The sequence below is a fragment of the Periplaneta americana genome, chromosome 9 (genome assembly GCF_040183065.1).
Source record: "Periplaneta americana isolate PAMFEO1 chromosome 9, P.americana_PAMFEO1_priV1, whole genome shotgun sequence".
Taxonomy (NCBI): Eukaryota; Metazoa; Arthropoda; class Insecta; order Blattodea; family Blattidae; genus Periplaneta; species Periplaneta americana.
The window spans coordinates 128,958,944-129,080,839 of NC_091125.1; the positions used below are offsets into that span (position 1 = coordinate 128,958,944).

General features: G+C 35.4%; 1 protein-coding gene across 1 annotated transcript; it reads right to left on the reverse strand.

The window, feature by feature from the left end:
• Nucleotides 1–18,483: 18,483 nt before the first annotated feature.
• On the reverse strand, nucleotides 18,484–117,693 carry LOC138706503 (sodium/potassium-transporting ATPase subunit beta-2-like). The gene is made up of 8 exons (XM_069835858.1): nucleotides 117,405–117,693; nucleotides 98,906–99,500; nucleotides 33,441–33,581; nucleotides 29,043–29,159; nucleotides 28,774–28,955; nucleotides 25,250–25,348; nucleotides 19,554–19,722; nucleotides 18,484–18,826 (listed from the first exon to the last, which is right to left on the reverse strand). The coding sequence occupies exons 2-8, from the start codon at nucleotides 99,033–99,035 to the stop codon at nucleotides 18,717–18,719; spliced, it is 948 nt and encodes a 315-aa protein (XP_069691959.1). The 5' UTR covers nucleotides 99,036–99,500; nucleotides 117,405–117,693; the 3' UTR covers nucleotides 18,484–18,716.
• Between the last annotated feature and the right edge of the window lie 4,203 nt (nucleotides 117,694–121,896).

A 121,896-nucleotide genomic window follows, 5' to 3' on the forward strand; every position in this document is an offset into this window, starting at 1 on the left:
AAAAGCAGACAGATTGACAGTGAAGAAAAGCAGACAGATTGACAGTGAAGAAAAGCAGACAGATTGACAGTGAAAAAAAGCAGACAGATTGACAGTGAAGAAAAGCAGACAGATTGACAGTGAAGAAAAGCAGACAGATTGACAGTGAAGAAAAGCAGACAGATTAACAGTGAAGAAAAGCAGACAGATTAACAGTGAAGAAAAGCAGACAGATTAACAGTGAAGAAAAGCAGACAGATTAACAGTGAAGAAAAGCAGACAGATTAACAGTGAAGAAAAGCAGACAGATTAACAGTGAAGAAAAGCAGACAGATTAAGAGTGAAGAAAAGCAGACAGATTAACAGTGAAGAAAAGCAGACAGATTAACAGTGAAGAAAAGCAGACAGATTAACAGTGAAGAAAAGCAGACAGATTAACAGTGAAGAAAAGCAGACAGATTAACAGTGAAGAAAAGCAGACAGGTTAACAGTGAAGAAAAGCAGAAAGATTAACAGTGAAGAAAAGCAGACAGATTAACAGTGAAGAAAAGCAGACAGATTAACAGTGAAGAAAAGCAGACAGATTAACAGTGAAGAAAAGCAGACAGATTAACAGTGAAGAAAAGCAGACAGATTGACAGTGAAGAAAAGCAGACAGATTAACAGTGAAGAAAAGCAGACAGATAAACAGTGAAGAAAAGCAGACAGATTAACAGTGAAGAAAAGCAGACAGATTGACAGTGAATATAGGCAGACAGATTGATAGTGAAGAAAAGCAGACAGATAGATAGTGAAGAAAAGCAGACAGATTAATAGTGAAGAAAAGCAGACAGGTTAATAGTGAAGAAAAGCAGACAGATTAATAGTGATGAAAAGCAGACAGATTATTAGTGAAGAAAAGCAGACAGATTAATAGTGAAGAAAAGCAGACAGATTAATAGTGAAGAAAAGCAGACAGATTAATAGTGAGAAAAGCAGACAGATTAATAGTGAAGAAAAGCAGACAGATTAATAGTGAAGAAAAGCAGACAGATTAACAGTGAAGAAAAGCAGACAGATTAACAGTGAAGAAAAGCAGACAGATTAACAGTCAAGAAAAGCAGACAGATTAACAGCGAAGAAAAGCAGTCAGATTAACAGTGAAGAAAAGCAGTCAGATTAACAGTGAAGAAAAGCAGACAGATTAACAGTGAAGAAAAGCAGACAGATTAACAGTGAAGAAAAGCAGACAGATTAACAGTGAAGAAAAGCAGACAGATTAACAGTGAAGAAAAGCAGACAGATTAACAGTGAAGAAAAGCAGACAGATTAACAGTGAAGAAAAGCAGACAGATTAACAGTGAAGAAAAGCAGACAGATTAACAGTGAAGAAAAGCAGACAGATTAACAGTGAAGAAAAGCAGACAGATTAACAGTGAAGAAAAGCAGAACAGATTAATAGTGAAGAAAAGCAGACAGATTAACAGTGAAGAAAAGCAGACAGATTAACAGTGAAGAAAAGCAGACAGATTAGCAGTGAAGAAAAGCAGACAGATTAACAGTGAAGAAAAGCAGACAGATTCACAGTGAAGAAAAGCAGACAGATTCACAGTGAAGAAAAACAGACAGATTAACAGTGAAGAAAAGCAGACAGATTAACAGTGAAGAAAAGCAGACAGATTAACAGTGAAGAAAAGTAGACAGATTAACAGTGAAGAAAAGCAGACAGATTAACAGTGAAGAAAAGCAGACAGATTAACAGTGAAGATAGGCAGACAGATTGATAGTGAAGAAAAGCAGACAGATTGACAGTGAAGAAAAGTAGACAGATTAACAGTGAAGAAAAGCAGACAGATTAACAGTGAAGAAAAGCAGACAGATTAATAGTGAAGAAAAGCAGACAGATTAATAGTGAAGAAAAGCAGACAGATTAATAGTGAAGAAAAGCAGACAGATTAATAGTGAGGAAAAGGAAACAGATTAATAGTGAGGAAAAGGAAACAGATTAATAGTGAAGAAAAGGAAACAGATTAATAGTGAAGAAAAGCAGACAGATTAAAAGTGAAGAAAAGCAGACAGATTAATAGTGAAGAAAAGCAGACAGATTAATAGTGAAGAAAAGCAGACAGATTAATAGTGAAGAAAAGCAGACAGATTAATAGTGAGGAAAAGGAAACAGATTAATAGTGAGGAAAAGGAAACAGATTAATAGTGAAGAAAAGGAAACAGATTAATAGTGAAGAAAAGGAAAGTTGTGAGGAGGCAGCGGAACAATTGTGAGGGGGCAGCGGAACAATTGTGATAAGTTGGCTGCGGAACAATTGTGACGAGGAGGCAGCGGAACAATTGTGATAAGGGGGCAGCGGAAAAATTGTGACAAGGGGGCAGCGGAACAATTGTGACGTGGAGCAGCGGAACGAGTGTGACAAGGAGGCAGCGGAACAATTGTGAGGACGCAGCGAAACAATTATGAGAAAGAGGCGGCGGAACAGTTGTGAGAGGAGGCAAAGTCGTGAGAAGCAGGAACGTTTGAATCGCAACGAGAAGCGGAGTAACAAGCGCATTAAATTAACTAGTAGCTAGCAAAATAGATGTTCGTTGTCAACTTATGTAATATTGAATGCTGAACTAAATTGCAGTCATCTGTATAAAGTACTTTAATTATTTTATATAATAAATTAGTGTTGTGTTGAAAGCTGCTTCTTGTTCCTCAATTTGAGCTCGAGTTAGAATTAGACAGCTGAAGGTCTTCTTTGACTTGGACACATCAGACATTCTTCAATCTATACTATAAATTCAGTAGCATTAATTTTTCTGGTAATTTTCCCTTTTTCAAAAATAATTGGTTCTAACTTGTGTAATTATTCACCCTGAAACCGAAAATCGCTTTTTTGACATTTTTGTTTGTATGTGTGTGTCTCTGTCTGTTACCTTTTCACGCGATAATTGCTTAACCGATTTATATGAAAATTGGAATATACGTGGTACAGTCATTAAGTTCTAAGATTTCACGCCTGGAGGGTAGGCTCCCACAAGAATCTGGATGTATCACAAGATGCCGCATAACACGGCATACATTTAAACCAAGAGGAGTAGAAATAGAATTCTACTCCTCTTGTTCTTTATGTTGTACTTGGAACTTCGTTGGATGAAGTTGGTACTTGAAACTCTCACGTGGTTGGAGGGGGGCGCATGGAAATTGAAATCCTTGCGGTGGCGCGAACTTTAATATTAACATTTGTAAGACTGGCCAATTATCTGTAATGTTATAGTAAGTATTTAATAATCTGTAATATTCATTCCCGCTTTATGGTTTATTTCACCATTAGTTGACTAATTCTGTTTTATAAACATTCTACAAAGTCATAAAGTACGCATAGGTACTATTATTAATTCATTGATCAGCTGATTCTATACAAAGGTTAAAGTCATAAATGGTAATGAGTGGTTTAGTTACAATGTCTGTATGTCGTTTGTTGAGGTTAAGTCTGACAAGCACAAGTTTTTGTGCTATCTTCTCTGTTATCAAAGAACGACAAAAATGTTGTAGCATTATTTGTTGGAAACTACCCATATAAGTACTGATTTGGAGAGCGAGGTTTAATGCGAAGTTTAAATCACACTTTGGTAAAGATGCGATTCCAACATTTTACTAACCCACTGCGGGGTTTCCAGGTTTCAGTACTGCCAATATATATATCTTTTTTTATTTATGAAATTGTAATATTTATTATTATTATTATTATTATTATTATTATTATTATTATTATTATTATTGTTATTATAACTGTGCATTAAGAAAAGTAAAAATAAAAATTAATGATTTGTTTTTTTTTATTATGTAATAGAGAGAACAGAAATTACATACCATATGTTTTAAATGTTATGTTATTTTTTTTAGTTGGCTACCATGTCTTTATAACTTTATGTACGAAAACCAACGAGTTAGAAAGAGAAGACTATAGAGTGGTCATGTTGTCCTGTACAGCGCTCTTTGCGGTGCCACCGCGAAACACGGCAGATCTGAGCTAAGCGCCCACCTTTGTAAAAATTCGTCTGCTTACAATGTTGTATAACGGAGGTAAGAAGCACAAATAAACGAAGAAAAAACATGCCTGTTGTGTGTGCTGCATATAACTGCAATGTCAAAAGGAAAAAGACAACTGATATATCATATTTCATGTAAATTTTATGAAGTTAAGTCCATAGTTTTGTTAATTAGCAGCATGTTTTTCATGCATAAATGTGTAACAACGCCCGGCATAAACAAAATAAATGGTTCACTGGTAATGTACTTAAACTAGATACGGATAAAATCAATACAATTCCGTTTCAGACCCAGTGAAAAACAAATAGCAATACAATATTAAAACTGTATTTCGACACCGGCATCCTTTATTTCTGCTCCTTCTGTCCTCACTGCTTATACAAGAAGACGATGAGCTGTAGCTTATAAGAAGTAGGCCTATTTCGAAGACAAACGATTAATCAAATAAATGGTTCACTAGTAATAAAGTTAAACTAAATACGGATAAAACCGCTACAATTCCGTTTCAAACCTAGTAATAGCAATCAAATATTAAAATTGTATTTCGACACTCGCATCCAAAATAACGCAAAACTCTGGGGTAGGTCGTATTGTTGTTAGTATTTTGACTGGAAGGACATGAAAGAACATAATTGAGCACCCACGTGCAATAATGGGGTAAGTATGAATATATATTTTCGTAACTACTTACCCCATTATTGTACGTGGGTGCTCAATTATACACTAATAATTATCTGTGGTGCCACAGGCCTTGAAATGGTCAGACAGACCAGCCGGCTGTTGGCTTCACGTTCACACTTCGATAATAATTATACTTTACTGTAACAAAAAAAAAAAAAACTGAAAGCGAGTTTTGTCATGTTTCACCCACGCTACAAGCTTGGAGGTAAAGGTTGTTTACTACAGATAGGGCCTACTTTCATTCTATATCTTATGGTATAGTAACTAATAATGCAGCGTGTAGAGACTGGGAAAACAATTTAATAAAATCATCCGAATCATACTCGTTCATTTTATAGGCAATCTTGCAGGTCGCATGTAAAAGAACCTAGGAATATTAACATTTTCTTCAATATATTTGCTAGGACTTCTTGTCATACTGCATGACAATTTTGCTTAGGTTATTCTTTTAAGCATTCCTTCTAGGAATAGCTCAAGTGTTTTAAATTTAGCGTACATAAGTTTAGATTAAGTTCCTAGCACGTATTTGACGAAATACTAGGTTTTTCCACTTCAGTTTAACTGATTTATGCAAACGAAATTAAGACAGCTGACGATTCTAATGTCAGTTATCACCACGCCCACTTTGTTTTGGGCGCATAAGTTCATTACCGACGGTCGTTCAATTTTCTTCAAACATGGCGGCGCAATGACCACTCTATATCTTTCTCTTTCTAACTCGTTGACGAAAACCATACAATATAGAAGAGAGAAACATACAACATAGAAAACGCAGAGCCGATAAAGCTAATTTCTAGCGGTTCTAATTCAATATTTTAGTGGAGATGGTAGAAAAAATATAAAGATATAATAGAAAATAAGAAAACGGATGGTGTGGGCATGGCAGACAGCGGAAGAAGAACGCGTTTCGAGTTCAGGTATTTCCAGGTAATTTTAAATTATTTTAATTAGTACGAAACAAATGTTTTTTTTTTCTGTAGTTCCAAACGCCACAACAATGAATTCAGAAGCATTTTCAGTTGATTATGTACTTGTATGAATTCTACGGCTGGGTGGGATCATCGCAGAGTTGCTAACCGTACGATCTGGATAATGTGGTTTCATGATCCCATGCAGAGAAATATAAATTTGTTGGTATATTATATGAAATTGCAAAAACATGCGATTGGGACGAGGAAAACGCGATTTCTGTGTGATACTGTGGAAAGGTTAATAAAATCTATAAATTCCAACGGATTGTGCTAATTCTTTCAGACAGTGTTAAATTCATGTGTCTACAGCTCTACCCAGTTCCCTATCAAAAGTTCCAGGGTTCGATACAAACGAACAAAATATTAATAGAACAGTTTTTTCGGGTGTCTGAATGTTCAGACGCTAAGGAAAAATGTGTAGTTAAATGTTTCAATTAGATTCGATTTTCAGCTTCTGTATCTGTATCTACAATAAAATGTTATATTTGCAATAAAATTGATACATTTTTTCGTGAATACAATGTGAAATTTAACTGGCCGTATATATCGATTGCAACAATGAAGCATATGGATAATAAGGAAGACTATGGAATACTATACAGGGTGTTTCAAAAATATGGGGCATAATTTCAGGTATGTATTTCCCACATGTAGACAATCAAAATAGTTCATTACAGCATGTGTCCGGAAATGCTTCATTTCCGAGTTATGGCCTTCACAACATTGAAATTCACCAGAACGTTTTTCTTTCCGCAGGTCGTTGTCATTACAGATGATGTTCAAAATGTCCACCTCCTGCTTGAATACAGACCTCACATCGATGTCTCATTGACCTGCGAACACGATCCCAAACTCCAGGAGTATTGCGTATGTCCTCAGAACATGCCACAGTTCGATTCCAAAGGGATTCCAAATCAGGCACCGGAGACGAATAAACCAATGATTTTAAATGGCCCCACAAGTAGAAATCGAGAGGGTTCAGATCAGGTGAACGTGGAGGCCAAGCAATTGGGCCACCTCTACCCATCCATCGATCAGGAAACCTTCGATCCAAGTACCGGCAAGCCGTACGATTGAAGTGTGCAGGAGCGCCATCATGCAAGAAGTGAATGTGTTGACGATTGATCAGTAGAGTGTCTTCTAAAACATGAGGTATGGTGTTTTCCAGGAAGTTTGTGTACGCCTGCCCCGTAAGTCTGTTTACAAGTACATGGAGTCCAACTACTCGATCACCAATGATACTGGCCTACATGTTGAGGGAGAACCGCACCTGGTGATGAGATGGAACAGTTGCACGTGGGTTTTCATATGCCCATACATGCTGATTGTGGAAATTTGTTATGCCATCTCGTGTGAACTGTGCTTCATCTGTAAATAATACTAAGGCAGGAAAGTTCGGATTTACACCACACTGCTGCAAGAACCACTGACAGAACCTAACTCGTGCAGGGTAATCTGCTGGTGACAGGGCCTGTACACGTTGCAAATGATAAGGATACAATTGATACTCTTTCGACAGTCTCCAGACAGTCGTATGAGGAACATTGACTTGCAATGCTACCCTTCGTGTGCTGATAGAAGGAGTCATGTTCACAGCCTCCAGAATCTCCTCCTGTACTTCTGGAGTTGTAGATCTTGGTCGTCCCCTTCCCAAACCAGGAGAGTTAAATTTTCCATACTCGCACAGATGGTAATGAAGACGTACAAATGTCTTCCGATCTGGACATTGTCGCTGTGGATACCTCTCCTGGTACAAACGACGAGCCAGCGCAGCATTGCCTTCCTCCTTACCATACATGAAGTTTATCTCTGCTAGCTCTTGATTTGAATACATGTGGCACAGTCTAACACCTACACAACACTGAATGTAACCTTTGGCTCTGAATGAACTGTCAGAGTGCCCTCTTAATGTCTCCTTTGACAGCAACGACCTGTGGAAAGAAAAATGTTCCGGTGAATTTCAATGTTGTGATGGCCATAACTCAGAAATAAAGCATTTCCGGACACATGTTGTAATGAACTATTTTGATTGTCTACATGTGGGAAATACATACCTGAAATTATGCCCCGTATTTTTTAAACACGCTGTATAAACTGCAGCATCACTATTTTAGTGTAGTGTTCTTATTAATGTTGTAAAATAAAAGTATATGAATAATTTAAAATCAATTCATATTAAATAACAATGTGAAAATATTATAAAAGTCGTATTTACAAGTTTATAAAAATACTAATCTCAGAAAAATAGCTTTCCACCTCGCCACGTTTGCTGAAGTCCTCAGAAAACGATATACAGTAATTTTGTATCAGGATTTCTTTTTTCAGCCCAGTGTACGAGGTATCGCTTCTTAACCATCGATATATTATTTTATGTTTGTTCCTTCCCCTTTAACATTATTTGTAGTTTGAATAAATTATTTTAACAATTATCATTTTATCTAATAGGCCTATAATTTTCCTTCACATAACTACATAAATTTCAATTTTCAATAGATAAAAGGTACAGTACACAACTTTTTAATTAAATTTGTAGGAACTTGATAAGAATTATTTTAAAACAAACAAAACAACATTATTTACTGGTACTGTTCCTGGTTGCAATATATGACCAAATACTTTTCAAGATTTTCGACTTAGAAGTTTCTATTGTCTCTCAAAATACATTTAAAGGACGAAATGTTTCTTTTGACAGCACATGACGTCATAGGTGCAAATTTCATTGTTGCCACTGAAGCAGGTACCCACGGTAACTGACAATTGAAGATTTCTTCCTGGAGAATGGAGCACACATTTTTCGTTTTTTCAAACCCTGGATTCCTCTGCAATACTTTCTTCAGTTTCAATGTGATAGCTTTACCCATGGGTCCTGGTACTTGTTTCTGTAAAAGTGAGTCGTTGACACCAATTGTGTCTTTCAGTTGTAGCGACAAAGATTTCAAGTACTCAATATATTTCGGAAGATCACTGAAATGTGTCTTGATGTTATCACTGCTAAGTACCGTACCGTACTAAAAATCCTTTCTGTAATAATATTACTTGCATTGTTGGGTTGTAGGATAAGATTTGAGACAAGTCATTCGAGATTACAGCATTAGAAAAATATTTCTTTTCAAGTGTCTGAGATCACGTTATGCGACCTTACAAAAGTTTTTGACTGCATTTCACATGACATTTTAAGACTTAAGCTACAATACTATGGTATAAATGGAAGGGAGTTGGATCTCCTCTCATCATATCTGTCTGGTAGAAAACAAATAGTAGAAATTCAAGGGATCAAGTCTTTTGAAGTGCCACAGGGTTCCATCTTAGGACCTTTCTTATTCCTAATTATTGTAAATGATTTAAGTTACAACATTATGGCCAAATCAACATTATATGCAGATGACACTTCTTTCATAACATGTTCGACTAGTGCAGCAGAACTGAGTCAGCTAACCTCAAATACAGTTGTGGAAGCAGCAGAATGGTTCAGAGCAAATAAGTTAATTTTAAACGAGGAGAAGACTCAAAAATTAATTTTGACATTGAAAAAAGAAGGGTCTGAAGAAAAGCCAGTAAAATTACTTGGTATCCATCTTGATACAAAACTAACCTGGGATTGCCACATTGAATACATCTCTCGGAGACTGTCCAGAGTCCTGTACCTCTTAAGAGTAATTAGAGATGAAATACCCAGGCAGTACCTAAGAAGTGTTTATTTTGCTTGTTTTCATAGCATATTGAAGTATGGAATCCTGGTGTGGGGAAACAGCAATAAACTTATTGAAGTCCTACTCATTCAGAAGAAAGCAATAAGAATTATCACAGATGTACCAAGCAAGGCACATTGTAAACCACTGTTCATACAGGAGTCCATCTTAACAGTTGTTAATGAATATATTCTGAAACTCCTTATTACATCAAGAAAAATCTTTATGGCTTCACCAGTAGGATGGATAAACATGAGTATAATACTCGGAATAAAGAAAAACTGGACATACCATTTTGCAGACTATCCAAAGTTAAAAGTAGTCCTAACATGCTGGGCTGTAGTATGTTCAACATGTTACCGCAGGAAGTTTCACTTGACATATTCAAAGTCAAAGTGAAAACGTGGCTTCTTAGAAACCCATTCTATTCAGTGCAAGAATATTTTGAATCAGAAAATCAAGCTGTAGATATTTTTTAGGTTTCTTTCTCTGAATTGTATTATTATTTTGTAATATATTAGAAAATTCTCATAAATTGTTAAGTTAATTCTTGTTTTATTGTATATAAACGGAGCAAATCAAATAATATTTGTGATCAGTGTGTTACAATTTTCATCTAGATATTAGCCTATTTTTGATAATCTTGACTCTCAATTGTAAACTCTAAGGAGTATTTGTGATCATTTTGTTTTATGTTTAGTGTTGTAATAGAATAATTTTCAATTTTGCACGATAATTTCACACGTGTAATTTGACAATGTCATTAGCTTTGGCTATAACGACAGCTAATAAATACTATACTACTACTATACTTATATTTGCCTTCAACAATTAACTTTCTTTTTTCTTTAATGTATCACATCACATTATTATACATGTTTATTGTATTCAGGACCCTTGTGGTCACTCAAAATTCTTTGAGCTGATGTCTATAATTTAGAAATTTATTTAACTTTTGAAGATATAAATAAAAGATAATATGTATGCATGTAACCAATACCTACCCACATCACTTGTATGATTCGGGTTCCGTATATTGGGACTTGAGGACAGGACTGTAACCCATTTTTCAAGTTACACACCACTTCGGCGGGGCATGCTGTGCATGATGTTTATCTGTGGAGAGTTATGTCGTGTACTAGAGTTAGTGTAGTGTAGGAAACGGGTGAGAATGATGAAGATGAAGTGAGAAGATTAAACCTAGAGTCAGCACTTAGCCTACTCTTGTCGAATAGCACCAATGGGCCACCAGGTTTAACATTCCTGTTTGAAGGAAGAATCACTATCAACAGTGATATATGCCTTGTCTTCATATGCACTGCAGAGAGATTTGGGATTTAACCATACATATTGGTGCATAATCTAGTGCTTAGAAGTTGTGCACTATCACCTCTCCTTGTCCTGAGGTGGAAATTTTACACAAAAATGTTTGACTCCACCGGGAATCGAACCCATGCTGGCTAGTCTGGAGACAGATGCGCTACTACAGAGCTAATTCGGACGACTCTATTTAAAGAAGGTGACTTGATGATATGGCGTTGTTAGCAGAAAAGATTATATTAAGGGATATGATACTGGAGCTACATGACAGCTGTAAGCAGTATGGGGTCAAAATAAATGCAAACAAGACGATGACCATGGTTATCGGAAGAAAAATAAAGAAGGTAAACGTGCGAATACTAAATGAGGCAGTAGAGCAAGTGGGCAGCTTCAAATACTTGGAGTGTACTAGAAGCAGTAACATGAGCTACTGCAAGGAAGTCAAAAGTAGGATAGAAAAAGGAGCATCTTCTGTGGACGTCTGAAAAAGAACTAAAGAAGAGACTAGTGTAGTGCTTTGTGTGAAGTGTGCATTGTATGGACCAGAAACATGGACATTACGACGAAATGAAGAGAAGCAACTAAAAGCATTTGAAATGTGGATATGGAGAAGGATAGAGCATGTGAAATGAATAGACAGAATAAGAAATGAAGCTCTGTTGGAAAGAGTGAGTGAAGAAAGAATAATGTTGAAACTGATCAGGAAGAGAAAAAGGAATTGGCTGGGTCACTGGCTGAGAAGAAACTATCTATAGGCTATTCGGTATCTTGTGAAACCAACCTGCGCATCAGGGGAAGAAGAATGTGAACTGAGAATCTTCCCTCCCTTGCTACACTTCTACTTGTAGCAAGTATGCTCACTTACCCCTACTATAAGATTCTTAGGCCGTGTCTCAAAGCTACATTTTCTGCTGAAGTGAACTAGAATGTTGACTAAATAGCTGGATGTGACGTCAAAAGTTATGATCCAAAGCTACATAGTGCATAGCAATCAAGTCCGTAGTAGCTAGTAAACGAAAATGCTTGCTTGATTGTTGGCTTGTACACTAAAAAAATGGATGCCCCATCAGTAATTGGAGCTATGAACTCTGAAGATGCTTTGGATGTAAAATGTAGAACAATATACGTCAAACTTCAACATTGACATTGGTACTCCAGTACCTTCTTTACATTTTTAAAATATTGTAATATTTTAGGCCCTTATCTTTTCCACGTAACTCGTAATAAAACTACATTAGGATATGCCTTCGTACTGGTAATTCAGGGCTGCACCATGATGTCATAGTTTTAAGAAAATAGTCTATGAAGGCGGTGATTCAAGCATACGTGTCCAAAGCTCCCTAGTGTGTAGTTTATTAGTTGCTAGTTAGTAGTGTATATAATAGACTTGAACTTTGAGACACGGCCTAAAGATGTCATATGCTGAGACTAGGTAAGAGGAAGGCAGAAAATAGGAAAGAAAATGCTGGGCTTGCAGTGAAAGACCTGTCTTTGGACAGAAAGCTATGAATGAATGAATTAGTAACTCGGTATTAATATCAACATTTTTGTATTTTCATATATCACTTTTAATCTACAATTACTTACATAAAATTAAGTTCAAAGTTATTTGGTGCTTTTCAGTTGTTACAGTTTTGACTAGGTATGCACACATTAAACATAATACACACATGTATTCTTATTTCGTAAGACCACCAGACACTCACGTTCCATAGGACTCAAAATCAGTACTTTGGTACGAGATTCCCAATCTTTTCTCTTCTCGCATCTTAACAAAATGATTACATCCTCACATAAGGGAGACTTTATATATGTCAGTACTGGTCATTTGGTGGGAGATGAGATTTGGCATGCTATTTTTCGTTTCATCTGAGGATCTGTTCACTATCCAGCCTCACATAAACTGTAGCTTATCAGCTTACTGTAACTGAATGTGTGCATGCGACTTTTCCAAAAGGGAAAGTTTTCAGGAGAAGGTTAAAACTGATTTGTATTTGTACTTAATGTAAATAAAATTCATTGCTTATAATACCTCAGAAAGGCAGGTATTACCATTGTCTATTGTTATGTTGTAATAAAGAAGTTGTGTAACAAGACATGTGACTACAAATCAGTTTTAACGTTCTTCTGAAAACTTGCCCATTTGAAGAATCACCTTCTTGCATGCGCACATTCAACTGCACCCATGATTGAATCGATAGATGACACCACATAGTTGAGTTACGATATCTACAAGAAAGCAGCCATTCTGACTCAAGAAACTCCCACATAAAGGAGTGGCAAGCACAATAAGCCCATTTGAGGCTACCATGCTTGCCTTTGGATCCTTTCTTTATTATAAAACAATCGTGATCATATTTAATACTTTTGTTCTTATTTTGTGCATTAAAGACTTCTACAGAGACTTCTTCCGTCTCAATCAAGACGCTGGTCTGTAGAGACATTTAAAATATAGAGTGTATACAAGTGATTCATCAGGTTTTGACATCGTATAGCTTAAAATTTATAATGTCCACCCATTTGTACTCATAGCCAATAGAAAGAGCATATCCTTAAATTTGATCTCTCATTTCAGATTTCATTCTGACTCTTCAGTGACTCACTAGTGGCGCTTGGTAAAATGGTGACTGATCAACAGAAAGAATTTTGTGTTTTGGAATATCAGATTACTCAATGTATCATCACTATCCTGCATGAGTTCTGGAGACAGTACAGAGGAGACCCACCAACCCACCAAAGCATTCTGAGGTGATATCGACAGTTGAAAGACAAAGGGTGTTTGTGTAAAGGAAAAAGCTCAGGACGACCAGGTGTTTCAGCTGAAAAGGTGGAGAGAATCAGAGAGGCATTTGCTCGTAGCCCACAAAAAATCAACACGTCGAGCAAGTCGCGAACTGGACATTCCTCAGAATACCATGACAGGTGTGATGTACCTACAAATGTTGCAAGACTGGTTGTTTCCTCAACTGACAACAAACTTCATCTTCCAGCAAGATGGAGCTCCGCCTCATTGGCATAGAGAAGTGCATCGATATCTGAACGAGGAACTTCCAAACTGGTGGATTGGGCGATGTTCTCAAGATGATTTGGCACTCCTCAGGTGGCCCTCCACGGTCTCCTGACTTCACAGTTTGTGATTTTTTTTTCTTTGGGGTACGTGAAAGAGAATGTTTACATGCCACCTATGCCGACAACATTGGCTGAACTCTGGGATCGCATCACTGCTGCGCTGAGGAACATCGACAATGACATGCTCCAACGTTATGGGTCGAACTGGACTACTGCATAGATGTGTGTCGGGTAACACGAAGAGGGCACATAGAACATTTGTAATGATATATACAGAACTTGAAAATGTGCTCTTTCGATTGGCTATTAGTACAAATGGATGGACATTATACATTTGAAGATATACAATGTCAAAACCCGATGAATCATTTTGTATACACTCTGTATTATTTATGAAAATAGCTGGCTAGTACTTTCACTGAGTGACAGAATTGACAGAGAGAGTTTCTGGAGCACTGCCCACTAAAATAATTTAAAACTAATATTTTTGTTTTTGCTTGCCCAACGAGTATCATTGCACTGCTTGAGTTTTGATGTGTAGACTTACTCGAAACTTCATGTAACATACATCCAATCCTACTTAGGACCATAGATAGGGCTCTCAGAAACATCAGAAGAAAATATGGGACACTCAGCACTGATTTAAAAAATTGAGTTTTGATTATATTTTTCCATTGCGCTTATCTATGTTGTCTTTGAACAGATTAAAACAGTACAAATAACTAAAATCACGTACTATTATTGAAAATAAAGTACTGAAAGAATAAGTTGAATAAAATGAATTGAAAATGTACTCCTTACAAAATAGGTTCACCAAGAATATGCTGTTATGAATCAGAGCTACAGGTACAATACTTTTTTGAAGAGTGAATTTCTTGCAACAATAAAGCATTAAGTTATGAAATGCAACACAATCCTAACTGAAAAATAATTTCAACAATTGTTTGTTCTGAAGTGTTAAGTTATGAAATGCAACACAGTTCCCACTGAAAAATAATTTCAACAATTGTTTGTTCTGAAGCGTTAAGTTATGAAATGCAATACATTTCTCACTGAAAAATAATTTCAACAATTGTTAGTTCTGAAGCGTTAAGTTATGAAATGCAATACAGTTCTCACTGAAAAATAATTTCGACAATTGTTCGTTCTGAAGCGTTAAGTTATGAAATGCAACACAGTTCTCACTGAAAAATAATTTCGACAATTGTTCGTTCTGAAGTGTTAAGTTATGAAATGCAACACAGTTCTCACTGAAAAATAATTTCAACAATTGTTAGTTCTGAAGTGTTAAGTTATGAAATGCAACACAGTTCTCACTGAAAAATAATTTCGACAATTGTTCGTTCTGAAGTGTTAAGTTATGAAATGCAACACAGTTCTCACTGAAAAATAATTTCGACAATTGTTCGTTCTGAAGCATTAAGTTATGAAATGCAACACAGTTCTCACTGAAAAATAATTTCGATAATTGTTCGTTCTGAAGCGTTAAGTTATGAAATGCAACACAGTTCTCACTGAAAAATAATTTCGATAATTGTTCGTTCTGAAGCATTAAGTTATGAAATGCAACACAGTTCTTACTGAAAAATAATTTCGACAATTGTTTGTTCTGAAGCATTAAGTTATGAAATGCACACAGTTCTCACTGAAAAATAATTTCGACAACTGTTTGTTCTGAAGCATTAAGTTATGAAATGCAACACAGTTCTTACTGAAAAATAATTTTAACAATTGTTTGTTCTGAAGTGTTAAGGTATGAAATGTAACACAGTTCTCACTGAAAAATAATTTCGACAATTGTTTGTTCTGAAGTGTTAAGTTATGAAATGTAACACAGTTCTTACTGAAAAATAATTTTAACAATTGTTTGTTCTGAAGCGTTAAGTTATGAAATGCAACACAGTTCTTACTGAAAAGTAATTTTAACAATTGTTTGTTGTGAAGTGTTAAGTTATGAAATGTAACACAGTTCTCACAGAAAAATAATTTCGAGAATTGTTTGTTCTGAAGTGTTAAGTTATGAAATGTAACACAGTTCTCACAGAAAAATAATTTTGACAATTGTTTGTTCTGAAGTGTTAAGTTATGAAATGTAACACAGTTCTTACTGAAAAATAATTTTAACAATTGTTTGTTCTGAAGCGTTAAGTTATGAAATGCAACATAGTTCTTACTGAAAAGTAATTTTAACAATTGTTTGTTCTGAAGTGTTAAGTTATGAAATGTAACACAGTTCTCACAGAAAAATAATTTCGACAGTTGTTTGTTCTGAAGCATTAAGTTATGAAATGCAACACAATCCTTACTGAAAAATAATTTTATAATAAGCATTGATTTTACTGTCTTTATATGCAATTTGTTTTTCTCATCAGTCCACAGTGAGTTCATGTCGGAGAACAATCTCACCTCCACGTGGTTCATCTGGATGATGCTAACATAATAGAATTAAAACTATGACAAATTTGCAGAAAATCAGGGGAAAACCATATGAAGACTTCAAAATTCACAAACACTTTATAACAAAACCAAGAAAACTGCCTATTTGAACATCATCTTAGGATGAAAATAATCAAGGATGGCCACTGTCCTTGGTGCAAGGATTGAGAATGAGTTTTAAACAAGGAACATCTAATGATATGCAATGAGCTTGATAATAATCAAATTAATAATAACCTAGAACCTTTATATTGGGAAGCCAGGGAGAAAATGATGAGAATCAACATCCTAAATGGCCACGAGCAGCCAACCAACCAACATTTGCGTTTATACCAAGGATAATCATAATGAACTCTTATTACTTTTTTAAATTTGGGAGCTTTTATTAACATTTCTGAACAGATCCATCCAGATTTCGTTTAAATATTTTGATGTAAGAATTCCTTCAATTTACTATCTTCTTTGGAATTCAGAACATTTTCCACAATTATGATCTCATCAGACAAGTGACATTCAACAATTTTTGATCTGATAGTAGTTTACTTCATATGTATTATGAACTGTTTAAAAAAAAGAAAGAAACATTGTATACATTCAGTGTCACCTCAAATATTGCCAATGTAGCGAATTCCAATGTAGGCACATACCAGGGCGGAATTTCGAAGAATTCACCTGATGATTACGGAATATCAGGTGAAATGTTTATGGTTCCTTCAGTAGTAAGCGTATATGAGTACATTCGGTAGCTGTGAAGCATTAGTTCAAACTTTGATCATTTTTTTTTTTTGAAGTGCGTGTGGACGAGTCCACATAACAGCTATGAATGCAATTTCAATTCTTATGGTCGTTGTTTCTTTGGAAATGAATGTTTATGAGTCCACTCAACAGATATAAATAAAGCTTCAACTCAAATGCTTAGAGTTTGTTTAAAAACGAGAGCATTTTAGCCTCTTTAAGAATATGAATGAAGTGTCAATTCAAATATGTACAGTAAGCGCATATTCTCGTTATGCAAGATTTTTCATTCTAAAATTTCAAGTTTTTATTTGACATTTTCATTATTTGTAACAACCTCTTAATGGCTGTGCTCCTTCACTAGCCACTACTGACTAATTATTAAAGGACAGAGTTTCTTTAAGTGACGTAAATCTATGGCACAAAACATCATACTGTAATTCCCTTCTGAAGGAAGACACCATAAGCGGAGTTATGGGAGGATATGGCCCCCCAAACTTGTCTCAACTGTTTTTTTTCTATTAACATTAGACAATATTGAATGCAAAAGACTTTCCCTGCTTTTGTTTATGATTATGTTTCTGTGCTTAAATTGACGAATTAATGTCTTCAGATCATGTGTCTAAACTATAATATTTATTTTAAATTTCTGAAGGTATAAGAGTTTCTATACCTGTTTCTTTTGTAACAGCCTGTTCTCCTATGTTAGAAGTCTGAAGCGGCCATCTACACTCCCATGTTATAGGAGTGTAAATTTTCAGTAGTTTTCATAAAACAACCATAGTCCAAAGATTTTTTTGTGAAAACAGCCATTTTACAGGAAAATGGTACGATGGTAGCATTTACAAATAATATCTCATTCATAAACAAAAGCAAGAAAAGTCTTTTGAATTCAATATTTTGTAATGTTAATAGAAAAACAAGAGTTCAGACAAATTTGGGGGGGGGGCAGTGCCTCCACATACCCTCTCATAACTCTGCCTATGGTCATGCCCTATGTAGTAGATCTACAACTCGGTCCGAAACATCGTGGATATGGATGTAACACTGTAAGAAACATTAAATGATCATATTCCGATGTACTGTACCACGGTCAAGCTATAACAGGGGAGGAAGTAAATGATATCCCTCATAACCTCGTTATATCGGAATTCTATGATTTTGCTTTGCCCTCCCAAGGAAACTGTTCTCTCTCCGCCTATGGAAGGCACAAAAACGATTTTATTAAAAACACGTCATGTCTGGCTGGATTGAATTTTTAAAAATTTGTAATTCACTTCTGAGAAAAGTATGCATCAGATGTCAGAGGGTGACAAACTATTCAAACCATAACTCAGATCCCACCAAACCAGTAATACATATTATAATATACTACAGTATGAGCATTTAAATTTTGTAGTAACATGCCCACTTGGTTTGTTATCGACTCTTCTCAGGAGATTGAGATTCTACTCTTCTCTTTAATATCTTATACTGGTACTTCTTCCAAAGCCTCGCTTAGACTCTTTTATTTCCAGCAAGTTCTTTACTCTTTCTTCACGAGGTAGTACAACCTATAAGATGCTATGCAGATATACCCAAGACTACTACACTGACGATCACGAACCTTAAAGTCCAGTGTTTTTTTTTTAGTTTAACTCTTTCACTTATCAGTTATCACTGTCTTAATTTTTTCTTGCTGTCTTGCAACCATAATTCTTCCATTTGTAGGCACAACTTTGGATTATTAAGTAGCAGTAACATTCACTTCTTCTTGCTTCGTCTAAGTACAGCTACCTTTAAGTATCACATTACTTCTTCCGAATTGTTCTAATCTATCATCACTTCGAAGTGAACAGATCCTTCTCTATGACCAAGCATATTGGAATAAATAATATTTTTTGCCCATGCTCTGCATTCTATGTTGATAAGTGAATTTACTGAAATCAAAGGACAAGATAAAATTAATGCCAATATATTTGTAGGTTACATACAACAAGCTGTTACATTCAGTGATTCAAGAGTAGCTGTAACCGCCAATCTGTCACCTATAAAAAAAAAGACAACTGATTGTTGAAAAATTATATAACATCTGGTAAATCTTAACAAAAAGATAGTTTTTCAATAACACACTGTGGATTATCTGGTAATGAAGTTGTTGATCACCATCCAAAGAAGGAAAGTAATATCTTACAAATCTCTGCAATAACTTTACCATTCAAAATATCAAGATATAATATCATCCATTTTTTAATCTTGCGTACACCACTTTTAACACTTGAATATAATTAATTGATGAACTAGTGGACTTACTCGTGTTAAATATGTGTATCCAGGAACATATTTAACACGAGTAAGTCCACTAGTTCATCAATTAATTATATAATATCAACTCTGAGTAGCCTCTCAGGTTTGATCTCTTCTTCATCTTGACTCGTGTCCCTGATTGTGGGGTAGAGTATCAGGTTACATAGTATGTAACTTTATTTAACAGTTTTATCAAACTTTTTTTCTTCTTCTTCAGGTTTTAGAATATCGTTAAATGAAGTTACATACGTACTTTTCTTATATTTTCATCCTTAGTTATTTCTTGATCCCAGTAAGCTTAGTCAAATTTGAATTAATTTGTGAATTAAAGCATTTGAAAACTGTTGCACGGAAACTTACAATGTGGCCTTGCTAGATGGAGTGCAATAAGAGGACTGAGGTAGCCGTTTACATTTCTGTAAGGATAATAGTATCCAGGAAATCCTTGACTTGGAATGTATTTTATTGGTCCCAGGTTCTCTCGATCGGCAGGACTCTCTCCTCTACAGCTCACCCACACCTGATTTAACTGCACAAAGAAGATATGTTATTAATGTGATGCAACACTTTAGCTGCTGAACATACTAAATGAAGACAAATATATATGGAAGACTCTAAACTTTAAATCTTAAGGCTATGAATCTGTGAAATTTCCAACTTCTACATTTTTACACCAATTAATCTGTAACTTTTACCACACATTTCTTACAATGTGGACATGCAATACACTAGTTTTCACTTTGATATTGTAATTAGTTTACTTGTAATAATTTTTTTTAATACTGAATTATAATAATTGTCTCAATTTTCAAAGTTTACATAATTTTTATTTAAATTTATATTTAATTTATTCCTGATAGATATATGTAAAATATGACACATGCTTTTCATATTTTTTCAATTACGTTTTGTAAAAAAAATATTTACCCTTTTAGAGTAGTTGTTAATTTTTCAACTTATTAAAAATTGATCACATTCTCAACACATGGTGATTTGAATACTTTCAATAGCCGAAGGAAACGCATAATGTCACTTTACTTCACATGCTTTTGTGGATTTCTGTACAAAATTTCACTGGGATTAGAGAAATCTGCTTTCATTAGAGCATTTTGAATGTTACAAAATGTTAAAAATTGGAAAACGGAGAAAACGAGTATCAAAGTACAGCATGTATATGATACATACTATCCATATCCTTCCTTCCTATACAGGTTTACCACACACATTTTTCTCCTACATAACAGCGCGAAATATTAACTGAATGAAAAGTAAATTTGGTTAGAATGAAGAACAAAATCTGTCAGAATGACAGGTGAGTGTCAGTTTAAAGGGATGCAGCTTCACTCACGTGCCCTTTAAATTCGTCCTGAGGGGCTTTAAAATGTCATACGGCCAAATAAGGGCCAGCGGCGTGTGGTGATGACGTTTTCAGGGAAACGATTCCATGGAAACACTGTACGTTGGCAACAGGCATCGAAGCCTAGTCAAACAATGCCATACATACAGGCACTGCTTCCCTTCACGTCACACTACCACACGCCTCTGATAAGCGCATATTTAGAAAACTGAAACATTATTATATTTTTTAGAGTTAAGAACAAAATGTCCATTTTTTAATGTTTTTTTTTCCGTTATTTTCACTGATCCATAGCTTTAAGTAGCATATGAAAAATTACATAATTGAATTCTGATCTGAATAGTAACGAAATTATAAAAAGAACACCACACAGTATAAGCTACAGTATATAATTTTAATACAGTGCTACATTACTGCCCTTCTGGACAACGATCTGTTGGAAGACCATTAAAAAGATGGCATGAGACCATTGAGATCGCAACAGACCACTAGGTCTACTGCTTGAATTGGATGATGATGATGATGATGATGATGATGATGATGATGATGATGATGTAGTTTTCACTGCATTTTATCCTTTTTCATTTTTAAACTACGGTAGTCTAGTGGCTAGGGCACACTGGACTTATAATCTTGTGGACCCGGGTTGGATCCCCAGTGTACCTTATAACTTATTGTTGGGCAAGCCTGTGGTCCACATTACACAAGGAGCTTTGGTTCCTCTGTGGCATCCCAAAAAATCTCCATCTCATCTCATCTCATCTCATCTCATCTCATCTCATCTCATCTCATCTCATCTCATCTCATCTCATCTCATCTCATCTCTCATCATCTCATCATCTCTCATCTCTCATCATCTCATATCTCTCATCATCTCATCACCTCTCATCTCTCATCATCTCATATCTCTCATCATCTCTCATCATCTCATATCTCTCATCATCTCATCACCTCTCATCATCTCATATCTCTCATCTCTCATCATCTCATATCTCTCATCATCTCATCATCTCATATCTCTCATCGCTCATCATCTCATCTCATCTCATGTATAGCATAGACCAGCCTACTATGGCGCATCCTGGGCAACAGCTTTGTCGGTAAATTGGTCTACACAACTAGTTTCATATGGGTGAATGACGAAAAATCAAGTAACTGCCATTATTTTAAAAAATTGAATTTTGATTTGACGGGTTCCGAAATTGTAAAAGAAACACATAGTACTTATTGTTGTTGTTGTTTAGTTAACTGTCTGAAGACAGGTCTGAATCTCACAAGTGATACCAACAAGGCACCACTCGTGAGGCAACTAAATCAAGAGATAATGGAGTAGGATGGCCAATTCCTTTCCCTCCTATTGTATACACGTACATCGCCGATTAGCTACATGTTATACTAATCAGACTTAAAATGTATGCAAACAAAATTGTTCTTCCTCTAACGCATATCGTCAAGTAAGATGTAGGTACTGTCTGATAATAGACTATGTACTATCAGCCAGAACCTCAGTCAGAGGAACCTGATATAAACTACGGTATATCATTTTAATAATCAATGTAGTTCATTCATTCATTCATTCATTCATTCATTCATTCATTTAGTGTTCTGCCCAAAAGCAGGTCTTTCACTGCAAACCCAGCATTCTCCAGTCTTTCCTATTTTCTGCCTTCCTCTTTGTTTCCTCATATGATCCATAAATCTTAATATCGTCTGTAATCTGATATCTTCTTCTACCCCGAACTCTTCTCCCGTTCACCATTCCTTCCAGTGCATCCTTCAGCACGCAGTTTCTTCTCAGCCAGTGATCCAACCAATTCCTTTTCCATTTCCTGATCAGTTTCAGCATCAGTCTTTCTTCATCCACTCTTTCCAACACAGCTTCATTTCTTATTCTGTCTGTCCATTTCAAACGTTCCATTCTTCTCTATCCACATTTCAAATGCTTCTATTCTCTTCACTTTGTCGTAATGTCCATGTTTCTGCCCCATATAATGCCACACTCCATACAAAGCACTTTACTAGTCTCTTCCTTAGTACTTTTTCAGAGGTCCGGCCTTCTCAGTTTCTTACAAACACATACACGAACGCACGCACACTGTCCTATGTCTCCCTATGAGGAGCATAGGGCCACAACAAAAGAATGCCATTTTGACTTATTGTGGCCAAGGCCTTCACTTCTCTCCATCTCTTCCCTATATTTTGGGCTTCTTGAACAGACAGCCGCCACGTTATCCTGGACCTTCCTCTTCTCTTGCTCCCCTGAGGTTTCCATTCAAGTGCTTCTTTAGCAATGTTTCCTTCTGGGCGTCTCAGAGTGTGTCCAATCCAGCACCATTTTCTTCTTTTTATCTCCAGATCAGTGCGCTTCTGTTGCGTCTTCTTCCAAAGTACTGTATTGGAAATGACGTTCGACCGCCATACCCCCAATATGTTGCGTAAACAACGATTCACAAATGTTTGGAGTTTCGGAGTTTGTCATATTAAAAATATATTCATCTTCCGAACTTATTTCGTCTTAAAAAATATATCACTTTCACCTTCCAAATCACTCATGATGGACTATATTTTTTTATTTTAACTTGCCTAGTTTCGAAATATTTTAACCATAACTGCAGGTTAAACCAGCTGCGCATGCGTCAAAAGTTCATAACTCCCAGTTCCTGCTCTTAATCGAGAACTAATTTCACTGGTTTCGAACGAGTTCTAAAGCACATTGGAACATGTAACTGGGAGTTCAGAATAGGTTCGGAATCAGTTCTAGTCCTGTTGAAACGCGCATTGAGCTACTGCGCATGAGCATGCAGTGTGTGTGTGTGTGTGTGTGTGTGTGTGTGTGCGTGCGTGCGTGCGTGCGTGCGTGCGCGTGAAACTCCGAAGGCCGTGAAAGAACTATTGAAGAAACGTTTCGACAACGTAAGATTCCGAAATAATTCTGACACCGTACACACCTGGCGCATGCATCGAAAGAAGTTCGGTATTAGTTCGGAACACGTTCTGAATAAGCTGGAACTATGTCTCAACTAAAGTGGTACTAGCAATTCATTTGTTTGAAAATTTAAATTTTGGAATAAACGGGCCCGTAAAGAAAGAAATTCGTTCAATATTCTAGCTCCGAATAGCGTATTCCAGAATATAATTATGGCATAAACATTGCGAAAATTTCTGTAAGGTGATTTTTTGCGTGATTTCTATATAGATACCATCTTTTTAAAATGGTGTCACAAGTTGGAATCTTTTAGTTATGAAACTTGGACATGACAGGAGCAAAGAAAGTACATCAAGTATGTAGTCTACAGCAGTGCTTGACCGAGGAGTAATTAAGGTTTGTGGAATTTCATTCATTCATATCGGAATCATCAATGTTGTAAGTTACGTTATTACTGTAAGAACGGTGTTTCCGAATTGGCTCCTGGTTTACATTCGAATTGGCTCCGAAACTGCTATTCTGAATCGACCCCGACTGCATCAACATTTTCTTTCCCAGTTTAACAGACTTAGAACTGTCTACATTACGGACATAGATCTGGTTAAAAATGTTCTTACAGTTGTGCAATATTTCGGCCATTAGCTTCGTCTTCTTTATATTTTCGGTAAAAACTTAAAACTCACTTTTTAAAAACTGCATATTGTAATATCACGTCCTCTGTATTCTTCCGTAACACGTTTTAAGAAATTTCCCTTTTTTAAGTTGTTTGTTTCTGTACTGTTTCTTCCTGTTCAGTTATGTGTTATTTTGGATATAAATTAAACATCAATAAAATTAAAAATATTGGCATGAGCGGAATAAAATTTAGAATTCAACTTTGAATGTAACTGAACTGATGGAAATCGTCGCAGTGAAACATACCGGTGTGTGGATGTACACAACAGCGCCATCTACTGTGCCCTTGATAGAAACATTTTACAGCGCCATCGAACTGTAAGTGACCTTTGATAGAAACATTTTACAGTGCCATCGAACAGTAAGTGATCTTTCATAGAAGCATTTTACAGCGTCATCGAACAGTAAGTGATCTTTGATGGAAACATTTTACACGTCCTGATACCTCTGTGCAAGTGAGCCTATTCCAACGCGAATTGCTTTTCTTGAGACCCAATGTAAAGAAATTTTTGGGAGCCAATCCGAACATCATATTTTCTTCTCAGAACCAATTCGGATGCAGTCATTAAGAATTATTATTATATGAGTAAGATTACTGGAGAGGATGTAAGTTATACATAACTATGATTAGGCCTAAGTATTAAGCAGTTTAATGTTAACCTTAAAATTCGTTTATAGGAAATAACTTTGTAATGTTGCGTTTATATAAGTGGTAGAGAATTTAATTTAATTTGCTTATATTCATTTTTCAGATTGCATAATGTATACGTATATTCTATACGTTATGCAGCTACATTAGTGGATAGAGGTTAACTTCATCACGGACGGTTCTTATAAATGTGAGTACTGTTTCGAGATTAAATAAGTTGTAGTGAAGCAGAACATATTGCATGTTCAATTACAAACCTGATAAACCTATTTAAAGTATTAAGCTATTGTATATACGGCTTACTTTAATAAATTAAAACTTAACAAAGACGGAAGATAATATAAGATAACTTTGACGCTCACATTTGCCGGTATCTTCGTTTACAAAACATAGATACAAAAGATTTTAGTTAGAATAAATATATAATTATGGCTGTAGCTTTTACCAACCTCTTTAGGATCTGTTGCAAGTATATGGTTCTTCAGATCAGCGGGCATCTCTTTGGGAAGATTGCTTTTGTCATAATAATCTGGCACCCAGTCGTAGATCTGTAAAGCATATAATATTGAATTACTTCATTTAACTACATTGGGCTGCGCAAATTATATATATAATTCAATAATGTTGTGTCGTTTCTTCATTTCTAGTCATTAAAAAAATTTTCAATTTTTTCCTTTTATGCTCGCTGTATTTTGTCATTTATGGCAACCCATATTGAAGGGAATTTTTCAGTAAAATATTTGTACACACATATCGCTGTTCCGGAAGAACGACTCAAGAATATTTTTAGGAGAAGCAAAAAACAGAATTTTGTTTAGATATAAATACATAAATAAATAATAAACATAAAAAAAATATTACGACAATCGAAATAAAGCAACATATTATAATTTTTCGTTCTTTTAAATAGTACTAGTTAGATAGGAGTGTTTTTAATATTCACTCCAATTTTTCAGTTGCGTCATTGTTCTTCTGGAACAGCATATAAAAGCTGTAATGATGAAATTTTCATTGTGGTTACCGATATTATGTTTTAAACCAGAAAACACTAATGAGAGGGCAGTAATAATGTTTGGATTCGAATTTACTGATTTTCAAAAGTTTAGACGCAGGAACGCAGATTACACCTCGGTAATCTTCATCGTAACTAAGGAGACGAATTAATATATGCTATTTTTGCTCTGAATACCCAGCACCATAGCCGCCTTCGAAGTGTATAATTATGCCGCTATGTTTATAGTTATATTGACGGAAAATGCTCATTTTTTTATTTTGCGCTAAACGAAAATGTAAAAACGGCAGCTTTCAGCCGTGCCGTTACGATTATAGCTAAGTACCAGGGGCGGCTTTAGGGGTAGTGCCCTCGTGCCATGGCACTGCCTAAATCTATATATATATAATTTGAACTGGTAATGGAGATTACGTGAAAACGGCTGGACGGATTTTAATAAATGACCCCTCATTTTGAAGCTTGGAACTCAAAGTTTTTCGGAAAAATAGTAGTTTTCAGTGAAATGTTACTTTTTAAACATAATTTTCCTATTTTCGAAAATCCATCTGTCGTCAGTTTTGAGAACTAGGTAATAGCATTCACGGCCGACTTGATATTCCCTTCGATTTTTTGTAAAGGAGAAGCGAAGCGAGCATCAAGTCGGCCGTGTTGCATTTCAGAATAAAACAAAACACATACTACAGTAAACAATATTACGCGAAGGCCATGATCTGCAAGAATGCTGACATATTTAGAGCTCAAATTAAATTGATTATTAAAAACTTAACTTACTAAAAATAATTTACAGGTTCGATTCTGTGGTGTGTAATTTTCTGGGTACAGCTGTGTATTGGATATTAAAAACTGCAAAACTTGAGGTGGTTTGATGACATTGTTATCATTAGAAATGAAATATTATTGTAGTTAATGACATGATGTGACTATTTTTCATTAATTATACATATTAATGCTATATTGATGATATGAAAGTGAAACTTTTGGGGTTATATAAGTAGATGTAGAGAATAACTTAAATTAGATTTTGATTTCTATATTTTACTGAGTGGCGGCTATATAGTATATGTTACTGAAAGCTATAAAACTTACGTAAGATAATATTATTAAAAATCAAATATTTTTACAGTTATTAATCAAGTGGGGTTGGGTCTTTTTCATATATTTAATGGCGGTGTGGTGTAGATATTTATATGCGTGGTTCTCTTCAGTATTGGCTCGAGAGAGAGTATCTTTCATTATTATGGAAGCAAATAACTTTCAGAATGTCTGGTATTCTTCATTGAAAATAAATCTGAAAATTGTTTATTTGAATGTCTAATGAACTTAGTTTGCAGCATTTGCTGCACAAGCCACTAGTAATATATAATTAAATCTTATTTTTAATTTACATTCAGAGCTTTATAAGATCACAAATATTATACAAATATAAATTTATCATAGAGTGAATCCAGCAGAACATCGATTTGAACTACCACGCCGCGCCGTGCCAGAGTAAATGCAGTTCGTCCGCTCATGCGCTGCTGTATAGCTGTACCACAGTCTACTATATACAGTCACGAAGCTTGAGTTTTGAGGGTGCTAGAAACAATAGACTGTGACGGTACTATTTTGCATTGCCTGTAATGAGGCGATATTAGCGATCCTAGTGGTGAGCAACTACCTAATGTTTGCATATCTACTACGTATTGAGCTTCGCGACTGTATACACTAGACCAGACGTCTCCAAAAGCGTACTCGCGAGTAAGCCCCTGAACGGAACCGAAGCCAGTACGTAATGAGCGCGCTCCGCCTCACTCATCCCCATCTGTACTGTACCGGTACTCAATGTTTATGCGCAAACGAAGAGCAGTGGTGGACTGGTCGGAGTGTTCCACCGTTTCACAGTGTCTTCTAATCATGGACGTTGTACATTCAAGGATGAAGAGGAAGAGAAATTTTTTTTGTGTTAGTGGGGAGAATGTGAAATGCTTAATTTATTCGAAAATTCTTAAGGGTGTGTTAAAATTCAACATGCGACGACAATACTCGACTCTTCACAAAGAATATCATACAATTACAGGCATGTTGGATATGTGAAAATAATTTATTTTCGGGCTATCTGTATAACTGTTGGTTATACATAATAATCAGTATATTACAATACGTTTACACTCAGTTCCGCTTGACAAACATTTATTTTTTCCTTTAATTTTAGGTGAAATGCGTAGGCCTACAAATATTTTGATAAATATAAAACAAGAAAATACAAACACAAATCACACACATGTCCTCAGTCTTAAACAAAAAAAGCTTCCTGCTAGCTATGTTCTAGCTTTGAATATTGGAAAATCAATGAAGTCCTTTACAGAAGCATCATTTATAAAATCGTGCATACAGGACGTCACTAAAATAATGTGTCCAGAACAAAGTCAAAGTTTAAGAAAATTAAATTGTTTCCAATTACAGTTCAAAGAAGGAATTTCAAGATTGTAAATGTAATTGAATCTGAAGTCGAAACCACAATTAACCAGTTTATAGCTTGCTCACTTGAATTGGACAGATAGAAATGACAAAGTTCGCCTAGCCGTTTTCATCCGAGGAGTTAATGAACATTCTACTGTGTCTGAATGTCTTCTAGATGTAATTACAAAATACAATTGGAGGAAGATCTTTTCCAGACACTGAAAGGCACCATAGAACAGAATGGCAATAGCTTGTGTCAATAGCAACAGACGGGGCTCCAGCTTCATAGTATGTCAAAATAATATACAAACGTATGATATTTCTTATTCTTTTGATATTATTTGTAAACATAAGCAGACCGTTGCCGCGATACCCCACTGATCGCTCCCATCTGTTGAGTTACGAGTATCTTCCCCTTCTCTAGCCTTACAGCACACTGTGTTCGGCGGGCAGCATCGAGAACATGAATGACTATACGCTTTTTGGAGACCTCTGTTCTGGATTATTTCTGTAGTAACAAACCTTGTTGAGTTTGATGAATATGCATGGAGCTGATCTGTTGTAGCCGTATCCCATTTCTGAAGTGCATGGTTCAAACCTTTTCACATCCACCGCACACACCTTCCCCTCTGCAGGAGATGTTTCAAAGTCGCATACTTGTTGGTTCTTTCCACCTCCAGGTAGTTTTTGTGCTATGCGGTAAGCTGTAACACACGGAACTCTGCCCTGTTAGAATATGCACTTCATTCTCATAAATGTTTGTGCCACTGTCTTCTACATTGTATACGTACGCTCTAGGAACTTATCCAGTTGATCGGTCCAATGTCTGTAATTGCTTTCATTGGCTGCTTGATACCAGATCAGAGCTCCAGCTTTCACATTTTCTGATATAGGTCGAAATCCCAGACCTGCAATGAAATTAAGTAATAAATTAGACGATGTTAGCAATTTCATTATGTCAAAATAGAATACGACTGTTGCTTTCTAGTCGGGTGATACGGATTTCGTTTTCCCATGATAGATAGCTTTTCAGACAAATTTCGGTACAATATTGTACTCACAAAATACATATTTCCAATATTTCTACATATTCATCAGTCCTAACAAATATGTTTAAATGAATGAATAAATGTGTAAATAAATGAATGAATAAATAAATAAATAAATAAATAAATAAATAAATAAATAAATGGAGGAAATATGTAATTAAATAAATAAGAGAGTACGGGTCCCTATCACCACGGCATGGCGCGCCCTCAGGTTGCGGATAGAGGAGACGGCCTCCAGATATGGAGGGTAGCTGCGAATATATTGAATAAGCAGTTGTGGACAGCCGATAAGGGGTGGTCCTCCAGCTTGGAGGTTGGGCGAAGGGCTAACAACCCATCACCGTAAAAAAAAATAGCTTGTTACGAATCCCTACAAGGGAATAAGGTTCTTAGAAAAATATTTGGGGCTAAGAGGGATGAAGTTACAAGAGAATGGAGAAAGTTACACAACGCAGAACTGCACGCATTGTATTCTTCACCTGACATAATTAGGAACATTAAATCCAGACGTTTGAGATGGGCAGGGCATGTAGCACGTATGGGCGAATCCAGAAATGCATATAGAGTGTTAATTGTGAGGCCGGAGGGAAAAAGACCTTTAGGGAGGTCGAGACGTAGATGGGAGAATAATATTAAAATGGATTTGAGGGAGATGGGATATGATGATAGAGAGTGGATTAATCTTGCACAGGATAGGGACCGATGGCGGGCTTATGTGAGGGTGGCAATGAACCTTCGGGTTCCTTAAAAGCCATTTGTAAGTAAGTACGGGTAAGTGATTGAGTAAGTAAAAGTTATATTAGGTATAAATAAGTTAAAGCAAATACGGTAAATAATAATTTGAGTAAGTAAATTAACCAAACAAAGAAACAAATAAGCAAAAGATAAATTAAGAGATACATAGGTGAATGAGTAAATCAAGAAGTAAATGTGTATATGAGAAAACAAATAATAATACAGTTTTCGGAGCTACATTTTCCAGAATTTTTACATGATTACAATAGCAATATGGAACCCGTGCTTTGCTCGTCTATTACATATTAATAACACCTAAGACAGTTCATCTACCACTTAAGGTAAGTGTTCACTACATCGTATCGCACTCATCGTACGAATCGCATGGATCGGAAAAAGACTATCTTTGCTGTAATTGTTATGTAACCGCGTCCACTACATCGTATCGCACGCATCGGCTCTCGGCAAATCAGTCCACGTTTCTCGGATGAGCGACTTTTCCGATGCGTGCGATCATGGCCTCCTTTAATAAATCAATTTTAATTGCTCAACAGTTATTATTATGTTGTGCCATGTTCAGTGTCGCGCCAAAAGGCAGACGAAAAACTTATTTCGCTTGTAGAAAATTGTGAAGTATTATATAATTTGAAGCGTTCCCATTACAGTAATCAAGTCGTTTCTTACATATATATATATATTGTAACTAATATCTCTTTCGTTACTTCCTCTTTAATTAAGACGCATGAAGCTATTATAAACTCTTAATTCATAATTAATAGACCTAACCTCAAACTCCTCTGTTTTCAGCAATGTCAATATCGTACGACGTCATGTTTTAAACAGCTGATAGAATCCGATGAGGCGAAGAGGTAGAGCCGTTACAGTGAACGCACTGCACTTAAAATATCCGTTGCGTGTGATTCGTACGAGGAGTGCGATACGACGTAGTGAACGCTTACCTTTATTAATCTTTATTATGCGAGTAATTTCATATGTGATACTTTTAACATCCTCACTTCCTTATTCTCCTCATCCTCTTCATAATCATAATCATCGTTGTTGTTGTGATCGTTATCACTTATTATTATTATTATTATTATTATTATTATTATTATTATTTCTCCACGCAAGAGACAGTTAAAAGTACACTCTCATGCTGTTGATTGTAACATTAATTTTAACTCTCTCCATTGAAACATTATTCAAGAGAAATTGTTACAAAATTTCTCTGAACATTCTACTGTACATTATAATATATAACAGGCTATAAACTACATCTAGATCTGCCGCCTTGAGTGTTAATGTAATTGTTCTATTGTAATTTGTGTCATTTTTATTCTTGTTCAATATTTGTGTAACAACACTCTCATTTATTTTAGTCATCTTATTAAATCTAGTGGCCCTCAGCAGATTATCGTAATCTTTCATACGTTAACATGTTGTCGAACATATTGTTCCTTTGGTTTTGTATGGAAGAATCTTATACAGTATTGTCGTTTGTTCATAAACAATTTTTATTTAAGTAGTCGAGAAATAAGACTTACTTAAACTAAAACGTTGACGATTCTACTTATTTTTATTTGTAATGGAATTAGGTTTTTGTGAGCAGTTTGTAAACTTATCTTCCAGGATAGAGTTCCTTTACTACTCTTATTTTTGTTTCTGTGTTTTGTGAAGAATTACTAATTTGGCAGAATAGAAGGAGAGATAGTAGTATTCATCTTCTCATAAACTTTTATCCCATCAACAAAGTAATATTCTAAAAATCTAAACAATTACTTGTTATTTATTTAATATTCGTTTAATCCTCGCTTAAGGGCTTAGGTACAGTTTACAGCAGTAAAACTTTGGAAACATTCAAAATTTTTTTCCTCCATTACTGTATCTTGTACAATAATGAAAATTAGTATGTGTAAAACGCTGTCCTTCTGGTATATGAAAAAAAAAAATATTTTTATGATTTAAAAAATTATTTACTTTTTTTTTTTGTTCAAAATTCAGTTCAATGTGCAGTGATGAAGCGTTTCCCACATAACTAAAAGACTATCCAACATTCAGTGATGACATTTTTTGTGTATCTTTATGCATATGATATCTACAATATGGTGCAAGATCACTTCTCTACCTTTGATAGATTGTCTGATAAAAAATAAATTCCTTAAAAATGGTGAAAATCAGTATTTTTCTTCTAACACAAAATATAAAAAAAATATTATTTATTAAGGAATGTAGTTGAAAGAGCATGATATTGTAAACATGAGTTTCAGCAATAAAATAAAAGAGAGATATCATGGGTTTCTGCCATTATGGAGAATTGCTCAGAATCAACAGACATAATACGGTTCGTTCTCTCATCGAATCTTCAATCCGTCAGAATGCTTCCTATGAGGTTTATGAGGAGGTTGGTTGCGTCTCTTCTGATGGCTCTACTAGACGGGCTGATATCATCATAATTGATCGGCTGAAGGATAAGGGTGTCATTCTTGATCCCACAATCCGTTTCGACAAGAGGTGTGTCGTGAAAAACAAGTCATATATGAGCCTTGTTGTCAGCATCTTGGAGCACAATACCACATCACACATTGGACAGTTTTTGGGCTCATGTTCGGTGCCCGTGGCACGGTCCCACGTGAAACTTTAAATCAACTTAAACAATTTAAAATTTCTGATGCAACAAGTGATGCCATAGGATCTCATGTGTTAAAATCATCCTTAGCTATAATTAGTAATCATTTGTACCCAACAAACTTTTATTGTAAATGATTTCCTATGTTTTCATATCATTTATCTTAATGTTTTCTTTTTCCTTTCAAATTGTCACACAATTGGTTTTAATGATTATTCTTTATGAATTGATTAGTAGGCCGATCTATTCGAACCCTTATTTAGGGCGGCTTTTTTTTTGTTAAAAAAATGAGTTATGAGGGAAATGCTTCATCACTGCACAGTGAACTGCCACCATTTTTAATTATGAAAAATAATATATATATATATAATTAAAAAAAATAGTATTTTTTTTTCATATAGCAGAAGGACAGTGTTTTACACACACCAATTTTCATTATTGTACAAGATACAGTAATGGAAGAAAAAATATTGAATATTTTCAAAAATTTTACTGCTGTAAGCTATACCTAACCCCTTAAGTTTGTAATGGGATTTTCGACAACTCCGACATAAATCTTTCTCTCAATCATATCGTTTGAAAAGTAATTCATTTCTCAGTATCGGAATCCTTTGTTTTCTCACTTTAGTTAATATTCTGTGTATATTTCTGACAATTTAAAACTCTAAATTTTTCACATAATTAAATGAGCAAGAATGATATTTTATCAGTAACGTAGGTGGACTCGCGAAAATTACCTAATATTGTTTGTAATAGTAAAAGCTAAAGTTTGAGCGTACCTGGATTTGAACCGATGACTCCATTATCCATGAGATACTTAGGTCGCCTATCATCCATGGACAGAGGCATGCCTTTCATGCAGATTGCGAACAGGGCTGCCAAGGCGGAGAAGAAAATCACATAGAAAGTAAGAATTCCTCCTGAAAAAAGAACATAATTAAGTAGTATGATTTACATTAGTGGCCTGCAATGTTTGAACATGAGAGAGGCAACCAAGACATTATGAACTTAGTGTCCACAGCTGTGGGGTAACGATTAGCGCGTCTGCCGCGAAATCAGATGGCCCGGGTTCGAATTCTGGTCGGGGCAAGTTACCCGGTTGAGGTTTTTGGCCGATAATGGAATGACGTCATATAAAGAAATAGTCGGAATCAATTTTGTAAAGTATCACAGTACTCTCTTTATATTTCGTAAAATGAGAAATAAAATCGTTGCTTCAATGCCAGAGCTTGAATCTTCAGATACGACAAAATATATTTTGACGATATTACTTCTAAACGTTGGATTTGATATTAGTATGATTAAAATTCTGTCAGCAGAAGTAATTATGTGATGAAGAGTAAGATCACCAATTCTCGTATTTCTAGTCTCTACAGAAGATCATATCGTCGTTGTTCCTGCAATAACTCCTATGTGACAGATTTTTGCTCTATTAAATAACATAGGCCTAAATAGTGATAGGCCTACAGCAAATAATAAAATATCCTATATGTAATTATATTTCTTTGTTTCGAAAATGTAAGAATTTACAGTCTCCTATGTACGGCTGCCATAGGATGAATAAAGGCTGGTTCACAATAAACCGGGAACGGAAACTACAACTAGAACGAGAACGGAAATAATGTTAAAATAAATGTATTAATTGTGAGCATTCACAAGAGTTAATTGTGAATGCTCACAATTAAAAACATATATTTGAACAATATTTTCGTTCTCGTTCTCGTTTCCGTTCCCGGTTTATTGTGAACCAGCCTTAATTTAAATGTGTTTTTTCTTCCTACTGAAAAATGTTATATTTTGCACATAGAAGTTATTGCAGGAACAGCGACGATATATATATTGAAAATATATAAATCTATTCTTTTACGCATCTAGATTCTTTCTCTTATAGATCATTTATATTTTTGCTTATCGTATGCACTACAACATAGGTTCAACACGGTTTTGGTTTAGTTTGTTGTCGTGTCAGAAAATAAAGTATGAAACATATCACGAAATTATACTTTTACTTATAGTCACGTGAACTCATTTCTTTTTGGTTCATAAATTTTTAGAAGTCAATTTGTTTCAGCTCTTCTCTTTAATTATCATAATGAGAGGGGAGTTTTAAGTGGACAATTACATACATGAAAACTAATTATATAAGGCTACTTTAACGTGGACAGTAAATGAACAAGTCAGTAACTTTTTTCCTTTTTACTGTAGGTGGAATGGCAAGAAATAGCAGATACTTTTTTTTTTCATTGCATTTCACTTATTACCATTCATCCATGTAAAAGTTGTTGATGTAGTTTAGCAGCTTAAAATTATTCGTTGACATTTATAAGACATAACTATACAGTATTTTCAAAATATATTATGCCTTAATCTTCCCTTACCTTATTTTTTGGAATTAAGGAGAGGCAGAGGTGAATATTTCAAAATCCACAAAATTTTTCCGATTTGTTTGAAATTGATCATGGATACTAAGTATGTTATTAGTAATGGACATACCAAGTTTCAACTTTCTAACTACAATAGTTCTGTAAATATTACTAATTTTATAAAACTTTATATCGTTTGATATAAAATGCTCAATGCACCATATTGTAAGAAATTTTCAATATTTCTTTTTATTTATATGTTCACAGAAGGTATATAAATAATAAGTATTTTTTATTATGGGAATAATACAGTAATACAGTTATCTTGGTTTTAATTTCATACTTTTAAAGGGCACAAAATCAAAAACTAACATCGGAATATGAAAATAAAGATAATAAAAATGGAAAAAAAAAAAAACAAATTTTCATTTTTTCTTCAGTTTTGTTCGAAAATTTCACCTCTGCCTCCCCTTAATTAATCAAGGCCATTTTACACAGAAGTATGTAAACGGATTATGTAACACATGTTAAAATGGAAGGGAAAAAAATTCCGAATTTGTAAATTAATAAAATTTAAAAAGGTTAATTTTGTGGTACGTTTTACCTTATTTACATGTTTATTTAAAATTTACGGTAAGCTTGCATTTTTAACAGTCAGGCAGTTGTCCACAGTTTGGACAAAAAAAAACTATAAAAAAACTATTTCAGAACCTAAAATGGATTTCTTAAAAATCTAAAAATCCGGTTCCTAGTGATTATACACTGACAATATCGCAATAAACTTACAACAGTAAAGGCTGGTTCACAATAAACCGGGAACGGAAACGATAACGAGAACGGAAATATTGTTAAATGAATGTATTTAAATGTGAGCATTCACAACAGTTAATTGTGAATGCTTACATTTAAATACATTTATTTTAACAATATTTCCGTTCTCGTTCTAGTTGTCGTTTTCGTTCCAGGTTTATTGTGAACCAGTCTTAAGTGTTTGTTCCCTACTCCCGTGATCTTGGTTGCAGCATCGTGTGGTGTCTGAAGCTTGGTTCGTCTAACACCGATTGCTGCTATAGTGCTTCTAAATCCCTCTCCTTCAGAAATAGAAGCAGTACTTCATGGTCTTGTCTAACCAGTGGATATGAGAGGAGTACAGGGGTTGGTACTTCATTTACATTCGTGCATAGCTTGCTTGTGTAACATTAACTTTCCTTTATGCTCTTTTGCACAAGAGAACGATTTGAAATTCATAACTTTTTGATGTCAGAAAGAATAATAGAACAAATAAAAGTCAACACAACCGCAAGATAGACAATTTACATGCTTCACCTGTGGATTACGTCGGCAAGTGACGTCACTGACAGTTCGACCACGCTGACTTAGTGTGGGCTATGTAATTTATTACCCACACACGTCTCCGACTTTGCTGCATCTTTTAACAGCCACTCAGCCTTGACCATGCAGAGAATCTAGAGCCTATCAACAAGTGCCTCGTGTCCAAGTACTTAGAGACTTCAGAAATAATCCCATTTCATTATTCCTTTTAGTATGTGTAAAAATACAACACTAGAAGATAGGACAATAGCATAATCAGCGGCAGTTATATATGTGACAAAGCGCAGTGACTGAGCTGTTCATTAATTAATTCATTCGTCCGTTCGTTCATTCTTTCGTTCGTACGTTCGCTCATTCGATCATTCAGTTGTCGGTTCGTCCGTCCGTTCGTTCATTCTTTCGTTCGTACGTTCGCTCATTCGACCATTCAGTTGTTGGTTCGTCCGTCCGTTCGTTCATTCTTTCGTTCGTACGTTCGCTCATTCGATCATTCAGTTGTTGGTTCGTCCGTCCGTTCGTTCTTTCTTTCGTTCGTACGTTCGCTCATTCGATCATTCAGTTGTTGGTTCGTCCGTCCGTTCTTTCTTTCTTTCTTTCGTTCGTACGTTCGCTCATTCGATCATTCAGTTGTTGGTTCGTCCGTCCGTTCATTCTTTCGTTCGTACGTTCGCTCATTCGATCATTCAGTTGTTGATTCATTCATTCGTCCGTCCGTCCGTCCGTTCGTTTATTCTTTCGTTCGTACGTTCGCTCATTCGATCATTCAGTTGTTGGTTCGTCCGTCCTTCCGTTCATTCTTTCGTTCGTACGTTCGCTCATTCGATCATTCAGTTGTTGGTTCGTCCGTCCGTTCATTCTTTCGTTCGTACGTTCGCTCATTCGATCATTCAGTTGTTGGTTCGTCCGTCCGTTCGCTCATTCGATCATTCAGTTTTTGGTTCGTCCGTCCGTCCGTTCGTTCGTACGTTCGCTCATTCGATCATTCAGTTGTTGGTTCGTCCGTCCGTTCATTCTTTCGTTCGTACTTTCGCTCATTCGATCATTCAGTTGTTGGTTCGTCCGTCCGTTCGCTTATTCGATCATTCAGTTTTTGGTTCGTCCGTCCGTCCGTTCGTTCTTTCTTTCGTTCGTACGTTCGCTCATTCGATCATTCAGTTGTTGGTTCGTCCGTCCATTCATTCTTTCGTTCGTACGTTCGCTCATTCGATTATTCAGTTGTTGATTTATTCATTCGTCCGTCCGTCCGTTCGTTTATTCTTTCGTTCGTACGTTCGCCCATTCGATCATTTAGTTGTTGGTTCATTCATTCATTTGTTCGTTTGTCCGTCCGTCCGTCCATCCGTCCGTCCGTCCGTCCGTCCATCCGTCCGTCCGTTCGTTCGTTCATTCTTTCGTTCGTACGTTCGCTCATTCGATCATTCAGTTGTTGGTTCGTCCGTCCGTTCGTTCATTCTTTCGTTCGTACGTTCGCTCATTCGATCATTCAGTTGTTGGTTCATTCATTCGTCCGTCCGTCCGTTCTTTCATTCTTCCGTTCGTACGTTCGCCCATTCGATCATTTAGTTGTTGGTTCATTCATTCATTTGTTCGTTTGTCCGTCCGTCCGTCCGTTCGTTCATTCTTTCGTTCGTACGTTCGCTCATTCGATCATTCAGTTGTTGGTTCGTCCGTCCGTTCGTTCATTCTTCCGTTCGTACGTTCGCTCATTCGATCATTCAGTTGTTGGCTCATTCATTCGTCCGTCCGTCCTTTCTTTCATTCTTCCGTTCGTACGTTCGCTCATTCGATCATTTAGTTGTTGGTTCATTCATTCATTTGTTCCTTTGTCCGTCCGTCCGTTCGTTCGTTCGTTCGTACGTTCGCTCATTCGATCACTCAGTTGTTCATTCATTCATTCATTCATTTGCTGAAGCATTTTTTCAATAAATTATTTATTTATTAATCCACTAAGTGAATATAATTATTGACTTCCTTAGAGAGATTCATGAGCGGAAGGACGGATATTCTTTGCATACTTTTTACAGAAAATTTCGTTCAACCGTTGTTCTCTTTCACCATAATATTATCTTCTCACTATTGCTCAGTAATTTCGAAATTAAACAACACACTAAGCACAAGTTGATAGCCATTCTCGATGGTTGCTCACTACTTACAGTTACAATGAGTGAATGCTTATTTCGTTAAGCGCGCCGCTTGCTGATTGGTGACAATCGTAACGTGTCTTTCTCCCATAGAGACTCGCATTTATTATGTTCCATCCCTGATCACATATACAACAGATTGGCCATCCCCATGTTAAAATCGGTAACATGTGGAAGAGAACAACCGCAAGGATCGCCATCGTCGATTGGGAACGACCGCTATATAGATGGAAGTACAGTTTTTCCATGCAATTTAAGTGAGAGTTATAACGTGACTTCTTATGCAGTAGCTAGATGGCAGCATAGTTAAATTGATAAAAGTAGTTGTTGCGATCTGAGCTATAACTCCTGATCACACAGTCTATATAACAGATTGGCCATCCCCATGTTAAAATCGGTAATATGTGGTGGAAGAGAACAACCACCAGGATCGCCACCGTCGACTGAGAACGACCGCTAGATAGTGAAATTGATAAAAGTTGTTGCCGTCGAAGTCTATGAGACTGAGCAATCTGTTATAACCTATATGTAATCTAAGTTCCATGTACAGCGTGGCCCGCCGAAGTGGTGTGCAACTATAAAATGGGTCACAGTCCTGTAATATATCCGCAATATGCGGAACCCGAATCACGTAAAATGTAGTGGATAGGCATCGCATACATACATAGATACAACGCAAGATAAGATGTCTTTCAGTGCGTCTAGTCCATGTCAAAGCCAAACCAAAGTGTATTTCTCCCATAAGGACTCGCATTTGTTATATTTATATAACAAGCCACCACGATGGTCTAGTGGCTACAGCACTGGACTTACAATCCTGTGGGCCCGGGTTCGATCCTCGGCGTACCCCTGATTTATAACTTGCATTGCGCAACTCCGTGGTGCAGGTAACAGAGGTTTATTCCGGGAGCTCCGGTTTCCCTGTGGTATCCCAATAAATCTCCATCATCACTCCTTTCATTGTGGATGTAGCGTATAACCTGCATGGCTCACCCTGAGCAATGACTCTGTCGGTAAAGTGGCTTCACAACGGTGAATGACGAACAGTCCAGTACCTCCGGCATCAATTAAAAAAATACAGTAGGCTATAGATATAATAACCGCAATTATATGAAGTAATGATAAAGGCAATAATATAATTTAGATGTTAGACGCCCCTCTCGAAAAAAAAAAAAAAAAAAAAAAAAACAAATAAAATAAACCAATAAAACTATTTTTAAAAACCGACACCAGAAAATAGGACATAGTTGTATGACTGGAAAAAATCAGAATACAAGCCAAAAAGAAGAAAAATTGTAAAGAACTATGTGTTCTCAGTTCAAAAACGCAACTTGTTATTTTCACACACACGACATTATAGGATAACACTTCACCAACACTAGGGAAACTTTCAATTTCAATAGACATTTTTTCCTGTTTAATTTTTCTTTTGGAATTAAAAAAACTATAGGGTGTTGTTTAAAAATGTTATCGTTGACGTTTTAACTCACACAATAGTCGCAAACATATTTTGTGTCCATAAAAATGTTTCTTCCTAAATAAAACATTTGGCGTATCTGATCTTTTTGTCCAAAATTTCCTCAGTCAATTTTAATTACAATTACGCGTTAATTTTGAAAAAAAAAACCCTGTACATATAGATTTCTTTGGAATGGAATGCAATTGAATTTCGGGAGGGGGGTACTATAACCAAGCACTGCGACCGTTCACGATCTATCGTGTTAATCCTCAAGCTAGACGCATTCTCAAACCCGCACCGGCTGACTACACTAAGGTTCGCTGCGCACTCAGGTTTCGAGCAGGCAATCCCACTCGTCCCTAGGTCAGACGCCTTGTGCGTCGCCAGCCGGCGTTCGGGGATGCTATGGAATGAAGAAATGTTGGTGGAATGATACAGATGTCTAATAGAGAACGAGAAAACTCTGAGAGAAACCCCAACCGCGACCTTGTCCGCCACAAGTGCTACTATGGATTTTTAAATGGAAAAATCCTAGGCCTGACCGGGGCTCGAACCCGGACAGCTTGCGTGATAGGCTGAAGATCTAACCACTCAGCCACCGCAGGGACTATATATAGATCCTGTCGACCTGATTGGCGAGTTGGTATAGCCTTTCTATGCTCAAGGTTGCGGGTTCGATCCCGGGCGAGGTCGATGGCATTTAAGTGTGCTTAAATGCGACAGGCTCATGTCAGTAGATTTACTGGCATGTAAAAGAACTCCTGCGAGACAAAATTCCGGCACATCCGGCGACGCTGATATAACTTCTGCAGTTGCGAGCGTGTTAAATAAAACATAACATTAACATTATAGATTTCTTTATGTATTACTTATAAACAATCAGAGATTTCAGTAAGTCAAATTATATTGTTGTTGACAGGAAACTAACAAAAAATAAGTGTAGTTGTATTGGACAAATGGTTTAAGTTTGAAATACATTTAGCTTACATAATACTCTGTTGTAGAAGTATTAACAGTAATGAAATAACTGCTCCTTATAAGGATTTTAAGAAGTTAATAATTGATAAAACTAATGAAATTCTCAAACATGCTCTAAAATATGCCAAATAAAATATGAATTTACGGCAAAAAAACTTCAATAAAGCACATATTTACATAAACTTTCGGAGTCTACTGATCACATTAAAAACAGAAAGTTTTCTGCAGATATATAAGTTATCTAGTTTTGTTCATTACCACGCTTGCGGACGAAACGTACCGGTACCAGTAAATCGGGAATGTAATATTTTGGCTCTGTGTTATGTTTACAACACGTAAAACAACCATATCTGTGAATAAAGAAGGCTTCAGTCAAAATTTTCTCCCTTTTCTCTCCCACGTCATGATTCAACTTTGCTGCCATAGGCGTATGTATTCTTGCATGTTGTCCTATTACAGACGTGTGCAAATTATTAGACTCAAACGATAACATATATGATTCAAGTAACATTTATTCTACAAAACTCATTTATTACACACTGTTTGCAACAATTAATATTTAGTATGAAACCCTTTGTTCTTTATCATCAATTTTATGCGGTTTGGCATGCTGTTCATGAGGTTTTCACATTGTTTCTTGGTATCTTCATCCATGTGCCATATCTGGATAAGTGCTTCTATGAGGTCCACCTTGATGGTAAGCGTCTTTTTTTTTAAGTTTTCTCTTTACGATATACCAAAGATTTTCAATTGGATTTGCGTCAGTGCTATTACCTGGCCAGGGAAGGACGTCTACATTATTTTCAGCCAGAAAATCAGTTACTGATCTGATTTTGTGACAGGGTGCTCCATCCTAGACGAAGACATTCACCGTCAGGGAACCAGTCCCTCATTTGTGGAAAAATTCGGGTTTCTAGGACTTTTTTGTGGTGATCCTCTCGCATAGAGTCCTACAGAATTATTTTGTGGCCAGTAATTCATGATATTATGAAAATGTAAAAAATGTGGTGCTGAGTTTAATAATTTGCACACGTCTGTATTGTGGTAATTAATTCTTTCTTATTGTTAGAGGTGCCTCACCCCGGGTAATGAAATTCAATTCTGCAAGACTTTCAGAATATCAGAACAGGTTTAGGAAAACAATACTTCGTTCAATTTCACAGATTTCATTATCAGAAAGCGTGGAAAAAGTAATCGAAATAGATTTACAGATTTTTAAAGAATTGAGTGTTTTCAATTTTCTAATGTTTTATTGATAATTTTCGCGATGTGATTTCTGCATTTACCGTAATTAAAATATTACCGGTAACACTGTTTTTCATTTTCTTAATCGAGGTTTTCAGATAATGGCAGATGCCTACAATGTAGTTCAGAATTCTGTCAGACCGACATGACCTTCGCTGAATTCATTCCAGAAAGTGAATATCATAATTCAGGAGATATCTTCCTTCGGCCAAGTTTAAACTCTGCTGTAATCGATTGCGTCACTAAGGATGAGGTTAGAGTTCAGAGATAAAGTAATTCTGTGATCACGAGTATTGCATTTTACTGTTATGAATGTAACATATAATTCTTATAATAATGAACTTCGAATCCGTTTAATGAAAACGTGATTTCATCGCGGAACAACTAGTTCCTAATGCTTCATTTATAAATTAATTTCTGCATAAAGCAGGAGGTTGCGAACTTTTAGCACACCAGCCAAACAGCTTTTAAATAAAGGGCGAACTGAGCATTTCTAACAATATGAGGTCATACATTTCATTTAGATTAAAATTAGCTTCAACCTAAAACAGAACTATTACATGCTGTGGCAATTGTCGTTGCCTTCATCTTCATATTTCATTTTTTATTCTGTTTCTTTGTCTTTGACGTGTTTCGCTTCGCCTCCTTTCTTTCTGTTTCTGATTTTTACTTTTGTTTCGTTTTTCCGAAGAATTCGGCTCCTTCCTTCTCACTTCAGTGGAAATAATTGTGCACCAAATTTGGCCTTCACAAATTCAAGTACATTATGTTGTAAGCTGGGTGACCAGATTTTCAGATAGGACCTAATAAAAGCAGGACCTTAAAGTGGTCCTGTAAAGCGCGGCCTTGGATTTTTGCTACTCGCCTTATAGACCTATATCATATACCTATATAAAATATTTAAATGGCTATTCCATATGAAATCGATCAGTAAAAAACCTCGCATTTTTTTATACTCTAATTTTTTCCCTATTTATATAAGGTGGTGAGGAGAGTGCATTTGCAAAAATATACTATCAAACGTCAAACTGTTTTCGTATTGTTGAGCGACAAATTTAGCGTATTTTAGAAAAAAACAAGCCTCTTTCAGCGCTCAGAACTCTGGAACCATTTACTGCAGAACATTGAACGAGAGCTCATTTTGAAGCTGACATTTGGTACGTTATGGTAAGAAGTAATCCTTATTTTTATTGTATACCTACAGAGAGATAGATAATCTGATTTTACTTAGTTTTAGGCTTTTTGCCAATTTGTAAAAATGTAAAAAAATATTGAAAAAAAAACCGTCCATTATTAAGAGGGATTCGGCATTGTTTGCTTAGTGTCACGGCAATAAGTTTCGGGGGTATTAAATTATTTTCACACACCTAGACTTGAAAGGCGCAACATAGCAAGCACTGGCCGAGAGATGAAGATAAGCGAGCTTTGGTCGTCATTTTACTCCTGTGTTTATGAAAATCTGTGATAAAGCTAGCCCAGCTATGCGCTACTAGACGAAACATCACGTGTTTATGTCTCCTGGCCTTGCTTGCCTAGGCTAGCTCCCGCCTCACAGTCAGCTGGTTAGCTCACGCGCGTACTATTTAGTTTCTTTATTTGATTTTTAAATACTTTCTTATTAACGTTGCACCAGTAAAAAAATACGTGTTTATTTGTGCTTTCAGTGCGGAATCTAACCATATATTTTAAAAATATTTTTTTCGTGGGCAAAGGTGTCTTAATTAAGAAAAATCTAAATTTCTCCATTTCCATAAAAAGTAAGAAGAACTGTTTACATGTCAATATAAACTTTAACTTTTCAGCATCAAAATAAACCATGATTTTGATCATTGGGTGAAAGGGCTTCGGAGCCACAACAGTTTAAAGTTGCTAATTTTATGAAAATGCGATAATTTAAAATATTATTAATTTAAACACTATGAAGTTCTGATGCCTCAAACTTCGCACAAAGCATTGTATCATACTTGTCTACTGACAAAAAAAGTTTCATTGTATTTAAAAATTGCAAGGCCAATTTTCTCTATATTTCGGTCGATTTGAGATGGAATAGCCCCAAAGCAGAAAAGGCTGGTTTACAATAAGCCGGGAACGGAAGCGAGAACGAGAACAGAAATATTGCTAAAATGTATTTAAATGTGAACGTTCACAATTAACTTTCACTTTTCATTTTTGTGTTGTATGTTTATAATATCATTATAAAAACTACATAAAAATAACCACATAATATTTCGACAATAGTTCCACAGTTCGCATCACCAAATTATACAAGACTAGAACACGAGAGCAACTGCATATACTGAAATTTTATCTATAAAACTAAAAATTCACATCACATAAATACGTAAACAACCATCATCAGATACATCATGGTTTAGGCCCTTAGGCCTGTTCCATTTCCAGGAAATCAGAACTGTTCATTCCATCTCTTTCTGGACCTGCCAAGATCCCTTCTACCAACTGGCTGATACAGGAACATCTGTACAGGAGTGCGGTTTATATCGATTCTCATCAGATGTTGATACTACTATTGTCTAGAAGAGTCTATGAAGTCAAGAAGACTTTGTGTTTGTAACTCTTCACAAATTTCATTTCTCTTTTGATCTTTCAATCTGTAACCAGCAAGAGGTCTTAATAATCTCATCTCCGCCACCTCTATTTCTACGTTGTTGCTTGGTCAGTACCCATTTTTCGGCTCCATATGTTAACAATGGTATTGCCATTGTCTTATAAAATTTCAGTATTGTTTCTTTCCGGACTCTTTTCATTAGAGTTCGTTTCATTGTTCCCAGGAGCTATAGAAATCTGGAGAGTTTAGTTTCTTGATCGCTTGGTTGGTCGTATGTAATATTACACCATAGGCAATTAAAATTTGAAACCTGTTCTAAATTTATATTATTGATTGAAATTTTGGTTTGTTTGGATTGAGATCCTATGAATCCGAAAATTTTTGTTTTCTTTGTAGATACCTTCGAATTGTAATCCAAAACTGCTCAATACTGCTTTTTGTAGATTGTGCTCATTATCTGAGAGGGTCAATAAATCATCAGCAAAAAGCATAACATTTTGAGGTATTTTTCTGATAAAATTAAACAACAATACAAACATTAATTCATTAATTACTGATTACAGATAGGTATGGCATATAATACAGTTTATATAAAATGCAAATCGTTATACATGATAAAAATAAAAATTGTAAAACAGTTTTCACTCACATATTATAAATAACTTATATAAAGTTAATGATTTGTACAACAATATTGCACAATTTTAATTTTGAACACATAACACAAAAATGTTAGTTTTACTATAGTCGCGATGCTGTTATTCGCGGCGTGACTCCTCCTCTTTGCTTACGTCTTAGGAAGTGAAGGCTCTATAAAGTTTAGGTAGGTAGTATCGTTCGCCATTTTTGTTCTTTCGTTGCCGAGCTACCAGACGAGGAATCTATTTGCCACACAGTTAAACATTATCATGTCGTAGCTCCTATGACAATAAATCAAACGCACTGTAATTCAGCAAATAATTGAGCGGCAAATAACGTCCTCGTGTGCTTTCTGCGAACGCCAACGAAAGAGCCAAAATGGCGGGATTTTATATTAAGTATTTATCGAGCCTTAGGAAATGCATAACGTCTTCATCAGCGAATCACAAGACGCACACGTTTAAATGTAGCCGACCTGCAATGTGATTGGCTGCCGGAAATTAGAGCGACGGGACTTTAGTAGGTGAAGGCTCGTAGTGTGTCTTTTAATTTTTTTTTTTAACTTTTTAATTTAATTTAAATCTTTTAGCATTCACCTTTAATACTGTGTTAACAATTCCACTCTAATATATTACAGTAAAATGCCATACAAATGAGGTTAACATATTGAAAATTACATGTATCTGATGATGTCAAAATGGTGACGGAAACGTTCATACAAATTGTAAAATATGTAATATAAAGAGTTCCACTCTATGATATTATATAAGTCAATGACAGAAATATAACAAAACAGTTATTTGATAATAATTTTGTTGTCGCAAATCTAAACGTAAAAATTGTCATTTGCATAAAGTGGAAGCTGAGAATTAGATTCAAGCATTAATATCAGAAATACTATTTTAAAAATAGAAAGATCATCTATTGATTCGTAATTGGCAAACTAATCACGAGGGCACTCCAAACCGCATTTCTATAGGTTCGTCAATGTGCAAGGTACGGAAACCAGTATTAATTAGTAGTAGCATTGGAAGAAGCTTTCAGAAACCAGACACAAAGGCAAGGCCATTGCATAATAGGAACCACGTGCATGCAGGAGATGTCTTTATTTCACCTCCACTCTAATACTATTAATGACATTTTATTTGTAAAATACCTACGTTAAGTTCGTCACAGTGCTTGGCATTGAAACCAGTTACAATTAGTTTCAGCTATCTGTCAAGGATTTCCCAACCTTGTTCGGGATTCATCGAAACCTTATTACAGAAACATAGAAACATACTAGTTTTTTTCCAGGACGCGAGATGATAATATTTAAAATGGTGGCACGTGTGGTCCTAATGCTATGCGAAACTCAAGTCGTGTGTGCTTCTGAGTTGCCTCTCCAATCCTAAGACTGGAGAACACAATGATCCAAAATAATGCCTCCAAGTAGCTACTTCTAACCACACTGGCTTGCCCTGAAGAAGTAAAGAGTGCGGCAAAACATCCTCCCTAATTTAAAGTTTAAATAAAAAAACAGATGGATCAAAATAAGGAAACTTGATTAATATAAATGGTATCTTAACAGTGGGAATATTTCATTTCTTGAATAACGTGTCTCTCAAGTGATGTCCTTCACTATCAATGCATTGTTGAATGCGACTTCGGAAATTCTGAGGAATAAGACCAATTTCTTCCTGTATTGCATTTCTTAGGTCTGGAAAAGTCCTCGGCCGATGTTTGAACACCTCAGCCTTAAGATGCCCCATAGAAAAAATCGCAGGGTGCAAGGTCTGGTGATTGTGCTGGCCGGGGACGTCGCCACGTGAAGAAATTAAGCGTCCGGGAAACATCTGAGCAGCGACAACGGAATTACCACTTACCAGAAACGATACCATAGCGTAAGCACGTTCTTCACCCGTCCACGGCATAGTTGGAATTCGTTACAGATTACAATTTGCACTAATTGAATGTCAATTCCGTGTATTCATTGTCCTATTCAATTCTTGTTTTTTTGCGCATGTCATTTGATATCGCTATGGCAACGCATGTAAACCTAAATTTCCCACCGTTTAGATACAGTTCATATTAATGCGGTTTCCTTATTTTGATCTATCTGTTCTTTATTTAAACTTTGAATTAGGGAGGATGTTTTGCCGCACCCTTTATTTCATTGCAACATTGAACTACGGCCTATACAGGGTGTAACAATAACTATTCCTAATTTTCTGATTTGATAGAAGACATGAAAATAAACATTGTTTCTTAATGAAGTAGTGTACGGAAATGCTTCGTATAAAAGATAGAGCTCATCGCTTTTATTTCAATACAACACCAATAAGAGATGCCAGGCGGCGTTAACGACAACATTTGACATGGGTTTGGATTGTATTGTATTTGTTTATATTCCATGGTGTTCGTACATTGCTTCACAGCTAGAATATGGAACATGTAAAAGAAAAAAAAAACTTAACAGTAATACAAAGTCTTAATTATAGACACAGTCTAGTTTAAATATATACAGAAGAGTTTTACAATATAGTCTACTAGTACAACACAAAGTCGTAGTATCAGTATTTAATACAACACAGAAATATTCATGAAGCGTTGTTGAATGTCACGAATTCACCTACAGCAGGAGTGCACAACCTTATGAATACTACGTGACAATATTTTAATAAATGTTCTTTTGAAGGGCCGCAGACATTCTCTAATAACAACAGATTCCACAATTTGGGACATCTGGCCGAAATCTACGGTTGGCCACTAGGATCCAGAATGCAAAGCAGACGTTAAATTAAAAATACAATATGATTGCGGAGAGAATACGGAGCAATGATAAATTTAAAAATAAAGTACAATTTGATTTCGGAGAAACATGAGATGAAAATACATTGAAGAGTAATGAAATGAACTGAAAAAAATATTACATAGTATTATACAAGTGATTATGTAAAATGGATAATGAATCTCTCAATATCATTAGACAAATTTTGTTAATGTCCTCATTAGAAAATGTAAGAGAAAGGAGAATGGTTTTGGTTAACTTAAATGAAGTTCCCCTAGCGCCAAAAAAGAAGTCCTTTCACTTCTAATGTATTAATATTCATTTTGTATCTCTCACTGAAGTGAGGAATACATGGATTGTAAATAGACTTCTTTTCATCGTTAATGTTATTGGCTTGTTGATCATCCTTCTCAAAACGGACAGTGGGTCAAGAATGAGGCTTCTTTAATTCCGGCGATCGATGGCTATAATGCCTTACTAATTAGTGATTACTGTAATTTATAGTAATTAATAATACAAATCTGTTCAAATATATATTTTTTAAAATTTTAAGTTTGAAGCTTTACTATCGGGCCGCAGCAAACATAGTAGCGGGCCGCGGGTTGTGCATCGCTGACCTACAGAATAGAAGGCGTGAGAAACTAGGTACTTCTTTAATTTGGCCCTAAATAATCTTATGTTTTGAGTTTCATTTTTTATATCCATAGGGAGTTTATTAAAAATTTTTCCTGCCATATAATGCACTCTTCTTTGATAGCACGATAGAGTTGCCGTTGGAGTAACAAAGTCATTTTTGACGCGTATTTATACTATGAACTGTTGAATTAGTTACAAAGTTTTCACGATTACATACGAGGAAGATTATTAATGAAAAGATATACTGACAAGCCATGGACATTATTTGTAGTTTTTTGAAAATAGGCCTACACGATTCCCTAGATTTGACACCTACTATTATTCTAATTACTAATCCATCAAGTTTGCATTAAAGTAATTAAACTACACAAACAAATACATTATCATTATCGATTACACATTTTACTGTGCCGTATAGACTAGTGTATTTGGGCCTATGCCCTTTAAAAAATAAATTTATGAAACTATTCATGATTATAATATTAACAAATGTGTGTATTTTTTTACATTTTATTTCTGTCGACTGTCTTCATGTTTTTATTGAATATCACTGGCTTCTGTCTGATTGTCAATTTATAATAAATGTGTTTTTCTCTCTTTCTTCTTTTTTTGCTCTTGTGTGTTATTTATCGGTTTGAATTAAGTTAATTACTGTTGGCTATTTAGTAAACTGTCCTTGTAAATTTTTTATATTATTGGCTAAGAGCACACCGTACACGAACCTGGCTCTTACGGTAGTGCCTATAAACATTTTTGTTTTATAATTTTAATTTGTATTCACTAGCTAGCTAGTTAAATAAATTAAATAAGGAATTCACAACATTAAAAAAATACACAATTAACATGTCTTGTTGCTATAAACGGAATCAATCCGGACTTTCGTTAAACCGGTCAACTTATCCCTCCAATTAATCCGGATTAACGAGGTTTTACTGTATAAACTACATTCTGTTATGCTGTTATTGGAATTTAAGGAAGATTGCTCAAGATCACGCATGTAAAATAAATTAAGCTATAAATCAGTGAAAGCCCGTTCAATTGGAGACGATATCACTACTCGAGACGGCACTTAAGCGCACGTGCCTGCGACACGTCTAGTCCCACACTGATTAGAGTGTAACTGAATATTGACAGCTAGTAAACGTCGGTTTTGTTCCCACTTGCAAAGTGGTCGCGCTAATTAGCACGGAACCGTGCTTCATTAGCTTATTCATTCACCTGGTGGAGACAGCGCGACTCAGATGAGCTTCGTCCCACAACTTTTACGATTTAACGCTGCTCATTTTTATTTCTTTCCTTTCTGTATATGCTAAATTTCGGTAAATGCTTAGTTCTGTCAACATGCTTTGAAATTTGAGGGGTTATTATATACAATGATAAAGTGGAATGAGATGAGATTTTTAATCGAGCATGTAACACGTTTTGTGAACTGTGGGGGTCAGGACGAATCATGATTGGTATGGGTCCCCGGCAAAATGACGTAAGGTCAGGTAATCTCTGGCGAATCCTCGGTCTCATCTCGCCAAAAACCACCTCGCCATCACCAATTCCATCGACGATAAATAATCTAATAGTTAATATAGCGTCGTTAAATAACCAGGTACAAAATCTTCATATTTTCGATAGTGAAGTAAAGGTGACATTTTGTTGTTGCACACTCACTGAAAATGAAATACGTATTTAATAACTATCGAAATGGGATCAACAGTGACAATTTCTCAATTATATTTACTTCTGTTTTACTAGAATTGTCCAAAATTTTGTCTATGTTTAAGATTCGAATATATATATATATATATATATATATATATATATATATATATATATATATATATATATTCGATATTATTCTATTGAGAAGCTTTTGTCATCTTGTCTGCTGTCAAAAAATCTGAAAGTTAGAATTTATAAAACAGTTATATTACCGGTTGTTCTGTATGGCTGTGAAACTTGGACTCTCACTTTGAGAGAGGAACAGAGATTGAGAGTTTTTGAGAATAAGTTTCTTAAGAAAATATTTGGGGCTAAGAGGGATGAAGTTACAGGACAATGGAGAAAGTTACACAACGCAGAGCTGCACGCATTGTATCCTTCACCTGACATAATTAGGAACATAAAATCCAGACGTTTGAGATGGGGAGGGCATGTAGCACGTATGGGCGAATCCAGAAACGCATATAGAGTGTTAGTTGGGAGGCCAGAGGGGAAAAGACCTTTGGGGAGGCCAAGACGTAGATGGGAAGATAATATTAAAATGGATTTGAGGGAGGTGGGATATGATGGTAGAGACTGAATTAATCTTGCTCAGGATAGGGACCGATGGCGGGCTTATGTGAGGGCGGCAATGAACCTCGGTTCCTTAAAAGCCAGTAAGTAAGTATATACACATACTTTGCAAACAAATAACTAATTCATGGCGAGTAATTATGAATCCTCAAAAATCAAATTTAGTCAGATTTACTTATAAGAGAAATAATGTAAATTATCCAGTAACATTATGTGGTTCAATCTGTCAGATATAATAATAATAATAATAATAATAATAATAATAATAATAATAATAATAATAATAATCCGTGGCGCTACAGCCCGTCAAGGGCCTAGACCGACCAGCCGGCTGCTGGCCTCACGCCCACATGTCGAAGCAGAGGTGGACGATCATCCAACCAGAATGGAGGTATCGTTTGGTTAACACGATGATCCCCCCAGCCGTTATAGCTGGCATTCGCAACCGGATTTCGCTGCCTATCGTAGCTCCCCAAGTGCATCACGATGCTGGGTGGGCACCGGTCCCATACACTGGCAGAAATTTCATGAGGAAATTTCTGGTTAAACGAGGGTTGAGGGACTTCCGCCGATTTTGGAATAGACACCGACCCACTTAGGTTAATTTCAATTCAGAAACACGCCAAACGAATTATCTTTGCACCAAAAACGGATGCTCCCTGGACCAAATTATCGTATTTTATAATTATTTGAGTGCAACAGAAGTCAGAAGTCTTGCTAAAATCGGCGGAAGTCCCTCAACGCTCCTTTCACTAAATTTCTTCCCCCATGAGGACTCGAACCAGCGCGCATTCCGTAACGCCAGTCCTAGGCAGGATGCCTTAGACCGCTACGCCACGGCGCGGGACTCAATCTGTCAGATATCTTGGATTAATCTTAGATAGCAAACTTACTTGGCATAACCACATATCAGCAATTGTTAAAAGAATTAGACACAGAATCTACCTGATAAAATACATTATTCAAGACAAATCTCCATTGTCTCTACACTTCAAGAGACATCTATATTTCAATTGTGCGCCCTGTGCGGCGATATGGATGTTCAATTTGGGGATCTGCTTCTGATCCATCACAAATAAGAAGAATATAGGTCATGCAAAATCGCAATTTGAGGCTGATGTCTGGTGCACCTTGGTATGTCAGAAACAAGAACCTGCACGATGATCTCTGCATTCCTGAGGAGATGGAGGTCCTAAGACAGAGCTACATCAGACTGTACAACTCCTTCCTAAACCACATTAATCCGCTACTTAGAGTAATTGTCACTAATACACCACAAGATCCAGCACATAGAAAACTAAAAAGAAAACGGCATAGTGCTTTGAGGCTATAGGGTACTTTTGGGATTGCCATAAACAAGTGTCAATTTTTTTTTGTTTTGTTTTCCTTTCTCTGTGCCTGTTATTCCCAACTATAATATATTTATGTACAATAAAGTTTACTTAATTAAAAATAACTGATTCGAGTCTTCTTAATATTTAAATATTTCAACTTGTTCAGTTTTCAACTTTTTCATGTAGGCTAGGCATATAAACAAGCTTCTACGCAACATTTCCTGCGTACACGTCATGAATAATCATAGGGAACAGGAACATAGTCGTATATTTACATAAATATTTCCCTGAATTAAGTAGAAGGGGAGAAGCACTTAATGAATCATCGGAATAATGTATAGCATCATCTAGAGTACAGCAGACTTCCATTTGAAGTTCAATCCGTGTCCGGTTTGCTTACTGTTTCTCACCTCAAGGGGAAGAATTGTTATCCAGTTTCCTTTTAGTTCATCCCCTTGATATAGGGGAGACATCGGGTAATATCGGACATCGGGTAATATCGGACAGTGAGTTTCTTTCATCTACAACCAGATGATAGTACCTGAATAACATGGTTACGTTTCTTTGATGTCGCATACAGTTACGTAACCACGTCATTCAGGTACTACCATCTGTGGTAGATGAAAGAAACGCACTGTCCGATATTACCCGATGTCCGATACTACCCAACTCTCCCCTAATTAAACATATTTTCTGTTATTTTAATTGGATAATTTAATTTTTATTGACTAATGTTTTGTAAAGATATAGGGTCCGGCAGAAACAATTAGACGATTTATAATTCGTAAAACACTGCTTTAATTGAAAAAAAAAACAATATTAAATCTCTGCACGGCGCTTGACAATGGCGTCCACACCTGTGAAATAACGGTTAGCGCGTCTGGCCGCGAAACCAGGTGGCCTGGGTTTGATTCCCGGTCGGGGCAAGTTACTTGGTTGAGTTTTTTTCCGGGGTTTTCCCTCAACCCAATATAAGCTGGGTAACTTTCGGAGGTGCTGGACCCCGGACTCATCTCACGGGCATCATAGGCGGAGAGAGAACAGTTTCCTTGGGGGCGGGGCAAAGCAAAACCATACAATCTCCATATAACGGGGTTATGGGGGACATCATTTACGTCCTCCCCCCGTTATAGTTTGACCATGGTACAGTATATCGGAATATGATCATTTAATAAAAGTATTTTCGGGGGGCATGTTTCTTACAGTGTTACTGTACATCCATATCCGCGATGTTTCGGACCGAGTTGTATAGGACTTGAACTGTAGGTCTGCTACAAATTATAATAGAGCATAACTGAAAACAACCTCCCTCTTTTTTTCTCTCTCTTTCTCTCTCTCTCTCTCTCTCTCTCTCATACAAAAACATATGTTATGCATACATCAATAAAACTACGTAACAGAGCTAACAGAAATTTTTTATATGAAGCTTACCTTCCTGAAGATATCATATGAAATGTAAACTCTAATTGAAAGGCTCAGAGCCAAAGGCGACCAACCCACAATTTTGTATTGTTCATTATTAAGCCTTTTTTCAAAATTATACATTGTTTTTATAGATTCATGATATTTTTTTGTATTTACTCAATGTAGACCAATTAAAATAAATTGTGAAACTAAACATTTTTGTCAGGATCCTCTTAATATCAACTCTTATTTACTCATTTTGTGATTGTGGGTTAGTCGTCTTTGGCTCTGAGCCCTTCAATTATTTTATTTAATCTCGTCTTTAAATTTACATATTATACCGGGATCACTTTTCTTTTTTCTGCATTGTTGTGCATATGTTACGGTATTTATACATCTCTAAGTGGTGACCTGAACATCTGTAGACTTCTAACACAGGAGTACAGGCTGTTACAAAAGAAACATTACAGTGCTTCCATTCCTCAAACGAGGTATAGCAATTCTTATACATTCAGAAATTTAAAATAAATATTATAGTCCAGACACATGATCTGAAGAAATTAATTCATACATTTAAGCACACAAACTTAATCATAAACAAAAGCAAAATAAATATTTTGAATTCAATATTTTCTTACGTTAATAGAAAAAAAGAGTTCAGTGCCCCCCCATGCTCCCCCATAGCTCCGCCTATGACCGGCATTATCACCTTCATCTCATTCAGACGCTAAATAACCTGAGATGTTGATTAAGCGTCGTAAGATAACCTACTAAAAAAATTGACAATGGCTGCGTTCAACCGGGACAGCACTAATTCAGCTATTCATTTTGCTGAATTACAGCAGCTGAGAGTGCTGAACGACCAGATTGCAAAATGTCCGCTGTGTTTACAAAGAAACTTGCCATTGCACCGTCTACTCCGGAATATAAGATACCATTGATTGTTGCTTACCCCCTCCACTTTTGCTACGAAAAATGACGGCCGCTATTTCAGCGCTGTCGATCAGCAAGGCGTTCAACGCTGTCGCTATTTCAGCGCTACCTCGGCTGAATGCAGCCAATGTGAATCACTGCTGCTGTGCCGTGGGATTTCTTGAATTCGGTTTGGAATTTTGTCCTTGAAATCTTGGATCGTGTGGTCATTGTTGATACACTTTTCCCTTGACTTAACCCCACAGGAAGAAATCAGATCAGGGACCGTGCAGGCCAATTTGTGTCGCCAAAGCGAGAATTTCGGAATATTGCATCCGTGTATGATAATCAAGAGGATTTAATTTTTTACAATTTGTAATTTAAGTGGATGTAAATCGTAAAAGACGTCTAACACTTCTGATCCGACATACCCAAGGCCTGTGAATGCTGATAAACAGACCGGCGATGACAGCTGGAACGCCTTCTCTCTTTCTCTACAGTTTTCTGGACTATTTACAGTTGTAGGGTTTTTTGTCGGAGGCTAAATGCATAAACCTAATTCAGGATGATCTGACGAGATGGAACGTTCCCGTTTCTTTCGAAAGTGACACTAATAAGACGTTGGTGTTTGAGTAGCCGAGTCATTGTTCTTAAAAATGCAAAAATCCGATGTTCATTTAACCAACGTTCCCTCATTGCTAAATGATACTAATTACTCGACATATTGTTCTGTACAACAGCGTTGTATTACGTGTCACAAAGATAAGCTGCCAACTTTAAATCGTTTGTTTCTGCCGAACCTTATATATTTAATTGCGTCACACACACTAAAACTCGTGTTAAAACTGAAATCTAATTTGAGTCACTCCCAGTGTTGCCAAGTCAGCGGTTTTGTAGCTAAATCTGCTGTTTTAAGGACTATGGTCAGCTACAGAATTTTACAGTCAGCGGCTAGCTATTTATTTCGCGGTTTTTTTTATGATGTAGAGAGAGATGATATTTTTAAGTTTTTTTTTCTGTAAACACGTTACAATTTTTTTATATGTACTTGCGGACAAAGTTAGTTAACCATAAACGAGAGTTTAGTATGGTGTTATCACATTTTTCATTGTGCGAGTATACAATATCAACGTTTTATGTTAACTCGATTTGGTGCAACCACGTCCATTTCATTCCTCATCCATTGTTGTACAAATAGGTATTCCGCATTCGTTAACCTCTTAATCTAATGTATGCATTGTTTTTGCAAACGAATTGATGTATTTAATCATAAAGAATAGATAATGAATTATATGATATAGGTTATTATTTAATTTATCATTCCGCATTCTAGTTTATGTAACACAGATATACATATAACTTAAAACCACACCCATCGTTAGCAGACACGTCTCCAGCTCTAAGTGAAATCAGATTTCGAACCGACTGGTGTGATTGTGAATGTGATTATTTCCAAAGTGTCCAGTATATTCTTGGTCTACTTCATTAAATTTTGAAGAAATGTGCCGCATAAAACTACATACGTACAAAAGTTTAGAGATGTGTTAAAAAAACAATGTGTTGAAAGATTGGGTAGAAGAAGTTACCGGTGATAGTTCGAAAGCTCGGTGTAAATGGTGTAAGGTGATATTAAATGCAAAATATTCAGATTTAATTACCCATGCTGATAATTATACACACAAAAAGAGTAGCGAGTGTTTTTCTGTTATTCGACAACATCATATTGCCATTCACAACAAGCTTCTGGGCAGAGGTGAGTGTTATTTCAATTTCCAGAGTATTATAAACATTAGATTTTTTTTTTTTAATTTTCTAAAATTCTCCAGGTCCTAAAACTATATAGTTTGTATTTCAAATTTTGAATGATGTGTTAAGAAAAATCTGGAGTTTTTTAACTACAGTTTAGTGGTTTTTTTAAGCTTGTGCAGCGGTAAATGGAATTCTGAGTTGGCAACACTGGTCACTCCTTCCACTATAGCCCTTTCATATAAAATGTGTTCCACTCCTAACATTTATTGTAGTGACGGATATGCTTCGAGTGTTCGTGACTCACATTAATTCTTTAATACCTACAGTTAATGTTTGAGAGTCATTCACGTGCTATTTCTTTGACATCGCTAATCTATGTCTATAACTTAGGTATTATGAAATACTCTCTTCTAACTCTACAATTTAGTAGTTGTCATTGCAATATTATATTTCCAGATTGCAATCTCTTTCTTTATCAAACCAAGGTATTTCACACTCGGCATTGACTAGAGAAGTTAGTTCACCGCTGTGGAGTAACGGTTAGCATGTCTGACTGTGAAACAAGCTGGCCCGGATTCAAGTCTTGGTTGGAACAAGTTTTCTGGTTGATGTTTTTTTGCGAATTTTTCCCTCAACTCATTAAGATCTAATAATAATAATAATAATAATAATAATAATAATAATAATAATAATAATAATAATAATAATAATGATAATAATAATACTTTATTGCTAGAACAAAGATACATTATTGTTTTTTATATAATAATCACTCTAGCATCCCTAGATTTTTATTTATTTTATTGGGTTATTTTACGACGCTGTATCAACATCTAGGTTATTTAGCGTCTGAATGATATGAAGGTGATAATGCCGGTGAAATGAGTCCGGGGTCCAGCACCGAAAGTTACCCAACATTTTCTCCTATTGGGTTGAGGGAAAACCCCTGAAGAAACCTCAACCAGGTAACTTGCCCCAACCGGGATTCGAACCCGGGCCACCGCTGACTGTTACTCCACAGATGTGGACGCATCCCTAGAAAGAGTAAGTTACATATTCGTGCTCAGGAGGCATTCCATATAATTTTAAGATATTTTATTAAATAACAGAATAAAAATTAAAAAAAAAAAAGAACAAAGAAAAAGAAAAACACATATCACAATAATTGGTGCTTCAAATTTTCTCTCTAAATAGTAATTTTTAATTGATTTTTTTTAAAATAAGGAGCATTAGCAAATTGTATGTTTGGGAATTTAGTTATTATGTTGTTATAAAACCTTGGATCGAAGTTGGTACTGTGATTAGACCTATAAGCTGCAGTTGTGGTATATTTAGGAACTGTCAAGTATATGTTGTCTGATCTTTTGGTTTTATATTTATGTGAATACAAATTACATTTATATTTCGGTTTTTATGTAGGTACGAAATTCAATAAGACATTGTTATAAATTTGATAGGTATCAAATACTTTATATTTTGAATACAACAGTTCTGAATGATAATCAAGATGTTTATTAAGACATATTCTTATTATTCTTTCCTGTAGCAGTGTTACTGGTATAAGAGAGATATTATAAGCACTATCCCATCCTGTTATACCATATTGTAATATAGGTTGTATTAATGCAAGGTAAATCAGTCGTGAAGTATGGACTAGAGATGAACAAAACTAACTGCCGCTGTCGCTAGATGTCCTCGTTGCATTTGTCTTCCGAATCTCGTTTCGTCATTCTCGTGCGCTTCGAGTCTCGCTTATCATTCTCGAAATAGCATTTGGTCGGCTTGGAGAGATTTCGTAACTTTGAATAACATACGTCATTGAAATAAATAACATTATAAATGTTTAAACGAGACAAAAGGACAAAACAGAACAGTAATTTAGTTATCAAAATGTTCTGGTTCTATTATATGATATTATCTCTGGATAATTAGAAAAAAAAAACAATTCTCAAATAAATTTGTATTTCTAAGAAACATAAAATATAACGTTAAATCTTTTATTTGAAATTTCACACTTGATCTCAAACATATGAAAAGAAAATTCCTAGCCTTTTAATAAGGACCTACTAATTAAATAAAGACTGGGGAACGGATTATTATACACTGAAAGGTAGATAAGATGTTTCAAATAGGCTACTTGATTGTTTATAAGCTTACATAAACAACAATTGCCAAAGTAGATAAAAGTTCAGTCAGGTATAAACTATGGCGATTCAAGGCTACTTGACGTTGTGACTTCGAGAGTGATCAATCTCGAGTCTCGAAACACTCACAAGCAGTCTTTACGTCAACGACGCGATGTATACAACATTGTCGTGCGGATTTTCGGCTTTGCGGGCGCTGTTAGTCTTGTTTTCTCGATCGTTGTTCATCTCTAGTATGGACAGTTAAGTAATTTCGTAGGATAACAAAATAGTAAATAATTTTTGTTAAGCTATCGCACAGAAAACGAACATGTTTATCCCAACGTAAGTGTTGGTTGATTATTATTGCGAGATACTTAACTTGAGGATATTCATGTAGAATATGAGTTACAGTAATAATTATTAGAAGAATTGGGTGTATGAATTTTTAAATATAGGCCTAAGAGCGAATCAGGAAATTTCATACCTACAGAATGTGTTAACGTAGTTTTAGAATGATTTGAGACAGCAGGTTGGAATCAAACCAATTTTTAACCAATGCTGGGTAACTTTCGGCGCCTGCCCTAGACTCATTTCCCTGGCATTATCACCTTAGATAACCTTCGCGTCGTGAAATAAACCAATAACAATTAAAAACTAGAGTAGTGCTGCAGTAGAATGACCCGAGGCTGAGGATGGCGTTGAAAGTGTGATCTTCTCTGTCCCGTCGCGGGACGTAGCGTGAGGCTCCGGATCCGGTCCAATTGGCTGGGTCGAGTTTCAAGGTCCTTTTGTTTCCGCTTCCGACAAATTGCTGCCCTCACACATGTCAATAAGCCGATTGGTACATGTCGTAAGAATTGTGTTGCGCGGGTCATCTAACTCGCAGCAGTACGAGTTAACGGGTCAAACCATAACACGTGTCATTCATTTGACGTCAGAGTTGGTAATGCGGTGAACTGCTTACAAATTCCGAAGAAACAGTACCTATAATGACTCACCGTTAATCAAATGACTCGTGTAGGCCTATCTAATTTTCATAATGGAGATCAGCGATCCAAGAGACAGAGACCGAATTAGAATCTGAAGTGCAGGTTTCTTAGAGCAGGCGTGTCCAAAGCATTAGGTAGTGTTGAATCACATCTGAATCTAGTCCGCGCTACGTTTGAGGAGTGGAGTAGAAGAGGCACCTGGTACAAGTCACAAACAGCGTATTCCGAATCTCACCGGACCGGTGGACAACAATCACGTCACGCTGCAGCGAAATAGGAACAAAACTGCTGGAAGGTTCCATGGCTGTCATGGCGGCTGTACAATTGTTGTCTGTGTTACGCTAGCAAGATTTTGCGAAATTTCCGTACTGTCATCTCGTTCAAAGAAAAGAGAGCATAAACAATTTATTTCTTGAACCAGTAGCAATAACTGGTCCGTTGACATGTTCGCTTATAAGCCATTAACATATTTTTTTACGTTGTGCTCATTACAAACAATACAGCAGAACACACCGCCATGACACAACAGTGCACGATGTCATTCGTCTGCTAATTCCCGCCCTATACAAGAACCAATCAGATTCACTGATGGCGGCTGATAGAAACTGCCACCACTTTGCAAGCTGATGGAACCGGTGCGACACCGGTGCAGCATCAGTGACGTCATCGTTGAAATTCGGAACACCGTGATGCCATTAGACTGCTCAGCGCTGAGATTCGGAATACGCTCAAAGTGTGGCAGTGATGGATTACTTCATTTAGCTGTAAATGTAAATTATGTCTTATTTAACGACGCTCGCAACTAACGAGATTATATCAGCGTCGCCAGTGTGCCGGAATTTTGTCCCGCAGGAGTTCTTTTACATGCCAATAAATCTACTAACATGAGCCTGTCGCATTTAAGCACACTTAAATGCCATCGACCTGGGCCGGGATCGAACCCGCAACCTCGGACACAGAAGGCCAGAGCTATACCGACTGCGCCACCCAGGGCGATTATTTAGCTGTTACCAATGGCTGTTTATTTATCGAATTATCAACATATAAAATATATATTTACACAAAATTATTTCTTGAAACATTTCAGTGAATTACGTCATTCCTATAGACTATCAGTCGATCAGTCCTAGTGAAATGGAGGAGTACACGAGAGCGGAATAAGCAGACCAGATTTCGAATACGGATGAGCCAATAGGAACAGTACACAAGCTCACAGATTGTATCGGCACAAGTACTCACGTAGGAGACATTCGACCCATACCATTTTTCCAGGACTGTTCCAAAAGTTAAGGGAAGGAGGGCACGTGGTGCCAAATTACAATTCCATTTCCACACAACTATTTTTGCTTATAACTTTCGACGCAGTCATTTCCGGACCAGGGTTACTTATCTCAAATTGATACATGTGCCCTTCGCCATCATCCCTGAAAGTTTGTAACACCACCTCGGAAACAGCCTGTATAAATCAATGCGGTAGAAGACCCACCACTATACACACTCTACTGATAGTGATATTGATACTAATATTGCTACTTCAGTTGTTACCAATACTGCAACTGATAGTCTATTGTTACTACTACTACTATAGTGAGGATCACATAAGAGTAATTCCTAAGGGCCGTATTCATAGACATTTTTAGCGCTAGTTTCCGGTGGATGATCAGCATTTTTCGTATTCATAAACCAGTGTTAGTGATAGGATGTGATGTGAATTCTGTACAAGTAACCAGTCGATAGCCGGGGCTAGCTTATTACGCTCGTAGCGCGTGCTGCGAAATGTCTATGAATAACACCCTATAAGTCTGATTTGGCCGTCTCTTCAGTGTTGCCGACTAATACCAGATATCACCAAAGAGGGTAAAATCACAATGCTACGTACCGAAATAATAATAATAATAATAATAATAATAATAATAATAATAATAATAATAATAATAATAACAATGTCTTGCTTATTTACCAATCCCATCTTTATGTTGCGAGATGTTTCCTAATTGGTTCAATAATTTATTTATGAAATAGTATATTTTCCTCTTGGACTTCTTGCATATTATGTTGGTAATTGGAATTAGTATGATCTAATATTATAATTTATTTTGTCAGGCAACATGAAATTTATTGCTTTGACTTAAGAGTTTACGATTCATGAGACCTAACCTAAAAATGTATTTATTTGCTTGCATTTTCATCAGTTTGCTTTACTGTAAACCGAAATCATTGCTGCCAACATAACAGTTAGAAAATAACTGCCAGTTGTAGTATTTGTCAGTACCCGAAATTCGAAACAAAGTTGGTAAAAGAAAATTCAACCTGAGAGCTAGAAAATCACTATAATCCACTAGCATGTGTAGTAATAGGGGAAAAATGGTTACGTTTCACCCTTAGAGTATTAAGTAAACTGATCCAGACTATACTAATACTACTACAGATATTACCAATAGGTTACTAATACTGTTGTTGCTACTGTTATTGACATACTACTACTACTACTACTACTACTACTACTACTACTACTACTACTACTACTACTACTACTACTACTACTACTACCACTATTACTACTACTCCAACCGCCAATGCTAGTGAAATTGTTACTGTTACTCTTATTAGTAGCATTGGTGGTACTGTTACTGATCTTATTACTTTACTGCTGCTATTAGGCCTACTGCTGCAACTATTATTGGAATTGTTACTATTATTGTTGCTATTACCACTGTTACTACTACTGCTATAAGTAGCCTACTACTACTCATTACTACTGTTGTTACTGCATTATTACTGCTGATACTGAAACTGTTGCTACCGCTGCTATTGAGATTACTATTATTAATATTATTACTACTATTAGTACTAGCACTGATGCTACCTGTACTGCTGATACCATTACTGCTATTATATTATTGCAATTTTGATGAATTATGGAGTGAGAACATCAGCGCACAACTGACGGTTCATTTGATGTTTGTTAAATCGATGTTACAGCATGTGTGCTTTGAACTTAAACATCTGTATAACCTTATCTTATGAAGTAGCCTGTAATGATAAAGAGTTTGAGAAAAACAGCATTAAAATGAACTCGCATGAGAGAGAAGTATCTACAGTATGGATAGTAAGGCGACAGAAACAATGATCCAAAAACCAAATGAAACTCTAAATAAAGACTAAAAGCAAACACACTTGCAGTATAAATTTTGCTCTACGCTTTTGGTATCATATAATGGACACATTTATGACTTGAAATAATTTAAATTAAAAGCACGACAATTCTCAGTATACGAGTACAAGATTCTTCATTCCGAAAGAAGTCGAATTACTAATCCTCTCAAGGCGGGAAGGTGACAGAAGCTGAGGTGTATTTCAGGCCTGGCGTGCCCTGGCGGCGCCAAGGTACTATTTTTCGAGGCCAGATGACACCAGGACACTTCTCTGATTTTCATATTGTCATAAAATATTGCATTTATAAAAAGTCATATTTATTCATATTTAAACAATTTCATAGTGAAGTCTACTCTTCGGGCCTAACAACCTCTTTATCTTTGCTATCAAGAATTAGATTTGAACTAAAATAAAACGAGAAAAAAAAATGTAAATAATAATAATAATAATAATAATAATAATAATAATGATGATGATAATACATACATACGTATGTGTTCTGACCATGGGCAGGTCTTTCACTACAAATCCAGCATTCTCCAATCTTTCCTATTTTCTACCTTCCTCTTAATCTCCGCATATGATCTACATATCTTAAATTCGCCTATCATCTGATATGTTCTTCTGCCCCGAACTCTTCTCCCGTTCACCATTCCTTCCAGTGCATCCTTAGTAACTCCCATTTCAGTTTGGTTGATAAGCTTTCCCCTCTACTCTCACTCTTTACCATCCGTGAAGGGGAAGATGCTACCGCCCATCTTACTAACGTTCGACTAATTGACTTTGAATATAGTGAAAATTCTTAGTATTGAAAATATTTACCGGTAATCTAATTTCGAAAATCTATAGTAAGCGTTTATATTTCATTTTATTGTTGTTTATATCAACTGACACGTTAAAAAGCTACTGACAACAGAAGATAAATGTTTTCTCCACCGCTAGTTGCTACTCTACAGCCTACACAATGGGACAGTCTGCACTGTGTCACTCCCATCGGACTTCATAGTACAAACTAACATTCCTTAATTTAATTATTAGTTGAAAATATTGTAAAAACAACACTAAAATATACTGAGAGATGTAATTGTCAAACTTCTGTGTCACTGTATTCTATATCCACTTATGTACTTTATTCAATATTTTATGTGCTAGTGTGTACAGCTTGGAGGGTGCAGGTATAAGAGGTAACAGCTACCTGTCTGTTACTGACGGACTCAGGGCAAGTAGAAGGGGAAAGAAAAGCCTTCGCATCCTCTCAACTTGTATGAAATGACGTTTAGGCAGTTTCTTCTCAGCCAGTGACCCAACCAATTTCTTTTTCTCTTTCTAATCAATTTCAGCATCATTCTTTCTTCATCCACTCTTTCCAACACAGCTTCGTTTCTTATTTTGTCTGTCCACTTCACACGCTCCATTCTTCTGCATATCCACATTTCAAATGCTTCTATTCGTTTCTCTTGTTACTGCTTATAGTACATCCAAGTATTTGAAGCTGTTCACGTGCTCTACTACCTCATTTAGAATTCCCAAGTTCACCTTCTTTATTTTTCTTCCGACAACCATGGTCTTCATCTTGTTTGCATTTATCTTCATCCCTTACTGCTCACAGCTGTCATTTAGCTCCAGTAGCATATCCCTTACTATTGCCTCTTCTTCAGGTAACAACGCCATATCACAGTCTACTATATACAGTCGCGAAGCTCAATATGTAGTAAAAATGCAAACATGGGTAGTTGCCCAACACTAGGATCGCTACTATCGCCTCATCATCGCAGATCTCTCTCCTAGCAGACGACAAAATATGTTACACTTTCGTTGTGTTCTTTTGGAAAAATTAACACCTTCCTTCCATTATTGAAATATTAAATGCATAAAGTTAATTTATTATTTTAATGAAGATATTAAATTCCGCCATAAACTCGAAGATACCTGCAAGAAATAAGTAATATAATTTTTGTTTGTGCAAAACGAACTGAAATTTACTATAATAGCTTCACTCATTCTAGATTATAGCGATAATTAACTATGAAACCAGTAAATATTAATTTGCATTTCCCTTTACAACAATAATAATGAAAATATGAATTAATGGAGTAACTTAAGCGTACCGGTACTTGTAGTGCAGGCTTACCTACGTAGTTAACAAAGTGGGATGAGATTAAGCAATAATAATTACACCAGAATTGGAAATAAAGCGTGATCAATAAATTTTATTGTAACAGACTTTTTCTACGTCTCTAGTAAAGCAACAAATAAAAATAACAACAAAATTAACAGCTATAATTAAAAACATATTCTTTGAAAAAAAAAATAGGCGTAAGCAATAATAATCCCACCAGAATTGAAAATAAAACGTGATCAATAAATTTCATTAAAACAAACTTAATTTTTCTACGTCTTTAGTAAAATAACACATAAAAATAATAACAAAATTAATAGCTACAATTAAAAATATATCCTCTGAAAAAAAAAGTAGACCTAACCTTTATTTCTCTGGAAATTTAGCAGCCTAAGTGAAGAACTTTAACCGGTATCTAATGTCCTTTCGGTTAGACTGAAACATTTCATTGTGAAATTTAAGGATATAATGTATTATAACAGTCACAAAGAACTTCAAAATTAAGAGTTTTGTTTCTGCACAGCATTCTTGTGGAAACCCAGGAACCTTTCTGAATCTTTCGGAAATCGGAAAAAGGATAACTCTGGCCTCTTTCTCTTACTGTTGCTACAATTTATAGCACTACAAACGTCTCCTCCTTGTCCTATATTATTATTCCAATTATTATATTTTAGCCATTAACATTTTCATTACAACCAATAACGAACATTTCACAAGCATCAATGTGAAATACGCAACGAGCTAGCACTCGATAGAAATACGACACAGTACAAAGTCGACCATGGACAGTTTATTGTTTCTAGTTGCTAACCGCTTGGAGCGCTTTATCACGAGATTTGCAAGAAAACACCTTAAGCTTCGCGACTGTATATAGTAGACTGTGGCCATATCGTCAGGAAATCTTATGAACTTTATTCCTCCTCCTCCTCCTAATAATCATAATAATAATAATAATAATAATGATAATAATGATGATAATGATAATAATGATAATGATAATGATAATGATAATAATAATAATAATAATAATAATAATAATAATAATTTGAATAGTAGAGGGTGTGATTTAAAAATAACAGGGCATGCAGTGCATGCGTGGCATGCTCTGAATGTTCGTCACTGGTTTTAAGCATTCTTATTCTATCGTGTATGGCAGGCATGTCAATTGATGCCCATAGGAGCAAGCGCGCGCTTTAGAGCCCAGGAGAGCCTGGGCGCTTTACAGCGGAAAGGAAAGAGACAGACGAAAGAGGTGGTATATGTCGCTTGGTAGAGCTATATTCAGGGATGGCCAGCACTGATTCAATAGATAAAGGGAAGAGAACTTATTAAAACTGTATCCATGTTAATTTTTAGATTCGTCTGAGAAGTATAAGTGCATTATAAGAATGTAAGTTTTAATTTTAATGCTCATTTTTCACAAGTTCGATTTTTTTATTCAAACGAAATATTTTCTCAACTTTTCGTATAGAAAAATGAAATTTTCAGGTATAGGCCTATTTATTTAGTAGCCTTACAGAATGTTTTCATAAATCTAATATACCGTATATACGTATTACTGAAGATAGTGTATTGAAAATTTTGAAAATATTCGCATGGAAATTGTTTGTAAGGAAATGAATTAACAAAGCAACTACTGTTACATCACAAGCAAAAGATACGTGTCCATGTGTTGTAAAAATGTCAGCTCTATAGCTTCAGCAGATTTCGAGAAAATAATTTAATATTCTGATGATAGGAAGTTGCTTACAAATATCACCTTAAAAGCATAATGCGATAAGAGTTTTGTTACGTAATATTAGTTACACTTAAAACAGATACAGTACCTAGGTAACTTTGCTTTGTACTGTAATATTGTTTTGATTAGTTTATTGATTACTTTTGTATGGCTGAAGATACCATCAATATAAATTCCAACTTATCATGTCATACTCAATCTCTTTCTTTGGAATATCACTTTCTTTATGAATGATGTGTTTCATCCACTTAATACAGTATAATATTATACTACTATGGAATTTAAGTGAATATTCCTTCTTAACTCTCTATTATGTTATTAAGATTTAAAACACAAGTGCAATATTAAGAAATCAGTGTTAGTACCTTTGTTTTACGGACAATATAGATAATATTAAACAGAAAGAAACCATGTAAAAATAACGACATAAAATTTCACGTTCCGTTTGAAGTTTGTGCACCACTGTTTTCTTAATCCAACAGGTTGCTTATTCATATAGGCTACACAACCCTTCCTCTTTCCATACTTAGCGCTTGCTGCCCGCGCACGACGTCAAGGTCAGAAAAATGCGCTTGCTTTGACATCACTGGTGTATGGTAACTTCAAGACCATAATGTGTTGGTAAAATGATGATGATTGTGATAATAATGATGATGATGATGATACCAATAACTGAACATCCATTGTACTAAAAAGAAGGGTACGTGATCTGTAGCCATTGCTCCCACCGTTGTATCACTCATTCCTCAACTGATTACAGTACATTGTCATACTGTTGTAAAAATCAATAACCTCTGACAGTATTTAAATAAAGAGAGAAGAATGTTGGACACCCCAGACCTAAACTAATATTTGTCTCGGGTGAAGTAAACAAAAGCGTGAGTCTGGTTGAAACTGAATATTGAGGGCTCCTGAGTTTCCTTGACTACGGATATAGCCGAGGTTTATTATGAAGAAAGGAATTAAGCGGCTTGCGATGACGCAAGTGTTATTTCACTCATTTCCATTCATTGCATATTGATTTCGGAGTTGTGCTGGAGTTTTTCCTTCACTCGTCTTATCTGCGTCAGTTTGCTTGTTATCGACGCGGAGTACTTTCCACTTCGCGAGGACTGCGTGTTCTTTCTTCACACCCATGATGAAATGACACGATTGCCCTGTATTTCAATAGTTTTCACCGCCATACTTGTTATTGTTACAGTGAGTTTGTTATCTGTAGCTTCAGTGTAATTAGGCCTATGTTTCTCGGAAAAGATAATAGGCCTACAACAGCCTAGTATATACAGTCACGAAGCTTGAGTTGTGAGGGTGCTAGGAACAATAGACTGTGCCGATATTATTTCGCATTGTCTGTAATGAGGTGACATTAGTGATCCTAGTGGTTAGCAACTATCTATGGATGCATATTTACTACGTATTGAGCTTCGTGACTGTATATACTAGACTGTGATAATACCTATGTTATGGTCACGTAACAAGAATGAATTCAAAGCCAATAATTAAACAGATCTCCAACAACTGCAGAAAAATACTAACCTACACCTCTATACCCTTTCAACATTATCTTACCCTCAACCCCCCCAAACGTAAGGCCACAATCGTGGTCGTTTCCATTATTAATCTTTGCCATTGAGGACTGATAACAAAACTGAAGAAACGTCATTTTCTAAACTCTACAACAAATACGTTTTAAGGTAATTCAAAGTTCTTTACTAGGGTACTTATCAAAATGTTCAGAATGAAGGAAAAAAGCGGGACTTTAAAAAAAAAAGCCTGACAATCATTAAATTCCTTTTCATTCACTGAGAAGAATAAAAACAATAGGCAAACACAGTACCAAAGCTAACCATTGTTATTAATCTATCTCACAATGTCATTGTTCATACTTCTGTGAAGAGGAAATGTCCCTCAGTAGCTTGGGGGATTTCAATAAATCGGGTGAAATTCTTTACATGTAAAATGCTTCAAATTATATTGTACTGTTACAATACCCTTTACTGCTTCTACTTTTTTTTTAACAAAATAAAGAATTATAATAATCACAACAATACTAACAATATTGTAGCCCCAAAATATATTGAGTGATCTATTATCAGTCACACAACAACAATTACTGTACTGATAAAGAAAATGATACCCTTCCTACACATTACAATTGTATAAAATCATACTTTTATTACATTATTTCGATATATGTGTGTGGACATTGCCTTAACATTTATTCCAGTATTGTTTCCATACAAAGTGCTAATCGCTTCACAATAGTTGTCTGTGTTGTCTTTGGTTTATAACAAAAACTTGGCTTGAGTGTGCAATATACACGTTTAAAACGTGAGTACACCTTTTTATTCTATAATATATATTTCAGATGGAATTCACCGCCCAAGTCGAACCTTTGAGACAAGATCTACACAAATCAGTATTATGAAGTTTAAAATGAGGAACGTCACTACATGTTCATAGTTTTCATAATTTTATGTATCATTGCAATGCAATCACAGTTTTAATTTTACGCACATAAGTCTGTACATTATTTTATACATATTAATTTTTAAACAGTTCATTTCATTAAATTATCATTGTATTTTACTACAGAGATTAATAATGAGATATTATACACAGGGCGAAAACGTTCGTAATCTGTATTGTACAGAACATAATGACTACATGTATGAATAAGTGTCATTAGTTTTAGTAATATTGATTTGTCGTATGACTGAATAAACAAACAATTTTATATCTATATATATAATTTGAACTGGTAATGGAAATTACGGGAAAACGGCTGAACGGATTTTAATGAGTGACCCCTCATTTTCATGCCTGGCATCCAAAGTTTTTCAGAAAAGTAGTAGTTTTCAGTGAAATGTCAATTTTCCTACATAATTTTCCTATTTTCCAAAATCCATCTGTTGTCAGTTTTGAGAACAATTTTATTGAATCACGGCCGACTTGATTGAATTTCAGAACAAAACACACACTACAATAAACAATAGGCTATTACACGAAGGCCATGACCTGCAGGATTGCGGACATATTTAGAGCTCAATTAAATTTGTTATTAAAAACTGATTCTGCAGTGTATAATTTTCTGAGTACAGCTGTGTATTGGATATTCAAATCTACGAAACTTGAGGTGGTTTGATGACATCATTACCATTAGAAATTAAATATTATTATAGTTAATATCATGATGTGACTATTTTTCATTAATTATACATATTAATGCTATATCGATGATATGAAAGTGAAACGTTTTGAGGTTATGTAAGTAAATGTAGAGAATATCTTAATTTAGATCTTCATTTCTATAATTTACTGAGTGACTGCTATATATAACTACAAAACTTAAGTAAGATAATATTGTTATTAGAAATCAAATATTTTTATACTTATTAAACCAGTGGGGTTGGGTCTTTTTCATATACTTAATGGCGGTGTAGTGTAGATATTTATATGTGTTATTGTCTTCAGTATTGCCTCGAGAGAGCGCAAAAATTACAGTTCCTAAGGAAAGATAAAAAGGTATTACTTACTGATAAAATAAGAGGCCTAGAAAATTTTTTATTCTCCAGATCATTTCAGCAAGATCTCTTAGTAGGATAAAATTATTTTACGCTCTACATTTCAAGTTGTACATGCAGCAGCTATACGAAAATGCTATTGTTCGAAAGCTTAGCAAACCTGAAATTTTTTTAACTTTTGCCTACAATCCACAATGACCTGAAATAGCTACTGCTATCGTCCTGACATTAATACTTGCGTTTTCGCGTTGAAACTCAAAAACTGAAGTTGGATAGGTTCAAGAAAAAGTATTTAGCCTAAAAAAATCCATTCAGAGGGAGTATGTTTCACTATTATAGAAGCAAATAACTATCAAAAAGACAAGTGTTCTTCATTGAAAATAAATCTGAAAAATTTTTATTTGAACGTCTAACGAACTTAGTTTGCAGCAGCATTTGCTGCACAAGCCACTAGTTGTATTATAACATTGACAGTCTGAATCATCACAATATGCTTTCTAAGCTTCAAATTATATTGTACTGTTACAATACCCTTTACTTCTTCTACTTTTTTTTTAACAAAAAAAAAATAATTATAATAATCACAACAATACTAACAATAATGTAGCCCCAAAATATATTGAGTGATCTATTATCAGTCACACAACAACAATTACTGTACTGATAAAGAAAATGATACCCTTCCTACTTACTTACAAATGGCTTTTAAGGAACCCGGAGGTTCATTGCCGCCCTCACATAAGCCCGCCATCGGTCCCTATCCTGTGCAAGATTAATCCAGTCTCTATCATCACACCCAACCTCCCTCAAATCCATTTTCCCATCCACGTCTCGGCCTCCCTAAAGGTCTTTTTCCCTCCAGTCTCCCAACTAACACTCTATATGCATTTCTGGATTCGCCCATACGTGCTACATGCCCTGCCCATCTCAGACGTCTGGATTTTAAGTTCCTAATTATGTCAGGTGAAGAATACAATGCGTGCAGTTCTGTGTTGTGTAACTTTCTCCATTCTCCTGTAACTTCATCCCGCTTAGCCCCAAATATTTTCCTAAGCACCTTATTCTCAAACACCCTTAACCTATGTTCCTCTCTAAGTGTGAGAGTCCAAGTTTCACAACCATACAGAAGAACCGGTAATATAACTGTTTTATAAATTCTAACTTTCAGATATTTGGACAGCAGACTGGATGATAAGAGCTTCTCAACCGAATAGTAACACGCATTTCCCATATTTATTCTGCGTTTAATTTCCTCCCGAGTGTCGATACCCTTCCTACACATTACAATTGTATAGAATCATACTTTTATTACATTATTTCCATATATGTGTGTGGACATTGCCTTAACATTTATTCCAGTATTGTTTCCATGCAAAGTGCTAATCGCTTCAAATAGTTGCCTGTGTTGTCTTTGGTTTATAATAAAAACTTGGCTTGAGTATAAAGTTTAAATATATTTATGTCACAGGGATATGCGCGATGTCACTAATATCCTGAATTGTAGTTTCCCAATATTGTTTAGTCCTCGGACACTCAAGAAAGCGATGTTGAAGCTTGTATTCTTCCTGACAATAGGGGCAGAGTGATGTCCGTGCTAATCTGATATTTTATAATTTGCTGTTACTTGGAAATATATCTCTACTGATAGTCTGTTCCTTTCATCTGACCATTGAGTATTGATTAGTGAAAATACCCATTCAACATTGGCATTATGTGCAATTATTGAAAAAAGCATTGCATTATGTACAGTAAACTTAGGAAACACTTAACATTCACAACCTGCTCGAAAAATTTACTCCACTGAAAATCTATTGTTTCCAAGAAAAGTGCTTCACCTTGCTTCAAAACAAATTCTTTTAGAACACAGAATTTATAAAATGCATATTTTTCATATAACGATAGAAACACATACTTTTGACCTCAGATTTTATCTTATATACTGTATTTCAATATTTGATACATATGTTGTTGAAAGGCAGAAAGCCGGATATTTTGGCTTTATCGTAAAAAGCCGGCTGGACGCTCACAACATACTAAAAAAGCAGGACATGTCCGGCGAAATCAGATCGTCTGGTCACCTTCTACAATTTGTATCACCTCCCTAGATTTGTTTCTTTGTTTGCCAACATTGTACTTTCAGTAGTAGTGATAATAATAATAATAATAATAATAATAATAATAATAATAATAATAATAATAATAATAATAGTAGTAATAATAATAATAAATTATTGTTCTTAGGAAAATATTTGGAGCTAAGAGGGATGAAGTTACAGGAGAATGGAGAAAGTTACACAACGCATAACTGCACGCATTATATTCTTGACCTGACATAATTAGGAACATAAAATCCAGACTTTTGAGATGGACAGGACATGTAACACGTATGGGCGAATCCAGAAATGCATAATATAGAGTGTTAGTTGGGAGGCCGGAGAGGAAAAGACCTTTGGGGAGGCCGAGACGCAGGTGGGAGGATAATATTAAAATTGATTTGAGGGAGGTGGGATATGATGATAGAGACAGGATTTATCTTGCACAGAATAGGGACCGATGGCGGGCTTATGTGAGGGCGGCAATGAACCTGCGAGTTCCTTAAAAGCCATTTGTAAGTAAATAATGAATTATTGAAAGTACAATGTTTGCACCTTTTAAAATGATTCATGTTTATTTCATCATTCTTAATTGAAACTTTTCTATCATTTATCTTGTTTAAATTATTTAGGTTACGTTATAGATTCTGCTCTATGAGATTATGGATAGTCATGTATCAGAAATTGTTTAATATACTTATATTGATAATTGAAGTGGAATGCAATTGTTTTAATAAAACAAAACTGAATGAACGAAGTCTTCTTGATTAGTAATCGTCCATAGAGTTCAATGAAGATTGTATAATTGGCACAACTGGTAACAAGAGAACACCTCATCATGACACACTACTGCTATATAGTGGAATATTTATAATGATGAGATGGTAAAATAAATATTTACATATACCTATGCATGCATACATACATACATACATACATACATACATACATACATACATACATACATACACACAGTCGGTGACTCAGGAGAAGACGAGAGCGGACTGAGGGGGAAGGGATGTGAACAGATAACGTAAGACAGCACGTCAATATTTGTAATGTAGTAAGCGGAAACATTAGGTCTCCTTCTGTTCAACTTAGCTTTAATTTCCATACGCATTGTTACTCATGTTTCCTGCACGAGTAATAACCTGGATACTGGGATGCTTATCTGAGCGATGTTATAATAATCAACAGCGATAGTCAAGAAGGTCACATTCTTGCCCCTCGTCTTCCCCTGAGTAACGGACAGTACATACATACATACATACATACATACATACATACATACATACATACATACATACATACATACATACACACAGTCGGTGACTCAGGAGAAGACGAGAGCGGACTGAGGGGGAAGGGATGTGAACAGATAACGTAAGACAGCACGTCAATATTTGTAATGTAGTAAGCGGAAACATTAGGTCTCCTTCTGTTCAACTTAGCTTTAATTTCCATACGCATTGTTACTCATGTTTCCAGCACGAGTAATAACCTGGATACTGGGATGCTTATCTGAGCGATGTTATAATAATCAACAGCGATAGTCAAGAAGGTCACATTCTTGCCCCTCGTCTTCCCCTGAGTAACGGACAGTACATACATACATACATACATACATACATACATACATACGACTAGCCTACATATACAAGGTGTTAAAAAATCCAATATTTTAGGAGGTAGGCCTATTAGTATGCATCAAAACAAGAAAATAATGTCTAATAAACATGGATCCTACAACACATTTCTGAGATCATAACACTTGTTCATAGGAGGTGCTCAAAGAGGCGTCCATTCATGGCAATGCATTCCTCTGTCCTTTGTCGTAAGGAATCACGCACTCTTTGAAATTTGTTTTAATACGTTAATAAGAAAGTCCCGATAACGAGCCCCAGTTAATCTCTGTGGTAGCACGCATGGCTCCATTAATCTATCACCGTTGATCTCATACGTTGATTAAGAATCGGTGCCGATGTCTTGTTTCTTCAACTGCAGGGGGATTTTCATCAGCCTACACATGCTGATTACGGAAGTTCATAACACCATCTCTGCCTACCCAGCTCATATCCGCAACCAGACTTTTTTTTCAGTATTCCTTGCGACGTATCATTATTCCATGCCAGGGGTGTCAACTACGGTATGATTATCTGGTATTGTGCTGTATTGTAGGGTAGTAAAATGCATTGCCATAAATGGACGTCACATTGAGCACCTCCTATGAACAAGTGTTCAGATCTCAGAAAGTTTGTGTTGTAGAATCCATGTTTATTAGACATTATTTTCTTACGATGGAAGAGTAAGGGAACGGAGAAAAATTCTCTCTGGCGCCGAGATTTGAGCCAGGGTTTTCAGCTATGTACTTCGGTACATTAAAATAATATACATTATTTTCGTGTTTTGATGCATAATATCACCTCCTAAAATACTGGATACTTTTCTAACACTCTGTATACATGATTTATTTCTTTCTTCCGGACAGAGAAACACACACCACAATATTGCCGTAAACCTCGAATGAGATGAAGATATCCGGTTCTGGTAATCGATCAGGGGAAGTTGTACATGTGCGGTGTTTCCCCCTGTTGCTTCATTTGCTTGTGATCTCAAGGAAGTGTAATTTATGCAGCGGTACTTTACTACAAACCCCAAGTGTGTGTTCGAGGTGTCGCAAGGTAAACACTGATAAAGCAATGAAAGCAATAATTTATTGCACCCCTTAACAATAAATAATATCAAGGACAACAGCACTGTGATATATTTATGAATCGAGCGCTCCCGCTTTGTTTCTCTCTCTGCCTATGCATACGGCGCGGCGCCTTGATCCCGACAAAATTAATCACAAGGAACGCCGATTAACGTTCTGGTCGATGAAACCCAACCGCGGCCGAGTCGCACGGCGAGCTCTCGCCGGAGGTCCATAATTTCGATTCATGTCTTGTCTTATCTTTTAAGATGAACGACTAACGTCAGCTTTCCACACCGATTACTCGGATTCAAATCCCGGTGAGTTCAAGCGGAATTTCTGGTGGAAAAAGACGGTGTTGGGACATCTTTTCTTGGATTTCCTTTTCCTATAACCACATCACGTTCTTTTTCTATTAGCAAGAATGTACTGGGGTTCTCAGAAGTAACGCAGAATAGAAGCGAAATCCAGAGAACATATACATGTCAGAGAGATATAAAGATCTGATAGCATGTAGACTGTCCATTGACAACGATTTGAAACTTGAAGTTTTGCTAATGGTCAAAGAGAAATCACATTTTTTCTCCGTTAAATAGAATCTGCATTATTTATCTGGAAACTACTGGAGAATATTACACAGTACCTTCTAAATGCTGCCTTTATTAAGTCCAACCCTAGCAGGAGTTAATAGAAGACAACTTTGATGAAAGATTGTAGTTTGTGTTATCTGAATTTTGCTTATATTCTACTCACAGTTGACTGAGAAATAGGATGAGTTTCGTTAAAAAGTGTGCAAATCTTTTGTTGTGTACGTCTTCTGTCATCAAATCCTTGCATCATTACGGTCTCAGTTCTTTCATTTTCTCTTAAGAACATCTTTTTCATGTTGATTTCACCAATAAAACTGCTTTCATACACATGGATTAACAAAATATATCAACAATAATTTGCTGTTGATGTGGTGTTGTTAGCAGAAGAGCAGATGATGCTAAGGGATATTGCTACAGGAATTAACAGCTGTGAGCAGTATGGAATAAAGATACATGCCAACATGACCAAGACCATGATTCTTATGTCTGGTCTTGTAGGATAAGCATATGGAGATGTTCACTGGAGTGTAGAAGCATAATCTTCATTCTGTCTGTTTCTTCTATACTTAATACATACCCAATCCACCATTTATTGTCATCATTACAAGCGACAAGTCCTGCAATATGGTATAGTCGAATTCATCATTTAACATGATGTTTTATTTTTGATACATTTCAGAATTGGAATATAGGTCCCATTGTTAATAGTTTTTGGGTGTTTGTGGGAATGAAAGCATGTAGTTTTTATGTTCCAGAAATTCTGCGTGCATTTTTGAATCGCTCTTGCAGAAGTTGCTCTTCTTCAAAATGTTGAGAGATGGTTATGTATTCGAAGTCACAAGTTTTAATATTATCTACACCCCAATTATAAAGTTGATGATAAGTCATTTCTGGTTACTGCATGCCTCTGTAAACTTGCACGTGCTGCTAGACGTTTCAATGCTCCAACTACACCATCACATGGGCTTTCTCCATGTGATGTAACTTAGAAATGCCATTCAGCAGGCACCAAAAAATCTATTTCAAGAACACAAAGATTAATGAATTTGTTTCTGTTTTTGAATTGCGCTGCAGAGCCATCAGAGATATAATAATGTGATTTGATTTAATGTCGAATTTTCTATTAATATATTGCATTAAATGTTTCTGATAAAGATGCACAGTTGTAGTGTCGTGAGATAAGCAGTCTGAAATGATGACGTAACTGATGTGATTTAATGCATGGTCAGCATTAAAAAAATCACAAAAGGGTGTATTGTCGCTTGAGAATTATCCTAGTGAAAAGTCTGGACTTCTTCTTGTAGAATGAAGGAACAATTCTCTACAAAATCGCATATTACAAATATTCATTTGTATTAAGCACTAGCATCAACTCATTTTGAGAATTTGTTTGTTGTACTGCTATGAAAGAGTGGCGTAGTAAGAGGTTTAATTTCTCAAAGAGAATTTCCAGAAACTCATCAGTTGAATGAGTTATTGTTTCTGTTGTTGGCCTGTCAGTTGTTATCGGTTGTTTATAAGTAATTTCACCCACTGCACTTGATTCAAATGTATCTGTCAGAAATTTTCTTAAAAATTATCTTCGCCAGGACAGTTGTAACATCATGCTAAATGACACTCCGGTACTGAAGAATTGCAAATCAGTTGTGAGAGACAGTATTTATAAGAATTTGTCTCACATTCCAAACCAGTTGTTAGCTCTTTGATTCTGATTGCTATTAGCATTAATTTTACATTTTGACAGATGCTGCTTACACATACAGAATTAGTGCCAGATGTTGATACAGTGACAATATGTTTTGGCCTTAACTCACAGAATTTGGAAATAACAATTTTCACATTAGGATAGTGTTCTTTAGCCAACCTTTGTATAATTTCACTAACATTATTTGATTTGTAGGATAAAGAGACACAACGCACACCTATCTATCCTTATCTCGTAAATGTAGGCCAACTATAGACAAGAACAATATATTTTATTATTCAGAAGTGTTTGAGAGTTCCAACCTGAAATTTTCAGTATATAATGAGACAATATGTATGGCTAACATGTATATTTTTTCAAAATTTAAAAGTTGTTCTTTTTTGAGAAATTGAAGGTTAAAAATGTAGCAATGGATGACCTTGAAACATTGTTCAAGATCACAGTATTTTTAATATATATATAAATAAAATTTGTTTCATGAACTTTAAAATGAAACCAAACAGAGCACTCTACCTTCAACATAATATCATGAGCTATTTCATTTTTTTTTTAATTTTAAACGCTATTACAAAACAAGTACAGGACACAGAGATTCAACATTTTGTACATTTAATTAACTTTCTACTGGCTATAGTTTTTCAAAGTTGTATGACAATTAAGGAGACCGGGTAGTGATTAAGGGTAAAAAAAAATCCGGTTTCTTATTTTGAGGTTCTGAAATAAGTGCAAAACTTGCTCTTTAAAACAATATATATTGTGGAGGTATCTCTGCAGATAAGCATATTCAATTACCTCTTCAAATGTGGCGGCGCATCTAATTCATACATCTTTTTTTTTTTTTAATGCAGTTTTCCGTAAGTTGATATTTTTTCAAACTTGAGCGCATTTTTCTCTGAAACTACTGAATCAATTGATATGAAATTTTTACAGTGTTTTCTGCAGCCTATGTTCTACAAAGTAGGCATACGGTTTTAGGAATATCGCACACATGACACGAGGAAAAAAAATATATTTGCATTGAAAAAAATGGCAAAAATTGTTAAGCAAAGTATACTATTTTTTTCTGTTTCACTAAGGGTGAAATATTTAAGTACATTTTGCTTTAGAATTTACAATATACATTACTTGAAACTTAAAATTATACGATGCATGTGAGTGAAGATTGAAGTAAGTGATGTGCACCTGAAAATTGAGGTACATTTAGCAAAGTAGGAAAACTGGTTATCAGTTAGGGCCTTTCTTTTGCACTTGGGTAAGAAACTAATTGGTTGTCTTTTATATCACTGAATTTAAAATGATTTATTGTATGAACATTGAAATTTTTATTCCACTCTGAACACTAAAAGCTTAGATATAGTGAACTAAACTTTTGTACGAAATTCTTTAATCGTACAAGCATCACTACCCACTCCCCTTAAACGGAGTCAAATTGTGATCTGTGTTGATTTGACATGGAATGACCCTCTAACAACTCAGTAATACAAACATTTAATATCTTTAACAACATAATTTTCTTATATTTCTCACAAGCGGACAATGATAATATTGGTAATTACCATCACTCTGTAAGGAAAGAAACTTCTGATACTCACTGGATCAGTTTTACATGTTACAAAGAATATATATGTATATTTATGTAGGCCTATATTTTTTTTCTGCCAGCTATCGGAGTAATATCCTTTCAGACTGTGAGCAGTAAAAAATTGCTGGTCATGAATATGGTATTTACAGTAGTTGGAAAATTTAGTATCATATGATACGTAATCATCGCTTAGCACCACCGGCGTATGTAGGATTGGCTAGGGTTGTTACTCTTCCAAAAGTTCCGCCACTTGTATTGCTTGTCTGGGTGGACTTCAGACTTCCAGAGATATTGTCGTCGCAACTTGCTTGACTTTTAAACTTAGACCATATGGGTGACCTCATTAATGACACTAAGTATTGAAGGCAGAATATCACACAAGACGAGAGCTGGCTGCTGCATGACATGTCAAACTTTCATCACTCTGTACAAACTGACTCTTTAATATTCTAACGAAGGCCCCACCATAATCTTGTTATCTAATGGTCTGCCACTATAGTACTCGATTTCGATTTACATGTTCTTTATTACTCGTATTTATATACTGTAGTACCATGATCCATTTATTTAAAATATGCCTTGATAAGTTGTAGACTAAAATTATACAACAAAATATTTTAATACTGAACCCAAATGTTTCATGATGATGATGAAATATTTTTAAGCGTGAATTCTCTATTAAAATAAAATTATATATTACATACACCAGTGTTTCTCAAACTTTTTTGAAGTGGGGACCACTTTGTTTTTGTCAGAACAGTTCCGCGGACCACCTTACTCTTGTTCCCTTCGAAAGCAAATTTATCATTTTTTTAGTATATTTTAATATAAATATACTTATATTTTAAAATAGAATTAATTAATTAAAATTAATTGAATTAAATTAATTTTATATTAGTATTAACTAATTAAGCTAAAGTTAATAGAAGAAAATTCATTTTTTTTTAATAATTCAAGGTTATTAGAGTTTGGATAATCTTTAACTTATTAACTAAAAAAAAAAAATAAATAAATGTTGGTACTCACATTAATGAGGTGAATGAGCCTGTCGATTCTTGCACAGTTGTTCTATATTTGGAAGTATGCTAGTAAGCTAAAGTCGGAGATCATCACATACATCGAGTCGATTTCGGTAGCCTACTTTGTTTTTATTAGAGTTAGTGATGAAAACCCTTTCTTACACATATACGTAGAAGCAAACTGAATTGCAATCTGTAAAGCATCATTGTACAGTTGATTGTATTCTTTTTTCACTTGTGATGAGGTCCAGAAATTAACCACACCTTCCGCTTGGAATTTCATTTTAAGTCCGGTCTCATTCGAGAGTTCAATTAACTGTTCTCTTTCACTCAATGAAAGTTTGTTGGTTTCAAAATCGCAATGGATGTGATCACGAACCCATGAAAATTCGTCATATTTACTTGGAAAATAAGTTTCAAATTGTGACCTCAGAATGGTATTATTGGTGTACGACGTACAGTACGTGACCATTTCAATGTGCAGACTGGGTGTCGGCAAAACTATTAAAAAAGTCATAAATACATGAAAAGGTTCGGTTCTCTGTTATGAATTTGAGTGGTCCCTGGCTGGGTTACAGGGTCGGCGCCAGATATGCAGGGAAAAGATGGCGAGAAACCACGTTTATAGAGCTTTAAATCCCTCTTTTGTTGTTGAAAGTAAAGATGGGAAGTCAGTAGACGAATAGGGTAATAAATTTCATAAAATGTCAGTACTGAGACAAAAAGTGAAAGGCGATTGCCTTGTGTCATTTCCAAACTCTGAGATTTTCAGCTGTTGAGTGATACGCAATTCGTTTTAATTTTATTTTTTCTTCTGCCTTTTTTGAAGGATCACAAGGGCAGACCTCGAGGACCACAGGTGGTCCGCGGACCATAGTTTGAGAAACGCTGACATATACTGTTTCCAGCATGCAACATTGTTACTGTGAGGTCTCTGGCAAGAAAAAATTCAGGAAACAGAATGCAGCAGCCTGTCTTCAATACGCAAGCTTCTTAGAAAATAGTAGAATCTGGTTTCAAACGCTCTATTAGATCAACAAAATGCTCGATTACATCAACATTAATAGAATATGTAATAATTTTGCACGAAGATCGGAAATTAGTAAACATTCTGGCCATGAAACAATTTTGAAAATTTAATCTAGTCATAAGCCGGCATTTTTCTAACATCTGATCTTCGCAATGGCCAGATATAAACTCTGCCGATTTCTGGTTCTGAAGCTGTTTAAAAGAAAGTGTTTGGTTTCTTCCTCACCTTTCAAATACTAAAGAGTTGTAGAGGTTAATTATTCGGGCCATGTAATATGAATTTTAAGTTTGTATCACATGTAAGTTACAAACTATTCTCTTAGGAATGGAATGGTGGCTGTATTTTAATATGAGCCTTATTTTTAACAAATATGAAGTAATACGGAAAGTGTCCTGCACTCTGAATAACCCTATATTAGTATAATCACATATTGGGAAAGACCGAAAACTAATTTTGGAGGTCAACAAGTGGCGTGAGAACCTCAGGTTCAATGAAAATCACTGTTTCTTAAATCCTTAATGTAGGGAGAAATTACATCTTGACACGCGATTGTAAATCTTAAAACTTTCTTCGCAATCATCCAACAGTCGAACCTCGACAGATCGATTCCAACGGAACTGAAAAATACTTCCATTTATCGAGGTTTCGAATAATCGAGGTTGAATTTTAATATTACTTTAGCTGTCTTACAATACCTTTAGGAACAATTTTGATTGTAAGTCTGTAATTTTAGTTTGCTTCATAGCCTTAAGCGTTTTGAGTATCAATTTCATTTCCGATTGTTACAATGGCAGAAAAATCTTGTAATAATCTGATCCTCAACAATAGTAATAAATATCGTGATCTTAACAGTGACGGTTACACTTATTTATTTTATTTTATTTATTTATTTATTTAATAATAACATATACATAAAAAACGCTACATGAAAGTACCCCGAAAAAGCAAAGCTCGTGTTCGGGGACAGTTCCGTTTCGATAGAAAGACTTGAAAATGACATTTTTTACAATTTACGTTGTTCACTAAACATACCTATTTTTTCTGAATTAGATTCTGATTACACAGATTATACATAGCCTACCGGTAATTCACAAAAATAGAAATCTCTACTGTTTCTAAAATAAAATTTAAAATTCTTGCACTAAGATCACATTCTTAAGAAGAGTAGATAGAAACATACATAATTATATTTATTTATTTATTTAATAATAACATATACATAAAAAACGCTACATGAAAGTACCCCGAAAAAGCAAAGCTCGTGTTCGGGGACAGTTCCGTTTCGATAGAAAGACTTGAAAATGACATTTTTTTACAATTTACGTTGTTCACTAAACATACCTATTTTTTCTGAATTAGATTCTGATTACACAGATTATACATAGCCTACCGGTAATTCACAAAAATAGAAATCTCTACTGTTTCTAAAATAAAATTTAAAATTCTTGCACTAAGATCATATTCTTAAGAAGAGTAGATAGAAACATACATAATTATACATACTTGGTAGACAAAATACTTAAGAAAAAAGGTCACATAAAGATGATAATAATAAAGTTAGTAATAATAATACTAGTAATAACTGAGTGTAAAAAGAGACGATGTTGAAATTGGTGATAGATTAATAGGTTGTTAGCTTATTATTAGTAGTATAATTAGTACAGGTTATGTTGATATAGTAACAAAGATAAGATAGAAAAAAATATGCTTAGGATAGAAATAAACTTGTTTTACAATACATGGTACATATTATAATGCAGGGAAGTCTGTCATATAATTTTTAAATTCTGGATCTGAAAATTTCATTGCTTAAAGTAGTCAATTATGGGTGAAATTTTATTATCGAATTATATAGCCGTGGACCATAATTTGTACTGTGTAGTAAAGCAGCAGATGTGAAACATTTAGGTTCAACTAAATTAAGAATTTCATTTCGTCATGTATTATGATCATGTGGCAGAGCCACAAATTTCATTCTATTTTTATGATAGAATTTCATTAAAAAGTATTTATAAATTTGGTCAGTTCTAAAAACATTCAATTCGGAATGGATCAAGTTTGTTGGATAATCCTGTCGCCTTTTCAAACAAATTTTGATTATACGTTTTTGCAACATAATTAGAGGAAGAAGAGCAGTTTTTGTAATGCCTCCCCATCCAGTTATACCATATGAAATCAAAACAAAACAAAGTAAGTAGATGGGAAAACGTCTGGGAGAAGGGAGAGGACTGAGAAGAATCGATTTATAGAGAACTGGTCTACCTTAAATTCGATTTAATAGAGGTTTCCATGAGTAGATTCGATTTATGAAGGGTGATTGCCTTGAGTTGGCATTTTAAAGGTTAAATTTCCACAATATCCACTTGGAATTTCCTCCAAAAATTCTACTTATCTATTGCTTTTTATTCGAATTGGCAAGACTTTTGTTGTGCAGCGGAAGTGAAAGAAACTTCGAATTACCGAGAGTTTCCATGTATCGAAGTTCGACTATATTTCATTTTGAAGCCGCAAGGACGGACTGCTCACGGTTTGCGGCACATCTCGTGTTACACGTTGACACTCGTCGCATGGGAATTTATTGCTCTATTTAAATGGTTTGCATTCACCTGGTCGTACTGTGCGACGATCTACTACTCGTATTAATAGCTTACAATAAGAATTTCATTGCTTGTTCTAAATATGCCTTGAGCGGTCCTGAGTCATTGATTAGGAAGCGAGGAATTCGCTCGTTGACAGTCATTTGATTGCTCGGACATTACGTGCTGACCGTGGCTATAAAATGTTTATCTAAACACCACACATGCTCTCTTATCAACCAGCTGTTCGCGTGCCAGTGATAAAGTAATTATTAATTGAAATATAAACACGGTCACCGTGATTGGCTCTGAACTAAAATATCGTGAGTTGAAGCCCATTCGAGTGCTTTGAATTATTCCCACGAAATAATTCCAAGAAGGATATTGTTAATGAGGTCATGTCGGAACCTTCCCTCAAGCTATGCACACAGTCCAAACTAGCTCCACAGCAAGTAGAAAAACACGAAACTTTATAAAAAATAGTTGCCAATAATAAATGTAGGATGAAACCTTAGATGATAGAGCTGCATTAAGGAACAACGGTGTAAACTTACAGGATACTTACATCTCTCTGAGTATCTAAAACTCTACGCTGTTACATGATATGCGAAATAAGCCGTACACAGAACGCGCAACACTGAGTAAGCACTATCTGCTCAAGACCGGTGGCTATTAAGTTTTTCGGCAATTTTTATTCAGTTTTTAATCCCGCAAACATATAGTGAGTATGGACAGCTAAGCTTTTGTATTTTGTTTATCTTTTGTGAATATCTAACAACGAGAGCGGAGAGGTTTCGACACGAACTCATTAACAGTCCTTTTTGAGTAAAATTTCTACCAGGAAGAAAGTTAGGCTACTGTTTGTGACTATTTCTGCTTGAGATGGTGGCACCACAGTCTAGTATATACAGTCACAAAGCTCAATACGTAATAAATATGCATCCATAGATAGTTGCTAACCACTAGGATCGCTACTATCGCCTCATTACAGACAATGCGAAATAATACCTGCACAGTCTATTGTTCCTAGCATCCTCAAAACTCAACCTTCGTGACTGTATACAATTAGACTGTGGTGGCACTATGAACATAGCCATTTCACTCTTATGGGTGAAAGAATGCTTCTGATAGTCTACCAGCATTAATGAAAACATTTCACTCGCTAATGATGTTACGAACTGTACGAACGGACAGTAAAGAAGTACAAACAACATGCTGAAGATGTTTTATGTGCACTGCACAACTTCACGTAACGGGCCATAAACATTATACTTTCAGTATTCCCTTTCACAAGACTGGCTGTTTCAACTCCTACTTTTCTCAAACCATCAGGCCGCAGATTGCAGCCACGGGCAGTAAAGTTGTGAGTCGTGGTGCATACCGAACTTGTGGAATAGAAGAATTTTGACATTCGACCGACTGATGTAAACAAATACTATACAAGGTGATTTCGTTCAAAGTGTACAAACTGCAGGAGATGATTCCTGAAAGGATAAGGAACAAAAATTTTATAATGAACGTAGGTCGGGGAATGCATGCTTTCCTCACTAGAGAGCGGTACTGTTCCCCATGACGGTAGCGAGCATTTGTATCGATAACATTACGTAGACATCCGCTTCAGTGGTAGTACCGACTAAACCTTACGTGGACGTGTTTGTGTAGATAGTGCAGTGCTAAGTTCCTCTGCTGGAATGATTTTGTCGCTGGTTCCTTGGACAGGTCACCCGTAATCAGAACTTCCTGTCATCCATCCTATTCACAGATGAGGCCACGTTTACGAGGGGTGGCATCATCAACCTCCACAATATTCATATATGGGTATGCAGATTCCCCGTGCTATGATGGAAGTGAACCATCAGCACAGGTTCAGCCTCAATTTTGGGGGGGGGGATTATTGGCGACTGTCTCGTTGGACCAGTCGCCCTTCCAGACGCCTAACAAGCGAGGTATATCTCAACTTCTTGCGGGTGACCCTCCCTCTCGTGCTGGAAGACGTTCCTTGTGCAGTACGAATTGTTATGTGGCTGTTACATGATGGTTCTCCCGCCCATTTCCGTATTATCGTGCATAGGCATCTCAACAACATCTTTCCCGGTCAATGGACCGGACGAGGAGGTCCAATTTCATGGCCTTCTCAGTCACCTGACCTCAACCCGTTAGATTTATACCTGCATGGGCATCTCAAAGCATTCGTGTATGCTGAACCCATCCCGGAAGTGTAGATACTTGAACAACACATTCGCTCTGTCTATGACGTCATCCGGATTCAGCCTAAAATATTTGAACGTGTGCGGCAGTCTGTGCTACGGCGCGTACACGCATGCCTTGAGGCCCGTGGGAGTCACTTCGAAACCTCCTCTAACTGTGGCCTCATGACACTGCGTCGTGCATTGCATTGTAGTATTGTTGAAGGAATGAATAAATAAATGCTTATAGCACAGAACCTATGCATTTCCGGACATATGTTCATTATACAATTTTTGTTCCTTATCCTTTCAGGAATCATCTCCTGCAGTTTGTACACTTTGAACTAAATCACCCTGTATAGAGTGGAAGTAATATAACTGTGCAGATATTAGTTTTAGTATTTATTTAGTATTTATTTATTTAACCTGGTAGATATAAGGCCGTCAGGCCTTCTCTGCCCCTCTACCAGGAGATTCCAACTATAATATGAAGAATAAAATTACAATTAGTGCGGGCTAAAGCAGGGAGATGCACTATCACCTTTACTTTTTAACTTCGCTCTAGAATATGCCATTAGGAAAGTTCAGGATAACAGGCAGGGTTTGGAATTGAACGGCTTACATCAGCTTCTTGTCTATGCGGATGACGTGAATATGTTAGGAGAAAATACACAAACGATTAGGGAAAACACGGAAATTTTACTTGAAGCAAGTAAAGCGATCGGTTTGGAAGTAAATCCCGAAAAGACAAAGTATATGATTATGTCTCGTGACCAGAATATTGTACGAAATGGAAATATAAAAATTGGAGAGTTATCCTTCGAAGAGGTGGAAAAATTCAAATATCTTGGAGCAACAGTAACAAATATAAATGACACTCGTGAGGAAATTAAACGCAGAATAAATATGGGAAATGCATGTTATTATTCGGTTGAGAAGCTCTTATCATCCAGTTTGCTGTCCAAAAATCTGAAAGTTAGAATTTATAAAACAGTTATATTACCGGTTGTTCTGTATGGTTGTGAAACTTGGACTCTCACTTTGAGAGAGGAACATAGGTTAAGGATGTTTGAGAATAAGGCGCTGAGGAAAATATTTGGGGCTAAGCGGGATGAAGTTACAGGAGAATGGAGAAAGTTACACAACACAGAACTGCACGCATTGTATTCTTCACCTGACATAATTAGGAACATTAAATCCAGACGTTTGAGATGGGCAGGGCATGTAGCTCGTATGGGCGAATCCAGAAATGCATATATAGAGTGTTAGTTGGGAGACCGGAGGGAAAAAGACCTTTGGGGAGGCCGAGACGTAGATGGGAGGATAATATTAAAATGGATTTGAGGGAGGTGGGGTATGATGATAGAGACTGGATTAATCTTGCACAGGATAGGGACCGCTGGCGGGCTTATGTGAGGGCGGCAATGAACCTTCGGGTTGCTTAAAAGCCATTTGTAAGTAAGTAAGTAAGTAAGTATTAAATTTACAATTACAATTACAAATAAAATTACAATTAGTATTAAATTTACAATTACAATTACAATAAAAATCAAAGTACGAAAAGATTACCTGACTAATTAAAGCTAGATAATTTATCATAAAAAAACAAAGAATATTTTATATTTACTGAATTACAAATTAAACCTAGAATAACAAAATTGTATAGTGATGAAATTACTGGAATTGAAATATTTTGTGATAGATTAAGGAAACTATTTACAAGAAATCAATTACTGACCAAGTGCTTATTAAGTTTGCGTTTGAATTCAATTTTATTTCGACAGTTCTGATGCTAGCGAATTCCAGAGTCTTGGCAGTGCTATTGTGGAAGAGGATATTAACAGCTTATTCCTTGGACAGAGTAAAAAAATATATAATACTATGTTAATCTCAAATGAATATATTTCTAAAGAAGAAATAATTTTCCTTTAAGTGTTAAGACCGTTTTGCTCGACAAGTATACTATCCGTACGATTCTGATTTCACTCTTTATTATTAGAGAAACTGATAAAGAATTATTTATCCCTTTGCAGTTTTTCAGTAAAATGGGCTATTTTATTTATTATGGGTTGTAAGTGGAAAACTTAGATTTCTCTCTCTATTTTAAGCACATTCGTAATACTGACACATATTTCCTCATTACACACATCACGCAGCTGCAGTTATCATGCAGCAATTAAAATAATCACTGCATTAAGTAAATGTTTATAATTTTAATATGGTAAATTGATCACATTCATAAAGATTTATTTCCTTGTGAAGTTTCATATAGGCTATTTACTGAAGAAATTTTATACTAGATTAAACTTGTACCACAGGCATATAGAACGCACTTTTTCCACTCTTAACTCTATGTAGACATGTAGCTCAGTCCGAAAATTTAAGCTTGCGGATACGCATGGATTATGTATATGTACAAAGCAGCTAAGGAATTAGCTTCAGAACACTAGCCAATTAAAGCAATGATACGTACTTCTGAAGATTTCATTCTCTATTTGTAATATTCTTTCACCCTTAAAACTAAAGAAAAAGGTAGTTTACAAAAAACTTCAACTCTGAAAATATTGAGAATAGGACCCATGTTTATATGACATTTTTTGCTCAGAATGTCTTCGGAAATAAGCTCCGTAAGTGGCAATAACTCCTCGGAATTCACCCTGTAGGGTAAAGTTGCCAAATTCCGTGATACGTTTTTACTGAATGTCACGGGGATGGGTATCTTGCTAGGAAGTTCACCGATGTCTCAAAAGTAGGCGGAAGATGCATTCTTTCGAGAAAGATGTCTGGTGCTATGGTCGAACGGCAAAGCTTTGACTGACATTCAATTAAAAGAAAAGTGTCACGGGATTAGGGGTATCACGGAAATAGGCAGATTCCAGCATTCAAATTGTTTGCTCTGTACATTCTTACATTCTTATTATAATATTTATTTGAAAAAAAGACAAAGTTTGGCTCCTAAAATCAGGAGCACCACTGTAAAATCATAAACAGTAAATTTTATAAAGTCCTGAATAGAAGGCAAATATGATTTTATATTGTAAACAATTAGGATAAAATAAAACAACCAGAGAAATAACTTATATGAAATATCTAAAAAAAACATGTTTTAGACATAGTTTTAAATGTTATGTTTAAAACTTGTTTTAACAAACGGATATTGTTTTAAACAATTTTGAACACTTTGTTTAAAACTTTTTCTTTTAAACATGCCAACCTTGGTGGTTATGGAATGAGATGAGATAATATTAAGTTCCTCCTATGTAGGGTTTCCAACCCTGCCGTATTTGCTTCTAATTTTCAACAATCTCCCGGCTCCCGTATTTTCCTTCTCTTCGAGTATTTTTCTCCCTTATTTTTGAATCATATAAAAATCATTATTCTAAACATTTGATTTTACCGTGAATGATGATTGTTTATATGATGAATTTTGTTGTTCAAGAGATGCATTGAAATGTGCAAGCTTTATAGAAAGTAATACTTGCCAAGAATGGATTTTAGTGCTCACCTGTTTTAAATCAAACAGTGTTAAGCTCATAAATTTGAAAAAAAAGGGCTAGTTTTGTTTTAAGGATACCAAGTAGTAATGCTCATACAAAGAAGGTGTTTGATCTCATGAATAATATAATTGGACAGATGTTCGAAACATGAGCACGACACATCTAATCAAATCAGAGCTGAAAACTGCAGTCGACTTCACTATTACGCGAGACAAAATCTGTCTCAAAATAATCTTAATTTAACCCTAGCTGCCGGAGTGCAGGATAAAGTTGTTTTTTAGTAACTGAACCGAATAATTTGTGAATTTTGTATGTGAAATTTTGTCTATTCCTTAATCTCTTGTATTTTCTTCAAAAACAGTTGGCAACTCTACTCCTATGTCTTAACGTTACCTTTAAAATATTGGAACTGAAATGTAAATTTATGACATACTTTCAATAATGTCTCAAGATGTCGAAAAAGCTTTTCACACATTATTCTGGGGAGAGAAATAATAATAGTAATGAGTTAAATAATTGTAGGTGAATAGAATTAAACATCTCATTTCGGTTTAAATGTTACGCTAAGAGTAAATTAAACATTAGTAACGAACACATCTGTATAGAGACGCCTTGGAATAACTTCTCAAAGTAATGCGTAACCGGTTTCTACGTTGCTTTCACATAGATTTGCACAATTTATTAAGCTTGTGCCAGGTTTTAGTAATGTATTGGCATGAGAGATTAACATGATTGTATGCGTTCTGTTTCACCCATGACAGGCTAGAAAACCGTTGTGTACAAGCGTTTTGGCATCACATATGGAGTGTTCAGAACAAACATTTCTGTTTTCATATCGATAGTGCCATTGGTAAACATATGGAACCGGGTGCGTAAACATTGAGTAGAGGTCTTCAGCTTATTGAAATAGTAGAACTTTCAAAGATGGAAACATTGCTGGTGTTTCTATTGGTAATGAGTGTTTTCATTGTAACTTAATATAACGATTCCTGTTCCATTGTGACGTGTAATTGTGCGATCTTCGCTGGTAAACTTCTATTTTAATGAATGTGTTGTAAATATTTAATTCACATCTACTAGGCTATATCAGTTTCTAACAAGGTCAGTTCCATTAATTCTTTGAAGTCACATTTCAAAACTCATATTCATGATGATGACCGTCGCCTTTGCCGACTGAGCTAAACTAGTGGCTAACCTAATAGTAAATATCATGATTATAAGAAGCTAATTTGAATGTGTAACAACCATTATGTAAGTCACTATTATACAGAGTGTTTGGAAAATTACTGTGCACTGTGCACTTATAACAGATGTTGACTATACGTATAAGCCTGAATCCGCTTAATTTTATTGGAAAACATTTTCTACAGATCTGCAGAGGATTCTCCGTTGACCACATGTGTGGTCTGTGTGTTAACATAACCAGAGAGGTGGAACCAGGCCTCGTCTGTACAGAAGGTGACATAAAGAACATCACCAGTATTCCTTTCAATGAAAGCTGTAAACCATTCACAGCAGGGTTGCCAGATAAAGGAATCGAAACCGTCGTATTAACTTATGAAAATTGTCGTACTTCAGCATAAAATTGTCGTACATTTCGCAACTTCCTAATATATTTCTAGTCTACCGCTGTGTAGTAAAATCAAATCTTGGATGAGAAGAGTTATCTGGTTGAGATTGTTTACGGGTTTTGCCTTAACCCATAAAGAGCAAATGATGGGTAACTTCCGGGGCTGGAGTCATTTTGGTGGCATTATCACCTTCATGTCATTACGCAGTTGATAAAGAATCGCAAAAAAAAAAAAAAAATATATATATATATAATATGTCTACCAATAAATTTTAGTTCCAATTAAAAATACGAATTATTGTTCACATCCACAATGACATTCAGCATTGAAACAAATCACCACCCATTTCTTCATCATCAACACTGTCATCGCAGTAAGGCGTGCACGATGACGCTTGGTTAGAAACAACTTTGTTATATTTAAAATCAAAAGAAATTTGATCTTTGGCCGGCGCGGCGGCAGATACGGCTATTTTAGTATCAATAAATTCAGCGGCTGAGAATTATATCAAATTAATTCATATACAGTCGATTCAATCCCGACACCTCTATAATGTCGGCGCGTTAGGACTTCTTAATGCTACTCCGGTACTATTTAATTCATAAAAGATTTCCTTTATCGAACAAACAAGGTAGTTAATAAAATTAAAGTCGTATTACTTTGATATAACTGCGCCGTCTACATGAAACCTAGAGCTCAAGATGACAAATTATGACTTATACATGGCAAGGATAGTTACTAGATCGATTTTCAAAGCATTCCCCCCCCCCCTTAAAAGCATGTTTTTTTCACATCAATCCAAGACATACTAAATGAAGAAAGCTTGTCTAAAAGAGACGAATTAACCATCAATTTTATGTTAATTATAAACCAACATTATACATTTCCAATTATTTTTTCCCTTCAGTAAAATAGTCGTACAAAATTGAGTACGACATAGAGTGCGGTCGTACCTCGTACAATTAGTCAAAATAGTCGTACGTATGGCAACCCTGAATCACAGTAACGGATTCGCTTTTCATGGTCCGCATCTTTCAATTCTTGCACCAGTGTTGCCACTGAGAGAAGATAAAAATGTACCAGATTGTACAGATTTTTTCTATAATGTACCAAATTTGTATCGGCCCAATTTTCTCGTGAAAACGCCTGTACAAATTACAAATACAGAAAAAAGACCATGAACACGTGGGTAAGACGTGATAGTGTGTATAGCCTGCAAAGCATATGGATGTAGCCTCCGACTCAGAGTTCCTTGATGGAACTGCAGATGGGGTGGACCCCTGACCCCTCTCCATTTTTTTGCACTGTCTCGAACAGACAGTTGTTTGTCACTTGAATGCATATTCCGTATTTTTTTTCCTTACCTACATATTTGCAAATTAAATCGTCAATACCAGTAATCGTAATTTGTCTCTTCCTTCTTAATAATACTTACTTACGTACTGGCTTTTAAGGAACCCGGAGGTTCACTGCTGCCCTCACATAAGCCCGTCATTGGTCCCTATCCTGTGCAAGATTAATCCACTCTCTATCATCCTATCCCACCTCCCTCAAATCCATTTTAATATTGTCCTCCCATTTACGTCTCGGCCTCCCCAAAGGTATTTTTCCCTCCGGCCTCCCAACTGACACTCTATATGCATTTCTGGATTCGCCCATACATTTTATTTTTTATTTTAGTATGTTATTTTACGACGCTTTATCAACAGCTTAGGTTATTTAGCGTCTGAATGAGATAAAGGTGATAATGCTGGTGAAATGAGTCCGGGGTCCAACACCGAAAGTTACCCAGCATTTGCTCATATTTGGTTGAGGGAAAATCCCGGAAAAAACCTCAACCAGGTAACTTGCCCCGACCGGGAATCGAACCCGGGCCACCTGGTTTCGCGGCCAGACGCGCTAGCCGTTACTCCACAGGTGTCGCCCATACGTGCTACATGCCCTGCGTATCTCAAATGTCTGGATTTAATGTTCCTAATTATGTCAACAACACTTTGCCAAATTGTTGGAAGACGGCGGACTCCATTTGCAGCAGCATTTTTGGATACCTCTCTCACCGATCAATCTAAAGCTCTTCGGATGTCAACTCTTGATTGAAAACAAATGCCTTCTCTTCCACCCAACTTACAACAGTTCGGTATGGGAGGACTTTTCTCCCACAGGCTTCTTGTAATGTCCTAAAGTACTGAGTTGCATGTTGTTCTCTTGAAACTTGGATTTTTATGAAGCACCTTTGTTCGTACCTATAAGACTGTATTGTTTACCACAAATCAGTAACAGCCACTCAGCTTACAAAATATGGCTATTTCGAGACTTTCAATATTGCAAATATATGAAACAATCGCTGCTCTATTACGTAGTACAATATTTCAATGGTCACCGTCAGGAGCACTGATTTACAGCATTGTTGCCATTACTTATCGAATGTCCCATTGTATGTTTTTCGTAGTAGCTAACATGATAATATTTCTACCGGTACCTAAATGTATTTAATGAAATGAGAAAGTAATAAGGAATAGTCAGTCATCCAGGATAGTCGAATATCCTGAATACCAAGCTAGCTACTTTTCGATGTTTGATTTTTTGTAGTCCCGTAACTCCGCTTGAAAAGTAGAAAAACCTGGGTTTTTTTAACCGACGCATGCGAGTTGCGAGGTGCCAGGCAATACTCGCACAAATTCGGAATACACGAAAGATAGTGAGTGGTTTCTATAACTGCGAGATACGCAGACTTGGCACGTTGCAGTTATAGAAACCACTAACTCTCGTGTCGTCCGGATTTGTGCGAGGCGGGCATCGCACCTCGCAACTCAGAAAAACCAAGGCTAAAGATAGCAGAAACGGAGATAAAGGGAAAGTTGTTTTTGTCACGACTGTTAAGAGGAGGGGATGATAGGCCTACTTAGTTTTCATATCTAATGAAAATCATGAAATTTTCAGCACTGCTGTATACAAACGAGCATAAGTTTAAGTTATTGAAGTTTTTATTTCCGGTAGCAAATAGATAAATGTTACAGAATAAAGTCGTCCGAAAATTAACGACCTCTCTTAATAGTATCGTAGGTGTAAATAAACAAACAAAAACCTTAAGTACAACATAATATGCTACAGACAAGAGATGCATTTCTAAGTAGGTCTATATGTAGCAAACAGGAATTGTGTGCTATTGTTTTGAAATGTACCCATAAAATCCGTTAGTTGTATGGCGAATGACATATGTAATATTTAAACATGTAATAAGTAGGCCTATTACTTTTAGCAGAACTCCAAATTCTTTATTTTTTTAGTGCTACAAAAGAAGACGATCCCATACTCAATTGCCTTTGGATTTTTTTTTTTTTTGCAATTCTTTCAACAGTGTGCTATGATACACTTGTAGACTCTGACATTCTGATTTCATTTTTAAATGAATTAGTCACAATTTCAGTGCCGGTCATCTTCTTATTAGGGACCGGATTTATAGGTTCTTACCTATTTTTTTTTCCTTAGTTCTAAACTCATAATTTCTTAGATAATTTTCCAAATCATTGTCATAAGAGTCATATATGCAAATTCTGTTGTACCTAAAAAACCTAAATTTGACCTTAAGAACTAGAAAAACCTAGATAATAATTAATAGTGTATTTCTCTATATTTACTACGTTTTGTATAAATATATTTATAAATTTCAGTACATGTTCTAATTTTTGTTCTCTTCTGCACTGGAGAAAGTGGCCCAATCTGCAGTCTTTACCTCTTAAGTTATTTGTTGTTTTGGATATAATGGTTAACAGGGAATTCTGTCTGTCTTTGTATACCGGGCCGTCCTTCTGAGGATTCATCCTCTCAAGTGGACTGATTGGGATTGCATGTATTTCGGAATTTTCACTGATCTCAGATATGATATGTCAGTCGAAAGGTATGAAATGAATGAACTTTCTCTTCTGCGAAATAGTCGCTTTGTTGAAATTCGTGGAGTTTTCGGATATTTCGCTGATAGAAGACTCAGATCTTGCGTGTGCGGGTACGAGCTGTGAACTTTTCTGAGGTCTCTGTGCAGTCTGTCTTATTCTGGTGTTAATGTTGAATTTTTATATTCTGTGTTTTGTTAAGCTATGCCAAAACAAGTGAAATCACATTTATTACGATAGTGGATTGGAAATGATTCCATCTTTACCACCGAGAGGAAAGTTATGTTATTTAAAATTGATTGTAAGCGTACATTTTTAATAATCAGGCAATTTTTGGACCCCTTTCACAGATCGGACAAAAACCTAAAAAAAGAAACTTATTTCACCTATTCCAATAACCTAAAATGGACTTATTAAAAATCTAAAAATCCGGTCCCTACTTATTATAATTGCATACGTATTAGCCACTACTTTCCTTGTTTATGGATGATTATTTATTTTATTTTACTATTTACCGTTGATATAATATGATCGATATTTTTTTTTTATTTGGAACTGTTCGTATGCCATTAAGCCTTGGTTTTTCTGAACCGACGCATGCGACGTGTGAGGTGCGAGGCCCGCTCGCACAAATCCGGACTACACGAGAGATAGTGAGTGGCTTCTGTGACTGCAAGGTGCACAGGCCTCGCATCTCGCAGTTATAGAAACCACTCGCTATCTCTCGTGTAGTCCGGATTTGTGCGAGTCGGGCCTCGCACGTCGCATGCGTCGGTTCAGAAAGCCAAGGCTTTAGTGTCATTACATTCGACCTCTCTCTTAAACTGTTACCGGTATATGAACACTCTTCCATACACTCCATGAAAGAGTATTTTATTATTTATTACAAATTAATTCTTCTGACTAACACACATCATAAAATGAAACATGTATAACCCTTTAGACTTTCAAAATTTTCTTTTATCTAACATCTCGATTAAGTCTGAATAGGTTTAATCAACATCTAAGAATAATTAATAATTGACAACTTTCAGCTCAAAGATCCTTTAGTTCACACACGATCATTTGAAAAGACCCTGCAAAGGCTATGGTATAGAAGTTTCCTGATTGGTTAGTCATGCTAAGGAACATTTGTGGGCTATATGAAGCAAATTTGTAAAAAGTAAGTTACTGAATATCCATATGAATGGAACTGAAAAAATGCGGATGACAGAAAATACTGAAAAAAGAGAAAATACGATATACTTTCAATCACGATAAGAGGGCCCTTGTTGATAAATATACTAAGAGTTAACAAATGCATAATTCGAAATATGAGGAGAGGGGACTGTTAAAGAAAAGTCGCCTATAGTTCAAAATATGGGAGGGACGGAACTGTTAAGGGGGTAGTGACATGTGAAATTTTGATCATTTTCAATAAAAAATCGCATTTTCGCTTTCTTGTAAAAAATGAATCAGCAGTCTCATATTTATATGTTGAACACGTTTGAGCGTTCGATAGCACAAAAATTACGCAATATATAAATGGCTGCACCCTTTAACTTCAGTTCCATGCAAATTTTACAAGCTTTTTTTCACATTTTTCACCACATTCCGTCACGTTAGAAGTATAAAGGCTCTTACAATTTTGATGCTAGAAATATGAAATTTTTTACTGCATGTCCTACACACTGTGATTAAGAAAATAGCATAAGGAGTTTTATGAATAAATGAATACTTTTTGAAATAGAAAATGAAATATTTATAGTGGCAAAGGAAAATTTCTATTTTTAGATATGCAGTGGTTATAAAATGTGTTGTCCCCTTTTGTAGTAAATATATAGGAAAACTAATGCGTGATGTTTCTCTAGCAAAAAAAGAAATCAAACATTTTACTGAAAAATTGAGCGACATATTTAATTTTGAAATATGCAAATTTTTCAAAATATTTTTGTTAATAATTCAGAAATTGACTCACAGTAATGAAACTTCACCATATAATTATCTATCACACCGTGATTATGTGCGCAAAAAATCAAGGACGTGGCTTGAAAAATGTAGAAAATAGAAATTTCACCCATCATCTCCCTTAAAGAAAAGTCGCTCGACACAAAATAACGACAAAAATTTGAAATAATTCTTACTTCGGATCGTAAAAAGTCTCATAGAAATTGCTGTGAACGAGCTAGTAACCGATTTCAATAGTTTGAATATTATAGGTTTTGTATAATATTGCTAAGAATTCTTAACACAACTTGTTTTTGACAGAGAGTTCGTGATGTAAATTTTGTCATTGCCCAGAAAATATTAGTCACTTCTTCGTGGTAAAAGATATATAGGTCATACATCCTCTAGTTGCTGCAGGTGCAATACCTAAGTATCAAATTTATCTGTAATTTTACTTGTCCACACCTGTGGAGTAACGGTTAGCATGTCTGGCCGCGAAACCTGGTGGCCCGGGTTCGATTCCCGGTCGGGGCAAGTTCCCTGGTTGAGGTTTTTTCCGGGGTTTTCCCTCAACCCATTACGAGCAAATGCTGGGTAACTATCGGTGCTGGACCCCGGACTCATTTCACTGGCATTATCACCTTCATCTCATTCAGACGCTAAATAACCTAAGCTGTTGATAAAGCGTCGTAAAATAACCTACTGAAAAAAAAATTATTTTAAAAAAATAAGAAATTCCTTTACTAGGTTAGAGAAACTCTTTTCTTTCATAATATGTTCAAAATGACCAAATGCGTAATATTTAAACGATTTCACGACAATCAACTAGTTGTAATGGGCCGAGATCCCAACTGAAAATTTGACGAATGAAAGGAATACAGGACGTTGATGTGATATTAAGCATTTTGACATCGTTAAATATTTGCCATTCATCAGCTTCAGATATTCATCGACTCTTAGGACAAAAATCCACATTTTTCTCTTAATGTGTCTCAAACTTAGTATAATATCTTATATTAATAAAAAATTGAATTACCAACAAGCAAGCAGAAAATACATTACAAAACAAAAAATCCAAACCAATAAAGAAAAAATTTTCTTAAAACAATAAAAATAAAGTGCCTGAATAAAGGATTGACATGATTCTTGGGATAAATTAAGCAATTTATATAACTGCACGCATTGTATTCTTCACCTGACATAATTATGAACATTAAATCCAGACGTTTGAGATGGGCAGGGCATGTAGCACATATGGGCGAATCCAGAAATGCATATAGAGTGTTAATTGGGAGGCCGGAGGGAAAAAGATCTTTAGGGAGGCCGAGACGTAGATGGGAAGATAATAGGGGAAGTTGTAAGCCCTATCCTCGCCGTGTTAAATTTAGCAACTTCAGGTACACTTATCTCAGAAACTATTCAATCTACATCTATGAAAATTTGCACACCTGTAGTTGTGATCTTCCTTAACCTACCGACTTTTTCTTAATTTATTAGTATAGCTAAAAACCAAAAAAATGTTAATTTTGATCCAAATCAGCTTACAACCTCCCCTTAAAATGGATTTGAGGGAGGTGAGATATGATGATAGAGAATGGATTAATCTTGCTCAGGATAGGAACCAATGGCGGGCTAATGTGAGGGCGGCAATGAACCTCCGGGTTCCTTAAAAGCCAGTAAGTAAGTATATAATTCAAACGTGAAAATCTAATTTGGGGCCCAAGGAAAGTAATGTTTTTGGAAAAAAAATAAATAAATAAATTTTGGACCGGCCTAACTCCATTAGAAATTGACCCAGAGTAAATCTGTCGCGAAAATGATCCCCTACATATGGAGAATGTTACATACCAAATTTATGTATTTATCTTGAACCATTCAAAAGATATGCCACATTATATAAGCACTTCAGAAAAAATATGTCTGTTTGAATATTTATGGGATAACATGATTATCGATTGAAAATAATAATTTTAATTTACAACATAGCCGCATATTTAAGGTTTAATTTAGTAGGCTACCTCAATAAAGTCTTGAAAGTCTAGTTTTTGTCCGTCGGAAAATGTGGAATACTCTTTTTTTTTTCTGTAGTTTTAAAAGGCGTTCCTTACTTTGGTTTACAAGATCAATATTTTTGTTAAATTATTGAAACTGATTATAATTATTTTTTTCTATTATGTTTTTTGTGGTGTTTGAGTTTGAAGGTGGCGTATGGTATAGAAAGTATAGTGCGTTTATGTTATAAATGCCCAAATAATTATGAAATTATTAAGATAATGGGTACAAGTTATATATTTTTGAAAACTAGAAGAAATGAGCTTCCAAATGAGGCAAAAACATTATTTACCGAAATTCTGAAGAAGTGTGACATTTCTAGAGTCAATGTGTACATTAACTTGCCGTCAGAGTGTGAAGTGTACTTACCCCAGCTCTTGGCAGTCCTGCCCAGGAACTCGTGGGTCTCGGCGTTCCATATCTCCTTGCGCACGTTCTCCGACCAGCGCAGCCGCTCCGGCTTGACGTAGGGGAACTCGTAAGTGGAGCTGTTGTGCATAGCTGCGTTCGCTGCCGACTGACTGCCGTTGTTCCCTCGACTAACAGCACACGCTGTCGCATCCCACGGTCAGCGGATTTCTCCGGATTAATCTAGCAGATCACTTATAATCCCAATCGGCTGGCTGGACCTCTCGAGTGATTGCGGGACTCGGGCAGATACCTGGTCGCAAGGCCGCGAAGGAACTCCTCCCGCGCGCGGGGTGGCACGTGGACAGACCCTCCGCAACTGTTCACGGCGCTGAAGTGCGTAAACAGCTTGGTGGGACTTGCACGTTGCGTCAACCGTCTATGCGTTAGCCGATATTGACGGAATTACGATGTTTTCAATGTCTTTCCGTCGCGCTTCTTCAAGCGGTTGCCTTCTAGCTACAAATCCTGGGGATCCGAGTTTCATTCCCAGTCGGAGAATTGAAACACAGACATAAGTAGCAGCTAGTACTCCCTTCGTTCGACCAGAGACATTCTGTGGAATAAGAAAGTCCTTATGAATGGATTGGGAAAGAAATAAGTAGGGCTAGGATTTTGATGAAATTGCATCTTTTTACTAGTAAGCCAGAAACACAGCTGCTTTAGTATTTATATGTTATGTGATAAACTGAGTGTTTTAAGACATATTTGTTAGGGCATTTTTTTTTTTTTTTGCATTTTTGGCCTGTTTCTACTCATAAGAGCATCTTTTGTATTATTATTATGACATTTTTAAGGCATTTTCATTTAATTTTGGCCATAAATGCCCATTATTAATATAAAATAATGTTTATTTCCTTTGATATTTGTCTACATATTTTGTCCATTAATACCCATTATTTTTTTACTTGGTTATTTAACGACGCTGTATCAACTACGAAGTTATTTAGCGTCGATGGAATTGTTGATAGCGATATGATATTTGGCGAGATGAGGCCTAGGATTCGCCATAGATTACCTGACATTGTCCTACAGTTGGGGAAAAAACTCGGAAAAAAACCCAACCAGATTCACAGCCCAAGTGAGAATCGAACCCGCGACCGAGTGCAACTCCGGATCGGCAGGCAAGCGCCTTAACCGACCAAGCTACGCCGATGGCTAATACCCATTATTTTGTACAATATTTTAATCGTTTTTCTACACAAATATTGTCATTTTAACGTAGTACACTCCAACCACCCCTTCAATATAGACACCTCTATACCGTCTAATTCCAGATAAGAGTGGCCTTGTGGTAGACTATATGGAAACTACATCAGGTAAAATAATTAATTAAAGTGTACCGCATAGAAAAAATAATTATGTAAAATTAAATAAACTTAAATGTTGGTACTACTCGTAGAATTTAATTTAATTACTAGTCTAAATATTAAGTAGTACAAAACCTCTTTTCCTACTAAGCCAATTACGTAAGAACAATTTTTAGGGCATTTTAAGGGCATTTTTGAAAGATTTTTAGGTCATCAAAATCCTATCCCTAGAAATAAGAATTGGGAAAGCTTTCCTAATAAAAAAAATCTGTCATTAAAATGACACATAATTTACTAGTACATGTTTTATGACATTTGTTACAATTCAGTTCTCTTATCATGTTATTAATGACACTAGGAGTGCCAGGGGTAATTTCCTATAGTCCGGATCAGCTTACTTAATACCCTAAGGGTGAAACCTAACCATTTTTCCACTATTACTAAATATGTTAGTGGATTATAGTGATTTTCTAGCTCTCAGACTGAAATTTCTTTTACCAACTTCGTTTCAAATTTCGGGTACTGACAAATACTACAACTGGCAGTTATTTTCTAACTGTTATGTTCACAGCAATGATTTCGGTTTACAGTAAAGCAAACTGATGAAAATACAAGTAAGTAAATACATTTTTAGGTTAGATCTCATGAATCGTAAACTCTTTAGTGAAAGCAATAAATTTCATGTTGCCTGACAAAATAAATTGTATTATTAGATCACACTAATCCTAATTACCAACATAATATGCGAGAAGACCAAGAGGAAAATATAATATTTCATAAATAAATTATTGAACCATTTAGGAAACATCTCGCAACATGAAGATGAGATGTGGTAAATAAGCAAGACATTGTTATTGTTAACACTATATTATTATTATTATTATTATTATTATTATTATTATTATTATTATTATTATTATTATTATTATTATTATTTCAGTACGTAGCATTCTGATTTTACCCTCTTTGGTGATATCTGGTATTAGTTGGCAACACTGAAGAGACGGCCAAATTAGCCTTTTAGAAACTACTCTTACGTGATCCTCACTATACTCAAATCCCAACCTTTACCTGCCCGTGGTGCAATCTGATTCTACAGAAAAGACAATGGGGACCGAGTCACGGCGGTATAACCGTTCCATCAGATGCAGAGGAAATTCTGTATCTTCAGCCTGTCCAGAGGCTAAAGGTGGCAACCCCACCACTGGACTTGTTTTTCTCTTGGCTAGCAACCAATTGGAAGGACTAAAGAATTACTTTCAAGTCTCACTACATTTCTCCGCAGCAAAACTTGTCTTTATAATAAACCTGTCGAACAAGTTTCATGTTTTAAATCATCATTATCATTATCATTTGAGCTATGAACAAGAAAAGGATATTTCTACATTTTCAAACCTTCTCTTGTCCAAAAACATACAAGAATTAAAGCCTATGAAAGATTGGCGAGACCTGTTCTCATGTATGGAAGTGAAGCTTGGACAATACGTAAACATGATGAACACCGAATCACTGCCAATGAAATGAAGTTTTTAAGAAGAACTGCTGGCTATACTAGATTAGACAAGAATACAAATTTGAATAATTTGAAAGAATTTTTTTTATTTTATTGGGTTATTTTACGACGCTTTATCAACGTCTAGGTTATTTAGCGTCTGAATGAAATGGTGATAATGCCGGTGAAATGAGTCCGGGGTCCAACACCGAAAGTTACCCAGCATTTGCTCGTATTGGGTTGAGGAAAAACCAGGTAACTTGCCCCGACCGGGATTCGAACCCGGGCCACCTGGTTTCGCGGCCAGACGCGCTGACCGTTACTCCACAGGTGTGGACTTGAAAGAATTAAATATTGACCCAATTTGAGAGAAAATTCAAAATTATAGACAGAAATGGGAATCTCGTATACTCAGGATGCCTAGAACAAGGGTACCACGCCAAGCACTAAATTACCTCCCTTTAGGAACAAAATCTTTGGGCCGTCCGCTGAAACATGGAGTGAGACAGTAACAGGCCACGTGATAAGAAGAAACTACCACTACAATTAATTTTCTTGAACTATTTCTTGAACGTAAAATGAAGTATTTTATTATACGTTCAAATGAGAATATAAGCTTTCGTTTTCTAGATTGCAAAGGAAAAGTATTCTTTATAACCCCAGAAGTAAGATATTTTATTTCATTCATACCTCTGTTGGGCACGTTGGAGAAGTTACCTGTACGTATATAGACACTTGCGTCCTTTAAAGACCCCTGCATTTTTTAACAAGACATCTTGTGGTTTTAATTGTCACTTCATTGTAGTCATCAAGACAATAAATGAATCACAATCACAAATCACAATTTTTTGCATAAGAACAAAATATTAGGGTAATACGTATTCTTTGTTGGGCACTTGGGATCTTTGCATTTTTAACAAAAAAATTTACAGTTATATAATTTCATTACAATCGTTAAAAACATAAATCATAATTTGTTATAATAATTATTTGCAACTGTTTTATCAATAAAATTATTGTACAGACAAACCGACAATTAACTCATACTGTATTTCCATTGGAATCTTCAGAAGCCTCTAGTGCCCATCGAAAGAATTATTAAATGTCAGATCAAAAAGGAATGCAAAATTTTAAATTTTAAATTTAATTAATGCTCAAAATCAAACAAAAAAGATATTTTGGACGCTGGTGAAACGGATATCTACATGTCATTCACTACACATTATAGAAAAGATCTCGAGTCTCGAAAGACCCATGTGCCCATCGAAAGGTTAAACATTGTAAGATTTCATTTTTAAGAACACTTTTTTTGTTTGATATGAACTGGCACAATTTCGTTAGTTGCTTTGTTTTGCATGTATAATACAAAATAATCACAAAGAAAATAATTGATTTTGACTTGAATCGTCATTGTGTGCTTTTCAATTCAAATAAAGATCAATTTATTTTTACTACTAAAATAATTACATTTCATGTGAATCATTTCCGAACAAATTGACTCCTGAATACAGAATATTTATGAAAAATCCGCCCTATTGAAGAGGAGAAATTACTACATACATAAAAGGAAGGCATCCCCAAAATCAATTTTTTCAGTATCAAGAGTGCAAAAAGTGCATTACCGTGAACATCTTGACTTAGATTTTGTTTTGCATCACAATACTTTATTATTCACTTCGGCTCTCCCTAGATGGCTCTTTCCCTTTCGCTTATAAGTTTGCATTTGTTTGGCTATGTTGTCATCACATTATTAGTTAAGATGGTTTGCACATTTTATCTGTATTGTTTTAGTTTATAATTTAAATGCTTATTTTCTGTTTAATAATTTTATTTATTTTATGATCAGTTAATTTATGTCTGGCAGCTAGTCTAAATTTCATTTTAGCTATTTTTACTCGAAGATAATTTTGTATTATTGGGTACCAGAATTTGCACCCACATTAGCATTGGGTGACTCTAGCATTATTTAGTAGAAATTTACTGCAGTAGTGTATTTTTTATTCATGCGCTTTTTATTTTAAGATTTTAAATTACTAAGTCACACGCAAGTAAGAACCTTGGTATTTTTTGCTCCTGCATGACAATTATAAAAATCTCGGATTTTGTCCAGTAACATTCTGGCTGAATTTTTGACCCAGTTTAAGAAAAGAGACCTTCGCGTGACAAAATACGGACAGAAAGTGGGTACTATTCAGTGCCGATAACTTGTTAGAGTAAATAATCCTGGTGTGAAAGTGTTAAATGAATGTCTGTGCCGATAACTTGCTAGAATAAATAATCCTGGTGTGACAGTGTTTAAACGAGTGCCTGTGCAGATAACTTGTTAGAGTAAATAATCCTGGTGTGACAGTGTCTAAACCAGTGTCTGTGCAGATAACTTGTTATAGTAAATAATCCTGATGTGACAGTGTCTAAACGAGTGTCTGTGCCGATAACTTGCTAGAGTAAATAATCCTGGTGTGACAGTGTCTAAACGAGTGTCTGTGCAGATAACTTGTTAGAGTAAATAATCCTGGTGTGACAGTGTCTAAACGAGTATCTGTGCAGATAACTTGTTAGAGTAAATAATCCTGGTGTGAACGTGTTAAATGAATGTCTGTGCCGATAACTTGCTAGATAAATAATCCTGGTGTGACAGTGTCTAAACGAGTGTCTGTGCAGATAACTTGTTAGAGTAAATAATCCTGGTGTGACAGTGTCTAAACGAGTATCTGTGCAGATAACTTGTTAGAGTAAATAATCCTGGTGTGAACGTGTTAAATGAATGTCTGTGCCAATAACTTGCTAGAGTAAATAATCCTGGTGTGACAGTGTCTAAACGAGTGTTTGTGCAGATAACTTGTTAGAGTAAATAATCCTGGTGTGACAGTGTCTAAACGAGTATCTGTGCAGATAACTTGTTAGAGTAAATAATCCTGGTGTGAAAGTGTTAAATGAATGTCTGTGCCGATAACTTGCTAGAGTAAATAATCCTGGTGTGACAGTGTCTAAACGAGTGTCTGTGCAGATAACTTGTTAGAGTAAATAATCCTGGTGTGAAAGTGTTAAATGAATGTCTGTGCCGATAACTTGCTAGAGTAAATAATCCTGGTGTGACAGTGTCTAAACTAGTGTCTGTGCAGATAACTTGTTAGATTAAATAATCCTGGTGTGACAGTGTCTAAACGAGTGTCTGTGCAGATAACTTGTTAGATTAAATAATCCTGGTGTGGCAGTGTCTAAACGAGTGTCTGTGCCGATAACTTGCTAGAGTAAATAATCCTGGTGTGACAGTGTCTAAACTAGTGTCTGTGCAGATAACTTGATAACTTGTTAGATTAAATAATCCTGGTGTGACAGTGTCTAAACGAGTGTCTGTGCCGATAACTTGCTAGAGTAAATAATCCTGGTGTGACAGTGTCTAAACGAGTGTCTGTGCAGATAACTTGTTAGAGTAAATAATCCTGGTGTGACAGTGTCTAAACGAGTATCTGTGCAGATAACTTGTTAGAGTAAATAATTCTGGTGTGAAAGTGTTAAATGAATGTCTGTGCCGATAACTTGCTAGAGTAAATAATCCTGGTGTGACAGTGTCTAAACGAGGTCTGTGCAGATAACTTGTTAGAGTAAATAATCCTGGTGTGGCAGTGTCTAAACGAGTGTCTGTGCAGATAACTTATTAGAGTAAATAATCCTGGTGTGACAGTGTCTAAACTAGTGTCTGTGCAGATAACTTGTTAGATTAAATAATCCTGGTGTGACAGTGTCTAAACGAGTGTCTGTGCAGATAACTTGTTAGATTAAATAATCCTGGTGTGGCAGTGTCTAAACGAGTGTCTGTGCAGATAACTTATTAGAGTAAATAATCCTGGTGTGACAGTGTCTAAACGAGTGTCTGTGCAGATAACTTGTTAGATTAAATAATCCTGGTGTGACAGTGTCTAAACGAGTGTCTGTGCCGATAACTGTTAGAGGAAATAATCCTTGCGTGACTGTGTCTAAACTAGTGCGTGTGCTAATAGATTAGGTGACAATGCAGAAGCGAGTATGTGTGCAAGAAGAATAGGTGACAGTGCCGAAACAAGTGTCTGTTTTAGCAGGAAAAGTTGTAATGATAATTAAAAAATTGTAGGAAAGTGTAGTATAAGAAAGGAAACTACTGCAAGTGTGAACTAAACTTATAACTCTTGTGGACTAGCTCATCACATGAGTTCTAAACCGAGCTCTCCCTTTCTAGGAGGCCTTAGCCCTTCACCCTTCACGGAACAAAATAGGCTCATTAATTAATTAATTCATTCATTCAAGAAAAGATAAACCGGGAACACTATTGTGATAAGTACTAAATCTGAAAGAAATGTTGCCTAGAAGTCGAAAGGATAGCAATGAAAAAAGAAGTTTTTAATAGAATAAGGAGCATTTGCCGGACCTTTGCAAAAAGAACTAATTGAAGTGCTTTGTATGAAGTGTGACATTGTATGGAGCAGAAACATGGACATTACGATGAAGTAAAGAGAAACGACTAGAAGAATTTGAAATGTGGATATGGAGAAGGATGGAGCGTGTGAAATGGACTGAGAGAATAAAAAATGAAGCTGTGTTGTAAAGATTGTGTGAAGAAAGACTGATGCTGAAACTGATCAGGAGGGAGAAAGGAATTGGCTGGGTCACTGGCTGAGAAGAAACTGCCCATTAAAGAATACACTGGAAGGAATGGTGAACGGGAGAAGAGTTCGGAAGAAGATAGACGACATGAAGATATATGGATCATATGCGGAGACTAATAGGAAAGCAGAAAATAGGGAACATTGGATAATGCTGGGAAGAAAACTATGAATTAATGAACGAATGATCATTTCAGGATGCATTTAGAAATAGTGGAACTCTTTCGAGAGGACATAAAATGTCGCCTACGTGTAAACTATGGAGAAACCCCTTAACATATTTTCCTGAAGTATGAAAATGGAGGATTATAGTCTATCCAGGATGTTTACGGAGTAAAAATAAATATCCAACTAGCCATACGTGCGATATACGTATGAAAACACAGGCTACATTGACGTATGGTTAGTCGTCTGTTTACTTCTGCTCCTTACATGTCGTGAATTGTCTACAATATATTAGGCGTTTTGTACGAATATGTCCTTCAAAAGAAAATTACTCTGTAAGAAAAACTCTTTGTGTGTACTCCATAGCTTACAGAAGAAGTGAAGTTGGATAAAAGGAGTATACAAACCCTTGCGGTTTCCGTGTCATAGTTTCTATAACATAAATTTTTAGAATGAATGAATAAATAAACACATTAATTAATTAATTTAAATTAATTGATTAATTAGATGGATGGATGGATGGGTGGATGGATGGATGGATGGATGGATGAAACAACCACTAGGCATTGGATATGAGACTGACAGACAGACTACAGCGTGTTCATAATGCATATGTTCGATTTATTTGCAACGTCCGTAGATCTGACCGTATCACACCTTCACTAAATATGCTGTCCTGGATCCGTCTCAAAGAGCGAAGAACTATTCACTCTCTCACTTTACTCTTCAATATTCTTCAAACCTCTAACCCTAGCTACTTAGCTTCTCGTTTTCAGCATTTGTCCTCATATCACGAAATAGATACTCGCTCACAACACCATATTACACTCTCCATTCCTAAACACAGAACATCCTTCTACTCTTCATCTTTCACGGTCGCTGCAGCTCATCTCTGGAACTCTCTACCACAACATGTCAGAGACTGTCGGACATTGTGTAGTTTCAAAAATAAATTAAAATTACACTTTTTCAATTCAGATTCCTTTCAGTTATAAGCCCTTTTCTCTTCGATAGTTTTGTAAAAATATAGGCTATATATTTCTTTCTTTCCTTTCCCCTTTTTGTTCTCTTTATCAGCCGATGAATTTATTACCATAGCCTTTTTATTGTGAAATTTATTTAATATTCGTATTTCTTTTATTTTTTATTATTATTTTATTACATTCCATTTTGTTATATTCTACCTTACGTTTTCCATATTAACAATTTGTACTAAATGAGTTGCTTTTACTATATTCCAATGTATTTTACTTTCTTTTTCTATTATTGCATTATTTTCATGTTGTTTAGTGTCGATTTTATTATGCTATTATTATTATTATTATTATTATTATTGTTGTTGTAATATGTTAGTATTCTGTTCTTTAACTTTTTGTTAAATTTTAACTGCTTGTATACTTTGTGACCTGGTAGAGTGTACGAGAAGGCCCTATGGCCTTAACTATGCCAGGATAAATAAAGAATTATTATTATGATTATGTACATCTTGCCTTGAATTGTCTAAAATGGTAGCCGTGTGTCTTTCAGACCACATAGCAGTATCAACGTAAGATAAAATATCTGTGAAATGACAGTCTCACTAAGTTCCATGTATGCTTTTCGAACATAACACCATAGGTCATAAATTGACAAGTTTTCGAATTTTATTTTCAGTGCAATATCAACGGCCATTTCTAACAGACGTCCTTTCAATTTCAAGGGAAGTCCAGAGGAATTGATGTTGTGGTGGAAAACTGATTTGTAATCCAATTATTAGCTTTGATTATTATTCATGAAACGTACGTGCTTGCTTATTTTAAATTTTACACACCCCCTACAAAGTCTTCGCGTATCCCTGGTTGAATACCAGTGCCTTAGACCACGATGCCACGGCGGGGGACTACCTACTATTACAGTACTATTTTTAAAATCAATAGTTCGCATTCCTGCTACCTACAAACGTGCACATATCAGATAAGCAGGTAGGCTAAGTAATAGCGGCACTTACTCATTAGACCTAAGTGGTTAGCAAACTTCAAGACCATCGTTTTAAGACCACTGTGGAAAATGCAACATAACTACACACACAAACAGTCCTTTTGTAAGAAATATAAATGAATATCTAATCCTGGGTCTTGATCTTGACAAGGGCACGAAACGAGCCAACGAACGAAATTCCTCAAAATACATTACAGTGATAATATTCATAAGCGACATCTCAAGGGCGAATTTTCATTTGCTTGAATGAAACTTCTCTAAAAAGAGGTTTTTAAAGGATAACCAGAGTTACCAATATGATTTAATACTATTTAAGCTTTTTACTGAACGAACACTATACATACTACACGAGAAAGAGAATTCGAATATGACTGATTTTTATGCAATTAAGAACGCGTTCCTTTCGTAGTACACTGGATACACTCCAATCTATTAGCGTATTTCGCTTACTTTCGTATTTGTATTTTGACCATCAGACACCTTCGCAGTGGATAACCAGGAAATTTTGTTCTGTATTCTCATATTTAAGAACTGGGTTCTTTTACACGTTTGAATTAATTGTACTGTCGGTCTAATTTGAACTCAGAACTTTGGATTAAACTACAAGCATGGTATTCGCAGACGATAATATCCATTTTGTTTAATACTTTATCAGAAAAAAACTTCGAATATAAAATTATGGATTTTTAGTCTATAAATTATCGGATTTTCCACAAAATCATAGTAAGCATACAATATTAATAATGTTACACTACCAAACTTTACACCATACTAAATAAACTTTCTGACATGTACATCTACACCAGCGCCAGCGGTGACCAAAACTCGAACTGCAGTGGTTACACGCGAGAGACATTGTATGAAGTAAGGAGACGGGGGAGAGGTACTTGGCATGAAAACTACAACCAGTGGTTGTTTGTGGACATTGAGTTCATCTAATTTCTTGCTTTTTTTTAAATATTCCTCATGAACGCAATCAGAAATCTTCTGAATTCTCTTCTGGATATTTAATCGACAAAGCGCAGTTTTTCTAAATTAATTACCAACTTTCATTGGACAAATTACTTCAGCCACCTTGATCATTACGCTTTTATAAAACTCTCCTTCGTTGGAAGGCTTAAGAGAACGAGCTATTTGGTTCGCCACCAGATAGCTGGCTTGCTTACATTTTATTTACGTCATCTTTCTCTTCATGACGATGATTTATGACTGATTTCAGTTCTTGGAGTTTAATAGCTCGTTTCATTACTACATTAGCAAGTAATATTCAATCAGTTTCTCTGTATTATTATTATTATTATTATTATTATTATTATTATTATTATTATTATTATTAGGCTATTATTATTATTGTTATTATTATTATTACTATTAAATCAATAACTAGTAAATAACTGATAATAGTCATCAAAAGATAAAACAGAATAAAATGGAGATATAACGTAGTCTAGTAATTATTTTATCCTTCAAGGGAAGATCTAGGCCTATATATTCAGGCACGTATATAAGAATTATGGTAACACTTGCTGATAAATAATAATAACAATAATAATAATAATAATAATAATAATAATAATCATAATCATAATACCTGTTATGCCTGTGTATTCAGCGTAATGCCCTGTAATTTTGCTTCTATATACTATTACTAATTGAACCGTTGAGCAAAGCAACATATTACGTTTTTTCCGACAGAACAGCGAATAAATTCCTCTTCCCATTCTGCACGAAACCTTCTGTTCCTGTTCGTAGAGACAGAGGGTTTGTAGAGCGACATGGTACCGACAATGCTTACCTTCAGTACGTGAGCGATACAGAAAACTACCCTCAACAGTATGAATGTCTTTGATTATACGATGTAATCACGATACCCAGTTTGGTCACTTCTGATCTACATCTATTGACAATATGTGTCAGAGGAAGAACAATTGCTTATATACATCTGATGTCTGATTAGTGTAATATGTAGCTAATCGGCGATGTATGTAATGGAGGGGGAAAGGAACTGGCTACCCTACCTCATTATCTCCTGGCCTAGTTGCCTCATAAATGGTGCCTTGTGGGTATCATTTGTGAGTTGCATACCTGTCTTCGGACAGTTGACTAAACAACAACAAATAAACTTTCTACCAAAGAAGAAGCACCAATGGCAGCTATGAACAAACTAATTGTGATTAACTGATTGGCAAACTACGTATGATGCAAGCTTATCACTGACCGGAAAAAAATGCAGGCTCTCCCCTGAGAATACTGATGGAACGCGGGACGGGACGGATTTAAAACGTTTATCAAAAGAGTATCAAAAGAACAGAATAAACTCAAATGTGTTTCATTAATGTGATAATTTCTTTCCATGGAAAGCGAAGTGGAATGAATTCAGAGGAATTATATGGGTATCAATACTTATTGCATTATCCTATGTACTATTTAGTGTTATCGCATATCAGATCAGGGTTAAAAATATCGCACAACGCGATAATTTATCGTATTATTGACTACGCTGTTCCCTTCTAAGGAAAATGCACATTAGCGTCATCTGTTGCCATTACAGAGAACTTGGAGTTAGTACTGAGCATTATCGTCTCTCTCCACCATTATATACCACTTTCTCGCCGGGAACTCAGTAGAGTAGGATTATAGCATTCTAACATATACGGTCATGAAGCTCAATACGTAGTAAATATGCATCCACAGATAGTTGCTAACCACTAGGATCGCTAATATCGCCTCATTACAGCCAATGCGAAATAGTACCGGCAAAGTCTATTGTTCCTAGCACCCTTAAAACTCGACTGTATATACTAGACTGCGATTATAGTGTAGTATTGAACTTAAGTTCGACCCCCGGGGTTGACTGAAGTCATACTTGGCGTGAAAGAAATCGGAGTATGAGAGTTTCTCCCGGGATTTTTCCATTTCTCTCCATTTTACAAATTACATCCCATCAACACCCTCCATTTCACCGTACGTTTCTCTCTTATATCTTACACTTTCTCTAATATATAGGCCTATTATAGGGCATGGTAGCGTATGCGCCTCGGAGATTGCCAATGAAATAAAACTTTTTCGCTAGTGCTTACGAGCAAGTGAAGAAAATTTTAAATCGGAATGTTGTCTCTTTATTAAGGATTTTTTTTTAGTTTATTGATTTTGATAAGTTTAATAATTTTGCTAATTAGTGATTATAATTTTTCCTGAAAAAATTGCCGCTGTTAAATACTGTTTAGCTTATTAATCTTGCTAAATTTTATAATTATATTAATAAGCTCTATAATTATACATTTTCTTTAAAATTTCCCCATTATTAAGCAGTTTTTATAACTTGATCATTTTTATAAACCTAATGCAGACCCTACAGTGTCAATAATACTGTCAGTATTAAATAATACTGATCGTGTGTGGGCTGGAATTATGGAATGACAGCCAGTATTGAAGGAAATCCGGATTTCCTGATTTTCGAGCATCAGTATTGCGGAGCGGTGAGGATGCTGACAGTTACACTGGCCGTGTAGAGGCGCTCATCAGCATTTTCGTCAGTAGGCTACTTTAAGGAGCAGCCATGGACGATGACGCAATGAATGGATGAATTATAAATAAATAAATATATATATATATATATATATATATATATCTTCTCGAACTTTGCATTCCACTTTATTTTGTATTTTTTGGAAATTTTCTCTATAACTGTAGACTACGTGTGAAAATAATAAATTCTTTGCTTCATTTTCTTCTTTTAGTTTTTCTAACTTAAGCATGGCTCAATTGTGTATCTTAAAATGTCATTAAACATATTTATATATTTATAGAAATACTCAATGAAGTGGGAGTCTGAACACCGTGTTCGATGATATTTTTAGTTTTATAGAGCATGTTCAGTCGAAATATCTGCCTTAATCATTGAAACAATATCTCCGGAACTAGTTATATTTATAGAAGTTATTAACGTCTGCAAAGTCAAAATATGTTGTTTCATGTATAAATGGATATTGTAGCTATGAATAGACTATTCAGGATTTATAACAGCTAAATTTGACGTCTACATAATTCCTCAGAATGAAATAGAAATAATACATTTCGATACGGGCCGAATATGTGAAAGCACGGCATTAACTTATAATTTGTCATAGGTAATAATCTGGCTTGCAAATATTTAAAATCTTTGTGTTTGCAGATGAAATGGAATACTATATGATTAACATATTATTAACCCGAGCTTTGCCTTGAACTTCACACTGAACTGGACAAGGTTGGCATATCTAATACGTGACGCTTATTATAGTAGTAGTAGTAATAATAATAATAATAATAATAATAATAATAATAATAATAACTGTACTTCCTTACAAATGGCTTTTAAGGACCACCGTAGGTTCATTGCCCCCTCACATAAGCCCGCCATTGGTCCCTATCCTGTGCAAGATTAAACTAGTCTCTATAATAATAATAATAATAATAATAATAATAATAATAATAATAATAATAATAATAATAATAACTGTACTTCCTTACAAATGGCTTTTAAGGACCACCGCAGGGTCATTGCCCCCTCACATAAGCCCGCCATTGGTCCCTATCCTGTGCAAGATTAAACTAGTCTCTATCATAATAATAATAATAATAATAATAATAATAATAATAATAATAATAATAATAATAATAATAATAATAATAACTGTACTTCCTTACAAATGGCTTTTAAGGACCACCGCAGGTTCATTGCCCCCTCACATAAGCCCGCCATTGGTCCCTATCCTGTGCAAGATTAAACTAGTCTCTATCATAATAATAATAATAATAATAATAATAATAATAATAATAACAACTGTACTTCCTTACAAATGGCTTTTAAGGACCACCGCAGGTTCATTGCCCCCTCACATAAGCCCGCCATTGGTCCCTATCCTGTGCAAGATTAAACTAGTCTCTATCATAATAATAATAATAATAATAATAATAATAATAATAATAACTGTACTTCCTTACAAATGGCTTTTAAGGACCACCGCAGGTTCATTGCCCCCTCACATAAGCCCGCCATTGGTCCCTATCCTGTGCAAGATTAAACTAGTCTCTATCATAATAATAATAATAATAATAATAATAATAATAATAATAATAATAATAATAAAAGTTAGAATTTTTAAAACAGGTATATTACCGGTTGTCCTGGATGGTTGTGAAACTTGGACTCTCATTTTGAGACGGGAACAGAGGTTAAGGATGTTCGAGAATAAGGTGCGTAGGAAAATATATTGGATTAAGAGGGATGAAGTTACAAGAGAATGGGGAAAGTTACACAACACAAAACTGCATGCATTGTATTGCTAGTTGGGAGGACGGAGGGAAAAAACCTTTGGGTAGGTCGAGACGTAGATGGGAGGATATATTAAAATGGATTTGAGGGAGGTGGTATATGATAGTAGGAACTGGATTAATCTTGCTTAGGTTAGGGACGATGGCGGGCTTATGTGAGGGCGGTAATGAACCTCCGGGTTCTCTAAAAGCCATAATAATAATAATAATAATAATAATAATAATAATAATAATAATAATAATAATAATAAATATTATTATTATTATATTATAATATTATTATTATATTATATTTTTATTATATTATAATATTATTATTATTATTATTATTATTATTATTATATTATAATATTATTATCATTATTATTATTATTATATTATAATATTAGTATTATATTATAATATTATTATTATATTATATTATTATTATTATATTATAATATTATTATTATATTATATTATTATTATTATATTATAATATTATTATTATATTATATTATTATTATTATATTATATTATATTATATTATATTATATTATATTATATTATAATTATATTATTATTATTATTATTATTATTATTATTATTATTATTATTCAGTATTTTTCCATTATTTTCGGAACGTATCTGAAATAAGTTATGGTCTAGACAAGAAATTTTCGCTCAGAGAGCTACATAACATTAAATTTGAGGTTCAAACGAAAACTTTAAATATTGCAGGACAAGACCAAGCACGAAAAAAAAAAATGCAACAAATATATTCTGAAGAAAGATACATTCATTCGGTGAAAAAACAGTAGGTCGTGTGTGTCAAGATATCCTATATTAAAATCGCAAGAATACATTGCTAAATATATCGCATCAATGTTAGCAAATTAATTAATTTTGAAAAAAAAATTAAGAAAAATGGAAGGTACAATAGCTGAACAATGACGTCTTTATGATAAAAAAAGCTATTGTGAAGAAAAATAATGCAGTGTACTACAGGACTTTCCAATGCAAACTGACTGGAAAATAGGAGCCTATAAACGAGAAAACTCTGAGACTTGTCAGATTTTTGTTTGGCTATCCCAAATGATGGAAAAACCGCTGAAATATACGCACCTCAAAATGTAAATACAGGTCATATATGAAGGGTTCAGAACCATAGTGGGCCAAGCGCCATTTACTAAAACAGTAGAAAACAAGGGTTAAAATGAAGTTATTACCATAATTCAATGGAAACATATAGCAAGTAATATAAAGTAGGCCTATACACATTAAAACTAAATGATATGTCAACCTTCATCAAAGTATGGTATTCACTTAACTTTAACCCTTGCTTTCTCCGTTTTTAATAAATGGCGCTTGGCCCACTATGGCTCTAAACCCTTCATATGAGAGGCTGTCTTCACATAGGTTATCATTGGTGTTCTATAACATTACAAAAAGTTTTACTGAACGTCTTCCTATCATCCCTGGAGCACTAGACTTGAACAGAGTACGTACAAAGAACAGAAATTTTAGACATTGCTCACATCATACAAGACGCTTTGCCAACATCATTAATCTTCTTAATTGTAACCTAAGAATGTGGATCATTCTCAGTTACTCGTATTTCTCCAGCTTATAGTTGTGTAACGAAAACAATGATGACAATAAGGAGTTCATCTCATCCAACTTCTAGGAATTTGTGTATAGTCTAAATGGTTTGTAATGAGATCATTATTATTATTATTATTATTATTATTATTATTATTATTATTATTATTATTTTGAGCTGTTAGGAATCTGCATATAAATTACGTTGAAATAATATGCTATTATTATCCTGGCTAAGGTTTTTCCGTGGTTTTCCTAAGGCAAATGTCGGGATAGCCCTAAAAGAAATGGGCCACGGACCTATTCCTTTCCCCATAAAGATTCTTGTACTTTTCGAAACACAAATTTTCGACATAGATGTCCAAACTTACCTTTCATACATTACCCTGTTATATGAGCATCGTCCTTCTTTGGGAATATTGTAATTTAAATTTAACATTCTTTTTTGTTTTAATTGCGTGTTTAAATTCATATAGCAAAACTTCATGAATCTGAACAAAGTTCGTCGCTACTAATTTAGGGTAAAAGGCGGACAGAAAGTCTGACAGTCAGAATGACAGACACTTAACGGCGTTCAAGAATGCCGTAATAGTTATTTACGATACTGATGTCGTAACGTTTCATTTTACAATGTGAGATAGGAAATTTGTCAAACGAGGCCGCAAGCAGAGTTATTGTTGTTGGTATTGTTACCGTGACTAGTCAATACAATGCTATTGATTTATTAATTACAACAAAATCGCGACAGAAGTATGAAGAGGAATAGAAGTTTGAACAGTGGTGTAAGAAAAAAAAAGGTAGTGAATGTTTCTGAAAAGGTTATGCTGGCATATTTTACAATGAAAAGTGAAAAGGAGAAATCAAGTTCTCTATGGACTCATTATTCTATGCCGCGGTGTATGATCTCATTTTGGGCATCAGTAAGTACACGCTATTGTTAGCTTTTTCAAAGCGGAAAAGTGAACTGTAAAAATGTTACCATTAATGTGTATAAAAACATAATTTTTAATTTACGACATTCGGTGCGGTAAAGCTCATTTTACGACACTCAGTGCGGTAAAGTTCATTTTACGACACTCAGTGCGGTAAAGTTGGTCATTAGAATATTCGTTTCAATGTTGTTAGGGGGCCTAAGTTTCACTTTATGTTATCAAAACTGATAAAGATATATTTCGTAGAATATCGAAATGATTTTTTGCAGCATCCCGTACTTTATTTGAACATAGCAGAATCAAAAAGTTTCTCTGAAACAAGGAACAACGGTGGATTATTCTAGAGAGCTTTGGATTCGATGAAATGACAAAAAAAAATACATTTCGAAGATTAGATATACAGACGTGGACAAATTATGAGACTAAAACGTTTTTCTTGGAAATATAAATATAATTCGTCATATCAACTATCAGTATAATTAACAGAATCTCTATTGTTGTAAATATGATTGTTTACATCTTTCGGTATATTTTTCCAATGGTTAAGTATATTTTGTCTGGCTGTGTTGGTACTATTGGTGTTTTAATTATATACTGCAGAAGATATTCTCCCTGGCCTGCAAGAAGACCGGACATGAACGAAATTGAAAATCTGTGATCTATACTGAAGAAGAAAGTGAATAAAAAGAGGCTTACAACAAAACATGGACTCATTTAAGCACTGTCTGATATCTGGCTAAATGATGGTTATATTCAAGCAAAGTGTCAAACTTTGGTTTCCAGCATCCCTGACAAAATCAACGTGTTAATGAAGAATAAGGGAAAGTTCACAAAATATTAGTAACCTCCAGACTCAATTTTCTGTTCATTATTTCTGTGCAAAATACATTTTTGTTCATTATTTCTGCCGATAAATACAGCGTTGTTGCACATATGATTAATTTAGTCTAATAATTTGTCCACGTCTGTAGGCCTACTTTCGCCTTTAGGGTATAAAACAAAAAAAGACGCCCAAAAGTTAGGATATCCTTTTCGACCTTTTCTCACCTGGAATGAAGATCTAAACTTCGAAACGTTGTATTTCCTTAGCGATGAAAGAAGTCCTATTTGAAATCTTGTTGAAGAATGAGAAAATGAAAATAAAAATGGCAAAGTGTTTGTATAACTTGCTCAGAATAAAATCCTTAATCAGCACTTACACACTTGGAGATATATGTACATACATCTTTATCTGCTATAACATGACACATTGGAGAAACACTGAGTTATGTACCAAACAATGAGTCGCACACGACACTACGGATTGTCGTTCACTCGCGCTCACTTGTCAGCCGTCACTGAACCGACTGTGGCAAGATAGATAGTTGGCTCGACTCGGACACAATTCTGAGTTATTTAGTTGTTTTCCAACTTGAGCCGACCCGCCTTTTGTCCCCTCTTCCTTCCCGCGAGATAAGGTGCAGTACAGTGACGCGATCCTCCATTCTGCAACGCCCTCATTCCGCTGTCGTTTAAAATTGTAACTCAACATTCCCTTGACGTTGACCTCTGAATGCAGGATTTACAGTGCTTTAAAATGAATTGAACAGATTCTTGTTTAACCGCCGTTTGTCTTGTTGAAAAGCCCAGCGTGAGCTCAGCCGCTTAACTGACGACTTCAGAACTTGAAGATTTGTGGAGGTGAAAGTGACTGTGGGTGCACCGGTAGCCGAACGCCTACGAAGTTCCTTTTTTTTAACCCTGAAGATCAGATTCAAGTCTGGACGAGTTCAAGTGGAATTTAAAGTGAATAAAACATTATTAGGGCAGATTGTCTTCGGATTTTAGTGTTTTTATTTTCATGAAATAAAAAAAATAAAATAAAAAGTTGGAAGGTGACCAAATAGGGTCCAGGCCGGTGAGTTAAACATAAACTCTAATATCAGTGTTACCAAACGTTCTGGTATTTGGTATTTTGTCCCGAAAAATTTTCTCGGGACGCGAAAATGTCCCGGTTTCCCTACAGAGGTTAAAACATGTCCCAGTTTCCTTGCACTGGTGAAAATATCTCGAGGGAAATTTTATTTATCCGCGAAATTTAATGAGATTCACTCAAAGTATGTTGGCAGCTTCGTTTAGGTTACAGAATACATAAGAACCGTCAGAGCTTAAGATGTTCATACAAATGAATTTAAAAATTAATTTAGATGTAATCAATGTGAGTAATAAAGGGAATTGAAGGGTTTAGAGCCATAGTGGGCCAAGCGCCATTTATTAAAAACAGAGAAAGCAAGGGCTAAAGTTAAGTGAATACCATAGTTTAATGAAGATTGGCATATCATTTAGTTTGAATGTGCATACTTTATCCCTATTACTTGCTATACGTTTCCATTGAATTATGGAGATAACTTCGTTTTAACCCTTGTTTTCTACGGTTTTAGTAAATGGCGCTTGGCCCACTGTGGCTCTGAACCCTTCAATTATACTTGTCCGTTATTTAAAAAAAAACTTGTTTTTTTTAAATACAATTCACGAAAAGGACAATCTGAATTCCTTTGTCACCGTACGTAATTTAAAAGCCAGGACAGACCGCATGACGTCAACGTCTGTGGAATAACAGTTAGCATGCCTAATCGTGAAACGAGCGGGTCCGGGTTAAAATCCTGTTTGGGACAAGTTACCTGGTTGAGGCTTTTCCAGGGGTTTTCTCTCAACCCATTACCAGAAAATGCTGGGTAACGTTCGGCGTTACACCCTGGACTCATTTCGTCGGAATTATCACCTTCATATCATTCAGACGCTAGATAACCACAGCAGTTGATAAAGCGGCGTAAAATAACCCACTAAAACCACATGGCAACTAGAATTTGTCACTGTTCGTAATAAAGATTACTGTCTTTTCAAAATTATTTGGAAAAATCAATTTCATATACGTGGAAAATTTTCCATAATTTTGCTCTTAAATGGTGTGATTTCGTAGTATACTATCCGTTTCTTAACAAGTGACGTAATCGGTACCTATCTGGCTACTTTTAATATTACTTCAATTAAAAATGTATTTTAAATACTATCGAAGTAGCCTAATATCAGATTACAGTGTAATGTGAAGATTATATGCAAAATTAATCCTAATCGCCTACTTAAACCATACAGTCACAAATGAAGCCAGAGGAAAGCTTGTTTTTTTTAAATAATGTGTATAAAATAGCTTAAAGGATAACCTTCTTAGCAATTCACTCTAATTATAGTGACTTCAGTGGTCACTGACTCTACGGTAACTTCTTTCTTTAGACATGCATCCTGATAGCGCTGTATTTTCAAAATTGTCTCTCAATAATCTCTTCCTATTATCTAACATTATTTCAAATATATTAACATTCTATGTATTTTAGTTTAATTCTGCTACGCAGTTTGTATTTCATTGTTTAATTAATAGTTCATAATAGCCTATTTTACTATTTAATTTATAAGTAACTCCTATATAGGCCTACACGTAACTTTGATCTAAATCAAATTGTTGTATTCTTTGTAGTTTCTAAGTTCACTTTTTGCTAGTTGAGTGGAAGAGAAGGCCTTACAGAATTAATTATGCCAGCAGAAATAAATTATTACTTACTTACTTAAAGGAATCCGGAGGTTCATTGCCGCCCTCACATAAGCCCGCCATTGATCCCTATCCTGAGCAAGATTAATCCAGTCTCTACCATCATATCCCACCTCCCTCAAATCAATTTTAATATTATCTTTCCATCTACGTCTCGGCCTCCTCAAAGGTAGAAATAAATTATTATTATTATTATTATTATTATTATTATTATTATTATTATTATTAAAGTCATGAAAGTTTTTTAATTCATATTTAGATGCACGGTAAATTATTCCATTTAGGCCTACATTATGTTCTGTAATTGGAAGATCAAAAAAATGGAGTACGAGTACAAACATGAATATCAGTGGTAACACGATAAAGAACTGAATTTTTGCGAAATGCACGAAACATATAAAGAGAAAGTGCCATGTTCGTGACACTGACATGAATTCTTTTAGTGCACGCCATATTTATTTGAATTTGATCCGTTTCTTATCTCTAACCATTTTCTGTAGTATGTTACTTCGTATGTAAGTACCGCAGTTAATGACATACTTGTTCTGCTGTATTGTTATTGATTGTGGAGTCTTTAATTCTATTTTTAGAAGTTTTGTACTTATAGCAGGGTTTTTCCTATGCCCGTACTAAATAGAATTTCTTGATCTGGAATGAGACTTGGTGAAGTTGAGTCCGCACTACGCCTCTTCGCACTTACTATTAATAAGATACATTGCTGTAACTTATATTCATATTTAATTACGCATACTGTCTATGTTTATTTAGTCACCGACTGAACTTACCTGTAGAAGTATTGACCTCGACGGGAAGTGATTCCATCTGTCTCGCCAGGTAATCAGATGCTGGCAGATGTGATGACATCACGGAATGTAACTCACTACGCACAACGTACGGTAACATTTCGTGCTTGTCAGTAGACTTCTGATTTTTAGGCTCTAAATTTTTGGTGTGCGAAATGGGAAAGTGGAGAATAAGATACAATTCTGAACTAGTATATAAAATATTTAACGACCCTGACATAGTAAGAGAAATTAAAGCAAGAAGAATACAGTGGCTGGGCCATTTATATAGAACAGAGGAACAACACCCAGCTAGAATGTTGACCTTCAATACTATTTATGGCAGCCGAAGAGTTGGAAGACCTCCAGTGAGGTGGTTGGAGTCTGTAGAGGATGACCTGTTGAGGAGTGGTGTGGGGGTATGGAGGAGAGCAGCAAGTGATAGGATGAGATGGAGGACAATTGTTGGGGCGGTCAAGGCTGGCAAACGGCTGTAGTACCACGAGAAGAAGAAAAGAAATTTTTGGTGCCTAAAATAGACTCAATCAAACTATGAAAAAGGATCTAATAGTATATAATGCAATGAGCCTATAATGGTAGTAATTAAGACGCGAGTATGTTCATAAACGAGCGTAAGCTAGTTTCATAATATTTTTCATACGGACGTCTTAATTACCATTATAGGCAAGAAGCATACGACTGTTTTTGTTCGACTATAATTAAAGGTCTAAATTTTGAGTTTTTACAAATATCTTACCGTGTTCCTTTAATGATAATGGGATGGGCAACATGCGTGTATTTTCAGCGTATTCTCGACTATTGCAACAGATGGTGCGAGTGTGAATGTCTTTTTAGCGTGTTTCCGAGTAGTGCCAGTGATGGCAGGCGTGTACGCCGTATTTATTTATTATTTTTTTTGCAGGGCTTGGTATGGAGATTTTAATCTCAAAACAACACACATTAAAACACAGGAAATGAACTCAATTTATTAGACTATTAAAATTAACATGAACAATGTTTATTTTATTGTAAATACACGTTGTTGATTGCACAGTTTGTGAAATTTATCTAGAGAACTACTCCTAGTGGAATGTTTGAAGTTGGGTTAATGTTTATTTGAGTGATTCGATCAATGTCACTTTCAAAACTCGGACCTGCCATTTTGCATTGGTGC

Bases quoted from the DNA above. Each gene is read 5' to 3' on its own strand.
- LOC138706503 (XM_069835858.1), bottom strand. From the start codon at position 99,035: ATGCACAACAGCTCCACTTACGAGTTCCCCTACGTCAAGCCGGAGCGG. The intron at 33,582-98,905 runs GTAAGTACACTT...TTCTTTTTTCAG, and splicing joins CAGGACTGCCAAGAGCTGGG to GAGGAATTCTTACTTTCTAT. The intron at 18,827-19,553 runs GTAAGTTTCCGT...CTTTGATTTCAG, and splicing joins CCATCTAGCAAGGCCACATT to TAAATTCACTTATCAACATA.